This window comes from Callorhinchus milii, unplaced genomic scaffold (assembly GCF_018977255.1).
Source record: "Callorhinchus milii isolate IMCB2004 unplaced genomic scaffold, IMCB_Cmil_1.0 Scaffold1, whole genome shotgun sequence".
Classification (NCBI taxonomy): domain Eukaryota; kingdom Metazoa; phylum Chordata; class Chondrichthyes; order Chimaeriformes; family Callorhinchidae; genus Callorhinchus; species Callorhinchus milii.
The window spans coordinates 48,204,916-48,349,094 of NW_024704742.1; the positions used below are offsets into that span (position 1 = coordinate 48,204,916).

Genomic DNA, 144,179 nt, shown 5'->3' on the forward strand with positions numbered 1-144,179 from the left:
TAGAATTAACAGGTAAGAATACAAATGATTCGGGGACAGAGGTTTTGTTCGATTTACTCGACGTCCAGGGTTAACCGGTGTCTGTCAAAAACGGAATCCACTGTATTACCTTTCATGTCTGTAGGACTTCTCAAAGTTCTTTGCAGGATATACTGTAAAGTGTAGTGACTGTATTTTGCAGGTGAATGTAGCAGCCAATTTGTGCACAGCTGTGAAGTGGATAACCAATTTTATTTGGGGGATTGTTGGCTAGGAAACTGGAAGAATCTCCCTTCTCTTTTCAAATAGTGACATTGGCAGATGGGACCTCAACAAGAACAATAACCAAATTACATTTGTATAGCGCCTTTCACTTTGGGAAGATGTCCCAAGGCACTCATTTTATCATCTCATCTGAAAGACAGCACCTCCAACAATGCAGCACTGCATTGGAGGGTCAGCCAAATCCATGTGAGATCAAAGACCCAATTTTGGGCTTGAACCCACAACTTTCTGAGTCAGAGGCAAGAATGCTGCCAAATGAGCCATGATGACACACAATACAAGGAACACAGCTGAATTTAGTTGGATTTCCAACCAAAATTGCTCTCATGAGGAATTCACCTTTCCACAGTAACTAATTAAGCACAAATAGTTTATATTCAGGTCATACAGTAATCTGTGAAGCCCAGTACAATAGGTCTTTTTGTAATATAGCAAACTCTGTTGGGTAACTGGAAAAAAGTTCTAAGGTATTCATTACTTGGCAAGTAAAGATGTTTTTGAACTTAGATAAATAAATGTTCACTCAACAAAACACTTGAACTTTGATCAGAGGAAATAAAGCCTGAAAAGGAATGAAATGCTCTTTTGGTAAAGTAAAGGTGCTGTTCATTGGGTTGAACTGTAGTAGGCCACAAGAAACAGGTGCAGCACTATAAAAGAAAGATACAAAAGACTGGACACAGAAAAATAATCACAATGAAGGTCCCAATCAAGCACCAAGATGTATTTTGTTTTCCAGCCTGGTCAAGTTGGAAGTTAGTGAAATTAAATAAATAATAATCCTTTTGTGTGATTTAACGCCTGTAATGTCCCAATATGGGGTTGCAGGGTTAACAGGAGCTAAGTGGGATGACTCCCTTCCCTTAGTGGCTGGTCTGCCCTTCCAGGACTTGTCTGGCTCATGAACCGGACTACCGAGAACACCACAGGCGGCTGGCTCGAATCCGACATTTTGTTGCCGAGCATGTCAACTGGGAGCCAGTTAGCTCCAAGGACACCCCACTTACTCTTCCCCCCCGGTGGAGCTTAAACCCATTTCAGCCCTGTGCTGAAGAGCCACACACGTAAAGTAAGATGGCAGATTGGCTTAACGTGATCTTTAACTAACAGTCTAGTAGATGGTTTTGGTGCTTTTCTTTGTGATAGTGGATCATTGCTGGTGATTGTTGCTGGAGACTTTGAGTTCATAGTCAAGGCTGACACTCCAGCTCATTGTGGTTGGGATGCTGCATTGATTTATATATGTATGCATATATATTTTTTGAAACCTCCTTACTTTCCCTCCAGTCCTCTCATCGCTCTCATTTTTCTCCTTCTCTCTCTAAATCTTTTATTAGGCTGAGCTCTTGTCTAACCTAATAAATAAGACTATAAGTGCCATCCCTTCTCCCTCCCCTTCTGTGTCAGGCTGCACCACTGTGAAGTCTTTGAGAATTTGCCCAGTGTGAAGGGTGCAAGTTATTGTAATTGTTTTGGGATTAAATGTTATATTGAGGTCCCCCTTGTCTGTTCCCTGGACAACAATCTTCCAAAATAAATTGGCCATTTTTCTCTTGGCTGTTTGTGACACAATTAAGTATGATAATTTGCTGGAGCCTTCCCTGGCAAATGTACAGTAACTATACTTCACAGTAATTGCTGTACAATCATTTGAGACATTTTGACATAGGCATAATACGAAATTCAAGAAATATAGCTATTTAATAATGGGGAAGAATGCAGAAAATGAAGTGTTTTTGGAAATGAGCAAAGGAACTGAAACATTTGCTTAAGCTTATATATATTTATGTCGTAAAAGGTAATGGTGATACGAAAAATTCAAATGGGGATAACACCTAACCTACGTTGCAAAGACTTATTATTACACTGCTTAGACATCTGCTGCTAGCATCTGGTCCTGATATTTCTGGAAATGTCTTCACCACAATAGACCAAGGAAAACATTGCCAAGTCTTTTGATAGTAGTATTTTGGGTTCTCATGGGTAATCTTCACCACACAGTTACTCCCCTTCTGTTATATACAGTCTTATGTAAGAGTACCAGATTGAGTGTTTGTCAACTTTGAATCCTTTAATGTATGATGAATGACAAAAACATCTGGAGCTCTTCAGCCTTGTTTTTGAAAATAAATGTTTCTGAGGAGATCTTTTTGAGGAATGCAAGTCAATTGAGTTAAAGAAATCAAACAAGACAAAATACTTTTAGAAACAGCATGTTTAGCAGAACAAGAAGTCACAGTTTCATGGTTTTAAAGGGCAGGTTCACGACAGACACTGAGAAGCATTACAAACTAAAATTGAAAGCAGGAATGAGTCGCCGGGAAGGACTATTACGGCCAGATCACTGGGCTCATTTAGGAAACATCTTATTACTAAAATGTGAACACGGTAGAATGGACTTACTGGAAGGAAAATATCAAATGGACCAAAAGGCCTTCTTCATGCAAACTTCCCTTGTGATCTTATGCATTTAAACAAAGGTCTATGGTAGACAGTAGCCTTCACATCAAGCCTGTGCTGGTGGTAACACTGGATCTACCTATGTTTAATCCTATTCTGCCCATTGCCTGTAGCCTGGCAGTTCTGGCTCCCTCCCTTTTTTTCAAGTTACACCTCAAAATGTACCACCTTGACTGGGCTTTTGGTCTTTCTCCTCTTCACCTCCAACAGCTCCCTTGCTCAGCTCCAATGCCCATCCAGAATCGTCAGTCTTCTGATGTGAAAAGGGCTATACAACTGTGAATTGTATTGTACCTGATGGATACAAGTCCACAAGTGGTAAGTGGTTTGCCCAAGTGACTGTACTTCTTATATGAGCACAAGTAGTGAGCGGCGACAGGATGGTCACAGGGTATTTTAATTCAGAGCAGCCTTTCCTATCTGGCTTCATCAGAGGGCACCTTATTAATGTTAAATAAATAATATTCCTTGCATTTGATATTGCTGTATCACGTTGGAAAGATGTCTCAAAGTAATTCATAGGATTTACTGTGAAATGGAGTGAATGTGTCCTTGCAGGCAAATGCGGTAGCACAATTGCGCACTGCTGTGAAATTAGGCACCAATATTATTTGGGGAATTGTTGACCAGGACATTGGGAGAAACTCTCTCTTCAAATAGTGCCATGGGACCTTTAAGGTCCATCTGCATAGGCACATAGGACCTTGGTTACCGTCTCATATGGACCACGGTACCTCCAATAATGCAACACATCCCCTGCACTGCATTGGAGTGTCAGCTTAGACTATGTGAGATCAAGTTCCAATGTGGGAAAAATTCATTCCAGTGAACAAAGATCTATAAATTTGATATATATATATATATAAAAATTGTATATACTCTTGTCTATCTTATGTAGACCTTATGTGGATCAGTGTGAAGCAGCAATAAACAGAGCAAACATGGTGCTGGGCTATATTGTATATTGATGAAATCAAATTACAAAGGGCTTAATAATAATCCTTACATTTGATATAGTGCCTTATCATGTCGTTGAGGTGTCTCAAAGTGCTTCACAGGATATATTGTAAAGTTGATTGACTCTGTATGTTGTGGACAAAACGCGGCAGTGAATTGCAAACAATGTCCTACAAACACTCATGGAGTGAGTGACATTTTTTTTCTCCTTGTGATCTAACTGCTAAGCTTGACATAAGTGAATTAAAATGGAGTAATGTAGTTCACTTACAATATTAACAGCCAAGACCAATAGGTTTCAAATGCTTTATTGACTACTGTTTTAGAATATAAATGCAACAACAGAATAAACTTGAAAGCTTTTAAAACATAAGGAAAGTAGAAAATATAGTCCAAGAGTTCAAACACCTATTGGCAATGCATTTCTTTGCTAATAAGGCACGCTAGTTTAGTCTTGTCTATGTATACCTTGTTCTTTTATATGTATGAGAAAGGACCAACGCTTTGAGTCAAGATGCTACAAATGCTGCATGAAATGGTTAAAACAGAATAGCATAAACATGCACCCTAACTGACAGGCTCATTGATCTTGACCAGGCCTCTACCAATACGCCTCCAGGAGATGATGGAAAATGTCACCTTGTTAGATCATTGTTGGGTCCTGCTTTGCACACCTTCATAAAAAACTAATACAAAATACCGTAAAAATTTTGCTTATCCAACACAAAGTTGCTCTCGAACGTGAAACCATTAGCTTTTTCAAAATAGTCCCCCTGCCCTCCCACAACCGGACTAGAATGTGTATTGCAAGTTAAATATTTTTATTTAAATACATTCTACATTCTTTTTACTCAACAGGGTTATAAAGTACTATCAGAAAAGCTGGACTCAGTAACCAAATAAAAATATTAAGAAATAAAATAGAAGTTTCCAAATCTGACCTTGCACCTCTCTGCTCGGACAATAAAAACTATTTTGTACTCTAATCTAGTGAAGTTACCCTGAATACTTTGTATAGTAAATAAAATGTGTTTTACATATATACTGAAGAAGAGATATGCAAATACAGTATACACCAGCTTGTGGATACCTTGCCATCAGGAATGGCTATTGAAAGGAACTACATGCCACAGACATAGAGGTCTAACTAAGGCTTTTTTTTATTTGAAGGAATTGCTGGAAAGGATATCTTTAGCATTATCCAACACCGGTGTCCTTTTTTTAAAGATCTTAAAGTTATTGTGGCACTGTACCGAATGCATGCTGAGAAAGGTACCAGTCTGCAATTCTCATTCTTAAATTATCGCCCTAAAACTAGATATTTTTAAGACTTCTGTAGTATATACAGTGTTTTGCTTAGGATGGGAAATGCATGTGAAGTAGATAGTTTTGATGATTTTCTCTGTGGGGAACTATGCAACATGAAACTTGTCCAGCTAGAACTCATTTATGTGCTAGTGTTTTGATTTGCAGCTTGAGGACAGTACTGTATGGATTACTGCAGAACTGCCTGTCTTAAGAGCTAGTTTAACTCCAAGATAATTGTGCTCACTCTTCCCTGCCACAGTAGGATATTTTTAGGTAATGCACTCATTTTCTGCCTTTGAAGAAGTAGAGGGAATGAGCTGAATTCCCAATGGGATTCAAACTGAGAACCTACTGGTTCCAAACCCAAAGTATTAATTGTGGCATATAGCTCCATTAAAAGGGAAATTTGCTCAGGGACCAATTCATTCCTGATACTCATTGGGAGAAATTGGTAGAGGGAGTGCTTTGCGCACTCTGGGAGTGTTCCACTTACAAGACTTACAGTGTATCGATGAACAATAACCTAGGCAAAGCTGATTTTGATTTGGTCAATCGAAATGTGTTCAATTTGGTTAAATATTCTAAGCCTGATTTGAAAAAATCTTGGACCCATTGTTAGGTGAGCAGGGAATATACCTGCATTACTATGGAGATGGTAAACAGCTATTCCATATGTGCCTGTCAATGCTTGGCATCCACAAGGTATTTTTTAAAAAATACATTTAACCCCCCTCCCCCTCCCCTCCATTTTGCTAATGTTTGTCCCCTCCATCTCTCTTAAAGTCGTTTGACTTTACTCCTTTCTTCCACTGAAGTATAGTTCCACAGATTCCAGATGCCCTCCAGAACCGTGTCCAAGTAACTTTGACAGTGAGGGCTAGCAGGCTATTCACCTACAAAGGGCATCCCAACCCAGCCCGGTCCAGTCTTCACATGAAATCCACACACATGCCCTTTCAGCAGGTTTTTCTAAATAGCGATCAGAAGAGGGAGTCCAGCCTGCTTTTCCCTTCCCTAACCGAGGGGCCGAGACCAGCTAGCATAGCAAAGGCAGGGATTCAAACTTGAAATCTAGTTTGAATGGCTTAATGATGTACCAACCAGGAAGTGCTGTTACTGACTAGGCCAGCAGGGAACTAGAGTGTTTACATTGACATGAACAGGGCTTTAATAGGCATTGCCACCCATCCTAATATTTGGCAAAAAGCAACAGAACAGTGTTGAAGCAGACACAAAGTAAACTCTGAATACATAAAATAACATAAAGAAAGATCCAGAAATGGCTGAAGCCCTGTCTCCAGGTGGTTGAAGTCCAACTATTTGCTGGTTCTCTGCAAACTGCACTAATTCGCATGCTCTGGGCAGGTTATCCCCACTTGCCTTCAAGGCCAATGGGATTCATGATTTCAGTAGTAAAACACCCAATTTCTCACTGATGACAATTGGGTTTATTTAAATAAATGGGTTCTTTGCACAGCAGAAGAGACCCCAGATTTGTTTTGCCGAGTGGAAAGGCCCTGCACTACTGAGCAGCATAGACAATGGCCCAATAAATTACACAGCCACTAGATAGATGTTAGAACTTCATTTCATTGAAAATATTAAGCAAGGAGTTCACTCGCCTTCCCATTTCACAGAATAACTCTTCAAATGTTCGCTTCTAAACTGTGCATCCAAACTTCACTGGGCAATTTCTACCTTGATATTGACGAATTGTAGGAGTCTTTCTTTCAAAAAGTGGTATTGATTAAAGTATTGCAACAGTGCAACATTTAGCATTTAAAAATAATCAGTGAGATTAGGAATATTGCTAGCGAGAATTTGAGGCCAAACCAAAACCTGTGAGACTCCACCAAGAAAAAGTGCCTGGAATCAAGAATGTTGATAAAACTTGAATTTGTATCTTTAGGTTTAGTCAAAGAATGTAACCGTTGTTTTATTGGATGTCGGGGATCATCTGAGATGAGCAACCAAGGCAATACTGGCACATGCAGATTAATCTTTCTAATGCATCTATTTGTCATCATTGAACAGTAATGATGACTATTCAGCCTTCTGATGAACTGTATAGGAGCATTGAGTTAGTTTCCCCTGGGTATGGCTCATCTTCAAGGCCATCCAAGCAGTTAACGTTAGTGTTTTGGGTACGTTGTCATTATTGGTCTAGCAGAAGTGAGGATTTTATGGTCCACAAACAGTAGCAAGTGTTAAGAGGCAAATGGACAGAACTGTTAGCAAAATAAAATACCATAAAAATCCCCAGAACTTCAAACAATCAATTCCCCAGTTCAAACAATGGATGCATCTCAACTATATTGCCAGGTTGTCGTCAGCAGTTGCTTTTGGTCATCCCAAAGAACGGAGTCACATTATGCAGGTTTTACTGAGTTTGATGTCACCACTTTAAATGGACTTTCTGAAAGCCTTTAAACAGGCCATTGAAACATTGCAACAATACACTTAATTCCTACTATAATAAAAGTTTTCTTCTCTTCTTCAACAGCATTGAAATAAATTGGTAAAATTCTGTGGTAAACCACATACCATTTGCTGCTGCACCATAAAAGCCATTTGCTGATAAAACTTATATTAAAACATAATATATATATACACATAACCTAAATTGGCCACACACAACCAAAAGACAAAATTCACTACTACCCAAAACTACTTTACCACCTCAAATCAGTTAGGAATTTTTCTTTAACATGATAAAAGTTATTAATGTAGCACTTCATGCAGGCACGATGCTGTTTGGCTCTTTTCTTGACAACAATCCAGCACCATGCACCTGAACCCACACTGAGAAAATAAAGAGCATCATAAATGGAAGTTAACCTTACACCATGATAAGCATACCACTCAAGGTTTACCCTCTAGGATATTGTGTTTCAGTCTCTTGTATTTCTTAATAACTTACCCTGTGGAGTTTTATAGTCCTGCCACAGGCTTTTCTTTTCCTTATTTTCTTTCTTCTTTCATAATTACTGCCCACACCCCCCTTTCCCCATTTCCCCCCACCCACGCACACCCCCTTCCCTCCCACCTCTACCACATGCATCTGTCTTCTTCAATTAGTTCGGGGAATAATTCTACAAACTCTGCCAAGGTTAACCCCATATAAGGCATCCCACCTGAGACTGGTGAAATATGCCTTAAGCCAAACTATAAAACTGAGTTGAAAATGGGACTCAAGATTTGGTCTCATAGCCAAGGGCCCAATACTTTAGTATTGTAGCCAATGGCCTGTACCAAACCAGATATTAACAAAAAACAATGGTGTTGTTCACCAAACCGTAGCTCATACAGCACATCTGGTAGCAGTGTCACACTTGGTTTCAGCTACCAGTTAAAAAGCTACAGGTCTATCTTTGCTTATATATGTACTATATCCAAATAGTATTTACATTTATTTCGCTATGGTAATCCACTTAAGGTATGCATTCTAGTTGAGGATGAATTTTCTTTGAAGGCACTGCATAGGATAGATAATTGGAGTGAACAAGTCACATAAAACCTTCACACTAGGAGCACTTCAAATCCACACCTATAAGTACTAACTTTTTTTTCAAGTTTCTAGATGTCCACATTCAAAACATTTAAACCTTATGGACGGAAGATTTTAATATCTACTAAATGTAAGGCATTTTTAAAAAAAAATATCTCTATAACAAAATATGCATAGAATTGTTTCTAGTAAAAGGTTTTTAACCTTCGCATTTCTTAAAACACGTTTTTTTAAAAGTTCCCTAACAAATAGCAATTGAAAATATTTGTCTCTCTTTCACACATAGTTTTTGATGAGAAGTTTGTTGAGTCCTACAAAAGATTCTTTTGTATCAAACTATGTTGGCTTTTTTTTCTTCATAAATACCAATGTGTTCCTTCACTGTTGTAAAGTCCTGGAGGATTGAAAGTTCCTAGTAAGTTTGGTAGAAATCGTGTAGAGGGACTTGAAAGGTCGCTGCGGGGAATGCTTGCGGTATGTAGCCAGGGTACCCTCCGTAGGCTGCCACAGCTGCAGCAGTAGCTGCGTTCTTCTGCAAGGTCGCCATGGCGGCAGCATTAGCAGGAGCTGCGATTGGGACGTAACTTGCACCGTAGAACCCGGCTGTAGGAATCCGTTGGATATTGGAGGCCATTGCGTACACTGGAGTTAAGGGACGGGTCTAAAGAAAGACATAAGAGAGCATTGCTGTAATATTCGGATGCTGTAAAAATGAAGGAAAGGTTGTAAACAATCAGGGCTGATGATAAGAGGATGTTAATTATGTTTCATGGCTTTTGAAATGAGTTGTTAACTGGGATCAGGCGTTTGTTTTTTTCCGGTCAGCCGCATGTCTGACACGTGCGGAAACCCATTACCATGCTTTAGAGTATGCAAACCAGATTAGTGTTCCACATATGTATGCCATGAATACATTGAAATTTCCCTGTGTCTGGAATAGAATGTGCACTCTCTCCCTGGAAGGATGCATCCTGCCTTGCTAATTCCAAAGACAACAATATTTATATAATAGCTTTAACATCAGGATGACATCTCAAGGCGCTGGACAGTTAAGGGTTTGCACTAGAGCTTGGGGTTGGAATCAAGAAGGGTGGCGGGTAGAGGGGTGTTATTAAGTTACAAGCAGAGCTCAATCACACACTTGTATTTTGAGGGGAAATAAAATAATTTCTCTTTACCTGGAAAGGTGGTGGGGTGGAAACTGATGGAATGACAGCTGCTCCATTATGATCTGTCTGCACAGTGATTGGATTAAGAACATGCTCCATTGTATGCATTTTATTTTCTTCCATTAACTTTGTGCCTGGGGCTGTCTGGAATACTTGATACTGGGTTCCAATGGAAGGGATGGCCACTAAAATCAAACAAAAAACATGAATTAAGAATCATTTGTGCTGTTGATCATGAATTTGCTGTTTGCAACATTCAAAAACAGATTAAAATATTACTGCTTGCAATAGTTCTACAAGACATTTCTTTAAGAAAAGGTAATTGATCATAGAGCAGAAATTTGAAAGGAGACAACAAAGCAGTGTTACAATGAGTTTAAGTTGAACAATATCATTTGAAGCATCTTTCTCTGGCGTATGACGTTCGAGTATATTTATTTCATAATCTTCCGGTGGCTGCTACATTGGTTTTTGTTTATATGCACAAACCTAATGGAGGTATATACATGATGCCTTAGCAAAGGAGAATACCTGATTAAGAAATCCCATAGGATTTTGGGACAACTTACAAACCTATTGGTTTTTGCTATGTTTAAAAAGGAATTATCGAGAATTTCAAAATCCTATAGGATTTTTGGAATGAGTTTTAAAACACAAATATGGCCTTATATATTCTGCATTTTTTTTTCTCTCCAGCAGTTAAGGCAAATGTTCAGTAAAACATTCCCTTTACTAACCTGCACCAGGTTTCATAGCAACTGGACTGACAGTAGCCAGATCTAAGCTGGGTATCAGTTCATACGCTTTGTCCTGTTGCTTGGCCTTCCCTTCATGATATCTGCTGTAAATACCTCTGCCTGCAGAATATCCGCCCAGGTACGATCCCCGAGGTCCTGCGGCTCTGTTCCCAGCTGCCCCTCTACCTCGGCCACGCACAGTGCCTGCTTTAAGATAAAAAAAGAAAAAAAATTGCTAAGCACCAGAAATCTTGAAATATTTCCATTAATACAGGATGGTCCAACCGATTTCATCTGCCCCACCCTCCAGTTCATCTGACCCACCCGCTCCCTCCATTTATGTTCTATTATGTTTCTGGAAGGGAAACATAAATATTGCTTATGTGGCCTGGGTACATGTCTCAAATAGGACATCCGGCCCTCAGCAGCCAAAAGGTTGGACCACCCGCATTAGTATATGCTTCGCGTCCAATTCATTGAGTCAAACAGGTTTTAAAAGAGGTCACTTTTTACACCATCATATGCAAATGGCTGTTGGAAAGAACTTATTAGCTAAGACTTAAACTCATGGTAATAAGCTCTGCTTCTCCAGTGAAGTGAGTGTGTTGATGTTATCCTGAGCAGTGGGTGTGATCTGAATCACTAAGTGGAGGAGACTTGTCATGTCTCTCACAATCCGATACAACTTTACATTTATTTAGTGCCTTTCACATGGAGAGGACATCCCAAGGTTCTCAGAGGTGGGAGAGGAATGGAAGGAAAGAATCAAGTATCTAAAGGTCAATATTACATCTGATCTTAGGCTGCTAGTCTATTTAGCCTTCAAAGTTGTTTGTACAAAATTTCTTGAATTACAATCTTAATTCAAAAGCTGTTTTCTCACAATTCTTAAAAACTACCAAATTATGAGAAATTTTCGACAATTCTGCACAATCTCAAGATTTGAAAACAAATGATCATACAGCGTTAAAACAAGGTGGATTATTCGTCTCCTGGTCACAAAATCACCCATTGGTTTGAATGAAGTTCCTTTGGTCCCTTTGATCTCATCCTTCCAGACAGTTACCCTACAGTCCCCCATCACAGCATCAAACTGCTTTTTAAATGAGCCAGTGTCCTGGCCTCCACCACTTTTCCTAGCAATCTGTTCTAGTCATTGATTATCCTCTGAGTAGGACAATAGAGACCAATAAAGAGCAATGCACAAGTCCCCTCCCGCAGCCACAGGCAAAGAATGGAGTTAAAAAATACAAGGAATAGTAGAACCTTACCCAAATTCCCTCTAATTATTGTCCCAAAAATATGACAACTGAAAACACAGGATTCATTGCAACAAATATTCAATTTCTCCATGAACAATGAGTCCTGAGAAATTCTAGGGATGAGGGATTTCTAAATATTGGCAGTTATAAATCAGCTGGCCACACATTTCACAATGATCCCTCAATGCCATATTTAAGACAAACGTTTTGGATATAACCTTACGCCTTAGTAGTGTCAGACACAAATGAGTTTGACCATGATACAAGTTACTGACCATGCTTTGTCCCCCAGGACAAGATATCAGGGAGGGGAAGGAACAACACTGGCATGTCTCCAGGGCTCTAATGATTTAAAGGGGCACAAGAGGCAAGTGCTGTCACTCAGAATCTCATCAAAGTCACTCAAAATTTGGCAAAAACAAATCAGATTCCCCCTTGGCCCAGGAGGTACTGAATACCTAATCTATACTGAATTTGTTATGTTAGCTGGGCACCGAATATGTGGTACAATTGTCTTTAATGTTCCTAGATAAGGGAATAAAAATCAACTGTTGGACATGCACCTAATTGCTATCTAGAAAACTTGTTGACAAATGTGTGGGTGTTGGTTGAAGGCTCCTGAGATTACAGGTGCTCACTTGAAGGTTCACACATGAACAGTGACAGTTGGAGCGAGGCACTAGGGGGCACCTGAAATCCTATCCAAATGGAAGAATAAAAAATCTGAATGTCTTGAGCATAAAAGGTGAGAAAATGGCAGAGAAAAAAAAATCCTAAATAGATTTATAGGAGTTTCAAGCATACTCCATTTGGCCTTCCTGCCTGCCGAAACCGAGCAAGAGGGTAGAGGATCCTATTTCTAGATTTGGTGACTTGTTTCATTGATGTTTCAATTCTATTTGCTTTATTTCATTATTACAGATCCAAACCAAAGGTAGGAATAATATTGATTTAACTGTATGTCCCTATAAAGTTATTGTTGTCTTATCTGAATGAATTTCCAATGTTGCAACATCTTCTGCCCTGTCTCCCACCTGCAAGCCAGAAATCTAAACTCTCTTTCCCTGGACAGAATTCTTAGGATTTTCTTTAACAGATCCCATGTGCTAGCCTCAGGGCTTAGGAATGAACATCCCTGACTTTGGAATGATAATAATACTTGAATTTGATATAACACCTAATCACATCAATGAGATGTCTCAAAGCGCTTCACAGAGTATATTGTAAAGTGGATTTTGTGGGCAAAACATGGCAGCCAATTTTTCTATCCATAATTTTAAAAATCGTTTCTATCCTAACAATAGTTATGCAACAGTACCAAGTCAGTCTGTAAGAATGCAAAGCTCCCTGCATATTCCCAGGCCTTACCTAAAGAAACACATTATAGACTTTCAAATCGCACAGTTAACCGTTAATTATCAGAACCAATTCTGAAAATGTAGACTTGTTGGCATTTTTACTCTGTATTCTTTATTTTATGAGTTGAGGGTTATAATGTTAAGATTAGTTATATCTGGGAATTATTGTTGAAGAACATCACAATTCATTGACTATTGCAATACTGCAATAGGGTTAGATTTACATGTCAGCCACAGTAAAACAGACTTCCTAACACATAGGAAATATTGTGGAGTCCTGTAGCTCAGTGGTTAGAGCACTTTCCTCGCAAGCGAGAGACCTGGGTTCTATACCTGGCAGGGCAAAATGTAAGTTTCCTTCCTCCACACGGCTCTGTTTACCTAGCAGTAAGTAGGAACTGGTTGTTAGTTGATTGGTGGATCACTTTTCCGGGGATAATAATCCCTCAACAAAAAAATAATAATTTGGTCACTCGATTTGGTCACGACTGTTTGTGGGACACTGCTGTGCCAATTGGCTGCCAGGTTGTTTGGTTAATAGTTTTCAGCTTAACCACTGTATTGATGCATTCATCCAATCAGCACACATCTTAGTTTTGTATCTAATGTAAACTGAGGAAGAATAATCTAAATTGTGGAATTTCTTAAAAATCCCATTAACTTGTGGGAACTATGCGAATAAACACCAGATTGAAGGGTTCCTGAAGGAGGAATGATGTATTTTGGGTTACCAGAGGAGGATCCCATTTACATTATATTCCTTGTGAAAGAATCACATTAGAAATCTTGCATTGATTTATGCTAGCAATCTCTGCTTGGGTTGAACACTTTAGCAGTTGTCCAATACTAACAGGATGGTATGATATAACACAGTAGCTGAGCAGATTTGATTTTTGAGAACAGGTAGTCAAAGCCATTAAACAGATTTTCATTGGAAAATACACCACCATCGAGGGTTCAGGAGCACGTGTAATTTACATGTTACTAACCTTTGGCAAAATATTCTCTGTTGGGACCAATCAGTGGATTGTAGGGGTACCCATAATAGGCTAGTGTGTAGGGGTCGCAAGAGTAAATAATGTTCGCTTGAGGAGTTTCTGTTACTGCTCCTTTAGCTGCTTTCTGGTAGCGGCTGTACTGCTCTTTGTCCACAGGCTTGGCCAGGGTCACCTCAATGTAGGAGCCCTCCAGGTCGGCACCATTTAATTTCTGCATGGCCAGAACTGCGTCATCCCTGCTAGCGAAATGAACAAAAGCGTAATCTCTGATTTTTTTTACTCTCTCCACGCAGCCCAGGTTGAACTGGCTGAAGACCTTCTTGATGGTGTCCTCGGTGGTTTCGATCATCAGGTTCCGGACGTACAGGATCTTGACCGTCTCCATGACATCTTCGTCTACGTCAATCTCGGGCTCGGCCCAGTCCACCGCAATCTGGTGGCCCCACAGTTGGATGCGTCCAGGCATCAGCTTCCTCCTGGCCATGGCAGCTGCTCGATGACTTTCATACTCCACGAAGGCGAAACCTCGGTTCTTCATCTTGTCGGCCGCACTGGCATAGACGATCACATCCAGGACGCCTTCCGTGACTTTGGAGATCTCTTCCAAAATCTCCTCCCTCTTCTTCATCTTCGGGATGCCCCCGATGAAAAGTCTGCAGTTGTCCACGCTGCTGCAGACCCCCAGCAGCCTCCCCGGGCGGATCTCGTAGTTGTTGAGCTCCCGGACAGCGCGCTTTGCCTCGTGTTTGGCTGTGAACATGACAAAAGCGTAACCCCGGTTCTTGCCGTCAAAGTCCATCATCAGGCGCATCTCGTAGATGCGACCCACAGACTCGAACACTGGAACCAGCTCGTCCTCGTAAACGTCCCGAGGGATTTTGCCGACAAAGACTTCGCAACCGCGGGGCGGAGGATGTCCCTCCCAGCCAGGAGGGGGGCCACCGTATTTACGCTGCCCGTTCTCCTGGACCATCATGTAGCCCGTTCTCTCCATGAGTGCAAGCAGAGTGGACTCGTTGGGGGCGCCAGCGACGCCTTCGGGAACTTTAGTTGAGGACATGTTGCAGGAATCTGTGCTCATCATGGTAGTGGAGTCTTCTGCTGTCATTCTGTCAAAACCATTCAAATTGTGCTCAGACCTGTGGAGAAGACAAAGAGAGGAAAGAATTCTCAGTCAATATTTTTGGAAATGGGTTACCTGCACGAGAGTTCTCGTAACCTGGAAAATACAAAGTGCAGCTTCAAAGTGCATGTGCACCGCTCAACTGATACAAAGCAAATATTTAACAAGAGAAGTGAAGGCATAGCTTGCAATGGACCAATGAGTGCATTGTGATCGTTGGGTCATCAGGTCAACACTGACCTCTGAGTTGGCTGGTGCACATTTTTTTGTGTTCAAAGCATCAATGAAAGTCAACACTTCTGAGCATCTTATATTGCATTAAATGAGCACTTTATGCAGGCACTTGCTGCCGCAGAGGAGCAGCTAACAAGGATGGACAGTGTGGGTGAAGTCCGCACATTACTGTGGAACACTGGCCAGCTTTAGGTATCACAGTCAAAGGGTCAACAGCTTCACAGCAAAATGCATTGATAGTTTACATATTATACCAGAAGGCATTGGACTGCAACATTTGTAAACTTGGGTTAAATGGGTAGCAATACAAAATTTCTCTTGGCACAACTTGTATTCAGCTTCACCACACAGCTGTTTTCCATTTCCCATTCATTCAAAACAACAAGGCTTTGAGGCACTCCACCTAAGTCAAATCTTACATTGCACAGGTGCACATGCCTTCTCCAGGAGAGTTATCTTAAAATCACTAATTTGCTAAAGCTATGAACAAACATTGAAAATCCTGAAGCTTGACTACATTAAGGAACATTCAGATTTTTCCTCATTTGGGTTCTCACAATAAAACACACGTTTTGTCTCCTGATGGGCCAGAGGGATGGTGGGGGTAGGCATTCCTTCACTATTAAATTTACCAACCTTGGGAAATTCTCATTCAAAGCTCAGCCAATATATCAGCTATTCTGCCCCCTGCCATTTACTGGAACTCTATCCCAGAGTCACTCCACCTCACCTCCCAGCTCCCTCTCTCTATTTAAATCCTGTCTTAAGACTGCACTTTTGGTCTCCCTTCCCCAGCTCCTCCACCCCCAGCTCAGTCTTCCAACCAATTCTGTAAAGCTCTTTGAGATGTCCTCCTGAAATGAAAGATGCTTATATACATGCAAGATTGTTGTCATTGTAACGACCAGCAGAGTCAGCTCCATTCACCCACCATGGGCAATCTGAATTTCTCTTGCTGAATGTTAAGATGAAAAGAAAGATATTTTTGAAGCATTATATTTGCTAACAGGACATGTTTAACCTCTGAGAAGTGTCTAAGCGTCAGGAAAGGGGGTCTTTACTAAGAGAAAAAGGAGGGAGTTGTCGTGGGTGCAAACTTGTCTTCCTTCCATATCGTTTCAGGCTTAAGGAGATTTGGAAATGACTCGCTGCTTATGAGCTTCTAAATAGCTGGCAGAAGGAGAAGTGCAAAAGATTGAATGACTTCATTGGTAGATCTGCTTTCTCTCCCCACCCCGCCCCCTTACACTAGAAATTAAATATGTATGACCGTCAGGTGAGAACCCGATGGGCTTGGCTAGTTTTCCAACACTCACCTTCACGGTTCATACATGAATAATAGCCACCTGAATGACGGTAGGAGGGCAATCTGAGCTGGAGGAACGAGTGGAATGAAAAAGGATTAAACGCTTTTAGGGGAGGAGAGAGGAGGAAGAATTGGAGAAAAAAATTGCAGAATTGTGTGTGGAGGATTGGGATTTACATTCTCCTGACTTTAAAAACATTACTGTATTGTATTACATTGGTTTCATATATGGAATGCAAGCGGAGCGCCTATTAAATTGTTACTCTTCTTTGTGAAGCACTTTGAGAAGTTGAGTTACAGGCAGCCCATCGAATGCAACGATTATTATCATTGCTCAAAGTAATATTTTGTAAATATTGCCAGCTTCAAAGTCAAATGAATCTTCACACCTAGTCACACATTCTAAAATACTGTATATCAGCTACAACAGTGCCTAGCAGGAAAGTTTCTCTGTTATTGAAAATAACAATAAATTGGTCACTCAATCCATGACTGTTTGGGGACACTGCTGTGCGCAATTGCCTGTCGCGTTTCTCCCACAAAATATACAGTCAATTCACTTTAAATTATTTTCTGTGAAGCACTTTGAGACGTCTCAAAGATGTGATAAGGCGCTATATCAAATGCAAGGATTATTATTTATTATTATTGATCAATCTGCCTAGTTTAAAACTCAGAAGGCTGTAGTAATGTGGTTTATTGATTTGTTCCCATTTTTAGCATTTCCTGATGTGGAGTATAGCAAAATATTAAAAGATTGATGCAATATTACAGTATGAGTCCATTTAAAAATCTTTTTGAAGCTGTTGATTTATACGTGTGGATTTGTAAAAGGGATAACATTGCATTGCCACTGTTTAATCTGAGCATGAATCCCCTGACTGAATCCCAAATGGTAAAATGAACGTTCTCACACAAAGCATTGCAGACTATTGTAACACTGTATTCATTGTGTGCAAACCATAGTTCATAAGGAGAACTAGAGATATAAAGGATACAATTCTGCTCAACAATTTAATTCTTATTGATGTTATAATAACTTTACTGTGCTCATATGCCCTACAGTCAACCAGTGTTGGTTGATGTAACATTCCACACCAAAACACTTAAAATGGAAAGAGAATATTAGAAGATGTTAAATTAATAAATATTTGGGATTTCTGTATAGTTCCTGAATTGTAATGAACATTATGATCACTACAACCCGATGTAATGTAGCAAACGTGCTTATTGCAAAAGCTGCTGAAGGTATTTAGCAAACGGTTGACAATATGCCAGGTCCAGTTCCAGGATATTGGGTTTCATAAGTGAATGAAGGATATCAGGCGGGTGACATTACGTTAGATTTTTCTCTAAAGAGACACAATTCAGGAGGCCTACAAGTTCAACACTTGAAGGTCATTCTCTCGAATTAAAGAATGTCGGGAACATACGAGTTGGACATTCTCTTTATTCTGTTGTTTGCTGCAGTGCCGAATGAGTGATGTGACCATGTTAATATTCTCACTAATATAAATACTGTATATCACTAAGTGAGTATGTATGTTTGCGTGTGTGTGGAGGGGAAGATATCGTGAAAATAACACCCATATTCATAAAATTTTATTTTTAAAAAAATGTTTTACTAAAGGGTAAAATCTCTGAATTTAAATCTTAGTTGTTTGAAGAGAGAAGACTATTTAAGATAGTGTTTCAAAATTCACATTTCTGAAGATCCCGTCAAGCATTTTACTGATGTGATCGGTTTAGGCTCCCATAGTAAAAGAATGGAAAAGTGAACTCTTTATCATAAGTTTTGTAACTCTCCTTGGACTTCAAACCAGTTGATAAACATACAATATGGATACAAGCGGGAGAGTTTACAGTGGCAGTAATCTAACTGAAGAGCTCAAATAATATTGAGGGGGAAATCAGAATCCACCAGATTGGGTTACAGTCCTGAACTCACACTCTGGTTTCTGTCACTGGACAGTTTCAGTTCTATGTGGGGGTTTCTTCTGTTTGTGTCAGGAACTACGAGCTACGCCACCATCTGTAGTGTTTCGCCACAATAGCTATTAAGGCTAAGACCATAATAATAATAATCCTTTCATTTTATACAGCATGTTTCATATAACATGCTGTATAAAATGAAAGTCCCGTGGAGTCCTGAAGCTCAGTGGTTAGAGCACTCGCTTTGCAAGTGAGAGACCCGAGTTCAATTCCAGGCAGAGCGAAACCTTGGGCAAGTTTCCTTACTCCACACTCCTAATAATAATCCCGCCAAAAAAAAAACAATAATAAATTGGCCATTTTCAATCCATGACTGTTCGTGGGACATTGTTGTGCGCAATTGGCTGCCGCGTTCGCCCACAAATATACAGTCAATTCACATTACAGTATATTTTATGAAGTGCTTTGGGACGTCTAGAAGACGTGAAAAGCGCTATATCAAATGCAAGGATTATTATTATTATTATAAGGAGAACATTCGAAAGTGCTTCACGGGAAATCTCTTCCAAATGACGGCACTTCCAACAATGCATCACATCCCCAGCACTGCATTACATTTTCAGCGCCTTGGGCTGTCCTCCTGACGTGAAAGGATCTATACAAATGTAATCTTGTTGTTGTTGTAAATTGTAAGCCTAGACTATACAAGTTTCAAGTCCTGATGTGGGTTTGAACCCACACTCTTCTGACTCAGAAGTGAGCGTGCTACTAACTGAGCCAGACTGACAATGCTGTGTTAATTCAAATACTTATTTGATCCCTATTTAGAAGGGGACTGGATAAATATTTGAAAAGGAACAATTTAAAAGGATATGGGCGGGGATCGTGAAAGGAATTAGGATTGGAGTAGGTGGCTCCGGTGAATGAGGTGTGACCAGTACCAGTGAGTGGAATGGTGTTCTTCTGTGCTGTAAGTTTTGTGATTTCCATTTACTAGTTACATGACAATTTCAGAGTGAATTAATGACAGTAAAGTCACTACTGTAGATTTATCAATAATCCAGAAATCTAGTCCAATATATGTCATATTCAGTGCAAGAATGTGAGTTTGTTAAACCTTAATGAAAAACCTTGTTTAAAAAGTTGCTCTCCCAAAAGATATATTAATATATCAAGGCTGGGTTCACAGTCCATCTCTCGTTTTAGCTTCCCCATCTTCTCCTCCAGTTTTACAGTTGAAGATGATTAATTTATTTTTAGTGTCTATTTTCTGCTTGAGCACACCTTTTTTTTTCTTTCCCAGCAAAACGTTTTCCTTTCACTGGATGACTTGTTTAACCTCTGACTTCTAGTTAGAGGTATGGCTGACGCCCTACAAGTTATTTTAACTTGTTTCCAACCGAAGTGGGTGAACTAACCAGCGTTAATCTGGCAATTGTAGCTACTTGTGCATTTAACTGAATCTCACCCAAGTATAGCTTCAGGTCACACTTGAGAATGAATTTGAGACTCCTAGTATTGTTTAAAAAAGCTACAATACACACCCTGTAATGTAGCACCTTTCCCTAGTTACACATTGTGCTTTCACTTTTATATAAATAAATCAGAAGCAAACAAAATGTAATGTTTTATGTATGAAAAGCAGTCTTAAAATTTTGTATGAAGGTCATCTGTCTTGGAATAACCAGATGAGGATCATTGGGTGGGGGGGGAAGAGACAAGATGTCAAAGTTTTTTTGTTGTTTAAAATCAGATCTAAAGTGGAGAGGTTATTTTGGGGAGGTGGGAAATAAATCCAGTTTATTAGAAAGTTTAGTGTTTACCAAAACAAGAGAGATTGGCAAACTTTTTAAGATGCGTTTAATGCACAGAAAATGAGATCCTGCAAACCACCACTCAATGAGTCATAAAATCAACCCCCACCCCCCAAAAATAACACATCTGCACTAACACCGATGTGAACTTCTCCCTCCACCAAGCCATTGCCTCTTTCAGAAAGCTGATTGTCAAGCAGAAAGCCAATGAGCAATGACCTAGTGTAACAAACACAAGGGCCGCCCATTTGAAACAGCTTTATCTTTTGATTGAATGATTTAGTCTTTCCAGCACGTACAAGGTGGGTGTGGAGGATTACCACAGCTGAGTGCTGGCCAAGTGCACGTGATCTGAGTAAAGCTGAGCTGGAACTTTTTGTACGGATTGTACAGGGTGACCAAAAAGTCATGAAGCTACCCCATTATCTAAAAACAAACAAAATTATCATAATTTCTTTAAGACTTATTAGACATTGTAATGGTATCACAACTTTTTGGTCACCCTGGACATTGGAGACGTATTCAGTGATATTATTTCAGTGACATACACTGTTGATATCTACTTTTGCAGACAGGTGGGGGGGAAGGGGGCGTGGGGTGGCAGAGAGGGTCTGAACTATCCAACAGTCGCATTAACAGAACTAAACTGATATGATCTAAACATGCCTCTCGCAAGATTGATTTGTTCTTTACATGGATAATCTCGGACATTTATCAGAAAAGAGATTAAGGCACGGAAACATCTGAGTAATATATATTGCAACCTGGAGTTTTCCTCGTAATCAGTTCTTAGCCCAGAGCAGTCAATTACAGGCAAAGGTCACTGAAATTGCCTCTCATAATATATTGGAGCCAAACTATTATTACAAGATCAGCTCTTTGGTAGCTGCTGAAGGAGAGAGAGAGAGCTGAAGGAGAGAGAGAGAGAGAGAAAGATCATTTTTACATTGCCTTACCATCTCAGAAGTAGTGACTGCCTTTGCGGGAAAATACAGCATCCATTGTGCACACAGCTATACCGCACAAACAGGTGAATGACCAAGTAATTTTGCGGATTATTGGCCAAGGCTCAGTAATACACAATTGGGAAAGTAACATTTTTTTATAGGTCTGGGGGGGGGGGAGGTTTAGGCAATTTTAGTACAGAAGATTACTCTTTACTGATTGGACAAACCATCAGCATCAAGAATCGAATGGGAGACGCAATGTGCAGAGAATCCACAGAATGATATTTCACCATGAAGGACACTTGTTTGTGAACTCATGGTACCTGCATAATACATTAATCTGCAGAATCTTATTGATGATCCCACAATTCCCTCAGTGGCTAACCTTGCTTGAAATGTGGGAGCGCAAGTGCATTAGCCAAGACCCACTGGGTCATTTACTGACATTAGTATTACATTTGTAAATATATTGGCCAGATAGTTAGGTTACATGAGAATTCAGTGCTTCACAAGACAATTGTTCTGCATTGGTACTTGTTTCAATCACATTTTACTTTGGCACACTACTATAGATAAAGTTTACCTTTATGTCACATTAGACCTTGCTGCTTTGGAGGAAAGTACCAGTGATTGTTTGGTTTATCAACATGAAGCCATATTAGCAGATTAGTAAAGAGTGAGCTGTATTACGTTATGTCTCAGTACAAAACCAGATTCATTTCTCTGAAGACATACACTTAAATTTTTTTTGTGTCAAAGTTCAAATTGAAGGAAATGGAGTAGATGTCACATCCTGACAGAAATGCTAAGGTAGAGTTAAAGATGCATTACTGAAGTATTTGCCACATTACACAATGTAAAAATACTTCACTTCTATCCCATATTAGAAGATCTGAAATGATGAGTTAACAATAATATAATCCTTGCATTTGATATAGCACCTTAACATGTCATTGAGACGTTTGAAAGAGCTTCACAGGATTGTGGAGTCCTATAGCTCAGTGGTTAGAGCACTCGCCTTGCAAGCAAGACACCTGGGTTCAATTCCAGGCAGGGAAAAACCTTGGGCAAGTTTCCTTACTCCACACGCCTAATAATAATCCCTCCAAAACAAAACAATAATAAATTGGTCACTTTCAATCCACGACTGTTTGTGGGACACTGCTGTGCGCAATTGGCTGCCCCGTTTCGCCCACAAATATACAGTCAATTCACTTTACAGTCTATTCTGTGAAGCGCTTTGAGACGTCGAGAAGACGTGAAAAGCGCTATATCAAATGCAAGGGTTATTATCATTTATATATTTTCAGTGAAATGTAATGATTGCATAGTTATAGGTGAACACAGAAGCCAATTTGCACAGCAAAGTCCCACAAACAGTTATGAACAACTATTGATAGCTGGATAGGTGGATTGATAGCTGGGACAAACTCCTTTATTTTTTAAATGGTGCTGTGAGACTCTTATGGTCCACCTGAACAGGCAGTTTAATGTCTCATCCAAAGGACAGCACCTCCAAAAATGCAGTGCTCCCCTGGCACTGTTTTGGAATAACAACAATTTGCATTTATATTGCGGCCTTCACATAGAGTCAACCCATCCTAGACTGCGTGAGTTCTAAGACCTGAAGTGGGGTTTGAATCCCAAACGTTCTGACTCAGAGGTGAGAGAGTGTTACAAAATAAGCCAGGCTGAAACCTGCAAAAAACATTATCATGTCACTTAGACAAGCTTCCCAATGGACTTGTAGCTAAAAACCACTAGACCCTACAAATTGGAAGGTTTAAGGTTCAAATCCCAGTCTCAAATTAGATGATTTCAGCAGGGGCAGCAGTTGGGGCATGACAAATGGTTTAGGGAAGGGGGAAAGTCAGCTCAGGTTCCTGATCACTATCCAGAGACTCTTGCTTCTCGATGCACATATGTAAACATCAGATAAGAACAGGATTGACAACAATGACCAGTCGAATAACTTGCCGACACTTACTGTTGTCAAAGTTCACACAAGAATCATTGCTGCTTTGGTGAGGTTTCAGAGTGTGAAATAGTGCTTGTGGAATTAGAACCGGTAGAAGGGACAAAAGGAGTCCAAGGCTTCAGGAGAGGCGGTGAATGAGGGAGAGAAAATTTGAGGAGCAAAACGTGTGGAGAAAGACAATAAAGCAGCATATGGAGGATGTTGAACTGAGTTTCAGCAGTTTCAAGAAGGGTACAGTACTATATAATAGTGACAATAGCCCTCTAATATATACATTATGTGTATGAAATGCAGTATGTGATGTGATAATTATTAGCAGTGACCATTAACACCTCACATAATAGATTTTATACCATTTTATGTGCACAACATGCAATCCAAGGCCTGCATTCAAGAGACCAAAATAGCATAAGATATTCTTACTCCCTGTAGTCACTGTGATCTGGGTCTATTTTAGCTGGTTAAAATTCTACATTGATGTTGTTGAATGTGTATACGTTTTTCTGTGAAATTAAAGATCCAGTAGTTTTTTTTTATATGAATCTTTTTCCCTAACTATATTATTCCCATTCGAAATATTGAAAATTTATTATTCGACCATTATTTTTAAGCACCAAGCCTACTTATATATAATGCCACATGGTATGGGATCCTTTTCTTCAGCATTGTCAATCTAATAACCCACTTAACCAAGATGCCAATTCTAATCACTTTATTCCTGTGGGTTCCACCATTTAAGCTTCATAAATCAGATAATAATCCTTGCATTTGATATAGTGCCTTATCAAGATATACTGTAAAGTGAATTGACTGTATAATTTATAGGTGAAACGCAGTAGCCAATTGTGCACAGCAGTGTCCCACAAACAGTCGTGAATTTAGTGACCAAATTATTATTTTTTTTGAAGGCATTATTACCAGTGGTAAAAGCGATCCGCTTGTTAACCAACAACCGGGTTCCTACTTACTGCAAGGTGAACAGAGGCATTTGGAATAAGGAAACTTGGCCAATATTTGGTCCTGTCAGGAATCGAACCCGGGTCATCTTGCTTGCGAGGCGAGCGCTCTAACCACTAAGCTACAGAACTCACCATTTAAGCCCCACAAATCAGATATACTGGAACCCCAATATCATTCAGCATTGTTTCATCCTATTGACTCCACATTCCAGTATTCCCATTCCAGTAACTCATACATAAAATTCAATTTATCACCAGTTTACCCTTTAACTTCATCAATCTGATAAAACAGAGTGACATGACTATTGTCATAATCCATCTTTCCTAATTCAAGATTTGGAAATATTGAATGCATGGGTGGCAATTGGTGTAACTAGCCGGTACATGGTGTGCCAGCTGTTTTACACGCTGAAAGAACAATTGACTGATATCTGGATTGGCAGATCACTGCAACATCACTTCACGTTTTTTGCGCATGCAAAAGCAGGAAGCGATATTTGCAGCAAGCATACAAACCAGAAGTTGGCCTTTGTTTTTACAGCACAGCAACCTAAAATGGTTGACTTCCTGGTCAATAGGCTGCCACTGACATTATTTCCTGTTATACGCTTGAGTATCAAAGCAGGAAGTGACACTGATGATGACCTAATGATTCAGGTATTGGCCATTTTAGTGCGAAAAGTCAACCCGAACATGGCAAACAAGTGGGCAAGTTAGTCACATGCGCAATGAATGGGGAGCACAGTACAACTGTGTTTTAAGCGAATTGTGAAATGCATTATAACGGGGCTGTAGCAGGGCTGCACTGAAACTGGCTTTGTAAACTGTAAGAATTATATTCAGATGATGGTCAGCAGTTATATTTGTATAAATTCTCACAAAACACTTTTTTTTGCACACAACAAAGATGTTTTGGGGAAGGAAAAGCTGGATAAATTCATAGAAAAAACATTCAAAAAAATCACAACAATGTTAAACAATTATTAAACCTTTTCAGTTAGTTGTTACACATCTATAAAAGCCAGCAACTCTTTCCAGTTGACAGTTGACCTCACCTTTAATGAGAAGCTTGCACCAAGGAAACCTAAGGCAACATTAGGTTACTGATTAACCAGATGTACCAGTGTCTGACTTGTACAAATCAGTCTTCTCAGGGCCTGAATGTGGCAACATGGCAAGTCAAACAACTGTCCTATCTGCAAATTCTGCACAATACCCCTACAAAGTGGAGCAATATGTTATGATACCCTCCACCCTAACTCTCCCTCTTCCCTTGCTCAATCTCTCCCTTACTCCCTCCCTTACTCCGTCCCTCCCTCGTTTCTTCCCCTGAACTTTGGAGCAAGGATAGACTTTTGGAGTTAGATAAAGAAATTAAGCTATCCAATTTACTGCTGGGGAGAGTTGCTCATTGACGTCCCACCGGGGTTAATAATTTAAAGCAAAAAAATGGTGTAGCAAACCTCATTTTATGATACAATACCCTATTAACCCTTTCTTTTACATCATTTCGAGCTTTCATTTGAAATACTCTTTGTTGACTTTATGTTGGATTTAAATTGAATGCTGCACCTGAAGGCGGATTTGTTAATTCCTACAAATCATAATTGTTCAATTATGGTTTTATCTATTCACCCAACACACAGATCTATCTGATGCGATAAGTCTTCATTATAAATCCTTACCTTACCTAAAGACGACAACGTCTGCAAATCTTATCCAAACATTATCATTATTATGCAAAATGTTATCATAATAGTACTGAAAAAGTCATTAAGGAAACAGTGCACATAAAATCCTAAAGAATTTTGGTAAATCCTCTGAAACACTTGCATCTGAAATACCTGTGTAAATCACAAGATCGGTTTGGTTGAAGAAGACCTTCGGCCCATTTAATCTCATGCTTTCACTGTACCCACATTATATAGCATCAAGCAGTTTTTTTTTAAAAGAGTGCAACATTCTGGCCTCAACCAACTTTCCTGGTGATCTGTTCCAGCCTTAATTGCCTTCTGGATAATGAAAATTTCCTGTTCTGGAATTACCCTTTGCAACTCTAAGCCTATGTCCTCTTGCTCTACTGTCACTGTCTCTATTGTTTCGTGTTTACTATTTCAATCCGTTTTGAATACCTCTATGAGGTCTCCTCTGAGATGACTCCTTGTAGACTCAATACTGAAGAGCCCTAACTTGTCTAATTGTTGCTAATAGTTCATTCCTCTGACACTGGGGTAAACAGCTACTTCTTCAACTGTCACTTGCTGTTTGTATTAAAATAACGTACCAAGCTTACTGCATGTAGCCACCTGCCTTTACTGTATTTAGGTTATGGATTCCAATTTATTCTGATCTGTATCTTATACCTTAAAACTATTAACTCTTCTGCAAGGCAAACTAAACAGCCACACACACACCCTTTCCTTCAACATCCCATCTCAGCTTCTTTAACTGAGCAGCTTCTTTGCACAATAAAAATGGTTTCATTTTCCATTAACTTTGGAAAGACTTGACATTGTAGACAAATGACTGGCACACAGAAATTAACCCCAGAGTGTTCTACCTCAATTTTCTTCAAAAATGCTACGTTATTTTTTGAAAAAGTTAAATCTGCTGTACCTTCGGTTCCCTGTATTCCTTGGTTTTCAAGTTAGTCTGAGGGAGGACTGACACTTTGGTCAAAGAGCACTTTCTTCCAGATCATGAGAACTGTGCAACACTGCACTTATGCCTCTTTATTGGTCAATAATCCTTGGCTATTTAAATTCCTGAGAAGTCATTTGCTGAGGGCATTAGGGGAAAGCTTTGGTGGGTGGGGCAGGTGTAGAACAACCTGCTGCTACAGATTCATAATCAGTTTGAAAATTAATGGCAACCCAACTGTAACGAATGGATTTGAGGACGTCAAATCAAACCGTGAGAAGCGAAAGGGGGGAGCAATGAAGCCTTGACATTTCCAACAAAGATGAGATTTTTTTTAAAGGAGCGTTTTGGTGAACACGTCAATGATGGGAGAATTAATAATATACAAATGGCCTCTCCCTGCATTGTGCAAACTAACATTTGGTAGGAATCCAATAAGATAACCAACAAAAAATAAATTAAATGTTTATGATCTGTTCGTGAAATCTCCTTTTTCTACTTCTATCCTCATTTACAGACTATTTCTCTCCTATCTCCATTATGTTTTCTCAGCGCTCTCTGCTGTAGGTCTCCACACGATTGCTCTGTGAGCTCCCACACAACAATTAAGATGCTGCGATGAAAATAATTCTTGTGGTGAAGGAACAAGCTTATCTGAGTACTATGTGCAGTTTGACTAACAAGTAGAGTGGTTGGAAAACAAACTGCTCTAATTTTGTAAACTAAATTCTTCCACGTACTTGGACATGTATGAGGATGACCACCAATTCTATCTCTCTGCCCCACCCTTGATTCCAGGACCGGTTTACTTGCCTCTTCCCTTCATAGGCTACAGACTATCCAGAACTCTGTATCTCGTGTCCTTTCCCACAATGGGCTCTGTGTGGCCAGGATTGGGTGGAGCCTATCACTCCATCCTGGCCTCACTCCACTGTCTCCCCATCCCCCAGCAGATCAAGTTTAAGATCCTCATCCTAACCTTTAAATCTCTCCGTGGTTTTTTGCCCCAACCTACCTCTTTAAGGTCCGCCTCAAGACCTTTGACCATGCTTTCGATCTTTTTCTCCCCCTTAACGCCCTCAGCCCTAACCCTTAGCTCGGTTGCAAACCCTGAACTGTCCATCGCGCCTTTGGATGTCCTCCCAGATTCTATCAGGAGCTGGATAGATGTTAGGTGAACCAAGCAATACAAGACTCTATAGAAATATAAATTTGTATTGTATTGAATAGTGTGGTGGACTGGGAGAGCAGAAAAGCTGATTCATGACAGTAAAAACAGTCTGTACAACAGTGACAGTAAACTGGGCCCCAGCAGCACTTAGCCAAAGCAAACAGCACACCTTTTTAGGCAGCCAAGAGCCCAATCAGACCCAAGACACTGCTGCACATTGTTTGGGATATAACTCACAATGTGTCCAGGAGTCCTTGTCAGTTCAACGGGCAGCAAAAAAAAAAGGCAACCACGCTAGAAATGATTCATTATTAGTGCTTGCAACCTTAAACAAACAAGGCATACACATCTGATTGGCTATTACCTGGAAGCTTTTGATTGTGCTTTTATATAATGTAAAGATGAAATACATTTTTGCCAAGGTGTTTCATCATAGTTAAATCGTGACAAATAATTAAAGATTAATAAGACAATAGATGAGAAGGGGGAAGGTGAACAGATAGTCCAGATCAACTATTTGCACAACAGAGTGGGGAATACAGTACATGGAAAAGGCAGTTCACCGAAGGCAATCAGTGTCAGCAGATTCTAACAGGAGCTGGATAGATGTTAGGTGAACCAAGCAATACAAGTCTGTAAGGGATACTCTGTGAAGCTTGATAACAGCCATAGAGACAGTGATGGTCTTTTCTGGTGCTGTACTTGTTATTTATCTACTTCCCAATATGAATTCATGGGGGAGGAGCAAAGAAATGTAATACAGGAAAACTCGCATTATTCTGATCTGTATAAATTGTATAATCGCCTAAATCGTACATCTGCTCAAGACCCTTTTCAGAATTTATATTCTATGCAAGTTTGAGAAAACTCATACTTTGCATAAGTCATATTAAATATATGGTCCCAAGTGATGTTCTCCTGATGTTTACTGTATTACCATTGGTAAATTCTCCGACCCCCCCTTCACTCACCCCATTTTTGTGAAAAGCATCCCTTGATGCTTTAACAAAATTGGTGTACAATATACTCATGTTCACAAAAATGTAATCACATGTTTGTTTCAGCTCTGGGTTTGGCAGACTTTTCCCAGTGCTATATATATGCTGAGATTATATAGAGATCATAGTAACCAGATGTGATGGAGATTCCTTTTAAGGGCCTTATCCTAAACACTCCAAGGCCAGCACTGTTGGAACCCCAAAATATCTAACACCCGTTGAAGAGATGGAGGGAAATGGACTTGCCCTTCAGATCTTCTGGACAAGCCATTGGGCAGCTATGGCTGCATTGGACAACCGTAGCCAAAAGCAAGTCCCTCACAGCAAGCTCAATCATAATCAAACCTCTCCTTTGCCCACTTGACTTTCGTATGGGAAAAGCCTTTCGGCCTGGCCATCAGTGGACGTATGATGGAGGAATCCAGCCATGTGGTACTATATAGCCTGCTTCAGTTGTGATTCAGCTGTGCCACAAAGGTAAGATATATCATGTTCACAGCTGAAGCAAGAAACATTCCTAAAGAATTGGGGTTGAATTCACCTCCCCTCAAATTCTGTCAATGGGTGAGAATTCCAATCATAGTTTCCTTTCCTGGAGTTAATACCAGTGGTCTGTCAATATTAAATCCTTCCCTTTCCTATCTGGTCAGCTACTTTTAACCTACTCAGAAGACTGGTTGGGTGGGTGGGAGAGAAGAGGTGGCCAAGACAGAGAGTTGAATAATCAGTTTTTTTCTTCTTCTCCTGCTAAGGTAGTATCAATGGAACAAACCGTCTCCATTCATTTTTAGCTGCATTGCAAAGACTTTGAGCACAGGCGCCTGTAAAATTCTGAACTTCAGTCTTAATTAGAACTACCAAAAATCAGCTTTGAAATGAAGACAGAATTGTATAGAAATTTCCACAATTTTGCACAATGATAATCCTAGCATTTTAAGACTAAATGGTCTTACGACTAAGACTACGTGAAACTTTGGGCCTCTGGAAGGAACTTTAACACAAAATGATGCCACTATAGATTGTGTTGCCATGATGCATTGAAGCTAATACTGCTCTTCAGCACAATAAGGCTCTATTACCAGTGAGTCACAGCACCACAAAAAGGACACACAAAACAAGCCCCCTCAGCGTCTCATACAACAAAAGCAACAACAATGGTAATGAGCTGCAAAATATGTAAAGCATTTCATGGTTGTTTGAATTAGTTTATTATTGATTTAGTCCAGCATGAAAAAATATTTACTTATAATACTATGAATGCACTTAACAAATGGATTAATTTGCCTGCGAGTTAAACACAGCCTTTCTTTGGAATATGTTAATAGTTTTTCCTAATAATTTGGTCAGTTCGCATTGGTTAAAGGTGATAAGGGCAGATACTTTTCCCCCAAGTGATTTATTTTATTCTTGTCTTTTTCATGCTATATTCTCTCGCTGGTCCAAGGGCAGACTGCAGAGTAGGTGTCTCTCTTCTAACATTCGGACTCTCTGAGCAGCGGGACAGAGGGATAGAAGCATAGCAACAATAGTAGGCTATTCAATTTGTTGAGCCTGTTCCACCCTTAACAATACAGCAACAGTTTAATTTGATCTTCCTGCCTTTCCTCCATATGTGTGAATATCCTTAACTGCCAATTATCTATCGATCTCTTGAAAAACTCAATTGGCTTTCTGAGGCATTTGTTCCATATCCTCATGACACTTTGTGTAAAGAGAGGAGCCCAAATGTGACTCGGCCTCCAATTTTCCACATCCTCTTCGTGGGTAGTACATCACAGCACAAGAGCTTTACCCCAAAACATGTTCAAAACTCTTAAGGCTACAAATATTTTTTACATATATTTGGTGCTTCCAAAATATCTTAACAGGTGCATGATTTTCTAACAAGTCCAGCCATTTCTGAATTTAGACAAGGGAGGGGAAAATTAGTCAGGGTTCCCATTCCTGTTCGCCATCCAGTAACCCGCTACTAGAAATTGCATTGTGTTAATGTAGGGTAACGACACAATCAAACTCGATAGTAAGGCTTCAATGGATGAATAACTTAGCAAGCCTCATACATGGTCACTTTGGGTAGAGATACCAGCACCTGTGGAACTATAACTACTCCAGGAAGATCTTGTGTGTTCAGGAGTGGACAGGAGAACATTGTACATATTTTGCAGAAGTTTTGCAACCTTAAAGTATTTTAGCACATTGATGCCATTTCATAACTTTGCTCTTGCTAGTAAACCATAGCCACCGTTTACGTGTGAGTGTAGGCAGAGAATGTCATTGAGCAATTGGATTAATGTTAAGAGCAATTCAGTCCACATTCAATGCTACCCACATATCACCAGCAGGAGTCTCTGGAGAGTGATCAGCAATGGTTACTGTATCTGATTTTGTTTCACCCCTTGGCCCAGAAATAACTCCAGTGGCGTGGCACTGGTATCCCTGAACCTGCTTATATCAACAAACTCAGCCAGGCTGACCTCGGGGGCACTAGACAAATCCTTAAAAAGAGTTAGCTTATAGAGGTATAAGGAAGAGGCAGGTAAATTGGATTGAAAGGATTACTCTTGATTGCTCTTGATGGAGCCAGCACTGATATGGTGCTGAATACTTTTCTCCTCTGCCATAAATTTCCATGGTTCTATGGGTCATAAAACCTCCTGATCCTGACTGTCTGTATGATCATGTGGGGCATTAAGCCACCAAGAGCTGCACCAAACATTTAATAATGATCCTTACATTCAAAATAGCTCCTTATCATGTTGTTGAGACGTCTCAAAGTGTTTCACACGATATAATTATTGTATATTTGTAGGCAAATGTGGCAGCCAATTTGCGCACAGCAATTGTTACACCACAAACAGCCAATGTTATCTGGAGCATTGTTGGCCAGGACACTGGGAGAAACTTGTTTCTCTTTTTGAACAGTGCTATGGCATCTTTAACGTCCCCCTGAACAGACAGAAGGGAGCTTGTTTTAATGTCTCATCCAAACGACAATGTACAAATAGTACTATCAGTACACTAAAGGAATGTGTCTTTGTGAAAACATCTTGGGCAAACTTTTTTTGTAGATTAACATACAATCCACTGCCAGGGGGTAAATCACATTGAAACCCATTGTCTGCACATGTTGCCACCAAAATGAATATAAAATGAGGTAGGGCTTGTCCAGCTCCTCCTCCTTCCTCCAGCAAAACAAGCTTTGCTAAATTGTGTTTTAAATGGTTCGTTGCCTCTTGGGCCCTTTAAATATGACTCTGTTAATCTACTCAGACACTTGGAATTGCACAGACAGCCAATGATAAATCAGAGAGAAAATCAGCTTCCCTGTGGGTCCGGTATTCATTCAGCATCAGTATAGAGCAATTATTAATAGCGTCTTTTCAAAAAAAATTATCTCTGAACTCACAGAGCTCATTGACCCCCAGTGAGACACTATGATGGAAGGAAGTGGAGATTCTGCCATGTGACTGATCAGCCATTGCCAGTTGCTGATGGGAGCCCCTTTTTGCGGGCTGACTTGTGCTGTGAAGGTCAGCCTCTGTTTAAAGTGGCTCATTTATTAAAGCAGGCGTGGTTGTTTTGAGAGCACGGGAGAGGGGGTGCGGGATATGGGACTTGAAACTTTGTCATGTTGCTGCAGTACAATGAAGATCTCAGTCTACTTTTCATTAAAAAAAACAAGATTCACCATTTAAGGGTGCAAAATAGTACATAAACCAAATTTTTTTTCCTGTTATTCCTCGAAAGGATTGTTCCAAACCATGATGGAATCACAAAATGGTTAAGGCATTTAAGCGCTCCGAGACACCACCCGGCATGAAGAGTGCTATATAAATGTAAGTTGTTGTCGCTGTTGTAGCAAGAGGCCATTCAGTCTGATATCTGTGCTGTTAGCTCCTCCCTGGAAACATCTGCTGTACTGTAATCCCATCTCTTGCTCAGTTCCCAACCCTATTAACAGTCTTTAGCCACTTTCTTTTTAAATGCTGTTTTGTATTTGGCTTCACCATATTCAGCCATTTGTTCCATGATAAATTTTACGATTCTAACAATCTGGGGGGGAACTGAAAAAAATAATTTAAAAAAGCATTTTAGTAAATTGGATCAACTGTTGACATTCTTAGCCCCAGTTTTCTTCCTTCCTGTAAGGAGACTGATTCATACCTGGATACAGATCCTCTGGCACCAGCCACTAACTCACCCAAGTGAGCGCTCTCCGTGTGTGAGGCCATACCTTTGTTGTTGCACTATTGAACTCACAGCCAAGCCTGATTCTGTCCTCCCCAGTGAAACCTACATACAGGGGAATCTGTTACAATGCACTGAGTATAGTGCATCCTCGCTTTTAGCAATAGTGTTTGTTGAATGGAAGTAAGGGAAGTGACATCAGTATGCAATATGTACCATTAGTGGCACTTAGTGCACATAGGCAAATTACAAACAAACCATTTTTGCACTGTGCTTGTAGCGCAGCCTCTGAGCTATTGGAGCCAGAGGATATAACAGGGTCTCCCTGTATGTACATACTAACAGGCGTCTCTGGATAGTAACCTTGAACTGCTGGCGGCTGCTGCTGCACTCCCCCTCTCTAACCCAAGGCCATTGAGGCTAATAATGTAGTTTCACCCAAACTGCTGACCCAGATGAGATCAATCAACTAACTCAGTACAGATCAAGTTTTGAACCTAAGAGCTTGGTAGTCTGTATGACTCAGCACTTTTTCAGGCAGCAAAGTTACTAAATGAGCTAATGAGAGAAAACATCTTTGTAATAACTAGACACTTGCAGCAAACCACACATTGTTCCAGTTGCATCAGGTAAATTCTAAATACTGAAGCAGCATAACAATGTGATAAAAAACAAGATAATTAAAACATAAAATTGTACTCTTAGTTTATTTGAATAGGTAACTGGGTCTGTTGTCTGGTGATGCAGATGACCAGAATTTCCAAAATGTAACTGTGTATCATAGATCTATTTTACATCAAAGGTGCAAAGTGACAATTTACATAGGTAAATTTAGCATTCAAGCCTTGACCTGGGGTAATGCATGGGAAAGAAATGTATTTAAATTTGGGCCATTTGATACTATTTCAATATCCTCCCACCTCAACTCTGCATGTTTATATTGACATTGTTTGGGATCAATTCAGTGGCAAACCCACTTTTGTTGGCCACTTTGCTGTGGTTTTGCTTCAAACTTAATAAATTGCCGTTTCTCAGCCCAATTTAGAATTTAAATGTGCCGAGAGGAGCTTTTTTCAAATGACAGACGGCCTGGGGTTGGAGCTGTGCCCTCTAAATGGGAGTCCAATGCTCTGCCTCTTTGGCAAGCTGCCAAAGGCAAAGCAGTTGCTAAGTGAATAATTGTACAACCGAACTTAATCCACAACAGAAAAAGCTAAGACTTGTGCAAGATTTTTTTCATTAAGCCAACAGCAGCCTCTCAACAAACAGGTGAAGCCTTTTGTAGGGACTGAGTTTGACAAATTTGTGCAACTTTGCAGAAATGAGACCAACGCTATAGAACCCGGACAAAATTGATGCAGTTAAAGCAACATCTTATGAAAACCAAAGCCTAGGTCCTCATTGTAAAATAAGGTGTCAGCCTGGCTAGGTTAGTAACTTCTGAGTCAGAAGTTGTGGGTTCAAACCCCCACATTGAGATTTTGTACTCACATAGTCCAGGATAAAAATGTACACTCCAATGCAGTGTTGAGGGGAGGTGCTGAATTTTTGAAGGTGTTGTCCTTCGGGTGAGACGCTAAACCTATCTGCTTGTCCAGATGGATATTAAAGATTCCATGACACTATTTGGAAAGAGAGGGAATTTGCCCCAGCGTCCTGACCAACAATCCCCCAGATAAAATTGTTCATTCACTTCATGGCTATTTGCGGGATTTTGCTGTGCGCAAATTGGCTGCCGCGTTTACTTACAAATACACAGTCAGAAATACAATTTAGAATCACTCTTCAATGCAGAATTGGGGGAGTACTTCTTTGTCAGTGTTGCCATCTTTCGGGTGAGACACTAAACCAAGTAAAATCCTGTGAAGTGCTTTGGGATGTCTACAAACTTATAAGGTGTTAGAATGATCCTTGCATTTTTGATAAAGCGTCTTATTGTGTTAGTGAGACATCTCAAAGCCCTTCACATAATATACTATAAAGTAGTGTGTGTATGTGTGTATTTGTATATCAAGTACAAAGATTCATTCTTGATCATTCACATTCTGTGCTGTGTATAAACTGGTCATCAAGTTTGCTGACCAATACACAATCATTGACAGCAATTACCCATGAAATGCTTTGAGACATTTTAATATTGTAGACGCTGTATCAAAAGCAAGATTTACCATTGCTTATTATGAAGAAAGCTGGTTATAGATTCCACAATTTATACCCCAATGAAACATGACACATTTTTTGGTGCAATTCACATTAATGGGAATAATGTAGAGCATTTGCTGATATGAGTTAAGTGCCACTCCACCACCTTCAAAGTAATTCAAAATGTTTTCTTATGTGCTTATGCTTATATAACTAACCCAAATGCATTTTCAAAGTATGAAAAAAATACCTTTAATATCAGAAATATAAATTTACAGCACAGAAGAAGGTGGTTTGGCCCATCGGGTCAAATTCAATTTTTTCATTAGCACAGAGTTGAACTCTGTAAAAGTTACTGAATGGAAGATGGTTAGTGGTTTAGTCCACATCATAGGGTGCATTGCTTGAAAAATACTGGTGGCCGACCGGAGAGAAAGGGATTGAAGCTGGGCCCTCAGGAGAGGGAGGGTCTGTGTCTGAGATGTCAAAGGGGCAGGTTGCTGAAACATGGCACAACAATGAGCGATTCCTGGAGAGGCGGCATTAGGAATAATGGTCATTCAGTGACCGGTGCCTCTGGAAATACACCCCACTAGGAATAAAAATGATTCAAACACCTTCAGGAGAGGAGAAAAAGCTATTTAAAAATCAGATTAAATAGTATTTAAAGGGGTTGGGGAGGCACTACCAAGGTACTAACGAGTGAAGCACCATGAGAAGGTGACCTCATCAGGAAAACTAGCGTACAGAGAGGTACTGACCCTGACACAATGAGGAAGCTGCGTTTTAATATTGCTGAATGCAGCCCATTCAACTTGAGCGCTTCAGCGATTGAATCAGCTAAAGTGGCAGAGGCTTTGTGAAAAAGTATGCGGTCAACTAGTTTTCGATGCACAACCCAGGGATACAAACACAGAGTTGCATCACTCGAACATGGCATCATTGTGAGAAAAATCAATGTGTGGCTGTCCCTTGCCATTCCCTGCATTTGTTTCAATTCCCTCAGTCAATCAAGTGTAACAGCTACTCCCAGCCAGTTTTGCTTGGGGTTTAATTGAGTACTCAGTTTTAACTGGAAATACAATAAAATACGACTTCCACTTATAATAGTGCCTTTCACGTTGGGAGGATGTTCCAAAGCCACTTGCTAATTCTGTCTGGGCACTTGAGCTACATGTGGGAGCTGAGTGGAGGAGTGAGGAGGGGAAAGATGACTGAAAGCATTGTCAAAAAAGGTACTTTTTTTTTTAAAAAAGGAGGTACAAACCAAAACGAAAGTTACAACGTAACAGAGCGAAACAGTACCTTTAAATTATTTAAGTGCTTTAACAGGAGAACGGAAGGCGAGATTTCAATCTTTAAGCTGTGAAAACTAGATTTTTCTTGTGAATTGGAATCCTATCCCTCGGTGCATTTGCTTGGTAATCCGTTCAGTGAAATAGATTAAAGAAACTTTACAAAAAATAACTTATTCCACTTGTAGTGTGGCTCCATCTTGTAAAGCAAATTGTTTGCATTTCCACCATTTTGTAAACTACTCCCTCCTCCTTGCCTGGAGTTTCTTGTTGCAGCTCATCCGATTTCTGTCCAAAATCACCTGTTCCCAGTCCGCTGGCCTTACATTCCCAGTTGCCTCGGTGTGTCTTGAGAAAGCAGTGTGTGTCCAATCACCCTCTGACTTCCTTCTCACTCTCTGAAGGAAACAGGTGCCTCACCTCGACTGGCGGTGTTTAGCAAACAATCTGGCTCAGTTGGAAAAATCAGTACTACATTGAGAACTCCAAGCGAGGTTCCCGTAACAAATCACAATGCTGCTGGCTACTGCAGCAACGTGTTGATCACTAATACCTCAAGGGTAAAGTCTGTGACCTTCCTTAATCTGTGCCCCGTGTTAACAGGAACATGTACATAATCACCATAAACTTCATCCCGATATTTCAAATTCATTTCAAATGCAAAACTACAGTCTTAGGTCCTGTTGCCAACTCAGCAAAACATCTACGCCTAAAATGAGACACAATGTCAATTGTTCCAGTGTGTCCAAACACAGCCTGCAGGTGCTATCTAGCATTCCAGGGCAGAGTAAATCGAGCTCCAACCCCAACTGGATTCCTATCAATTTCTAATAACTAAGTCAGGGTCCATTAACATTCTACGACCTGACTGTGGTAGATAAAGCTGTTAAAAAAGCTTACGGGATTCTAGGCTTTATAAATATGGGCATAGAATACAGAAGTCAGGAAGTTACGATGAACCTTTATAAAACACTGAGTTTAGACCTCAGCTCGAGACTGTGTTCAGTTCTGGGCCCCACACTTCAGGAAGGATGTCAAGGCATTGGAGAGGGTGCAAAGGAGATTTGCCAGGATGGTACCAGGAATGAGGGACTTCAGTTATCAGGAGAGGCTAGAGAAGCTGGGATTATTCTACTTGGAGCAGAGAAGGTTAAGAGGAGACTTAATAGAAGTTTTCAAAATTATGAGGGGATTCGATGGGGTGAACAAGGAGAAACTATTTCCACGGGCGGGTGGGTTGGTAACTGGAGGGCACCGACTTAAAATAGTTATTCAGAGAAACAGAGGGGAGGTGAGGAGAATTTTTTTTACATAGCAAGTTGTTTGGATCTGGAATGCATTGCCTGAAAGGGTGGTGGAAGCCGATTCGATAACAACTTTTAAGAGAGAAATAGATAATTATTTGGGGAGGACAAGTTTGCAGGACTATGGGGAGAGAGTGGGGGAGTGGGATTGATTCGGATAGCACTTTTCAAAGAGCCGGTACAGACACGATGGGCCAAATGGCCTCCTTTTGTGCTGTATATTTCTATGATTGTATGAAAACAGATATTAAGTTTGGCATCTGCATCGTACTGCTAATTTCAGGATTGTTGCACAGCCTTAGGAATGAACTTATGTTATGCACATAAGCTACGACCACCATTCTGACTGAACAGCCAATACCATGAATGGACTGCCTGCAGCTTTGTGAAAGACAGAGCATGGAAAGATGTCGCTCGAATCATAGCGGACATAAAAAAGTACAGAAAAAGGGCAATTTGGCCCATTGTGTCTGTGCTGACACAACTCCTCCACTGAAACTATCTTATAATAAAAATAATAATCCTTGCATTTGATATAGTGTCTTATCTCATCATCGACACATTTCAAAGTCCTTCACAGGATTCACTACAAAGTGTAGTAACTATGTATTTGTAGGCAAATGTGGGAGCCAATTTGCACACAGCAATGTGCCTTGAATAGCCATGAAGTGAATGACTAATTTTGTTTGCAGTTCTGACGAAGGGTCGTGGACTTGAAACGTTGACTCACTTTCCTTTCTCCATAGATGCTGCCTGACCTGCTGGTGTTCCCAGAGACTTCTGTTTTTGTTTCAGATTTCCAGCATCTGCAGTATTTTGCGTTTTGTTTGGAGAATTGTTGGCCGGGACACTGAGAGAAACTTCCTTCTTTTTTCAAATAGTGCCATGGGATCTTTAACAACCAGCTGAATAGGCAGTCAAGTTCTAAGTTTAATGTCTCATCTGAAGGATGATACTGCCAATAATGCAGCAGTCCTCCAGATCTGCACAGTATTTTCTATATTATCCTTTAATACAGGGCAACCTTGTTACGTGGATATGTGTGTCCAAGATCTCAAACCCCTGATCTACCAAGATTCCTGCTCCCCTGAAACCCTTGCTCCCCCCACTCCCTGAGTCCTTGCTTCTCACAGATACCACTGCACTGCCATCTTTAAATTTGTGCCCAACGCTCTCTCTGATCTGCCACTATTCAGGCAGAAAACCTGGAGGGACAATTTCATTTAGTGGGTTTCCTGATCTGCAGGATTGAAGGGCTGCTTTTAGGCTGTTATCTATACATCGAGCATTTCGGTGAAGGGTGCTTCGGGTGACTCTAAAGCATCAGTTTATCTCACGGTGGAGAGGGAGGATGGGGTCTGGGTGGAGGAGATCCTGTCTTTGGGATCTATCTGTTGAATTGCAGCCGTATTTGTAAACCATAGATGAAAATCTCAATTTGAAACAGTAGAATTTTCCTCAGTGAAGAAAGTGTTTTTTAAAACTGTCCCCCCTCAGGACTGAACCTTGCAGAGCTCAGCGACTTGTCTGAAGCATGGAATCCTGCCAGACCTGCTGTCTGTGACTTTCCAGTTTAGTGAGTGACCACTGATCACGTCCTCACCCTCACCCTCGCTTATTTGCTCACCCTTTGAGTGGCGATCTGAATATTCTTTAGGATTCGTTACATGCTGGTGAAAGGCCTTGAACAGCTTCAAACAACTTTGATGTCTCAGCTGCAGATTAATCGAAATTGTTAGATTTTTTTCCAACAAGTACATTGTATTTGAATATTTTTAGAATTCTGTGTGTACAAATGAAATGATTTTATATCCCCCACTACTCCCATCAAACAAAAAATGATCCTTGCATTTGACAAACATCTCAAAGCACTTCACAAATGCGGTAATTGCTGTTAAGTGAAGTGACTGTGTCCTTTTGGAGACAAAGGCACCATACAATTTGCACATAGAAAGAGCAAAAAAAACACAATAATAAATTGGTCACTTCAATCCACGACTGTTTGTGGGACACTGCTGTGCGCAATTGGCTGCCGCATTTTGCCCACAAATATACAGTCATTTCGCTTTACAGTATATTCTGTGAAGCACTTTGAGACATCTAGGAGACGTGAAAAGCACCATATCAAATGCAAGGATTATATTATTCTATAAAACAGTTAGACTAATTTAATTTGTTTATTTAATGACTAATTTATTTGGAGGATTGTTGGGCAGGATACTGGGAGAAACTCCCTTCTCTTTTCATATACTGGAGTCCTGTAGCTCAGTAGTTAGAGCACTCGTCTTGCAAGCAGGCACCTGGGTTCAATTCCAGGCAGGGTGAAACCTTGGGCAAGTTTTCTTACTCCACACGCCTAATAATAATCCCTCCAAAACAAAATAATAAATTGGTCATTTTTAATCCACCACTGTTTGTGGGGCACTGCTCTGCGCAATTGGCTGCCGCGTTTCACCCACAAATCTACAGTCAATTCACTTTACAGCATATTCTGTGAAGCCCTTTGAGACGTCTAGAAGACGTGAAAAGCTCTATGTCAAATGCAAGGATTATTATTATATACAGTAAAATCCTGATATACGGCCTTATAATGTATATTTGCTAATAAGAGCCATGCCCTGTGCACCCACAGTCACCTTTCCACACACTGACAAAGGCCGATTCCAGTGGGACATTCCTGTCCTGTGCAGTGCGCAAGAAGTGATGCTGGTGGTGTCCTAATGACTCGGAAGTTGGACATTTCTTAGTGTTAGCGGCCAGCTTTCTACGTACAGCATATTGACACCATCTGTCGTGTGAAGTCACGATGCGGGAGGGAATGACAGGTGATCGCACCCCAATAAAGCGGCCTGAAATTTTATTGTTGCCAATTATTACATTAGATTGGGCTTCTACTGTTAGGTGATTGCATCTTTCGCATCCACCTGAGAAAAGGCAGACTAGTCCTCAGTTTAATGCCTTTTCCAAATGATGGTGCCTCTACGTAGCAGCCTATTCATATTTTTTACATTGAATATACTGCATACAGTTCTACACTCCATGATTTATGTTAAGGAAAAAGGAAATTAGTGTCCCTTAAAATCTGTTTGCCAGACTTTGCTGACGTGATCATGAGGGTGAGATGCTAGTACAGCCTTTTATCTTTACAGCCCTTACTGGTTTAAACTAAACCTTATCATTTTACCTGTATCTTTGAACAAAGAACAATGTCTAATTGAAAGCTAAACTTAGCTCAAAGGGATCAATCACATGACCTAAGAGTGATTCAGACCTAGTGGAAATCAGAAGTACTGAGGTAATTTCAAGGAACACAAGCTTGCAAAGACAACCTATTTCTAAACAATTCACTCGATCTTTAGGAATAAATAGATTTAATGTGATGAGACCTTAAACTATTGCGAGTATCCAGTGACACCTTCATCCCAAAAAATATCCCAATTGACCAGTGAAGCTGGTACATTAGCACTGACCAGTAATAATAATATAATATTAATGTCAAAACATCTCAAAATTGCAGCAAAACTTTGTTATGAGGCAGTACTTGGGTTCATAAAATTCCACTGTCAGCGTTTACACATCTTGATATCACCAGTGATATGAATGTGCATGTCCGCAGAAAGCTGTCGGCTACCTTCACTAAAACATGGCCGAATCAGGTCACCAACGATGTCACTTCCTGCACACTATACGTGCGCACTAGTCACATATTGTGCATACGCAGTGTGTAGGAAGAAATGTTGGCAGCAACCTGGTGACCTGGAAGTCAGTCATTTTTTAGTTGGCCCAACTTCAAAGCCAACGAGAGAGCACCAGCCTTATAAGCAAATCTGGCTTTTAAGGGGTACCTGACAATGTGGTTATATTGTAATTGCTGTCTGATGCTATGATTTTTTGAAAGGAAATGCACCTGCCAAATTGCACACAAGATCCCATAAACAGCCATGAAGTGAAAAACTAATCGATTTGGGAGATTGTTGGAGGGACACTGGGAGAAACTTTCTTCACCATTTCAAGTAATGTCAACGGAATCTAACATCCACCTGAACAGGCAGACCGAACCTTTACCATCTCATCTGATGGACAGCCCTTCTTACAATGCATGGCTCCCTCAGTACTACACTGGAGTGTCAGCCTGGACTACGAGCTCAAATCTTAACAGGATGTCTAAACCCATAACTGTTTAACCAAGTGGCATGGGTCAAGCTGACACTTATTAGCTCGATATAGAACCAGTGAAGCATTATACTACAAAGTAGTGTTTTGAAATGTTATAACAAACAGGGAGATTAATAACAAACTTTAACTTGAAAGAGATTGTATAATTATCAGAACACTAGTTACTCTCATTTCGTCTTTCATCACCCAGATCCTTCACTGAACAGCTCTTTATACATTAGTATTTCAATGTCACGTTACATCTCTGATACGTCAAAAGTTCTATGAAATTTGAAATTGTGTATCAACGAAGTTTGATAGCTTTCTCTTCCATAAAGAGCCACGTGAAGTTGGGAGCATATCTAAGAATTGTGCCGCTTTTAAAATGCTAGCTTGTCTCCAGAGGTGGCTGGTATTATAAAATGGAGGTGGTGGTTCTCAGCCGAGAAATATGACTTGAAAGTTGCAGAGATCTGGAGCGTGTAGATGAGACGTGCACGTGGGAAAGCTCTGTTGTCACTATGCATCATGCTGACGTTGAGATATTCGTGTGTGCTCAAATCACTATTGGACATTTTGGGGGATTTTCAATAGCCAAATAATAATAGTGAAATCACCAAGAATACAATAGAATTTATATTGAAATAGCGCCTTTTGCGTCAGGGGGAGGTCTCAAAGCAGTTGACAAGGCTGCTGGGCACAAGGGTGCCAGGGGCAAAGTCACCTGACTTTCAGACTCCATGACCTGGCCTCCACTCCAAGCTTCTCAAGTATGTAGGCAACCTAAACCATTCTCTTGGTGTACCGCGCGTGTGAAAAGATCATCACGTTAAGACAGCCTCTTGCACAAAACATCATTTTCCACAGACAGTCCTGGAGCGCTGGCTTATGCTTCATGACAACCTTAGGGACTTAGAAACCACAAGGTAAAAGGTGTGCTAGGCAAAGTGGGAGGGAGATTTTTGCATTCAGGAACCTTAAGAAATGAGATTCAAAGCGCTATCAGCGTTTGAATTGTCAGTGCTCTGGGAGAGGGATCTCATGAACACCAATTTTAATAAAAGGACCAATTCATGTCCAAATGTAAAAAAGGGAGACGATGTATTCTCACAACAGCAAATCTATGTCAGGGTTTTGTTCTTTTCTAAGCAACTAGGTATACTGGGACGAGGTGAAATGTGTTGTTGCCTGGGTGGGGCTGACCATTTAAGAAAGCAAATATTAATTCCCAGAATTTCGGGTGGATTAGACTTTGATTATTTGCACACAGATAAACACAACCTAGTTATTTTATCCAACTAAAGTCAAATAAGAAACTCAAGTTGTGCTACTGCTTTTTCAGATTTTGCTAATTACAAATAGATGGATTTGTCTGTCCTCTACCCAAGTCATGCACTTAACCTCAATCCTTCCTCCGTACAAAGCCAGCGATTTCTAACTGTTTTTTTCTGTTCCATTAGACTTTGCTCTCATGGTCTATCATGCCATCTTAATCATTCAATTGTGGTATTGCCTTGCAATAGGTAAATCAATATGTAGTAAAAAATAAATGTTATAGTGCCTGATCACATCAAAACGTTTCAAAGTGCTTTACAGTAATTATTATTTTTGAAGAGAAATGTGACATCTATTTGGCGCACAGTAAGAATCACATGAAACACATAGTCTCTGACAAGATTTGCACATAATACACAGTCATCACATTTCATAATAGATACTGTGAAGGGATTTGCAACGTCCTCTCAACACTAAAGGTGTTATACCAAATGTAAGGATTATTTTATTCCACAAACAGTCATGAAGTGAATCAACAATTTAGTGCGGCTGGCCAGGACCTGTATATTTTGTAGGGGAACATATACTCTGTGGTATGTGAAAATTTATTTTAAAAACAATTATTTTATGCTTTTCCAAGATCCTCTTTCAAATCAACCAAAACAAGTAGAAACCTGCAACTGTTCATGTATGAATGTATAATATAATAATCCTTGCAACTGATATAGCCGCTTTATCATGTCATTGAGATTTCTCAAACCGCTTTGCAGAATGTACTATCAAGTGAATTGACTGTATATTTTGTGGGCGAAGCGCGGCTGCCAATTGAGCACAGCAGTGTCCCACGAACAGTCATGGATTGAAATGACCGATTCATTGTTATTATTTTATTACTATGTTAAAAGCAATCAGGAAGGGTGATACTGCAACGCCTCACATCAGCGAATTCATGTGCTATATCATTGAGTTGTAAGACACAATGCACATTTATAAATGTATGAAACTGAAATTCTCAAAAGCTCAATAGTAAAGGGAAATTACAGTTATAATTTGCAAATACAACATGCTTTTGTTGATAACTCGCCAATGGGCAGGTACTTCAGTGCCATGGTTACAGTGCATCCACACCCATTAGCAACCGTCGTTTGTGCTAGTAAATTCACAAACGTATTTATTCCTAATATAGTTCAGTGCTGAGTCAACAGTTTGTGAGCTAAATACTGATACCTAATTAATCTAAATGAACTTATAACCACAGGCACCAGCAAACTTCCCTTGCTAGCTATGTTTCATTTACTAAAGGAGAAGTTTCCTGAATGGGGGAACTCCACAATCTACTGCTGGTCATTTATGTTTTTGATGCACTGATACTCATATACACTGTGCTCCACTTAGTCATGTGCAATCTGTTCTTATTCATGTACAGCCTACTTCAATTGTGTACAGCAAATCTGTGAAGTATTCAGGAGTATGAAGTAAAAGCATAGCAATGAGATTAAATATCTCACGATCTAATAAACATGCTGCACATGTTGAATATCCCTCTTGTTCCCTTGTTCATGTCTGCACCATTTCTTTGTACACAGTGCACTCCACTTTTTTGTGAGCAAGTCTGTGCTGAGGCCGGTTGTCGCTCCCTACACTGTTGACCTGGATAAGCGTCAGTTCAATGCCTATTTCTGTTTAACAAGCTGAGGTAAGTCAGTACTGACAAATGAGACATCTTTCCACTATTGTCAACCAACGTTAAACACCAAACATACCAGAACCACCATGTGCAGCGTTCTGCCCCCAAAAGTCAGCCTTTAACAATTCCAATTTCCTTTTAAAAATTTAATCCGTATTTACTGCTCCAGATTGGGTTTTCAGTGTTCTGAGACGCTGCCCCATGTGAAGGATACTGCATAAATCCAGGTGGTGGTTGTTGTTGATGATGATAATTCCCAGTCATGTACAAGATCCCATCTTTTGCTATGAATCTACTATAATATTAGTAATAATTCTTGTATTTGATGTAGCGTCTTATCACATTATTGAGACGTCTCAAAGCCCTTCACCGAATACACTGCAAAGTGAATTGACTGTATATTTTGAAGGTGAAGCACAGCAGCTAATTGTGCACAGCAATGTCCCACAAACAGTCATGGATTGAGTGATTATTACCCCCAGATCTGCCAATCGACTAACAACCAGGTTCCAACTTACTGCTAGGTAAACAGAGGCATGTGTACTAAAGAAACTTGCCTAAGGTTTCCTCAGCTGGGAATCAAACCTGGGTCCTTTCGCTTGTGAGATGAGTGCTCTAACCACTACGCTACAACCCTCCACCGAGTCCACCGCCTTTACTACCATTATCTGACAAGGTGCCACTGGGGAAACAAAGACTAACATCAGCTTGCAGCTTATTTAACATCATCAGTTTATTTAGCATTTTGCAGCATCCATAAGTTGGCAAATTCTTAAATACTTTAAATTATTAAATAATAATTGAAGCGGTTTACTCAAAGTTCCTTGAAAACCTACAGTAAACCTGCTGCACAATTAAGATTGAATTCAATAATTAGCCAAATTCTGGGCACTCTAAAATGCTACATAAAGACAGGGAATCTAGAACCAGGTTGTATTTCTCCCTCTTTGACTCGCGAGACCCAGAAACTGTATAAAACATCTGGCTTTGGAACTTCAGGACCCTGAAAAGATAATATAAAAGCCTATAGGACTGCAGTATGTTTATATTTTGCTCTTTGCTATGTCCCACCCTCACTCCCTCTCATTCCACTAATGCCCTGCCTCAAGATGCCACTGGCCTGACTTGTTGGAGGTATCATAAATGCTGGTTTGAACACATTCCCACCTTAAATGGAGAGAAGGGGGCAAAAGAAAAATAAATCAGACACAAGCCTTTCAGAAACCAACTGGTGAAAATGGAAGAAAATTCATAAATCTCAGAGATTAAAAAAAGCAGAGGAAATGAGAAAAGTAAATCATCAAATCGTTGAAGGAAAGTGGACAAGGAAATTGAAAGAAAAAAAATCTGAGAATGGAATAGTGAAAGATGATGGGCAAACCTATTATAACACGCTCTCTACACTCAAAACACACAGTCACTGCACTTTACAATATATCATGTGAAGCACTTTGGGACAGCTTCTGATGTGAATGGCAATATACCAAATGTAAGCATCATTATTATTATTATTGATATGATCTGCCTTTTCCTGCATTTCACCTTACTTGCCTTTCTCCAGTTTGTGAAAATAGCAAAGCAGCAAAAAAAAATCAGCTTTTATCATTTTGTTTATTGCATGCGAGCTGGCAACATTTTCACTGCTCAGGAAGGTCATGAGTAACTGCAGTGAAGATAAAATTGAGATTTAACCACAGTTATTTATCATTTAACACTTTGTCCTACTCAAGCTCTCCCATAATCTGTGTCAAAGTACACTTTCACAATAGTGCATCTCACTATCGGTCCCAGTGGTGCCTGTGACCGAGGCAAGCGGAAAACAACTATGCCTACACACCATTACTCAAATCAATGGATTATATTTATTCTTTATTTTATGAAAAGTACTGTATTTTGTTATAATCTAGTATGCCATTCTTTAACAAGAAGAGGTTTCATAAAAATGTGGTTTTGGTAAAATGTTTCTGAAACGTTTAGCCACAATTATGTACGAATTTAGTTAGAGAAAGAGGAAGGCTTTTTAATTAACTCACTCCCCCCCCACCATTTTTCTCTTCCCCACTTAGTGTTTTTAGGGCAAAGGGAGTCTCTAATTTGCTTCTCATTTCTTGTCTAATACTGTGTCATTCTAGGATTCACATCTCCTAACTTGTCACCGGGAAGTCCTGCCACTTGGGGAAATTTGTAAGAAATAAAATAAAATGATCTCAATGCAAAACAAATCTGAATGGAATTTTGTTACTCATAAGGTTAATCCAAGAACGAAAGGATGAAGAAAGATGAGGAAGTGGGAAAAATTAGCAAAAAAGGAACTGAAAATTATATGAAAGCGTTCAACTAAAATAGAAGTAGCGACAGGAAGCTTAGCATTCTTACAAATGTGATCTCTTGGCCATCTTGTGCTTACTGTTTCAATCCATTGGCTCTCAGTGCACAGATTTTGAGAAGAAAAAGGAAAGGGACTGCTCATGTAGGAAGCTGTTACGACACAAATCCAATGTCCGTTCATGCTATTAGTCGTAGACCAGAATGGATTCAATTTTCAATTTGCACACAATGAGCCACAAAATCTTTTAGTCCATTTGATTTCATCCTTACAAAATCCCAAACTCACCATTGCAGCATCAAGCTATTTCTCACGCTGGGAAACTGAACAGGACTTGGGTCCATGTAAAAGTTAGACAATTATATGATTTATAAAGATAAGACTTAAGCGAGTTTTGCTTTATTCAATCCCTGAATTCTGCCAGATCTATGGTCAATGTTGGTCTGTACAGTCTGTTTCAGGGGATTCAAACTGGGGCTAAGGCCAATTGCACCTAATATATCTGTTCTTAGGATTGGAGCAATATTAACCTGTCTTGCTGTGTAAATTATAGGCCAATTGTGGGTCATCTGACTAAAGGCCATTGATAAAAAGCCATGGGAATTACACCACAGTTTTATTGTTAGCCGCTACACATGTAACAAGTGCAATAACTCACATCATATAAACAAACATACTCTCCTGAGCAAGGGGCCATGTGATAAATTATAAATGAGGAACCTCTGTCTGACAAGTACTACCCTTTGGTATCAAAGACATTTCAGGGGACGGAGGTATCCAGATTTTAGTGCATTGTATGACAGTGGTATAACCACCATGGGTCAAGTGGTGCAGTCATCTGTTAAACATGCTATTATGGGTGCCCAACTCATTGTCAGAGAACAACTCATGTTCTTTCCCCATTTCAATATAGCCACACCATGCACACTCTTCGCTGGGGAGAGAGAGAACACAAGGAGATAGAGGTGGTAAATCCTATTGCACCAGGTGCCCTCTGGGGCCTTGTTATACCACTGATCAATGAGTCCCAACAGAAACTCATATTGCACCTTGTGAATTTTTCCTGTTGAGGCCGATTATTCTTAAATTCTATATGCCCTGCCAGTTCCCTCTGTTCTTCCATCTCAAGCCTACTACATATTCCTCCCTGCCCCACCATCGGTGGCTGAACCTTCAGCTACTATGCTCCCATTCTCTGGAACTTGTAGCCCAACTCTTTTTTCTTGCGCCTCGACTTCCTGCTTTCAAAGTCTTCTTAAAAATGCATCTCTTTGACCATATCTCTGGTCATTATCCTCAAATTTCCCCTCTGCACTATGGATCACAAAAGGAATTTGGATGAATAAGTCTCTATAGTCTTTGCGAAGCACTCTGAAGCGAGCATTCAAAATGAAAGATGTTCTGCAAGTTCAAGTTGTTTGAAGCAGCAAACAACAAGGGCACTTGAATGCCTCTTAAACATGAAGTCAATGGAAGCCATTGATCAATAACTTTGTAATCCTATAATAACCTCAGACAAGGCTTATAACCACAAATCTCTAGGCCTCGCTCAACAAACACAATCAACATCAAGCAGGAAAAAATGTTCAGTAAAAAAAATTAATTTGGCAAAAGTAGTTTTGGAACTGTTTAGAAAGTCACACACATTCACGGGTCTCTTGTGCCTGGCTGAGTGAGCAGCAATTCAATGTAGCTTTATCAGATACCAACTTAAAATTAAGGACAGGTTTCAATGATGCATTTAAATCACACTTCCTAGCCTAATGATATATATATATATAAAATAATAAACCTTGCATTTGATAGAGAGCCTTATCATGTCATCAAGACACGTTTAAGAAGCTCTTCATAGGATACAATGTAAAGTGATGTGACTGCGTCTTTTTGCGGGCGAATGGAGAAGCCAATTTGCTCACAGCCATTGAGTGACTGATCAGTTTTATTTGGGGGACTGTTGACAGGACATTGGGAGAAACTCCCTTTTCTTTTTGAAAAGTGCCGGGGAATGTTTAACATCGACCTAGACAGGCAGACGGGGCCTCAGTTTAATATCTCATCCAAAATACGGCACCTCCAACAACGGAGCACATCGCTAGCTATATGGACTATATACAGCTATATTGGAGCTATATGGACTACAGTATATAGGTTCCAACTGAACTAGGCTGATACAATAACTATTTTATGAAATACTGCATTATCTACCCCCACACCCCTGTCGCCCAATTATTACTGTAACTCATCCAGTGGCTGGGTAGGTCCATCAAATAGCTAGTGAGTGATGAACTACAACACAGTCAGATATTATGGATAGTGGTGTCAGGGTTTCTATTGCAGCCAAGAGAACGCAAATGAAATCACCTGTTGAGGTAGCTCCAGAGGCAGGATGGCAGCTTCATTTACTTTACGGTACTCACTAGATTACAAGAGCAGTTGTGATGAAGAAGGCTTTTGGCATCAACCCATTTGATCCCATCCTTTCAGAAGAGCCCGACAACCGTTCATCCATTGCAGCATCAAGCTGTTTCTTAAATGAGTTCACTCTACTGTCTCCAAAGCTGGAACTGCTGTAAGCTGCTGGCACACTCCAGGCTACAGGTTAACTTTAATATGAGGAGGGAGCGAGAATGTTCAAGTTCTGTAGTTGCTTTAACTATCTTTTCGACTCTTTCTGAAAGTTGCAACAACACTGCACTTGTCCAGAACTACATTACTTTGCTACAGAACTGATACATTCTTTCAGTAGCTACTGCTCCCTCTCGCTGACCTTCCTAGTGAAATCCATGAGTAAACTTCACTTGTATTCACCACTCACTGCTGTGAAGCGAAGTTTGTTAACACAACTACATAATCAATAGGTGGCAATATTCATCTCCTCGGTGTAAAGATTCTGCGTTCTCATGAATAACTTGATTGTGAGTAAGTATTGTTCTAGAGTTCATTAATTCCTTTTACCAAACTTTGAACCTGTGAGGTAATTAATGTTCAAGAATAGTCAGTCAATAGTGGACATGTTTTGGTGCTTGTAAATAACACACACTACAATTGTACAAAAATAGCATTTTGCAGGGTTTCGAAAATTGTTAGGACAGTGCTGTTTATGGAACATATATTGGGCCCTGTGCTGAAGGAGCCTCAGAAATATCACTTCAAAACCAATCAAAAATGGATATTGATGGAACATAAGAATACAGGGAAAGAAAAGAAGCCATTCAATCCATCACACCTCATTCCTTTCACATGGATAGATTTCACCTAACTACTCTATCTCCTGCAAAAAAGTATTCCAACGAATACTCCTGAAGCCTAAAGCCAATGAAGCAAAATCTCCAGAATGTCCATCCATTTCCCGATCAACCTCCACCTGGTTCCCTCCATAGATAATATGGGGGGAGGGCAAGTTCAGATTCAGCTGTGATGTGTCTGTGATCCAATAGTCTGTCAGGATTTGCTGCTAAGGCCCACACCTGAATAATGGCCACTAAACCACGACAATGAAGGGTGCCCAGTATCTCAGAACAGTATCTCAGTGAAAAGAAATAAGGAATCTTCACCTTCAGAAGAGAAGAAGGGAAGCAAATTGGAGAAACAAATTAATAGAGGCTTGAAGCGGTATGGGGATAAGTCAGGGAAGTGCGATTGAATCAACACTTTGCTCTGGCCTCTTTCTACACTGTAAACTTCCATGATTCTATGGTAGGGAAAAAGTAGGCAGTGGAGTGGTTCCAGCCATTGTAACCATAACCCAGCATGAGACACCATAATTAGGTAGATATTAGATAACAAGCGAAGAGGGAACAATATTGTACCAAGTTTAACGTTTTGGAAGTATAGAGACATGGTATTAAATGATCATTCTTACCGAATCAAATAATCAGTGTCAGTGCAGTTAAGAAACATCCTAATCTGTTACCTGAAGGCTGAGTTGATAAGCTCACTGCCTAAAATGAAACTGAACTGCACAGTATCAGAAGACCTCAGATGTCACCCTGGGTCTGTGCTGAGTTATCTGCAGGCATCCCAGCCGGATGTGAGCTGCCATTATTGGCCTTAGTGCCCTGGACCAGTGAACGAATAATCAGATTAGGCTCCCGCTCCTGGTCACTATTGGGTGACCGCTGCTAGGAAACAATATATGAGAGGGCATCGGGTGAGGATAGGATCAGGCATGATGTGATTTATACATAGTCAAACAGCCTGCCCACACTTACTCACACCTATTATTTTTATTATAATAGCAACATGGGTGAGGCACCAGAAGATGACTTAAGATCGGTAAAGAATTTCCTAGTTCTTAAATTAAGTCTTGGGCTGATACTTAGCTAACATGAACGATAAGGACATTTTTTAAAAAAAGAGATGATCAATTATCCCCCATTCTGCAGGCTCTGACTGTTGCTGGTATAACACAGCTACCAGCTGCCCTCTAGATGATTGTCCAGATGTCTATTCTTCATTCATGAGCAAAGACAGTGAGTGTCAGCAGTTTGTTCAACCATTGAAGAGCACTGGAGCCAAGATCAATCCTGTTCTCACCTGTCTACATACAGCGCTTTCCAGCGTGGTCACTGGATGGCAATTAGGAACAAGAACCTTGGGTGATTTTTCCTTTCTTCTCCATAGCTGAAGGCTATGAAGTTCTAGTGCTGCCTCAACTGAAATCAACGAAATCAGCACAGGCCGGGAATTGATGATCCTTTGATATTATAGTTTAATGCTGTACTGGGCAGTGCTGTTACTCACTGGGCCATCAGAGAACTCTATGAGACAAGATTCAACTTGTCTTCCGTCTACTCAAAGAAAATGTTTGGTACCTATATTCACATTGGAAAGAAATTCAATGAATCATCATCCTTACAGTGAAAATAATGTAATGTAAAAAAAATCTTTTATAATTTGCTTTCTTCCTGGTTTTGTAATAAAATAATATAATAATTTGATATAACGTCAATAACATCTTAAAGTGATTCACCAAGTTTCCGTAAAGTGTAAAGACCAGGTATTTGTAGGCAAATGTGGCAGCAAATTAGCACACAGCAATGATCCGCAAACAGCCATGAAGTGAATGTTCAATTTTATCTGAAAAATTGTTGGCCATGACACCAGGAGAAACTTTCTTCTCTTTTCAAATGAGATCTTTAACGTCCACCAGAACAGGTAAACAGTCTCTCGGTTTTAACATCTCATCTGCAGAATGGCACCTCTAACAATGCAGCACACCTCAGTACTGCATTGGAGTGTCAGTCTGGACCATGCGATCAAAAGCCTGATGTGGGCCTTGAACCCATAACATCCTGACCCAGCGCTGAAAGTACCATCAATCGAGCCAGGCTGACAGCAAATATTCTAAAGTAATAAGAATAATAATCCTTACATTTGATATATAGCGCCTTATCACATCATTAAGACGTCTCAAAGCGCTTCACAGAATTTATTGTAAAGTGAATTGACTATATTTTGTGGGCGAACACGGCAGCCAATTGCGCATAACAATGTTCCACAAACAGTCGTGGATTGAATGACCAAGTTATTAATTATTATTAATTAATTTATTTTAGTTGCTGTGTACTAATTGGCACTTTTGCCTACAAATATTATTAATTAATTGATTTAAGTAACACAGTGCTGTTGAAGCTAGACTCTAAACTTCTGTGATCCTATGGTTGGGAAAAAGAAGTCGGCAGTGGAGTGGTTTCACCTGTGTAACCGTGTCCCAGCATGAGTTTGAAACAAGTTCCATAGATTGTCTCTATAGAGTGACTGTTTATAACTCTGCTCCGTTCATCAACAATGCAATATACACCTTGAGCAAGGTGTATATGCTCCTCTCACAGCCCAGCACCGCAGTGGAATGCCCTTCAGACTCATGGCTGATTGCTTTTGGTTAATGTTTCACTGGACACAAAACAACTCTGGGTCCCACCCTCAGAGCAAACAGCTCCACTGAGTGCAAGGTGCACAAAGAGAGAAAGAGAGATATAGAGAGCAAGAGAGTGTCAGAGGGGAAAGGGATGGGAGGGGGTGGAGAGAAAAAGAGCAAAGGTGCATGCTGACAGAGTGCTACTAGACTAGCAGCTGCAGTTCTCACTTAAAAAGAAACTTGTAAAATATTTATGGAAAGGTGAAAACAGAAATCAGTCTAAAAATACCAGGTTAAATGTACCAGTTAAATGAGCCATATTTTATTAACACTCCTCCTGTACCAGATAAGGCAAGGCGTGACATCTACAAATACGGATATTTGTATGTATTCGTATATGTAATACTTTTTTTAAAAAAGAAATAATTACAGCTGATACATACAATTGGTCAGGCATATGGTGCTAGAATGTGTATTATGCCAAGTTAAATTTTTGTGGAGATGATGTAATGCTGTCTAAATTTCATATCAATTGTAAGTACAGGCTGGCGGGAATTTGCATATTTACGATTGATTTAAATTACAAGATTGGACTGTATCACAGCATATTGGTACTGAACATATCCCTTTAAAAATCTACTCACTGCCTGGCAAGGGCTATTCTAAAAGTAAATGTTTCAAACTTTTTATGTGGCAAAAATCGTTACTCGAACACTAGCCCCAGGTAATTATTCTGTCCCCCCTCCTCCCCCCACAACAAAACAGATATTTTAGAAACATTCCACTTTTGGAACAGATGAGGAATTGGGGTTAAAGGAGCAATAGCAGGATTGAGTGCAATGAAATAATGAGAAAGAAATGAAGGATAAACGTTGCTATTACTACTGTTGAAACAGGTTGACTTTCCAAGTTACTTCGCTCTTCAGTTCACCCGAGCTACAATGTCTACTGAGTCCCAGCTCACTCAGGGGTTGAATTATCCTGCCCTTCATACCGTAAAAAATAAATCTTAAAAACACTTGCGAGCACTAAAATGGATGTTTCAACAAATGTTTCACCATCGACTCTACTCGCATTTAAACATAAGCCTGTCGGTACTGCCAGAACAAATTTTTCAATACAAAAGCCGAGTGAGATTAATCGTACATCGATTTTAATGTTCAAAATACGGGTGTTTCGATTAACAATTCGTATCAGATACAGTAGCAGGTAGCTTGCATCAGCTCAAAGCGTCATCTAAAATGACCTGGACTGTGGTACAACACAACCAGAAGGTCATATTAAGCTTCAATCATCTGTGATGCCAGTGAAATGATCACTTCAAAGTAGAAATAAGTCAAAAAAATCATACCTCTGTAGGCCGGAATGTTAAACGCAGGGAAATCTGTGCGAGCTGTTTCACTCTCTTCCACGTCTATAGAGTTGAACCTTTATCACTCAGCACTGCCAGCTAAGGTGCAATGGTGCCAGTCTATTTACCTCATGCAAAAGGGGAGGCGCTGCCTTATTAGCCTTTACCCCATCAATCACCGATTATTGCTCTGCAAAGAGACTTTATGGCTGAGATTTGGAGAAGGGCTTCATATAGACGGGTTGCCTGAAAGTATTTTTTTTAAAAATCCCCTGACAATCCACAAAGTGAAAATTCTGACTCTGTCTGACGTCAGAGTTAGACTGAAAGCAACGTGGGCTCAAACCAGTGGGAATGCCCGGGTGGATCTGCCCAAAAGAAGGGGAGGGGAAAGGGGGAGGGAACATTTCAAATGCACGGCTACCACAAGCTTACACGGACTTGAGCCTGAATCAATACAGTTATGATGTCAAACTCTTCCCCCCACCCATCTCACCACCCCTGAGGTGGTGGGTCTTGCTTACTCTAGCACCACCTGCACCAACAACAATAACAAGTTACAATTGTATAGCGCCTTTCACGTCAGGAAGATGTTCCAAAGCACTGACAATATGACTTACCTAAATATCGACCCAATTCTGGATCTGATTTGAACTCTGCACAATCTTGACATATCGCAGCAGTTACAAATCCGTAAATATCTCCTTGCCTATCGCTATCAAACATGTGTAGTGTGGCGGAGAATAACAGTCTGCTGACTGCCATTTGCTGGAATTAGCAGAGCTCCTCTTATTTATTCGAGCTCCGCTATCGCTCAGCAGGAGCTCACAGATGAACACAATTGCACTCGTTTACCATGTATTAGTCAAACAAATCCAAGTTACACATCTCATGCTTTCTAGCATCGTAAAGACTAACCAAAAGCACAGTACAATGGAGTCTGATAAGATAATCCTTGATTAGATCACATCCAGTCACAACTTTGATCAAGGTCCCCCCTAAACTCTTTGCATTAAGTCCTTATGAGTCATGGAAGTATTCATAACTTTAAGTCAAGAATTGTTGGAATTCAGGGGGGGCTGCACCTTCAGTTCCAATGCCCCCTTTCCACCCACAGCTGTGACAGCAACAATAGCCATAATTTACACTGGATGTTTAGGACACTGAATGTACCTGGATGTGTGTATAGTTGACCCCCTCCTCTTCCTCGACCACGTTTTGCAATGGTGATATTCATGAAGCCAGACCTTCGGCATTGGATACCCACTCACAGATCTTAGTGCACAGTCGTCAATATTGGAATACTGGCTTCTTACTAGCAATGGAACCATAGAAATTTATAGCACAGACGAAGGTCATTCAGCTCATCGAATCTACGCTGGCCCTTTGAAAGAGCAATCCAACCACATCCGGGACATTCGATGCACCTAATATTAACTGCACAGTTAAGTTGGCCCACCATGGCCCAAAGCCTCAATAAGGTGCTGCGGAGAGATATATTCATAGTTTACAACAGTAAACTATGAGGATTTGCATGTGGTATTCTTATTGACAGTTTCTGCAGCTGATCACAGGAATAGATTCATGAGGTTCCTGGCAAGAAAAGTACTTTTTATGTTTGACAAATGTTGTCAGAAAATGTAAATAAAGTTATTAATACAGCTGGGCTACTTCCCTGGGATAGTCCAGAGCCATATGATCTGTGGATTGTTTGTGGCCTTTAGGTCAGGACTAATTATTCTGCTCTGTGCTGGATGTATAATCTTTTTACCCTGCTTTTGTGCTGGTCTATCTTGTCTTATGGATGTCAGTGTTAATTCTTAGTAATGTGTAGGGGAGAAAAATAATATGAATCCCTCTATTTGATACAGGATCTATATATCAAAACATTTCTAAGTACTTCACAGGCAATTGCTCTCAGGTGTAGAGTCCGTGACATTTGTAGGCAAATGCAGCAACAATGAAGTGAGTCACCAACTTTTTGGAGGATTCTTAGGCAAAAAACTGCGAGTAACTCCCTTCTCTTTTTAAATAGTGTTGACATCAGACAGTCTGTGGTATATCATCGCATCAAAAGGACGGCAACTCTGACATTTTAGTCCTCAGTACTGCACTGGAGTTTCAGCCTAGACATTGATCTCAAGTGTTGACATGAAGCTTAAACTCACAAGCTTGTGAGCGCCTTGGGACGTCCTCCTGACGTGAAAGGCGCTTTATAAATGGAATCTTGTTGTTGTTGTGGAGTCCTGTAGCTCAGTGGTTAGAGCACTCGCTTTGCAAGCGAGAGACCTGAGTTCAATTCCAGGCAGGGCGAAACCTTGGGCAAGTTTCCTTACTCCACACGCCTAATAATAATCCCTCCAAAAAAACCAAAAACAATAATAAATTGGTCATTTTCAATCTACGACTGTTTGTGGGACATTGCTGTGCGCAATTGGCTGCCGCGTTCGCCCTCAAATATACAGTCAATTCACTTTACAGTATATTCTGTGAAGCGCTTTGGGACGTCCTCTCGACGTGAAAAGCGCTATATCAAATGCAAGGATTATTATTATTATTATTGTTGTTGTTGTTGTGAGTGCTAGCTCTATGTCACAAGCTTCATGAGTGGTAGCAACTGAGCCAAACCGGCACTGCCAGCATTGGTGTTCAAATCCCTTCACTCTCTGGCACTTCCCTACCTCTCCGACCTCCTCACCCCCCAATACACCACCCGGTACCTCCGTTCCACTGGCACTGGCCTCCTACTTGTCCCTCACACCATCAACTCTACCATTGGAGGTCGCTCTTTCAGCCAGTATGCCCTGAAAATCTGGAACATTCTCCCTCAATCCTTCCACCTTGCCCCCTCTCTCCCCTTTTTCATGTCCTGCCTGAAAACCTTTCATTTTGACCGTGTCTACAGTCACCTCCCCACCCACCGGGCTCGGAGTCAGCTCTGCCACAGTTAAGTGCTCTGAGATGCTACCCTGCGTGGAGAGCGCTATATAAGTGCAAGTTGTTGTTGTTGTTGCTACCTAAACAGTACAGAGGAAATGATTGGAGAGTCCTTACATTTCTAGGTACTTACTCCTCAGGGCACTAAAGATGTAAGGGTTTCTTGTACTGCAGAATAATAATTATTGTAATCATGACTCTTACAATAAATCATGTTTTATATTGAGATCTTGTTATTGGGAAACCTAAAATATTGGGCAAAATTTGTAACCTGACCCTGCATTGTCAATAAATTCAACACAAAGTGTATTGACTTTGCCCTTGGAAGATTAATGGTATTTCTCTTAAACTACAGCACACACTCCCACCCCTATTGACTAACTGTGCTGCAAGGACCACATCACTGTCTAGACTCACACATGAAGAAGTATTACTTAGGTGCAGCTCACCAAGTCTGCTGGTTTCGCTTTAGAAGCAGCAAGGAACATACACGCTGAATGCTCGCAGGATCATTGTTGGCCTTTTAAAACTCCACACACATTCTGGAATAACAACAATCACTTGCATTTATACAGCACCCATCAAGCATGGAGAGTCTCGCAGTGTTGAGCAATGGCGGAGTTTGACGGCAAGCTGAAGGAAGGTGAGTTTTCCAAATACTATCCGTGATTCTCCTTCTCAATCACAGTGAACTGTGTAGAATCTACAGCACCAAAACAGGCCATTTGGCCCAACTAGTCTGTGCGATGTTTTTATTCCACATCAACCACCACCTATTCTAATCCCTCCCTCTTTCTCTCGCCTGATCCACTATTCCCTTCTCTTGTACCAATGCTCCCTTTCTCACTGTGGATATTTTACACCGACAGTCGAAAGAAACTGTTTGGGAAAATCTTTGTCAATTATAATTCAATTACCCATTGTAAAACAGTCTACCAGTCTCACTAATACCAAAATAATAAACTCTACTTCAGGTTGCTAACCGTTGGGATGTCCACCCAACGTGAAAGGCGTGAAAGTCGCTATACAAATGTAATTTTGTTGTTGCTAAGCGAAGCGAGCTGGGCGGCGCTGCAGTGAGCTGTACAGGTCCCACAAACACCTAATTAAAGTTTAAAAAAGCGGTTGTATCATTCAGGTTGTAGGTGTTTTCATCTCACTTAAGTTAAACTCCTCATGTAAAACACCGCACGGATTAGCTGGAGCCGAATGACCTGTTTTGGTGCTGTAGATTCTCTATAGTTCTATGTGAATAAGAAGGAGGGTAGGACAGAGGCGACACACTGAAATTTTACTTAGGGCAGCATTTTACCATTTGTCCTGTGCGGCCTCTGAATGGCAAGCAATGCATTTTCAGCTGAATAAATTCCAGCAATACCCCCATACCCTATTCTAGACACAGGGAAATTTCCATCCGTTGACGTGTTTCTGCATGTGTCGACATTTGGATGACGAAACAGAAATAGCCAGCAGATTCACTTTCATTCTCCTTTCATCATTGTCTTGTCACTGTTACTGTCTTAATGCTTTCTTTTCCTCATTCTCAGAGACATCTCACCACCACACTGAAAAAATAACCTGTACTGTTTCGGTGAATTTATTTGGGTTCTGCTGACTTCTCCTTCCTTATCTCCTCCCTCAGTCTCTCCCTCCACATCCACTCCACCAACCACATCCGCGGTCACCCCCTCAACCTGGTGATCACTCGGGGTCTCACTGTCTCGGACCTCACCATCATCGACAAAGTGATCTTGGACCATCACTTCATCTCCCTTAACTCCTCAATCCCTCTCCCCAAAAGCACCCAAACCACCTTGATCTCCTACTGCCCCTGAAAAAAAATATCCCCCTGCTCCCTCTCGGCTGCCTTGGAGTCATCTGAACTCCTTCTTCCCTCTGGGCTGCCTCCCACAATGACCTATCCTTCTCGGTCACTCTTCTGCACAACTTCCTCTCCACTACTCTCAATTCCGTTGCTATCCTCTCTTCCTGAACTGTCACCTATTCACGTAACTTACCCTGGTACACCGGCCACCTCCGCTCCCTTAAAGCATAGGTATGTGCCGCTGAATGCACCTTAAATCAAACTTAAAGGTCCATTAGCAGATCTGGCTGAACCTTATCAAATCTTACCACTCCGCCCTCATCTCTGCTAAATCATCCTTCTACTCCAAGACAATCTTGGAGGCTAAGGACAACCCCAGGCTCCTCTTCTCCATCACCAACCAGCTCCTCCGCCCACCCTCTCACGCTTCACCCATCCCCAACTGCGAGGCAATGCTGGAATTCCTCAAATTCAAAGTCGAGAGGATCCGCTCAGCTGCTGTCATCACTCTTATCCTTAAAAAACCCTCCCTGGACCCATTTCTACTCTCAAACTACCGCCCCATCTCCAACGTCCCTTTCCTCTCCAAGGTCCTGGAATGAGCTGTTGCTTCCCAACTTCGCTCCTTCCTCTCCTGCCACTCCCTTCACGAACCCCTCCAGAAACAGCCCTGGTCAAAGTGACAAATGACATTCTGTCCATCAGCGACCAGGGCTCCCTCTGCCTCCTCGTCCTCCTTGACTTCTCTGCTGCCTTCAACACCGACGACTACTCTATCCTCATCCACTGCCTCTCCTCTCACCTCAACCTTCACGGCTTTGTCATTGACTGGTTCAGATCGTACCTCTCACATCGCCACCACTTTATCTCCTCAAACGGTTTCTCCTCTAGCCCCTGCACCATTTTGTGCGACGTTCTCAGGGCTCTGTTCTTGGTCCTGTCCTCTTGCATATATGCTCCCTCTTGGTGACATCATCCGCATGTCAACCTCCACATGTATGCAGATGACACCCAACTCTACCTCTCTGCCTCCACCCTTGACTCTAGCACCACTGCTGTCCTGACAGAATGTCAGTCAGACATCAAGTCCTGGATGAGAGCTAATTTTCTTCAGTTGAACATCAACAAGACCGAGGCTCTCCTGATTGGCTTCCGTCAGTGCTGACAGCATCACCATCCATGGTTGTACACTCCACCTCACTGAGCCAGTCCAGAACCTTGGCGTCTTGTTGATCCTCAACTATCGTTTCTACCCCACATCTGTGCCATGAACCGTTCTGCCTTCCCCCACCTCCGCAACATCGCCCACCTCCGCCATTGCACAATAATACACAATCCCCTTCTATATACTCCTCTAAATCACAGAATTCTCCTTTGAGGGCTGGACTTCTACGTTTCCATGTCTGCACTGCATGAATCCCAATGAATCTCAGGGTAACGTTAATATTCCCTGGCCTGATAATAAGGATTTACTGGCTGCCCAAAGATTATTGCAATGTAACAGATACAGTTAAAAAGCATGAAACATAAAAATCATTCGAAGGCATGGAATGTGAACAAGTCATTTGGCCCACTCAAATCCAGACAAGTAGGGAGAATTTGTGCAATCAACGACGCTCCCCAACCTATTTAACCTCCTGTGAGATGCATAACTACAAGTAAACTTCCAAATGTCTGTGAAATTTCTCTCCCACCCAAAGGTAACTGAGCTCCAGAATATTAATGTAACACTGGGTTCTACATTACTGAATCTGGATTGGTTGCATTCCACACATGACATTCCTATGTCCCCAATGGCAATGCCTATTGAGTAACTTGATCAACTAGCTTGATACTTATTCTAGCCAGATTACAGGGGTGATTCTAAGATAAGCAGGAAATTTACTGACTGTGGTGGGCGAGTGTGTTTGATTCTTTGCTGGTGGGAAAACTTTACAGATAATTGAGAAAATTCCCACTGAATCACTTCATTAACCATATCCGTTATTGTATTCTGCTTTCTATTTGATGTTTTCAAGTCGGACACAAAAAACATAATTGACCAAAAAACAGACAAAATATCTGTGGTACACACACACACACACAAATATGCAAACAAACACATACAAAAAAGGTACAGCAAGTGACATCAGTAATGCCTCATTCAAGGTAAAGATTCTAGAAAAGGCTGTGACTTTTCAGTGAATACAGGTGATTACAATTCACTTCCTATAGACAAAACAGATTACAATAATCACTGGTTTAGTACATTTAATGCTCTTGAAGAGCATCCAATGTACCACTCGCCATACATGCAGAACTGAAATGAGAAAGGAACTGGCATTTTTTTTAGAGTAAAAGCAATGGCTGAGATAGACTGGAACAGAGTTTGTAGATCAGTGTGAAGCATTTCTGATTTCCTTATTAAGGAATCCCAAAATCACTGCATTGTAGTCCGCAATAACTGATCAAATCCAACTTCCTAGCGACTTAATATGGTTCAGTGTAAGTGTGAAAAATTCCAGGAAAAGATGAATCACTCAGAGAAGAATACTGAGCCTATATTGTTCGGATGCAAATAACCTAAAGATGTCAATTTAGTTCCAATGAATTTCCTCATCCACAGTGACTAGGTCGAAAGGGATGATAATGGGGAACTACTAAATCTCTCCCTTCCCTCTTTCTCCAGTCTGTCTCCCTTCCAGCACATAATGTAATTCCTGGGATATTCAAATCACTCTGCCCACACATAGCCTTTCCAAATAGTAAATTCATATGTAGTGGTAAACGGGGTCTCCTCAGGGTTGAGCTGGCTCCAAGGTGACCTGCTTGGTAACATGATATTGGAATCAATTTGCACTTCTATGACAGTTTCAATAGTCCTGTTCCTGAACCACGAAGATCTGCTATACTCTAAGGCATTACCACTGCTTATGATGGCCCAATCATCCCAATTTACTTGAGGACTTTTGGATTTTGCTAAGCTGCGCCTAATATTTTCCAAAGTAGGAGCAGATTACATCCCTTCAGGTAGAGAGTGCGCATTCCATTCTAGACACAGTGAAATTTCCATGTGAATATCGCATGCAGATATGGAACTCTCAGTCTGGTTTTGGATATGCTTGATGGGTTTCCCACAGTGATTTCTGTGTGTGTGGGACACCTGACTGATCAAAAAAAATTCTGAGCTCATCGCATTATTTGTTTAACTCATCTTTGGAATAAAGTGAAAGCGTAACGTCACACGTGTAGAACTACCAGTCACGTAAGAAAGTGGGGAATGTGAAACATCATTTGGGTTGTCAAGTCATTTTACTCACACTCACACTGGATGTGACAATGAAGTGTTGAACTCCATATCACACTCTCAGTCCCAGCAGCTGGAATACTAGAGTAGAGCTCAATGTCCTGAGAGACCGTGCATACTAGAGTCGAATTGACTGAAGCAGGACTCACAGCACATTGGGACACTGGAGCAGGCTCAATCTTCCCTCCTTCTCTTCCAGGAAACTTGCTATTTGGTTCTTCTCCTTTACTACGTTGGTCTACAAAATACGGTCACCATGCTTCATTGGAAATCCTGTGAAGCTCTTTGAGAAGTTCAGCTGATGTGAAGGGCAATATATCAAATGAAGGATTATTATGATTAATACTACTAACCCATCCTCCATTCCCACTTTGAGCTATCCCTGCTTCTTGAGTTGCTCCATGTGAGTTAATTGCAGTATATGGTAGTAGCTACTGTGTTTTGCTATCGGTTATTTAGTGAACTTGACCCATTTGAGCACATTGTTAAAGACTCTTGATGTTATGGCCTTTTCCCTATATCTGAGAGTAGGATGTTCTGTTTTTTTATAGCTGGGGTGTGTAGTACATAACGTGGAGATCACTCCTGGATGCCATAGGGTGCTGTTGCCGTTTCCAACACACACCATTTTAGGAGTCACTGACACATTTCCAAGCACATGACAGCCATTTTAGGTGTACATCCACCACACTGCATTCCATCAAAATGACTGGTAAAGAGGATACAATGCGCAGACTTGTACAGATGCTCTCCTCTATGAAAGATATGCAATATTCATACTGTCCTAAATACCTTAGTCCAAAGTTGCAGAGTATACGTTATACGTTGATAATTTGGACTTTACTCAATATAAAACCAGATACAGACCAGTGCTGTAGGACATTTGACAACCATCTACTTAAGTGCTCAAGAACAATTTTAGCATTACAATAAATGNAAAAAAAAACGTTCACTATGTTTTCAATTAAAGGGTTCGCTTCTCTTGTTGCACAGAAAAAAATCTCAGAGGAGCCGAGTGTCATTTTTACCAATAATGCCATGTGCGGACAACTTCGTGATGTTTTCCCAAAGCAACGACACACTTTAACACAATTTGTGTTTTAACATCAAAGTGTCTCACAAATAAACACAGATCTGCCATGCAGTAATAAGTAAAAATGGCTTAACATGTCAAGTGATTGTCATTGATGCGCAAGATGGAACAGCCTGAAAGCATTTGTTGTCTTAGCTCATACTTGAAGGGTTATTTGAGTAACTGAGCTCACACAACAATGTGGCAGCAGTCAGGAGAGGAGGGACAATAAGAAAATAAGAAACATACTCTAAAATAAATGTCTGAAGTAATATTAGGGGTAGAATTTGTGGTATTCCATAAACTGTTCCTTAAGTTATTTAAGTCATGCTTCAGTGTTTACCAGCAAGTATACCCTCCTCTTCGGCCACCATCCTACCTTCCCTGATCCCAACAACCTCCACCCCCGCCCGCTCCGGTCCAAATCCTTGACTGTCCAGCACCTTGGGATGTCCTCCTGACATGAAAGGCGCTATACAAATGTAACTTTGTATTGTAATTTTGTATTGTAAGTAGCATGCTTCTCTGGGTAAGTGATTTGTTCCTCTCTATGACACCATTTCCTTGGATCGTGAGCTGAGTGATTTTATTGCAATTTTTAGACCCTACATTTGGACTGTAGAGCCTGATGTGGGGATTTTAATTTACAAAATAAAAGAGCTCACCTCAGATTCCTATAAAATGGCAGCGCTAGAGCCTTGAGTGGAACAAACCACTTACCTGGAGAGAGGTGCCATCTGCTGTTATTCCTTAAATAAGTTAAGAAACCCTTTAAGGAATACTGCAAATTTCACTCCAATAATCTATAAAGGTTGTCTACCAGCTCTTTTTTAAGTTGGTGCTCTTCCACCTTGAAAATAGACATTGTGGGAGATGACAACATTATAGATATGCAAGATGCTTCATTGGATAGAAAAGCAAATGTAGAACAATACTTTAAGATACACCAATGCATTGGATAAGTGTTTAACATCAAGCGTTATGTTTCAGAATTATGAAGGCAGAATGGGAATGGTGGTGTAGTGGTGATGTTACTGGACTAGTAATCTCAACCATTGTGGGTTAGGATCCCATTATCAGTTGTGAAACTTAAATTAAAGAAGTTTGGTAATTTGAGTTAGCACCAGAAAAATACAAATACAAAAACTATAGAATTATTGCAAATAAAATTCACAAATATTCTGCTGCTATCCTTACTTGTTCTAGCCTACTTGTAATTCCAGGAGCAAACTAGATGGTTTGTTCCTAAAACCCTCTGAACTAATTTAATAAGTCATTCAATCAGAGGATCCAGGGATTGGCAATAAATGGTGGTTCTGCCAGTGTTGCCAACACAATTAGGGCAAATACCAAGAAGTATTTCTTTACACTGCGGGTAAGTAAAACTGGAATGAAATACCAAGAAGGGTAGTTAACTCCAGTACATTGGACTCATGTAAGAAACAGCTTGGTGTAGTCATGGGGAGATGCTAGGGTGGGTATTCTAGAGGGATATTATTAAGTGGAGTGACAAGCTCTCTTTATCTGAACCTCTTGTGGTGACTTACTGGATAACGTGCAGCAGCATTAGGATGTACAGACCAAATGGTTGAATGTTTGATTTCTGACCAATGCTTAATTAGCTGATCTCTGCAGGACAACAGCGGACCTCTACAATTGGCCTCAGCGTCAGCTGTGTGTTTCTGCTCCTGATCAGTTTCCAGTAGGAAAGTGCACATTTTGTGAGAACAACATTGGGCTTGGCTGTCAGGCCTTACTCGGTTGAATAACTCCATGCCCTGGCCTGAAAGGCTATTGGCAACAATGGAACTGAACGATAGGCAAGTCAGTCATTTCAGGCCAAAAAATTAGTAAAAATATCATTTGATTGGCATTTCTAAACGAAAGAGTAATTTTTGTACTCATAAACCGATGACTGTATTAGTAAGCTGATTTTTGACACACACAAAATACATACGTGCTGAAGATTAACAATAGATGACTGCAAGTAAGTGAATTACAAGTAGTTACACTATTCAGAGGACATTATGTGCTGTGCCTGGAACTGCGTCAATTGAAGTTAGAGCTTTTTGTAAACATCTTAGAACCATTTGATAGAATATAACCATTTGGAAAGTTACAACCATTTACTTAATAACAACCAAATCCCCTTGTCAGCATTTATATAAATGTAATCATTTTTTATTTCAGTTTACCCCCCCATCCGGCCTCCAAAAAAAGGTAAAAAAAGTGAGAGAGTGTTTCCTTCCATGGTCAAAAGGACGGAATTAAAATTGGGTGGGCGTCGTTCAAAAAAGCAGTTGAGTCGCGGTGCTAGAAGATTACAGAAATGCAAATATCACTGTAAACGAGAGCTTTGGAACAAACTGTACTCTCCGTGCACCTGTCTCAGCACTCAGCACAAAATCCAGAGATGCCACGTACCCCTGCCAACCTAGCACAAAAGATTCAACCTGTTCAACCAACGTTCTCCCCAAACAGCTCCAACTAACACCCTTGTGAGAATTGTACTCTTGATTTTCTTCTTTTCCTCCCTGTGTATGTGACGAGGCTGTGCATTTAAGGTTGGGGGGAGAGGAGAGGTGATGTATTGTGGGGGCCAGAAGGTAACTGATGACCCAATCAAAGAGATAGGTCTTCAGGTGGGATTTGAAAACAGGGAGGAAAGGGGCAAGGTGAAAGGATTTGGGGAAAGAGCGATGGAGGAGGCAAAGTGACTGAAGGCTTGCCTCCCAATGTTGAAGGGGACACGTCAGCGGGCATGAAATAGGCTGGAGTTGGAGGGGAGAAGCATATGAAAGGTAAAGAATACTGAAAGCGCAGGAGTCACTGCAAAAAGGACAATATCAAACCACAGGTTTAATCATTCACACACAGTTATGTATTAGTCAGTAGAGTGAAACTAAGCCAGAGAGGAGTGCTGAACTGAGTCATTCAAATTCAGAAGATTACACATTAAAACTTCGGAACTTGCAATGTTATGGAATGATTTTGGGGGGAAAATAAACTCAATGTAAGATTTTTATTATTATTTTTGATCAGCTGGGTGTCTGACATATGCAGAAACCCACCAACGTGCTTAAGAGGATCCAAACCAAACTCGGATTTCCATGCATCACACCTACACATGGAAATTCCAGAGATATTTATTGGAATGGAATGTGCACGTACTCCCTAGAGGGATGTATCCTGATGCCCTAATTCTGGAGAGTATTAGACGCAGGGTGGTAAGAACAAAGGCTTGAGAATCCCAGAGTATGTGTTGGGGTACTGCTGGACTCTGATCAATTAAAACCTCATAGCTTGCCATTGAAAGCAATGGTTGTCGAGCTAGAACCACCCTTCCCATTAGGGCATGGATTTGCAGGATTACTGGGAGCTAAGTGTGAAGAGGCTCTTGCCCTGAGTGTCTTGTCTGCCTTTCCAAGTCCTGCCGGTGAGTGTGCTGTCATCAGCAGTGACCTGGATTATTGCAGTCCCGACTGGCTCAGGAACTGGACTACTGAGACCGCCACAGAGGGTGGGCTCAATTCTGGCATTACATTGCCAAACATGTCAGCTTGGAACCAGTTCAGCTCCAAGGACACCTCGCTTATCACCCCCCGTCCCCCACCAAGGAGAATGGTCCACATCATTGTCCAATATTTCCACATCAACTGTAAAAAGAGAAAGATATGTGTTTAGAAGCTATACTATTTGTCCACCATGCCCTTATTTAAAAAAAATCTTTTGGATTGAAGCCCTTTAGGAAAAATCATACAAACCATTCTGATTTGTACTTAAAATCAGTCTTTGTCTAGCCTGCTCTGTCTTTTAAGTCAGAAAAGTTCTAGAATAAACCAACTTGCTTGAGCAAAGTCTGCAGGATTCATTGCTGTATTCAGGGTTGTAAATGACATTTGTCGAGATTACAAATGGGGAAAGAACTGGAGTAAATTAGGTCAGGTTTGATCTTTAGCCCTTTCTCTGTTGCAGCAACATTCAAGGTAACAGGGCAGTAAAACCTTGACATTTACTGCTGAATTCAGACATGGAGGAGAGAGTCAGAGAGGAACTCTCAACAATTTGCTGAATATGTATCTATAGAAATCTGTCTGATGTTATGTTTCTGGATTTTAAAAAAAAGGATGAAAAGACCGCCCAGTGAATTAGCACACTAGTGTTTCACCACCTAGGGCCTGAGTTTGAGTTCAAAATATTTCTTCTGTCTGTTGAATAAGTATCCTATGTGAGTTTGAGAAATTGTAATTTAGTTCCCAGTGAGCCTGTTCTCAAGATCACAAGAGAGGTTTGGATGCTCATGACTGCCCCAATTGCTTACATAAACAATTGCAACACTTGATATTTACTGTGAAGTACTGTGAAATAGTGCAGCATGATAAAGTGCCATAAAAATGTAAGCTCTTTATTTCTTTACAGAATGGCTGAAAAATGGAAATAGATGGGTAGAGCGAACTTTACTCTGTATGTAACTAGGCTGTTACTGATCTGGCAATGCCTGATATTAGCCCCAGTTTTGCATATTAGGAAATATTTGTCCTTTGCCAGGCTTGACATTCTTAAAATTCACTGACAGAAAAATTAACCATTGGAGGATTTTCAAAACCTACAGCTGCATTCATTCATTTCAACTTCCATTTCCAGAAGGATCCATCATTATGAACAGAATAATGTGTCTTTGATGGTTAGAAAGAGAGAAGGAGCACACTTCAGAAACTCTGGCCTTCAACTTTACTGCTCATAATTAAGCAAACAAAACACACTTCATCTCAGCACATGGCTGCCACCCAGTCTGTTTTATTCGACTGAATATTATCTGTAACTTAACCTTGGCTTTCCCTATTTAACCCAAGCACCAAAAGCACATATTTAGCTGTATTCTTCCTGTAGCCTAGTTTGAGTTGTTTTCAATTAAAACATATCTGAGGTTGTCTAGAGAAAATTCAACAGATCAGTCTTAAAGACCAATTTCTTTTCTGGATGTTAGAATGTAAACTATTTTAATCTTAATGCTTCATTTGGCCTGCATATGATCAAATGTTTCAGCACAGAAACAGCCATTCAAGTCTGCCCTGGTGTTTCTCCACATGAGTCCCCTGATCCAATCCCACTCTTTTGCTTACTCCCCTTATCATTTAACAGTCCTCCCCTTCAAACATCTATCAGTTGTAACTCCTTTCAAAAATATTTATAGATACCAACTCAAAAACAGTTTAGCAACACAGAATCCCATATTCCACCCTTCAGGCTCTTTTGTGAGACCACCCAAACATCACTTTGTAGTGGAGACCCTATTTTATGTAAAAACTTCATAAGGAATCCAATTGGTGGATCCAACTAAAAGAAGGATAACATTGATGACAGAATTATAAGATGAGTCTATTAGTTTTATTATTGTTATATATAACAAGTATAAAACTAATATTATTGTTATATTATATAAGAATATATAACAATAAGTCAGGCTCCATCACTGTTAAGCACTCTGAGATGCTACCCTCCGCGGAGGGCGCTCTATAAGTGCAAGTTGTTGTTGTATAATGGGATCTGGGTTAACTTTATTTTATGTTTAAAGTGTGGCTCTTGTTAAGCCAGATTTAAATCCTAAACCTCAATTGCACAGTCTAACAACATACCTTGGCTGACTGTCTCGGCTCACATATACACTGAATGACCACTTGGGGCCAGAACTGTAGGATGGGCGACACCTGTGGAACAGGTACCTGGAACCAGTCAGGAGAAGGAGAGGAGAAAAGACTGATGCTTATGTAAAATAGTATATCTTTTTTCAAGAGTGTGGAAAATTTGTGGGGAAAATTTCCATTTGGTGTTTTCTACTACTGAGAGCGTTTCCGATTATGGTCAAGAATTACCAAATGCACTGCGACTAACGCTGAACTATGTTTTTAACCCTTGGGGTCAAAAAACCCGAATTCAGATAACCAAATACATTTTTTAAAAATCTGTGGCTGGAATTAGAAATGTGTGTCTCTGATGTTAGGACTCACATGTTTAACATATTCTTTTTTTTCTCAAGTTTTTGTGAACGTTTTTTGATGATCAAGTTACAATTATGACAATTATCATCAGTTACCATTTTGTATGTCTGACGTGTAAATATCTGTTGCCCCATAGATACCAACATATCCAAATTAAGTTTAATAGCGCTTTCTTTTATAAAATAATGATCAGTTTTACAGGTTACAACGTATAACTAGCAGCGCAAGCTAAAATGTTTATTTGATTTAATTTTTTGTGTTCCTGTTAAAATGAGTTATATACATAAATGCCTGCACATACACAGAAAATAGCCACTCATCATATTCTGGGTTCAACCCAGTGGTTCAAAGGGTAAGTGCCCTGCGCTGGGTGGCACTGAGCAGGACGGCTCAAATACTGATCTGTACTGAGTTACTGATGGCGGGTAGCGATTTTTTTTATTTAAAGAATTTTATATTATAACAAACAGCCTTCTAGTGGGCTTTCCAGCTTTCTTTTTTCATGCTTTGGTGGTTTTCAGAAATTACCACCAAAGCATCAAACCATCAATCTACCTGTGTTTCCTCTTCCAGATGCTGTTTAATCTGATGTGGGTTACATCAATTCTGTAGTTATTTTTGAAATATGTACAGTAGTACAGTAAGGTTGGACCCTTTAAAGTAAAGCTCCATCTGAATTATAAACTGCAAATAATTTAATACTTTAAGACAAGCAATGGATTTATATTGTTCCATTACTTAAGTATTGCAGATGTCTCTGCCGATCAGTCACTGTCCTAACCAGGCTGTCACAGTCATTACAAGGCCTTGTCAGTCTGATCTCCTTTGAGCCAACTCATTATCGCTTTTCCAGCCAGGTTTTCATGTACACAATACAACCAGCTGTCACAGTGACCTAAATTGCGACCCCTTTCGCCCACAAAATACACAGTAAAAAAACACTTTACAGTATATCTTGTGAAGCACTTTGAGATGTCTCAACGACAACAACAAAATTGCATTTGTATAGCGCCTTTCACATTGGGAGGATGTCCCAAGGTGCTGGATAATCAGTGTTTGGGACCCAAGCTGGGGGTTAGGATCAGGGAGGGTGTAGGGCGAGGGTGACCGAAGGCACGGTCGAAGAGGAGGGTCTTGAGTTGGGTCTTGAAGGAGGCAAAGGAGGGACCAAGCTGGAGGGACTGCGGGATGGAGTTCCAGAGGGTGGGGACAGAGTGGCTGAAGGACCACCCGCCAATGGCGGGGTCGGTGAGGTGGGGGATATGAAGCAAGCAAGAGTCTGCTTAGCGGAGGGAGCGGGCAGGTTGGTAGGAGGTCACAGAGGTAGGGAGGAGCAAGGCCATGGAGGGCTTTGAAAGTGAGGACCAGGATCTTGAACTGTATCCTCTGTGTGATGGGAAGCTGGGAGAGTTGGGCGAGGATGGGGTTGATAGGGTCACGGATCCTGGTGCGGGAGAGGACATGGGCTGCAGAGTTCTGGATGATCTGCAGCCTGTGGAGGGAGGAGTTGGGGAGGCCGACAAGCAGGGAGTTTGCATAGTCAAGCCTGGATGTTATGAATGCGTGTATGAGGGTCTCGGCAGCCTGCGGTGTGAAATGTGGCAGAGCCGGGCAATGTTGCGGAGGTGGGGGAAGGCAGAGCAGGTCATAGCATGGATGTGGGGTAGAAAGTACAGTTGAGGGTCAAACAAGATGCTGAGGTTCCGGATTGGCTCAATGAGTTGGAGTGTACATAAGGCGTTATATCAAAGGCAAGGATTATTATTATAATAATTCATAACTAGGGCATCCTGGTAGCTCCGAGACACTACTCTGAGTGAAGGGCGTTATATAAATGCACATTGTTGGATATGTCACAGCTGATCCTTTGAAATTTCACTTAAAGGAGCAGCCCTGATGATTTGTGGAGAGAGCTTCAGTTTATGGAAAAAGAGCTTACTGGATCAAGTGTTGGTTTGTTGGTCTCTGAAAGGGCTGCTTGAGGGACTAATTTGGCCTTGGTGTTCCCAGTTTAAGAGAAGGCAAAAAGCAGTTAGATTTCCTGTTCCTGGTCCCTCTACAGCACCCTCTACAGACTGTGCATGTGTGTGTGGCGGTGAGAAGAGGTCAGTCTCTGGTGTCATGCCTTTAAAGGCGAGGAGCCTACTGATACTGATTGGCGAGGCTCACACATTATTGATGGCCAATTTGGCAGGTACAGGAAGGCAAACAACATCTGGGCAACGCACCCCATTAAGAGGAAGCCAGATCAGGAGCAGAGAAGCAACTACGAGTGGGCTGAAAATCAGAAAAAAAATTGGACAAGCTCATTTAAAAAAAAGAAATTCATCAATCTCAGATTGGACTTCGTAAAAATTCCCTTCTCTTTTCAAATAGTGCCTTGGGATCTTTAACATCCACCTGAACATGCAGATGGGACCTCGGTTTAACATCTCATCCGAGGATTGGCATCACCTAGAATGCAACTACCACCCCTAGCTGGAGCGTCAGCTTAGATATGGGATTCCAAGTCCCGACGTGGGGCTTCAACCCACAATCTTGTCCCAGAGCGAGAGTGCTACCAGGCTGACACACATAGGTAAGTTACTAGACTGATTCTCAGAGCCTGTGAAACCATATATATGAGTCAGCTCCTCCTGATAAGAAGAAAAAAGGAACAAAATGGAAGTGGTGGAGTAACATAGTTTAGCTGAAATTATTAAATCGCTTAGATGTTAGATTCTTAATTCAACTTAACTCCACCTTCCATTTCTATATTTAAATTCATGTCAGATGAACCATTGATCTTTAATATATAGTCTGGGCTGAATCCAGAATCAAATACATCAAATCAGCAGATCTGAAAGCACAATGAAAGCAGTTTCAGTTTAGATTTCCTCTGTGTAAAAAAAACACAAGCTAAAATGAAACTGTTTTTCACATCCTAAAATCTATTGCATCAGACTGCCACGTGAATGACTAGGGAGGTACATCTCTGCACATGATCTCACAGCATGTCCCTGTTTTTACGACAATAGTTATTGAGGCAGACCCAAATTTGTTTGGTTCTTGCCAGGACGTACGTGCCTGTAGCCCTGATTCTATCAGTCTCCAAGCTGCCCATTAAGACTGAACCAGGTGATGCACAGCCTTGTTGTTCTGCTTGACACTGAATTGTGTGTCAAATCCGCCTGGTCCATTGCCAAGCCTGCCTCCAGAACTTTGCCCACTTATATCCTTCCCTCACCTTGATGCTGCTGAAACTCTTATCCAAGCCTTTGTTAACTGGAAACCTGATTTTAATGCACAAAGGAAATTTATTGGAATATAAAGCAGTATACTTCTGCACACACTAAAAGTTTTTTTTATCCATGAGCATCAGTGGGAAAATTTTAATTTAGGATTACAATGCTGTGCATAAATTGACTGCTAGGTTTGCCTATAAATACTGACCCTTCACTTTGTAGCAATTACCTGTGAAGTGCTTTCGCATATTCTGATGTTGTCAGATGCCATGTCAAATGCAAAGATTAATATTAAAGAAGTTAATTACATAGTCTTTTGCCTCTCCAGGGAACGTAACTATAATTATGTGTTTAGGGTCTGAGGAAAGGAAGAGTGTTGACCAGTGTTGAGAAGCTGATGTACAGAAGGGCTCTTGTAGAAATTAGCTTGCATTTTAGGTAGTTTTGTTCTTCTTCTTACCACGGATCTCCAAGGGATCTGCGCACTCAGGCTTCGTAGAATGCAGGTCTGCACTGGTGCTTCTCTTCACATAAGCCATTATATTACATCTCACTCTCCTGTTTGTTGAGTCTGGTGGGATTGGTTGTTTATTGAAGCAGAGTTCTCAGGGGTTGGCAATGATATCTATGAAGTTTTCTATAGTAGATGTACTTTGAGCCAGGGGTGTGTCTTGCAGCACTTGTGCCTTTTATGCTGCCATTCTGCCAATGGAGCACTTTTTCAATCCCAAAAATAACTTTGTATGGATCATAAATGAGGCCAGAGTTGAAATATTGCATGCGGTTTAAGACATCCTACTTCAAAAGGGCAATAGATGGATAATCAAAAAGCACTTGGTGACGTGATAAAACCACAAGCAATAATTATCACATCACATACACATTTCATCCGATTGATACATTGGAAAAAATTCAAAGAATAAAAGAGGATGATTCAAGGAAAGAAGATTTGGGTGGGGTAATACAGTCCACCATTTGGCAAACTGTGAGAGACAAGGAACATTCCCTCTAAGAGAGTCAATGATAAAAATAACTTGCATTTATAAAGTGCCTTTCATGTCAAATACATTTCTCAAAGAGTCTTAGAAAATATGATTGATTCAGAATGAAGGTAGTGTTATCCAGAACAATGTAGCAGCTACACTGCTTCAGTAGCATACCCTCAACAGCAATGAGCAGCCAATTCATTTACATTTGTGAGTAAATTTGCCTGCGAAAAGCACAGTCGCTGCACTTTACAGTAAAATCCTGTGAAGGGCTTTGAGAGATCTTTACAACGTGAAAGCTACTATATTACATGCAAGAATTATTTATTCATTTATTACATTTAGATTAAGAGGGGATATACACATCCATGAAAGAAAAAGCTACTCGCCTTAAGAGCGCTCATACAGGTCTGTCAAGGCATAACTAGAGCTTTTGCAGAAAGAGTGAGTTAAGATGCTAGACAAGAAATACAGGTTAAACAGTTTCCATACCATTCATTTGCCAAGCAGAGTGCTACAGGAAGAGATTACTGTAAAATGCGGAGTGTATATATACACCCAGAACACACAATTGGATTGTTATTTAATTAAAGGAACAATAAAGGATTCCTGTAATATTGGGTAGACATCTACGTTATTCAACACATACTGCGTATGACTTGACCCGGAGAACGCTGTCAGTGCACTTACATATATTATGTGCAGCTTTGTTGGGAGCAATTCCATACACCAGCCATTGCGTCTCTCGAGAGCACAAACCCACGCTACCCATTTGCCTGATGATCAACATAACCTTCTCCTGTTTCTTATGCTTGACTCCATTTCTAATCAGCAGAGTGCACAATAGCACGATCCGTGACAAGATATCACAATCACATTACAAAATCACAAAATGCAAAATACTATTGCAGATGCTAGAAATCTGAAACAAAAACAGAAGTCGCTGGGAACACTCAGCAGGTCAGGCAGCAGCTATGCAGAAAGGAAAGTGAGTCAACGTTTTGGGTCCACGACCCTTCGTCAGAACTGGGGCATGTTGAGAGGGAGAGGCTTTTAAGGATTAACAGAAAGTGGGGAGGCAGGACAAGGAAGACAAAGGAGAAAATGGGGTAGAGGGCAGGGGATGATGGGTTAAAGAGGTGTTAATAATGCAAAACAAAGGGGGGCAAAAATTGCAACAAACTTTTTCTCTCTCTCTGCTCTGCCTATTTTGTTGCAATTCCCCCCCTACACTTTGTTCTGACCTGCTGAGTGTTCCCAGCAACTTCTGTTTTTGTTTCAGATTTCCAGCATCTGAAGTATTTGCATTTTGACCAGATTAAAAAATATTACAAAATCACAACATTGGTTTGGATGAAGAAGAGCCTTTAGCCCATCCGATCTCATCCTTCCAGAACACCCACCCTACTGTCTTCCTATTACAGCACCAAACTGCTTTTTAAATGAGTCCAATGTCTTGACCCCAACCATCCTCCCTGGTAATATGCTTCAGTCGTTAATTACCCTCCGAGTAAAGAAACATAGCCTACAGTTGCTGATAATATCAAACCAACCATGAAATGAATGACCAATCTCTGAATGTTGGCTAAGACACCTCTTCTCAAATAGTGTTAACGTCCATTTAATGGGACCTTGGTTTAATATCTGATGTAAAAGCACCTTTGATAATACAGTACTGTCCCCACTACTGTACTGGTGCGACAGTCTAGACTAGGAGCTCAAGTCCCGACACAGGGCCTGGACCCACAACTTTTTAAATGAGGAGCAACTAATTGAGCTGAATGAGAAGTTACTAACTGAGCAAAAGTTACTCATATAACAGAGAGAGGGAGATTGGAACCAAGAAATGAGAAGATCACTTATCACACAATGTTGTCTTTAGTTCCTCATCCAGGAAGAGGTACTTTAAAGATGTAGGAGTAGGATCTAAATCTTGAACAAAAGTGGGCTTTATAGAGTGTTAAAGCTGAACACACAGTAAAAGCAGCTGTCCCACTAGCTATCAATATACCAATTTTCATAGTTGTCTCTTGCTTTTTGATTTGCTTGAAAATCTCCCAAAATGTCTTCACTGCCACTTGATGGTAACATATACTTGGTGCTGTTGTTATTTTGGCTGCAGAATTTCAAAGACTAACTCCATGTGATTGTGCTAATTACAACATTTTAGCCACCCAATTTCTTGTTTGTAATATTGTGCGATTGAAAGGATTATGTTTTTCTGGGTTATATAATAATAATAATCATTGCATTTGATATAGCAACTTATCACGGCTTCAAGATGTCTCAAAGCGCTTTACAGAATATACTGTAAAGTGAATTGAGCACAGCAGTTTCCCACAAACAGTCGTGGATTGAGTGACCAAATTATTTTTATTTATTTTGAAGGAATTATTATCTCCGGAAAAGTGATCCGCCGATCGACTAACAACTACTTACTACTAGGTAAACAGAGATGTGAGGAGTAACGAAACTTGTCAGGAACCGAACCTAGGACTTCACGCTTGCGAGGCGAGTGCTCTAACCACTAAGCTACAGGATTCCACATCTATATCATGGTGAACACTGGATTAGCACCTTCGGGACACATAAAGGGAGCTATACAGATCCAAGGAACAGATCAAGATAAGTCTGCTTCACAGACCATCTATTGCCACAAACTAGTTCAGGAATAAATACATTTGTGCAGATATTTACGTTTGTAAATCAAAGGGAACGGAGTAAGTCTGAAATGAAAACTAATATTTCCACCTCATACTCACATGCACTGTTCTGCTTTAGTAAGCTTCTTGTACACTCATTCTTAAACCAACTGATGTATTTTGTAAAAATGATGCTCCTTTAAATCAAGCTCATAGTCCAGATTCACTCTTCAATCCGGTACTGGGGAAATGCTGATTGTCAGAGGTGCTATCCTTGGGATGGGATATTAGAGATCCCATAGCTCTATTCAGAAAGAGTATCTCCTAATGTCCTGGCCAACAATCCCCCGGTAAAATTGGTGTGCAAATTGGTTGCCGCATTTGCCTACAAAATACACAGTCACTGCATTTTGCAGTTAATCATGTGAAGTGCTTTGAGATGTTTCGACAAAGTGGTAAGGTTCTACATCAAATTCAAGGATTATTATTAGTATAACTGTCATACATGAATGTGTGGTAAGTATATTTATAACAGCATTATAGCATTAAACAGGTGAAATGTCATGCTTTCCCACTTTCTAAATAGAAATTTGCTCCCATTTTCTCATTCTGGGCTAGATTTCCACTGGTGCTAGCAACCATTCAGAACTTCAACAAGGTGGCCATTCTTCATATCTGCACCTCGGTGGAGAATGTCAGTAGCTATTAGACATGGGGAGGTATCATAGCCAACCTCAATCCTTACCTCACTCTCGCACTTTTCCAAATTTTCCAACAGGACTCACTGTATAGTGATCGCTGGCTTACTTTTCTCCTCCCTAACTCAGGGGCACAGAGGGAAATGATAGTGCCCTTGCTTGGGATCATATAACATAGCACAGACTAATGATGGAATGGAGGACCTTTCTAGTTTGCAAAAGCTCAGTTCCAAATTGGGTAATGAGTTCTCATTTAGTTTTAATATCTTGCACTTCCTCCTTTCTGTTAACTATCATTGGAATTTAATACGCTGCAATTATATTCAGTAATAGTGTCCGTGGACTCTGAATCACAAATAACAATCCCTGCCATTGATTAGCAATGTCTCATGTTGACCTGGGGGAACTCTGCTCCTTCGTGCCTGGAAGTTGACTGTGGAGTTCCCATGGGTCGTCCTGATGCACAAATGGCTACCAGCATCTCCAACTTGGAGTCACTAATCCTTACTCCAATTACAAATGATCATATTGTTCTTTAACTGAGGTGGGAGCAGTAGGCAGTTCAAGTGATATTAGACTATAGTACTACAGTATTTGGAAAAAGAAGGAAGTCACTTCCAGTGTTCTAGCCAATGATCCTCCAAATTAATGTGAAAATTCACCTCAATGGTTGTTCATGGGACATTGATAACGCAGCTACCTATAAAACAATGACTACATTTCACAGTCATTACATGTAAAGTGCTTTGACATGTTTCAATGGGATGAGGTGTCATCAGCATGTTCTTTCTTTGAAGCCCAATCTTGTCCTCCCTGAACATCCCTGATACCCTTCCAGGTAGTCACTGGAGAATGATCAAGAACATTGATGGCTGATATTTAGCCCTTCTTGACTCCAGAGTCCAGAGACCAATTGTGCCTCTTGACTACACCATGGCTGAGATCAGCTCACTGTACAGTCCACGGACATAAATAGAACCTTTTCAGATCTATCTGGGTCATTGGCAAAACACAATGTATTCATCCATTAAGCCATACGTACTATATTTTAATACAAGAAAAATTAGCTTCCATTTTGCCCAGAAGAAATAAAAATGTTTCATTCATAGCCGCTGGTCAAACCAATTGTGACTGGTTTAATACCAAATCAACACGTGGCCAACAAGTGGAAAATTGGTTCCTGTATTTGCTGTAGTGCCAATTGTTAATGATGCTTGTGTTCAAATTGATTTTGACCAGGTTTTGCTGAAAAGGACTTGTTGAAGAACAAATGAAGGAGTCATTGTGTATCAGGTCATATGTCGGCAAGTTGGGTTGCTGTGATGAACAATGTCCTTTCAAACTTGAGGAGGAAAATATGCCATTCCATTACTGGTAACATCCCTCTCAATGACAGTTGGTGTTAGAGATGAACACCTCCAACTGTGTCAAAATGATTGGGCTTAAAACAGCTTGCATTCCCTATCGAACTGGTTTCTTGAGCCATGGTATCTTATTACTGCTTTGCAGACTACCGGCTTTATTCAAATTGAAAGTTTGATTATAAAACGCTAATAACAAGTTGTCATCATAAATTATATAATTACCTAAGTCATACATGTACCCGAGTCCCATTCAGTTTCCTACAAAAAATACTCATAGATTTCTTTGCACTAGTCGTATTTTACAAGTTGGATGAATGGCTAATTCATAACAGTTTCTTGGTCCCTATTTCCTAATGAAAATCATCTTCTCACTCATATTGTCACACCTACTGGCTGCATTGATGAAGTACCAGATGTGCAGTGCTATGTTTCAAACACTAAAGCTCCAAAGACAGCTTGAGGGACTCTACTTATTCTTTGCTTAAGAATGTCAAGTGGACATCTTTGTAATAATGTAGAAATTTAAATAATATTTTTTACATTGTGGAGTCGTGTAGCTCAGTGGTTAGAGCACTCGCTTTGCAAGCGAGAGACCTGAGTTCAATTCCAGGCAGGGCAAGTTTCCTTACTCCACACGCCTAATAATAATCCCTCCAAAAAACAAAAAAACAATAATAAATTGGTCATTTTCAATCTACGACTGTTTGTGGAACATTACTGTGCACAATTGGCTGCCGCGTTCGCCCACAAATATACATTCAATTCACTTTACAGTGTGTTCTGTGAAGCGCTTTGGGACGTCCCCCCGACGTGAAAAGTGCTATATCAAATGCAAGGATTATTATTATTATTATTTATCACAAGAGGTGCTGGTTCTGAAAGCACTAACGTGTCACAAAAGAAACTGATACATAATTTGACTAGTCTTATTAAGTTGACTGATATGACTTATGCAAGTTTACCTGTAATAATAATCCCCACATTTGACCATAGTGCCTCATCACATAGTGTTAAAGTGCTTGAACGGATTTACTGTGAAGTGTAGTGACTGTGTAGTGACAAATGCGGCAGCCAGTTTGAGCACAACCATATCCCGCCAGCAACCACAAAGTGATAGGATCATTTTTATCTGGGGGATAGTTGGCCAGGACACCAGGAAAACTCGCTTTATCACATTATCACATCAGACATCACAATTTTCATCCCATATTATCTAGAGGAGCCAACTCTGTTCAAACATTTAGCAGTGGTCAAGCTAACACCAACTCTCCCAATTCGGAGGTACAATACAATATATGTTTATATAACTACTTTCAAATTGAGAGGACAAGTTGTCTCAAAGCTCTTCAAAGTGCTGGCTGGGCAGCCAAGTTGTGGGTGAGAGCTGAGGGGAATGGGAAAGATCACCAAAAGCATGGTCAGAAATTGGATTATTAATAAATTGCTGTGCTGGTCTGCAGTTGTGCTACACAGAACATTTCTACGTGAGGCTTTATATAACTGTAGCTCATGCATCAAACACAGTGCCCGTCCATGGGTCTGAAAAAAATTCCACAATGTATTACTGCATAGCAGAGTGGTGTGACAAGGATCAAGAGATTAGAGGTAATTTTGCTTAACTCCAGCTTCAGATTGCACGTTGGGTAGGAAAATATTTGCTGGTTCAGGAGCTAATATCTTCGCTGATAAATATATTTTCCTTTGGACTAAAAATGTTTTACTTTTATATGTTTTGCTCCTGTAATAGGTTAAGAATTAATTAATGTGTTACCTCAAATTCATTTCATGGCTTATACAACATCCAATATCAATATCCTTAACATCCATCCTACAGAACAGCAAGTGCAAATAATACAAAGTCCCAAAACAGGTTGTGCAAAATAAATAAATGCTGTGCAAACATTTCTCACTATAACTGACATCAGTGGTTACCCCAAAGCTGGGAAAGAGAGGAGGAGGGAGAGGGGTAAGAGAAGACATGGAGAGGGAAAGAGAGGAAGAGAAAGAGGAAAAGGAGAGGCAGAAAACAGGAGGAGTGAGAGAAAGGGAGCAGGGACGGGAGAAGGGGAGAGAGATGACATATCTTTGCACTGGCAACAACAACAACAAAAAGATTACATTTGTATAGTGTCTTTCACGTCAGGAGGACGTCCCAAGGCGCTGAAGAGAAAGTGTTGCTTAAATTAAAATCACCCAAAACATCTGTAAGAAAAGGAGAAGGCTCTGCAAAGCATGCTGAAAACCACAGGCTTTCCTTTTGATATTAAAGAGAAAGCTTTTGAGGAGAGGGATTTGTCAATCTTTTTGTCTTTGGGAGAAGAGGTGATTGCCGTTGCCACGTCGGTAGTTTGCACCCTGTGTTTCCATCCAATTTGCTTTGTCACAATGCATGATAAATATCCCCACCACTATCAGCCCCCATCCTCAGTTTAGGTGTCAAGCCAGGACTGTTAAGCAGCCTGGGACATCCTCCCAACACGAAAGGCACTACAGAAATGTAAATTTGTATTGGAAATAGCAAATAAAATAAATGCCAGACTCTTTTTCCTGAGGATAGATGCTGACTATACCTTCACCAGCGCAACCATGTTGAGACATACCACCTGCCCAGCGCATGTGAGTTATCCTGGGCACACATGGCGTAACACAGGCCAGAAACTTTGAAAGCTGCACAGTCTGACCCTACCATTGTGTTCACAGCTGTACACACTGAGTGGTGGTACACTTCCTGCTGAGCAGGATATAGCAGGATACAGGCAGCACCATCTGCATACAACACCTGCAGTCATCAAAATTCCCCCTCCCCTCCAGCTCCTGGCAAAACAAATTTGAAATACCTGAAGTGATTCAGGAGAGGAGATGGCCATCTGAGAAACACATAATGTTCTGTTGTAAGGCACAAAATGTTTCCACTTAATTATCCTTTCCCTCTGCGCCGATCAGACTTGATTTACAATTCTAACAATTGAAGTGAAATTTCAACAGCTTTAAAAAGTTTGTTTCCGAACAATCTCAAAATAAATGTTTAATATTTTGGACAAGCTGAAAGTCTGAAGGTTTTGATGCCAAACCTCCTTCATTCAAAGTGAAATTGAACTTGCAATATTTTTTTACTGTGAAATTACGGGTTCATAAACACACACACAGCCATACACGTATACATACACACATGCGTGCACACACGTATACACACACAGCTACCCACACATATGCAAACACACAAAACCATACATACCATATCCACACAAATGGACACACACCACTCACAAACATGTGCAACCCCACACACATGTATCACCTACACACACGCGTGTATACATAAACGTAGGCCCTCTTCCACAAACACACAGCCATATATACACAATACCCACATGTTATACACACGCACACATGTCATGCTCACATGCATACATACATACCACCACCAATACCAAAAAAATGCAACCACACACCATACACACCCACAGATAAATCACATACACCGGACACATAAACAGACAGAGCCACAAACATCCCATACGCGCACACAAGCAAAAATGTACATTGTAATGATGTTTGAGAAATAAATGAAATTTCAAGATCCTAAGGAGAATAGATAAACTCTAATAATATGCTTAACATATGTTAGTAATACTTTAGGATGCTTTGAGATGTCTCAACTAAATGATAAGGCACTGCATCAAATGCAAGGATTATTATTATTAAAGGGGACATTGATTCAAGCTCAGGAGAGAAAAGGTGAACAGATATCATAGTTGTAACTAGTTTACACAAGTGGTAAATACAGTAAGTAGAATGGATTACCCAGGGAGGTGGTGCTGGCATATTGTGTCAGTATTCTTGAGGGAATGAGATAGCTACTGTATGTAGTGAGGTGAATGGTTGAGGGGAATGACAGATCAAGTTGAAAGATATTTTTTAAATTTTGGAAGCGGGCGGTGTTACACATTCCTATTTGACTGGCATAAGATTCCAGTATACAGCCTGGCCTTTACTGGCAAATATAGAGGGCTTTTTACTTCTAATAAAATGCCAGAGCTTGTTGACAAAAGAGCAATTAAATCTTTCAACTCTCTTCAAACCTTCCGTATTGCAACTCCTGAAGCCAGAAACCCACTGGCACAGCAAGGCAGCAAAGACAGCACATCTAACCGCTTGTCACAGGCGACAGGACTAGTCATCCACGCTCACTCTCTAATCTAATATGAACTGTATGTACCCTCTGTTGTGAATCACAAGGACTGTGTGTAAGAACTTGTTCAGTAATCTTTGCATTTGATGCAGCGTCTATAACTTCAAAACATTTCAAAATGCCTAACAGGTATTTAATGTCAAACGTAGCAACTGTTTCGCAAGCAGTTTGGTAGCCAGTTTGTGCACAACAGGATTCCACGCATTTTATTTGGGGGATTGTTGACCAGGAAACTGAGAGAAACTCCCTTCTCTTTTTGAATAATGCCACTGGATCTTTACGTCCGCTTGAACAGGCAGACAGAATGGCAGTGAAGGACGGTACCTCTAACGATCCTAGCAATCCCTAGCACACCATTGGAATGTAAGGCTGACTTTTGAGCTCAAATCCCAACGTGGGTTTGATCCCATAACCTTCTGACCCAGTGTTACCAACCCTGAAGGGTAATTACAATAAAAAGGCAACCAAACAAATCTGTATTTATACCTTTGTATAATAGTCTTTCCTCCCTGTTTTAATCTTTCGTATCAAATAGATTAAATAACTTTACAACTCCTGGAACTGGCCAAGAAGGTGGAGCCCACATTCACCTGAAGGTTGCTGAAGGTGACCAATCTAGTGAGCAACATGTTAGCAGATACTCCCTCAGAGCCTGTCAGAAACAGGCTAAACAAATCGTCCTTACAACACTTAGCTCAGAATTTGACCTCCAAAAAGACTTCAACTTTTCAACCGTTAAGTGTATTATAAGCATTAAGTCATGGTTGTCAACTGGTTGTTCATAAAGTGTGGGTTTGAAAGGAATAGTTCTCCAAATACCAGTGTTTACTGGCTAGTTGAGAACCCCCAGATAAAATTGATTATTCATTTTATAGTTGTATATAGGATATTACAGTGCATAAATTGGCTGCTATGTTCACCTACAAAATACCCAGTCATTAGTCATTACAGTTTACAGTAAATCCTGTGAAGCACTTTCAAATGTCGTCCTCATGTGAAAGGTACTATATCAATTGCAAGGATTATTATCATTTATTATTTTAATTTGGTGACAAGTCAAATATCTTGTGCTTGCAGCATCCACTGATTACAATATTTTAATATTGTTTATTTTATATTGTTATTTGAATTGTTCAGCCCCTTCCAAAACACTTGTTCACAATTTTTTGTATTGATCAATGGTAAATTCTAAACATGTACTTTATGCTTTGTTGCCCATATACCAGAAAACAAGCTTACACAAGCAAAAATAAGCACAAGAAATATCAGCAGGGCTCTATCACCAACCTCCACAGCTGCACAGCTGGGAGGAAGGGTCCCTGCCTTAGATCTTGTCTGGCCAAAATAAAGCAATAAAATTTGCAATGTTCCTTACTTAAATCAGTGTCCTGTGAAACACAGTACTCTGCAGTCTGCAACAATGATGGTGACTACCATTTAGCAAGATGCTCATTATTCATATCTGAGTTTTGACGGGAGACCTGGAACCATATACTCGTGGATGGAAAAAAGTGTCAAACATTTTTCAGGAAAGAAGGAGGAAGAGGGTATTCCCCAGTGGTCAGTATTGGGATCACTGCTGTTTCTGATCTACATAAATGACCCGGACTTGGATATAGGGAGTACAATTTCCAAGTTTGCAGATGATACTAAGCTAGGAAAAGTAGTAAACAGTGAGGAGGACAGTAGCAGACTGCAAGAGGACATAGACAGACTGGTAAAATGGGCAGACAGGTGGCAGATGAAGTTTAATGTGGAGAAATGCGATCTGATGCATTTTGGGAGGAAGAATGAGGAGAGGCAACATAAGCTGATGGTACAATCTTAAAGTGGGTGAAGGAACAGAGAGACCTGGGGGTTCATATAAGCAAATCTTTGAAGGTGGCAGGACAGCTAGATAGAATGTTAAAAAAAGCTTACAGGCTACTAGGCTTTATAAATAGGGGCATAGAATACAGTGGTCAGGAAGTTATGACAACCTTTATAAAACACTGGTTAGACCTCAGCGCGAGACTGTGTTCAGTTCTGGGCCCCACACTTTAGGAAGGATGTCAAGGCATTGGAGAGGGTGCAAAGGAGATTTGCCAGGATGGTACCAGGAATGAGGGACTTCAGTTATCAGGAGAGGCTAGAGAAGCTGGGATTATTCTCCTTGGAGCAGAGAAGGTTAAGAGGAGACTTAATAGAAGTTTTCAAAATTATGAGGTGATTCGATGAGGTGAATAAAGAGAAACTATTTCCACTGGCGGGTGAGTAGGTAACTAGAGGGCACCGATTTAAAATAGTTGTTAAAAGAAACAGAGGGGAGATGAGGAGAAATTTTTTCACACAGCGAGTTGTTCAGCACTTTGGGACGTCCTCCCGACGTGAAAGGCACTCTATAATGGTAATTTTGTTGTTGTTGTTCAGATCTGGAATGCATTACCTGAAAGGCTGGTGGAAGCCGATTCGATAACAACTTTTAAGAGAGAAGTAGATAATTATTTGGGGAGGACAAGTTTGCAGGACTATGGGGAGAAAGCGGGGGAATGGGATTGATTTGGAGGGTAGTAGCAGATTGCTCATTTTACCAGTCTGTCTATGTCCTCTTGCAGTCTGCTACTATCCTCCTTTTCAAAGAGCCGGCACAGACATGATGGGCCGAATGACCTCCTTCTGTGCTGTATAATTCTATGATTCTATGATATGGTTCTACAGGGACGAAACTTGGCAAAAGAGAAAATGTACAACCTCTCATAGAGTGTGGTAAGTGTGGAAATTCCCACATACCTTTCCATTGATAACCTTACCAAACCGTTTTACTAGGAACTCATTATAGATTTCAAATATTACCGCAAATAAATATTCACAGCCAGTAATATTCACAGCTGTTAAATGGATATCTGTTACACTGTCACTCTTCCACTTTCCAATATGCCCTTTTCTATAAAAATATAAAAATGTAAGTGCTACATTTAAATTGGATAAAGTACAGGATATCTCACGGTATAAAGCATAATTAAAAATACTGTTATTATAACCAAGGATATTAAGGAGTATAGAATCTGGAAATACATGAAACTATAATAATAAAATATTTCTATCGCTACACTTACCAAATCATTTTACTAGGAACTCAATATGATGCATAGAAGTACATGGACTGTATATCACTATGAGGATTATTATTAATAATCCTTGAATTTTATGTTGCACTGTATCACGTGAAAACATCTCAAAGTGCTTCACAGGATATTCTGTAAGTTATTATTGTTATATAGAGTATAACTCTTTTTGGCTAAGGATTGCACTTGTCTGTTCAATTCTAATAAAGATAAGATTTTGTTTATTATTGTTTATCTATTTTTCATGGCCCATTTAAAAATGTCTGAGCCTGAACATTGTAAAAATGTTGGGCCCACAAAAGCTGCCTGTTATAACACTTAAAAGAAAGGGATTCTGTGGAAATAAGAGCTTTAAAAAGCATTACAACTGGTCACTCATATCACGCCTGTCAAGTTTCCCACAAAAGACTCACGACTGTAGCAGTGATCACAGTAAAGCATTTTTGAGATGTTGCAAAGTTTACCTACAAAATACACAGTCACCACACATTATAGTAAATCCTATGAAGCCATTTGAGATGACCTCTAAATGTGAAATGCTACATCAAATACAAGAATTATTATTACTGTATAAGTGCTATAGAAATGCACATTCATTCATTTAAAGTACCCTTACTTTGAAACTGATCCAATTAACTTGAGTGAAAAGGCAGGTGAAACTTTTATGGTGGTGTACCATGTCTTCTCAGTCCCAAACACTGACCCCCAGCTCTGCAGCTTTCTGCACTTCCATCCATTAGTTCCATAGGAATAATCAGGGCCACCCATACACATCCATAGGAACATAGGAATTAGAAGCAGGAGTAGGGCATTTGGCCCCTTGAGCCTGCCCTGTCATTCATTCCATCTGCCCACCTTATCCCCATATCCTTTAATCCCTCTATCCTTTAGAAACCTATAAATCTCAGTCTTGAATATGTTCAAGGACTGAGCATCTACAGCTTTCTTGGGTAGAGAATTCCATAAATTCACTACCCTCTGAGTGAAGAAATATTTCCTCAACTCTGTTCGAAAGGGCTGCCTCTTAATCTTAAGACTGTAACCTCTAGTTATAGATTCTCCTACCAGGGGAAACAGTCTCACACTGTCTACTTGGTCAAGCCCCATAAGAATCTTATAGGTTTCTATAAGATCTTCTATATTCAAGAGAATATAGGCCTAGCTTACTCAACCTATTCTCATAGGTCAACTCCCTCATCCCAGGAACTAACCTTATGAATCTACACTGCACCCCCTCTAAGACGAGTATGTCCTTTCTTAAATAAGGAGACCAAAACTGGACACAATATTCTAGGTGCGGTCTCACCAAGGCCCTATACAGTTGCAGCAAGATTTCCCTACTCTTGTATTCTAACCCTTTTGCAATAAACGCCAGCATACCAGAGCTTACATCCTCAGAGCTTACTCTCCCTTCTAGCTTAGTATCATCTGCGAATTTAGATATTTTAAGTTCTATGTCCTCGTCTAGATCATTGATATAGATTATAAGTAGTTGAGACCCAAGCACTGATCCTTGTGGGACTCCACTAGTCACATCCTGCCAATCTGAGAAGGACCTGTTTATCCCTACTCTCTGTTTTCCTCCCGTTAGCCACTGTTCGATCCATGCTTATATTGCCTTTAATTCCCTAATCTTGTGTAGCGGCCTTTTATGTGGCACCTTGTTAAATGCCTTCTAAAAATCTAAATATACTACATCTACTGGTTTCCCCCTATCTAACCTGCTAGTTACATCCTCAAAAAACTCTATAAGATTTGTTAAGCATGACTTCCCTTTTGTAAAGCCATGTTGACTCTGCCTAATCATGTTATGGTCTTCTAAGTATCCCACTACGACGTCCCTAATGAAGGATTCTAGAATTTTCCCTACCACCGATATCAGACTGACTGGTCTATAGTTTCCCATCTTCTCTCTCCCACTCTTCTTAAATAGTGGTGTTAAGTTTGCGATCTGCCAATCAATGGGAACCGTTCCAGAATCCGGAAAATTTTCGAAGATCAAAAACAAGGCATGCACTAGCTCAGTAGCCACCTCTTTTAAAACCCTAGGATGCAGGCCATCAGGTCCAGGGGATTTGTCATTTAATCCAATCAAATCAGTTTGAGTGAATAAATTCAATCCATAGATTTTTTTCCCTTTATGAAGAAACTTGTGGGACACAAACAGAGCATTACCTGCTCACTGTTACAAATATGTGAGCGCTTTCCCAATGAATCAGTGAGTGAACACTACTTAGTAATGTACTGAGCTGTACAGTTCACAAAGGTCCCAAGTTGAATTGCTGATAAGTGACTTGATCTCAATAATTGGGTATTAAAATTAGCTTGGGGATCCTCAGGCAAAGGAGGCAGAAAATACAGCAATGCACTCCTCATTCAGATCGCTATGTAGTGGCTCTTGCTGGGAATTCTATGTTGGGTATATGAGTATGTGTATGTGAGACCAGGAGCTAGGCTAATAAAGCCCCTGCATGAACAGCCTGCCAATACTTGATGGCTGGACCCATAGATAGGAATAGTCCCTTTGGGTAAAGTGCTGGGGGTTTGCTGTTGATCTTAGAATCACACCCCAGCAGGAGTCAGAAGGAGAGCAACAAATTGCGACAACAATTGCAACAAATGGAGAGAGGACCTGACTGGGAGCAATGGGTCAGAATCCTCTCCATTTATTTCAGGAGAGTTAGGTGCAGGTCAAGGCTGGATTGATAGGAGAACAATAAACAAATGAGTCTTAACAGAATCAGACTTAAGGACAATGACCCTGCATCATAAAACTATCCAATCTTTGGTACAAAGGCGAATAGTCATTCAAAGAAAATGACTGGGTTGGAAATTTACACACTGGTGCAAAATGGATGATCTTCTGAGGATGAATTTAGGTGGAATGTTGGAACAAAACAGAATTTACCATGTGTGCTCTGAATACTTGTTGCTGATGTTTGCCTCAATCCCTCTGCCCTGCCTTATCCTTCTCCTTCTTCAGATCACACCTAATTTATGGTCACCTTTTCTCTCCCCAGCTCAGCATCAACCTCCACCATTGTTCATGATCTGAGGTGCTATTGCACATGGAGCATGCTGTATAAATTCAAGTTGCTGTTGTTGATTTTTGTTGATAATTTATATCTTTATTTTGAAATGAAACTTTTACAACTCTGGACAGAAAAACGACATTGATCTGGAAACATAACTCAAGATGGGAAAAGTACCTCGGGCTGAAAGAAGTACCTCCAGTCGGGAATAGGATTTCTCACTGGGATAAATATCTGGGGCCAGAAATGATACCTCAGGCATGAAAAAATCTCAAGCCAGAAAAGGCTGGGCTGGGAAAAGCAAGTTGGACTGGGAAAAGTACTTTGGATCAGGAAAAGTACCCCAAGTGTAAAGTGCATCTCTTGCCGGGGATCCATGTATGTCTCACTAACCTAGGAAACCTTGGCTCTGACCCAAGATCTTGTCAGAACTGAGTTCTTGTGCATGAGTTGACAGAATAGCCATGGGGTTCTCTGAATGAGATACTTCATGTCCTGCGGCATTTTTTCCAGGGTCGAGTATTGTGTATGCTGATATTTTCCCAATGTCATTTTCTGAACTCCGACACAAGGTTAAATCAAACAGCTTTTAGATGAGCTTGTTAACTTCAACCAAGTTCTGGCCACCACCAAACCAAGGCTATAGTTTAACTCAACTCAACTCAACTAAAGCATCTTTAGTCTTCACCTCCACACATACATTTCCCCTTGACTTTCTCTGCAAAGTTTCCGTCCCTTATGAACCCAAGGCACATTCTCTCTGCAAAACTAATCACCTAAAGCAGTGAGGTCATCAAGAGGAAAACAAAGAGTTCAATAATGTTTTCCAGATAAAATTTAAAAGGTTTAGGCTGTAGCATTAGCAGCTATTAAGAAATTGTGTACCAGCGAGTTCCTTGTGTTACTTTTGTCTCTCAGACTTACAAAGGACACATTGTATTGAAAGTCCAGAAAGATGTGACTGATCTTGGCAGGGTCTGGGTGTCCCCACAATTGTTTTTATGAAAAAAGAAAAAGAAATTACATTTTTACAGAAAAATCAGATTGCAGTGTTACTGCATCTCTTCCTTCTTAACCCTTCTCCTATCCTAACTCACGTTTCCAATGAAATCAAATGCAAACGCTAGCATTTCAGAGAGAGCACAGTTTAACGTAGTCATAAGAGCTCCATTTATGAGTGTTGTGTTTGCTGAGTTAGTTGATTTTAGCCACAGCAGCACAACTGAAATTGTGAAATTGTTCATGGTCTTAACCTTAAGACCATCGTCTAAAAATGTAAGATTGTGCTGACATTTAGAAAAAAAACTTAACTCTGCTGTAATTTGGAAGTCGACTTTCCACAGTTCTTTAATAATTATAGCAAAAATCCCTGCTGGATGGTACATACTTGCGGACATCAGGTGAGATCACGATCGAGCCTGGGGCCCCTACAATTAAATGGTCTGCTAACAGTAGTCATTTGGGGAGAGGTACCAGAGGTCAACTGGCACCCGTGGAATTGTATTCTATGTCAAAAAACTCATCATGCAAGTCCTGGCTAGGATCAACTAACTCAGCGCAGACCAGGATTTCAACATGCATAATCATCATCATCCTTGCATTTGATACAGTGCTTTGTTATCACATTGTTGAGACTTATCAAAGCAATTCACAGGATATACTGTAAAGTGGAGTGACTGTGTGTTTTCTAGGCGAAATGCGGCAGCCAATTGCTATGGAGTTTAAAAGTGGAGCTCATGGCCACATTAATCTGTTCTTCCTCAGAAATGCCAGAATTTTCATTTTAATTAATGGGAAATGGGAATCAGGAGAGGGGAAGGGAGAGAAATGTAATATATAACTAATGGAAAGAGGAAGATGTGTATATCATTATTGCTTCAATAAAGAGACCCATCTTCAAAAATGTTGGTCCAACCCTTCTTCCCTGACTTTTCAGCTTTAACAAGATAAATCTGAGTGGATAGAAAGAGATATATAGGATGCTAAATGGGATAGAGATATTAAACCAAAAACAAATATTTTCAGTTATGCCAAGACTGGCTATAATCAGAGGCTGTGTCTGTCTAAGAAACAGCTTGGTGCCCTAATGTGCTCTACTTCCAACAATAAAGTGCTCATAGGTTTGGTGGTAACGTTGATATTTATTCCACACAACTAACTTACACGTGTCTTGCTCATAAATTGTTCAGTCTCTATCGTATAGGACAAATTCCATATTCAATATCCATTTGGTGAGTGTCTGCTACGAAAAGAATATGGGGGAAAGCAACAGAATTTTACAGTACTCTTAAATGTCCACTGTCATCCCTCAAATTGATACAGTTGTCACAAAACAAACGTTTAAAATGAGGAAGTTTGGAGGGTGTTGTGGGGGAGGAGTTAAAGTAGAGACATCAGCAGAATTTTTTACCTACCATGTAACGGACATGGGCTGAGCGGATATATGCTGAGGATGGAGCTCACCACTGATTACTCCTCCCTTTTAAGTACCCTATGTCATATTTCACTAATCTGTGTGGTCTTGGTGTGTGCATCTGAGCCTGAAATTCCACGAGTCCTAGACTATAAGGCCATTTGTCATAAATTTAAGATTGAATAGTGGAAAATGTTTAAATTTAATATTAATTTGGAAGCTAGTTTTCTGCAATTCTTAAAAAGAACCGGCGGCCACATTTAAACTGAATTTAAGAATGCTCCACAATATATTTTAAGAAATATTACATTTTGCAACACAATGGTCTCATAGGCTCTTGTGATGGTCTTATACCCCACTCATCCACCCACTCCCTTCGGTCAGCGAACACAGTCCTGCTGCACATCTCTATTACCTTTAGCCACTGTGCCCCTAACCTCTGGAATTCCCACCACCCAGCCCCTCTTTATCTCTCTCTCTCTCTCTCTCTCTGTCTGTCTGTCTATAAATCCCACTTCAAGATACCTCTCGACTCTGCCTACACTAACCTTCCCCACCCCTCTGGTCGGCATTCAACCCTATCACTGTACAGCTCTCCGAGTGACTGCAACATGTTGTTGTTGAGGCTAAAGCTAAGTGGAATTACAGTCCTCAGTTCAGAGGACTAAGTGGAAGTCCTCTAAACTGTGTGAATTGACTGATTTCAGACAGGAGAGCAGTTCAGAAGCTACAATTGGCATCAGTACCCAGGGTTATGAAGGGAAAAGTCAGCCAGGGGTCTTCATTCTAGTTACTATTTTGCCTCTACTCCCCTCTCCCCCATGGTTGAAATAGTCGCCAAACAATCACACATGAATAGCAACCCATGGAACAGTAACCCAGGAGAAAGAAAAATAAGTCAAACACTTTCATGAGGGGTAAATTTGGCAGGAATTGTTTTTAAAACATCTATGCAAAGACCTTAATTAAAGTCACCAGGAATCTTCATAGTGTAACCCCCAGCAGAGAAGCCAGACATTTAAGTCACATCTGGCTTTGTATTTAATTTCACATATCAATGAATCCGATTCTCCTATCTGCCTGATGATTTTTTAAAAAAACTCCTTTGTCAATTTTCTTCCTGGAATTTCTCCTTTTCCCTCAGTACCTGAACTGTTTGACTCTTTCTTTCAACAGTACGAGCGTGAGAAGGGTATGCAGTTGAGGTGGGTCAGGGAGGGGTGTGTTTCACAATCTCATCCTCATTAGAAACATGCCTACTCCTCTGGCTGGAGGGGGTTGTGGGGTGTGGGGGAGAAGGAGATATCAGGAAATGGATTTCCTTTTTCAGTTTTCATTCAGGTGCCGGTGTGGGAAAGAGTGATTGAAATTCAAATGCTTCCCAAACCTTGAGTGTGTGTATTAATAATCCTTGTGTTGGATATAATAATAATCCATGCATTTGATATAATAATAATCCATGCATTTGATATGGCCGTGCCTTCAGCTCCCCTCTCGACTCCCTTCCCCCTCCTCGCTCCCTCCCTTCCCTCCCCTCACCCTGACCATTTCCCCCCTGCTCGAATAATAATCCATGCATTTGATATAATAATAATCCATGCATTTGATATAATAATCCATTAATTTGATAATAATAATCCTTGCATTTGATACAGCGCCTTTTCACACTGAAACATCTCAAAGCACTTCACAGTTTTCTGTGAAGTGCAGTGACTGTGTATTTGTGCTCCCATCGTCATATAGGAAAACACCAATATGTCGTCTCCTGCTATCTTGTTCGCATGGAAACAACAAACAAAGTGGGGGAAGGGAGAAGACAGCCAGAAGATAGTTATAAACTGCAAACAGCTTAATTTGCATTGTCTGGTTTACAAAATAAAAAAAAGTAGGGGCTGAGGAGAGGGAGAAATTCATTATTTTTCTCTTAAAACCATCAAATGTGTCTTTGAGATGAATTAGCTGATACAGTAGGATTGAAAACAATACTTTCAAATCCAGCACTTCTTATACTTAATTGACCTAAACTCTTCTAAAATACCTTTTACCATTTTATTACAGAATCACACATAGTCGACAGTATTTATTTGGTCTTTCACTCGTGGTTGTTTCAGGACTTTCATATAAAGTAGGCTGAGATTCTCAAGGGGCTTAACACTAACAAATCCCCTGGGACCAATGAACTGTACCAAGAGTACTTAGGGAAACAAGGCTGGAGATAATAATAATCATAATAATCTCTGCATTTGATATAGCACTTTATCACATCTTTGAGACTTCTCAAACTCTTCACAGAGATTTGTGCAGCACTGACAGACATCATGTAGGAGTCAGCTCTGGACTCCAGCTCGCAACTTGTAGCAAACCCTGGACTGTCCTGTGCCTTGGGACATCCTCCTGATGTGAAAGGCGCTATATAAATGCAATTTGTTGTTGCTGCTGTTGTTGTATGAACAGGATTGAATTTGCTAAGGGGGAAGCTGAAAGAAATCTAGGGGTGTTAATTGACTCGTTGCTCACTTGTGAGGCAGCAATAAACAAGGCAAACAAGATGCTGGGTTGTGTTCCTAAACCAGTTGAGTTTAGATCTCCGGACGTTATTCTCAATCTGTACAGTGCTCTGGTTGGACTACGCTTTGAATACTGAATACAGTATAAGCTGGTGAAATTTACAACAGTCCTGATCACTGTGACTTAAGGGGGCTGTCGAGATGCTAAAGGAGATGCAGAGGAGAGCAATGGGCATGACCTCCAGGGTTAGCGGATTGAGCTATGAACAACCATTAGCCAAGTTAGGGCTCTTAAATCTTGAGAAAAAACAACTCGGAAAATTTTTAAATGGGATTGAAAAAGTAAATCCAGATTAATCCTTTAGGATGTATCGTGACAATAGAACAAGAATACATCGTTTTAGAATTGTAAAGGGCAATTTGAGGTCAGACACTAGGAATTTTTTCTTTTCACAGAGGGTTTACAGGTTGCCAGGGAAAGTGGAGGAGCCAGTACGCTGGTTTCATTTAAAAAGCAGCTTGATGCACTGATGGAGGGGGGGTGTTCTGAACAGATGAGATGGGATGGGCCAAAGGGCTTTCTTCATCCAGACCAATCCTATGAACCTGTTTGCAGGACCTTGCTGGCTCAAATGATTACTGTGTTTTGCCTACAGGAAAAGTCACTATGCTTGACAGTAATTGTTTCAGCGATTTTTCAGCATGATGAGGTGCTATAAAATGCAAGTTCTGTCTTCTATATTTTGCCGTGTTTTCTTTCGACTAATCTTGCTCATTTGTTTTCTAATAAATATTATCTTCTGGCTGCTTGTGGAACATGGCTGTGTGCAAACTGACTGCCACGTTCACCTCCAAATACTGTGAAACATTTTGAGACATTTTGCCGGTATAGATACTATATGAAATGTAAATATTATTATTTTCTTACTATTAGTTGAAACCTTTTACTATGGGAATGTTAGTACCTGTATTATTCAGCTTCTCACTGTTGTTCGACAAGCAAAGAATCATGATTACTAACTAAAAGCCTTATGATTCTCAACTATATAGGCTGATTTTTACTCTTATTTCCAATCCAGTCTCTGCTTGACACACTTTCTAACCTTTCACCTGCTTCAATCGGCACCTGTAGTACTCAAAGTGCTTCCATCTAACAGACCGAATATATGCCCATTCAGTAACACACATAGCTGTAGATATGAAACACAGCAGCAGCCACTTTTTTTTATAAAAAGTCCTTACACTGTGAACATAAGTAGCGAGAAATTAAAATAATTTTTCAAACCGTAGTTACCTTTTGCAAAGAATGACTGATTTACATGGCTTCCCATGCAGAATCTTGAACTTACAAGAAGCTAACTTCTCAGCAGGCTGAGTTATAGAATGAGCTACCTTTCAGAACCTATTAGCATTACCCAGTTCTAGGTCACAAAAGAAAAATAAAGGAGGGTATTCTTTAAAACACAAATCGTAACCTACCTCTCGAAGACTTCAGACATTAGATACCGGTGATCCTTCTCTTCATCAGCACTTTCCTAAGACACGAAAATGTTTTGGCAGCACACAACCCACATCTTCTTTTATGATCAAGGTTAATACAGTAAGGAGTGCCCAGAAACTCCCTCCAATGCTATTTACTGCAGCAAAACTTCTGTGGCTTCACTTGACCGTGAGTTGTTTTCTCTCTGCCCCAACACTTTCAGCCCTTGGAAAGTGTAATGAAGTTTGGGAGTCTTACAATTAGACCTTGTTAATCTAAAATACCTGACTCTTACTGACCTAAGCTGCACATTCCATAGGGCTAAATAACAGCTCAAAAGCTATACTGCGAGAACAAATTCCTAGCAGGTCTTAAGAAGTGTGAGGCATTATTCTCTCCGAGCTGGTTTGCAGACCACTTGTGGCTGTTCAGCACAAGCTGCCAGCTTATTGTAGCCCAAACTAAGATTGTGACTTTCAACTCGCAACTTGTTTTGTCTCCTTCTTCCTCCTGGTCTCTTTTCTCCTCACACAAGCAAGTGCTTGACTGAAGTCAGTGCCCTGCCCCAAAAGCCACCAAACCTGAATTTTACTGCAACTTCCCGTAAATCTAAATTGTAATTTTATCCTGTTCGCTGAGCCCTCTCTGGCGTCAGGCCAGCCTGGAGTTCCTGTTGAGGTAGGAGCATAGATACCTACCTTTTCTGTAGTGCACAATAGCGTTTAAAAAAAAAAGGGTGGATAGAAGGCAGAGACTGCGTGCTTCCAAAAAAAAAGGTTTGTTTGTTAATCAGGGTGACCTAGAATGGCGAACACAACCTGTCGTCATGACAGAAGCAGAGAGTTACAATGTTTTGTGGGGGAGAATCCAGAGGCAAGCCAAAGGAGAAAGGCTGCTTTAGAGAATGCACCTGCTGTTGTTTCCTCACTGAGAATTCCTGAAGAAACCTGCGCCGGAGTTTCACCTGAGGAGCCCAGCAGTTCTGTATCCTCCCCAAATCCTTTTAAACCAAAACACACCTTACCTTGAAAACTTTCAGGACTTGCTTTCAGCTGATTTTCGTTTGAAAAAGAACACTAAAACTATAGGCTGACGTGTTACCCAACCTGACAGACATCAGAATATTTAAAAGAGAGAAGCTGAACTCACTTACCTGGGGCTAAACATGGCTTGGATTTAAAGTGGCAAGCAAGGTATGTCTCTTAACAGAAACTCATGACCTTTCAGGTGTTTTCATAGCATCACACTACTTGTGACTCACCCAGAAACAGGTAGGTCAAACATTCACCCACCTGCCCTCTTCCCACCCTCCCCTTTTGTGGAGGGACTAGGAATCACTGGAGAGAAACAAATGAAGAACTAGTAAGACAGCAAATGAAGCCACAACATTAACTGTTCTTAGAACTGTCCCTGTGTGACCTTCACCCACACAAACACAGCCATTCAAGCCACACAAACAGATAATCTATCTACCTCCCTTCCCTCTACAATCTCAAAGGGGTAAGCTCTGTGACAAATTGAATTAAAGTTTATAGTAAACTTACATCAGCCAACAGGAATCAAGTGCATTGTTTGTGTTAAAATATCTTGCAATAGGAATTTGATGCTAACGGAAAAACATTGCTATTTACTGTGATTCACAGACAGGTCTAGAATTCAACCAATTGCTGTTTTCTGACCACAAGTATATTCCTGAGCCTTTCACATCGGGAGGATACTCGAAGCACTTCAGAAGGTATCCTGTAGAGTCTAATAACTAGTGTAGACAAATGTGGCAGCCAATTTGCACACAGCAATCAACAATTTATAAACAGCCATGAAGGGAACGTCCAATAAGCAAAAGAGAAGTGCCCCTACTGCCTGAATCCTATCTATAGTATATATCTATACCCATATTCCTGAATGGGATTTCTAACTAAGGAATCTCATTAGAATTCCTGTTGTTCTGTAGAAGTTCCAGAAATAGATGCTGAGGGTAACAGTTGGTCAGCGTGAAAGTGTGTTCAATTATTGGGGGGAATCCTAGTGACTCCAATTTCTTATGTAGGAATCTCATTAGAAATATTGAAATGAGCTATTAATGCCGAACTCCCCAAATGGCCAACTGCCTCTGTTTCCATCTATGCAAATTCATGACTTCATGATATTAAAATGCATGAAAGCTACTGGGCTGAGGCCTGCAGTATTGACAATACTGTATGAAGTGTGCAGAGGGCTAAGCAGTAATGGTATGAACTGATGATACATCATAGACACTTATCTGGAGATGTGCAAACTTATTAATTCTGATTTCACTCGCAGTGGCATTCACTGAACTTATGTTAAATTGAAGATTGCCTACAAATGGAGTCCTGTAGCTTAGTGGTTAGAGCACTCACCTCACAAGCGAGATGACCTGGGTTTGATTCCTGGGCAGGGGGAAATGTTGGACAGGTTTCCTTACTTCACACGCCGCTGTTTACCTAGCAGTAAGTAGGAAACCAATTGTTAGTCGATTGGGCATCACTTTTCCAGAGGGTAATAATCCTGCCAAAAAAGCAGATGTGGTCACTCAATCCATGATTGTTTGTAGTACACGGCTGTGTGCAACTGGCTACTGCGTTTCACCCACAGATATACAGTCAATGCATTTTACAGTTCGCCCACAAATATATAGTCAATTCACTTTACAGTCTATTCTGTGAAGCGCTTTGAGAAGTCGAGAAGACGTGAAATATACTGTATCAAATGTAAGGATTATTATTATTATATTATTATTACAGTATATTCTGTGAAGCTCTTTGAGACATCTTGGAAGATGTGATCAGGCACTATATCAAATGCAAGGATTATTATTATTACAAATACACCATAACTCCACAATAAAATCCTGTGAATCGCTTTGGGACATCCTCCTGACATGAAAGGAGTTATACCAAATGCAAGGATTATTATTTATTTATATAACCTGTAGGTGCCCAATATCTACCAGTTGTGCACATGAGCCACATTTACCCAAAAAGTTCCATGCTCTGATCCCTGATCTGTACTGAGTTAGCTGATTTTATCTGGGACAAGAATGAAGAGGAAGGGCAGGTACAACTGGTCTTAGATGCCCCTGGCTTAGGAGGGGCTAAAAATCAGCCAAGCGTTCTGCTTCTGATCGCTACCTCTGATCACTTACCCCTCCCACCCCCACTCATGGGAAGGTAAACGGGTGTGAATGTTGGGTAAGAACAACAGATCCAGGCTTGACTAATCGCCTCACCCCGCTGACACTCACTGTCAATGACTACAAATGAAGAATAGCCACTTGAGTGGGGTACTGGAGGGCAACAAATACCTTTACGATAGTATCTCGGCATGTCAGCCCCTTCAGGTGAGGCGGGAAGAACGAATGAGGAAAGGCGGACAAAGGGAGATAAACGCCAGCTTTTGTGTGTAAAGGGCAATAAACACAGCACTTCTCATTTCAGTGGGTTACAATGTGTCTCATCACTATTTCTTCCCATAAACTCTTACTGTTGACCTAGTCTGACCTTGACAAACACACGCAGAATAAAGGCAGAGTACAGTCTCTCGCCAGGGCTGCATTTATACGTTGTTACTCTATAACCAACTCACGCTACTATCGTAGATTTCAAAAGCTCTCAGCTGGAGTAAGGATTCAAAATCTCTTATTTTGTTCTTCAACAACAACAACTTGCCCTTATACAGCTCCCTCCATGCAGGGTAGCGTCTCAGAGCACTTAACTGTGGCGGAGCCTGATTCCAAGCCGGGGGAGTGGGGTGGTTAGGTGGTCGTGAGCACGGTTGAAGAGGAAGGTAAAATCCTGTGAATCGCTTTGGGACGTCCTCCTGACATGAAAGGAGTTATACCAAATGCAAGGATTATTAATTATTTATATAACCTGTAGGTGCCCAAAATCTACCAGTTGTGCACATGAACCATATTTACCCAAAAGGTTCCATGCTCTGATCCCTGATCTGTACTGAGTTAGCTGATCTCATCTGGGACAAGAACTTAATAGAAGTTTTCCAAATTATGAGGGGATTCAATAGGGTGAATAAGGAAAAACTATTTCCACTGGTGGGTGGGTCAATAACCCGAGGGCACCGATTTAAAATAGTTATGCAAAGAAACAGAAGGGAGGTGAGGAGAATTTTTTTTACACAGCGAGTTGTTTGGATCTGGAATGCATTGCCTGAAAGGGTGGTGGAAGCCAATTCGATAACAACTTTTAAGAGAGAAGTAGATAATTATTTGGGGAGGACAAGCTTGCAGGGCTATGGGGAGAGAGCGGGGGAGTGGGATTGATTTGGATAGCACTTTTCAAAGAGCTGGCACAGACACGATGGGTCGAATGGCCTCTTTCTGTGCTGTATAATTCTATGATTCTAAGATTGAAGAGGAAGGGCAGGTATAACTGGTTTTAGTACAAACCCGCTTGTTAGTCGATTGATGGATCACTTTCCGGGGGTAATAATCCCTTCAAAATAATAATAATAAAGTGGTCACTCAATCCATGACTGTTTGTGGAACACTGCTGTGCGCAATTGGCTGCCGCGTTTCACCCGCAAAACATACTGTCACTACACTTATTGGTTTCAGCCAACAGCAACACGACAACTTGCATTTATATAGTGCCCCTGATAAAGGGTAGTGTCCCAGTCCTACTCCTTGACTCCAGCACAGTCTTTAGGTCAGAAGCTGGCCATGGGCACCAAAAGGAACTGCCAACCAGGAAGCACACTAAATGCTAAGATGACTGTACTGACCTTTGACTCCACCTCACCTCTGCCTCATATCCCCAATGAGGGAGGTACCAGTTAAACTATTGGTATTTGTTTTGTTTCTTCACGGGAAAGCATGAGAAATTATTTTTCTTCATCATTGTTATTACTTTAACAATGCTTTAATGTTTCGGTTCCTGGTGGTTCAAGAGTCCTGGAAGCTGTAATAAAACGCTTTTATAAAATCTCTGAATTCCTGGACACCGCTTGCATCAAATGACATTCCCCATATACAAGAACCATAGTTAAGAGATTTTAACTGTTTTCTCCATTACAGTAGAGGCCATGGAGGAGGGGGGCAGGGGAGGAAGAGGGTGCCTGAAATCCGACAATCTTACTCCTAGCTTTATTTACAATTCCACTGCTATTATCTGGTTTGTAGAGCCAAAAAACACTCTTAACAGTAGATCATGTTAGGACAAGATTTTTGACGTCATTTGGATCCTTACTTAATGAAACTAAAACATCCACCCAGAAGCAGAATGTCCCAGGCTTACTCACTCCATTTCTCCAGTATTCATTTTCCATTTCATTCCAGTATTCATTCAAATTTCCTGTATGCGGAGAGAATGGGAGATGAACTAGGAGTCAGGTCACTGCTTGAGCAGATCATGAGTCAGGAAAACCAAACCTTGTACACTAACCAGATAAACCAGACTCCTGAGTCAGGCTTGCCAATATAGCGTGTTCACTAGGTCATGTTACTCCCCCTGTTTTTTACTTACAATTAAGTTTTATTTTCTTTTCAGAGTGATTCATGTGTAACAATGTCTGACGCCAGTAACTTCTCCGTCACTCCATTCATGTTATGGAAGATGGATTATTATCTGCCGTGCAAATGATGGAGCTCACACCGATCCTAGAGACGTCTAAATACAGCTAAACACCGGTACTGAATACAAATAAGAACTTCAAAATACAAATATCATCATTCTTACACATGTTTAAAGTTGTTGGTCAGTGCACTGCAAAAAAAAGGGGGTTAAGAGGACTTTGTGAACACCCTGTGCAGACAAATTTAGAAATTCAACCTGGATCTGTATTTACTCTATTTATGCAGCAATTCAGTGTGGCTTGAATTTGGCAAATTGTTGAATTCAATCTTAACTTTGAAAGTGTTTTCCTAACATCTTTAAAAGAACCTACAGTTAACAGGCTTCAAAACTACGACAGGAGTTGTTTGAATTTGTCAAATCATGGACGATGTAAAATGCTAAGAAAATGAAATAAAACTGGAGCCCAGCTGGAATTTCTCCCTCTGCAGTGTAAACGTAGTGTGAAATTAGCAAAATTTACAAAAGCGTGAATTTGTTTGTGTGATAAGCAACATCATGCATAATATTGCTGCCAATCTGAGAGCAAATCTGATCCCTCTGCACCAGCATAAATAGGAAACATAATGTAAGTTTTATAAAGTTACTAGTTTATGCTTTATTCAGGTACCTCCTCCAGGCCTGTGCTGGTGATGGATTGTGTATTCATGAGTTCACCTGAAAACTTCTGCAGGATGGTCCTTGGAAATAGGTCAAGAAACACAAAGAGCTCCAATGTGAGTGATAAAAATATCCAATTGTGGAGTTAGCACACATTCACGATACCATGTCAATGTACAAGACTGCATTATATAATGTTACATTGGAGGGGATGCATTGGGAATTCAATCAGGGAAGCTCTAATAGTACCACCTCTAGGGATATACCATAACAACAAAAACAACGTTTGTTTATATAATGCTTTGGATACTGTCTTGAGTTAAAAATGCTCAATGAGACTCTACTGCTTTGAGGGTTAAACTTGTGGTCGACACAGTTTCACTTTTATAGCTTGTAAATAGAGCTTCTGAGGAGGAAGACATGTATCTAGAATCATGGGTGATAATAATAAGCATCATAATAATCCTTGCATTTGATATAGAGCCTTATCATGTCTCAAAGATGTCTCAAAGCACTTCACAGAATATACTGTAAATTGAATTATTTTGTGGGCGAAACGCGGCAGCCAATTATGCACATAAGTATCCCACAAACAATTAAGGATTGAGACTACATGATATGATTTTCTTGCTGTCTCTGTGCTGCTTTTCACTTCAAGACTAGAAAATCTACAGTCACCATACTCTACAGTAAATTACACTAGCTATTCTGTGAAGTTCCTTGTGATGTCCTCCTGTCATGAAAGGTTCTGTATCAAATGCAAGGGTTATTATTATCAATAAGACATAGTGCCAATTCCTTCATGTACAGTGGGGTAGAATTTGTGATTTCTTTTACAGGATTGCTGGAATGTGAATGGTGCAAATGGAACTGCTTCCAATATCCAAGCATACACCACATCAATCCGCAGGAAATCCGCTCTAACGTAATAGAGTTCAGATCAGAGTTCCCACAGAGCGAGAGGAATTCTAACCCGATCCCTTGAAGAAATATCTCAAATTTTCCAGGGCTATTGATCCTTCAAAAAAACATTAATAAATTGGTCACTCAATCCACGACTGTTTGTGGGACACTGCTGTGTGCAATTGGCTGCCGTGTTTCGCCCACAAATATACAGTCAATTCACTTACAGTATATTCTGTGAAGCGCTTTGAGACGTCTTGAAGACATGAATTATTATTATATTATATATAAATTGGATCATGGGAGTTAATCTGTGTTTATCACATCAAAGTTATTCAATGTGGCACATTTTCTGAGCACAAGCTCAGAAATCTCAGAAGAGATTTCAATGCTTTGTGAACTGTTAATTAAAAATACACAGACTGACCTTTAATATTAGATTAAAAGGCAAAGGACAGGTCCAATTAAATGAGCAAAACTGTCAAAAAAAAAGCAGTGTCTTTCTCTCCTTACACCAGCAGATGTCTCGTTAAAAGAACACCCTTGGAGGATATTGCAATATTTGGCTATCAGGAGGTAAAAGGTGAAGATCTGAATGAAAGGGCTGAGTCCCGATGACGTTTCTGCTGCTGACAAGACTGATACTGAGGCAGATATTTAAGAGGCCTCGTTCACCTTCTGTCAACACTCCAGCTTCTTTGATGCATCAACAAACAATAAAATCTCTGATGTAACACTGGTTGTGCATGTTAGATGACTGACAAACCTCTATAACTGTTCAACTGGACAGTCCAGTATTCAAGCCTCACCTTAACCCTCCCAGTATAGACCTGACCTTGTTAACTCTGTCCAGCAGAACAAACTGAGACCCCGAGGATGATTTTAAGTGATAGTTTCTTAAAGAAATTATCTAGTGTTTATTGGCATAATAATAACTGTTGCAAGAAAGAATCCCTTTTCAGCTGAGGTAGCAGCATATTTGCACTTCACGCATGTTTCTGTGAGCAATGTGTTGGGAAATAAAACAACAACTTGCATTGAGCACCCCTCAAGCAGGGTAACTTCCCAGAGCGTTTCACCAGAAAATAGGGAAGACATGAAATAACCTTAACTGAAACCCCCAAATCCCACTCATTTCAGTGCGTATTAACAACAATACAGCAACTTGCATTTATATAGCGCCCCTCAAGCAGGATAGTGTCCCAGAGCGCTTGATAGTGGTGGAGCACAATGCCGAGCTAGGGGGAGTGGGGAGGTGACCGTAGGCACGGTCGAAAAGGAAGGTCTTCTGGTGCGTTCTGAAGATGGGGAAGAAAGGGGCAAGATGGAGCGATAGAGGAAGAGTGTTTCAGAGTTTCGCGGTGTAGTGGCTGAAAGTGTGGCCACCGATAGTGGAACAACAACCCAACAAAATTACATTTGTACAGCGCCTTTCACATCGGAAGGACAATCCAAGGCGCTGGACAGTCAGTGTTTCAGATCTACGCTGGGGGTCGGGATCAGGGCGGGTGGAGGGCAGGGGGGGAAGGAGTGTGATTGAAGACACATTCAAAGAGGAGGGTCTTGAGCTGGGTCTTGAAGGAGGCAAAGGAGGGGGCGAGATGGAGGGACTGTGGAAATCAATTCCAGATGGTGGGGCAGAGTGACTGAAGGCTCGTCTGCCAATGATGGAGCAGGCAAGGCGGGGGACATGAAGCAGGCCGGACCTCACTGAGCGGAGAGCCTGGGCAGGTTGGTAGGGAGTTAGGAGGTCTTGGAGGTAGGGGGAGCAAAAACATGGAGGGCTTTGAAGATGAGGACCAGGATCTTGAACCAACCTCTGTCTGATGGGAAGCCAGTGGAGTCGGGCAAGGACGGGGGTGACAGGATCACGGAGCCTGGTGCTGGAGAGAACATGGGCTGCAGAGTTCTGGATGATCTGCAGCCTATGGAGGGAGGAGTTAGGGAAGCCGACAAGCAGGGAGTTTGCATAGTCAAGGTTAGATGTTATGAATGCGTGTATGAGGGTTTCGACAGTGGCTGAGCCAGGTGATGTTGTGGAGGAGGGGAAAGCAGAGCGAGTCATGGCACAGATGTGGGGTATAAAGGATAGTTGAGGGTTCAACAAGACCCCAAGGTTCCGGACTGGCTCAGTGAGGTGGAGTGTGCAACCAGGGATGGTGATGCTGTCAGCGCCTGAGGTGAGGAGGGCTGACGGGAGCCAATCAGGAGAGCCTCGGCCTTGTTGACGTTCAACTGAAGAAAGTTAGCTCTCATCCAGGACTTGATGTCTGACAGACATTCTGGAGGGCACGAGAGACATGAAGGAGGCCAGAGCCAGTTGCGTGCAGGCAGTGGATTGTGCTTTGGGGAGTATGCAGGTAGGGAGGTGCCAGGGCATGAAAGTATTTGAAAGCGTTTGGCAATAGGCAGTCAGTGGAGCCTGGATGCAACTGGTGTGATGGCGGTACAGAGTTTAGTACGGGTGAGTATGCGGGCAGCCGAGTTTTCGATCAGCTGGATTTTGTGGATGGTGGAGCTGGGGAGACCGGTGATCATTCATTTTTGATAAATTCAAGCTATTTAAGAGTTAATATCGCTTGGTGGATTCATAGGCACTTTCAATCACTTGCTGTTAGAATGTTAATCTGGCTAAAACCCATTCAACTCTCCTCATTATATAAATCAATCATCATGTGTTTGCATTTCAAAGAACGGCTTGCTAGCACAATCACTGCAAATGAGATATCCTTGGCTACCACCTACAGCCAAGGGTACACACAGCAACAAAGAGGAGCATATGGACATTGTTCCGTTAAACACTATATGCTAATTTGTTCAATTCAACAGAATCTGCAGTGTCCACATGCAGTGATATCAATTTACTTTACAATGGAACCACATATCCTGAATACATAGAGTGGACATGAAAGGTTCTCATTTCCAGCACGGGTGAATGCACATATCGGTAGGTAGAACTGTATTTCTGACATGCATGATGTCTGAAACATGGATCATCGAACGCTTTGAAGCATTTTGATACCAAAGCAGACTTCCTACATTTGTTCCTCACTATGTGATTCTAACTTGGAGTAAACATGATGGAAGTGAGAATGCACACACAGAGCAAAATTACCTTACTTATGAAGTGCTTCCTTCTCTTATGGTATTGCTTAACCACGGTTGCATGAGTGAAAACCACGACTCCCCTTTGTTTTGAGAACAAAGTCAGGCTGCAGATTACCAAACACTCACTGTATCTTTTAAAAAGTCGCTATTAGTACAATACAATTTCATTCATTTAGTACCTTTCATGTCGAAAGAACATCTCAAAGCTCATCCCTAGTACCAATTAATGGGGAAAAGCACTGGACCCAAATTAGCAAAAGTGATTTAAAATGCAGCCCTCCATTACCTCAGCAAATTTTGCCATCCATCATGTATGAGCCTGGAATGCTACTGTTGGCAAACTGGACAGCCAGCCATCATAACTTCCTGACTTTTGTATTCTATGCTCTTATTTATAAAGCTTAGTATCCCGTAAGCTTTTTTTTAACAGCTCTATCTACCTGTCCTGCCACCTTCAAAGATTTATTTATATGAACCCCCAGGTCTCTCTGTTCCTTCACCCCCTTTAAGATTCAGCTTATATTGTCTCTCCTCATTCTTCCTCTGAATATGCATCACTGTATTTCTCCACGTTAAACTTCATCTGCCACATGTCTGCCCATTTTACAACAACATGGATTTATATAGTGCCCTCCACGCCGGACGGCGTCTCAGAGCACTTTACAGTAACGGATCCCGGGGCCGAGTCAGGGGGAGGAGGAGGAAGGTGACCAAAGGCGCGGTCGAAGAGAACGGTCTTCAGCCGAGACCTGAAAATAGGAAGAGAGGAAGCGAGGCGAAGGGAGTGAGGAAGGGAATTCCAGAGCCTCGGGGCATAGTGGCTGAAGGCACGGCCGCCGAGGGTGGAGCGGAGGACTCGGGGGATGAGGAGGAGGCCAGATCCAGAGGAACGAAGGGAATGGGTACTATTTTGAGGAGAAAGGAGGTCAGAGAGGTAGGGGGAGTGCAGAGGAGTGGAGGTATTTGAATACAAGGGTGAGGATCTTGAAGTCGATCCTCTCTGGGATAGGCAGCCAGTGCAGTCTGGCAAGGACTGGGGTGATCGGGGAGCGGAGTTTGGTGCGGGTGAGAATGCGGGCGGCAGAGTTTTGAATGATTTGGATTTTATGAATGGTAGTGGAGGGGAGACCAGCGAGGAGGGCGTTAGAATAGTCCAGCCGAGAGGTGACAAAGGCATGGACCAGGGTTTCAGCGGCTTTTGGAGAGAGGTATTGGCGGAGACGGGTGATGCATCGGAGGTGGAAGAAGGCAGTGCTGGTGAGAGACCGGATGTAAGGGGGAAGAATAATTGGGGGTTGAACCTGACGCCTGGGTTACTAGTCTGTCTATATCCCACGGAGCAGAATTTTTATATTGAAATTCCTAGAAGATTTTCAAAATAGATTGTCTTGGAATAAATAACTACTCCTTACATTTCATATAGCTCTTTTCACATTGGAAGAACATCTCAAAGTACTTCACAAGTTGACCACCATGTGGCAGCCAATTTGTGCTCAGCAATGTCCAACAAATAGGCACAAAATGAATGACCATTTTTATCTGGGGGATTGTTGGCCATGACATTCTCTTGGGTAGTGTCATGGGATCTTTAACGTCCACCTGACCAGCTCATCGAAAGGACAGCATCTACGACAGTGCAGCACGCCCCCAGCACTGAATTGCAGCATCAGCCCAGAAATTATATAACTTTTATAAAGACAAACTTTCTGTTTATTTCTAAAGTTGCTGAAACTAAAATCAAAGGAACATGTGTCACCACCATGTAACAAATCAATTTATAAAGTATTAATAGAAAGTAAATAGGAAGATGGAAAAACAAAAAGTACTTACAGAATTTTAGTCAGACAGCTAACTTGGGTGTTTCAAAAAGGTTCAAAAACATACAGTGGTTCCACTGCTAGACCAGCTGAGATCAGAAGGGACACTTCCTTCTCTGTATAACTCAAGTCCTGTATCACGTGGGATTTGTAACCACTCTATGTTAACAGCTAACCCTAAAGATAGTTTTTCGCACACTACCGTGCTCGAAGCGAAAATCTTCAGTCAAGAATTGTGTGCGTTTCAGAATATCTCAGTGCAAAGCTTTTTTGAAACTACTGAGTAACTATATGTAGGTCAGGGACTGCTCCATCAAGAATGGCACAGTTCAACAGACCCTCATAGAGTATTCCTCTCACTCTGGCTAAGAAAAATAAAGTTCCTGAGATCTTAAGGCAAGCTGGCTCTACTAGGTAGAAGGTGAAACCACCACCCAAGCTGAAAAGTTTTGCTGATGGGTGCAAGATATCAAAGAGCCTTCGCAGAAAGTAGGAGACTTTGCTCAGGTCCAAGCCTGTTGTGAGGTTGTAGACACAGCAATCTACAACCTCACCACAGGCTTGGACCATGTCACCCTCAACCTTATCAGCTCATTGGAAAAAAGTACACAATAATTACTGCCAGGAGAGACCATGTGATGCTTATAAAATCTCCCACTTCAACGTTCTGTATGGGAAACACTGCTAACCTTCTCATAATCTCAAGGAAGATGAAGATATTTTCTTTGTCTTAGCTCAAGAACCATCAGGAGCTCCAGCTAACCATATAGTTACAGTCAAGAAAGCTTTGCACTCCCATGTTCTGAAACAGAACACACCTTTTTATAGTTTTAGAGCAAAATATTGTGCTACTAGGTGTGAAATTCCACCTGGATCTAGATTTACACTGATTTTATAGTATTTCAAAGCATCCAGAATTTGGTAAATTATTAAATACAGCTTTACTAATTACAGAAATGGAACTCAAAAGTTAAGCCGGAATTCAACAATTTGGCAAATCCTGGATGCTCTGAAAAGCTATAAAATTAGCACAAATCTAGACCCAAGTTGAATTTCTCCCAAACACATCTCCACAGTTCTTAACAAATTTGGGGGGAAAGTTGACTGGTGTTTTATGATGCTTAACTTTTATTAAAAAGACTTCAAGTTTAGGTTTCCCTGGTGGATTTCAACATAATTTGTGATGTATTTTAACAAGATTACTATAACAATAATCCTTGCATTTAATGAGGTCATTAAATGTGTCAAAGCACTTCACAGAATTTACTGTAAAATATAGTGACTGTGTATTTGTAGGCTTTAATAAGATATCCCATTGAATTCCTGTCAATCTGTGGGAGGTTAGCTCTGGAAGTAGACTTGGAAATGGACGTTGTGGTCATTATAGCGTATATATGGTTATTAGATGGAGTTCCCATTTGTGCAACTTGGATTCCATATTAAAGAATCCTTTTAAGAAATTCTGTAAATTAATTCTGGTTGTTGCATTAACAATGTGCAATGTTCTTCCTGCTCAATAGAGGGTGCAGATAGTAGTTGCAGGATAGTGACAAGAAGGGTTAATGAAATAGAATTTTGTGCGTCTATTAAAATGGAATATGCTATTTTCTTCCTAGTGGTGGATAGTAGTCACTGCGTGCACTGTTGAAAACTGCAATTAAATTCCCTACTTGCTGCTGGAAGCTAAATAAAATGGAATACAATATTCCTCTGTGCCTGAGGCTTTCTGAACAAATGTTTAGTCATGAGCGGTTACAAAGTAGTAAATCTGTGCAGGGTGCTACAGCTTTGGCAGAGTGTGCTGAGAATTCAGAGAGAGCACTGCTTGGAGTTAATCATTCATAACTGACTATAATATAATTTAAGACCTACTTGCCACTGATACAGGACATGGTTTTGAGTATACAATCTCTTAAGTCCACCAAAATAACATCGGCACTGAATTACTCTACTTGATTGTTTGAGATATGGCATGCACATAAGAACTATAAATATTACCACTAACGATCACATCTATAAACTAAAATCAACTTTCTAATATATTACCATTGGGTAATTAACAAATCATTTCACCCGCTCTTCTATTACTTATCTTGCACTGAATTCCCATCTGAAAATTAAAATGATTCAAATAATTTTAATTTGCACAATATTATAATGTCTTATGATATATTGCAACATATGATTGAAATGAATAGAACAATAGAACCATAGAAATTGATGACACAGAAAAACGTGATTCGGCCTATTGTGTGTGTGCTCCCTCAAGAGTAACCCTTTCAGTCACATTTACCAGCTCTTTCCCTATACCATGTACCTGTCTCTTTCTAAGGTATTTGTCTAGTTCTCTTCTGAAGGCCAATATGGATTCTGCTTCAACTACTGATCCCGGCAGGGCATTCTATATCTTATCTACTTAAATTGATGTTCTCTAGTTACTGACTCACCAAACAGTGGAAACCAATTCTCCCTTTTGACTCTATAAACACCCCCCTCAGAATTTTGAAGACCTCTATCAGGTCACCCTTCAACCTTCATGTTCTAGCGGAAGAAGTCCCAGTTCCTCCAGTCTCTGCTCATCTTTTTTTAATTCGATGTTAGAATAGGATGGTAAATAGATATACTGGATTATGGTTTAATATATGGTAATTCTTAATGGGATTCCTTAACTAGGAATCTAAACCCAGCCTCCTTCCTGGAAGTAGAAATGAGGCCTACTGACTCATGAGATGTAATGCTCCAACATGTTCTAGCTCCAAAAAGGGATTCTCGCAGGACAACAGGAATTGCAATCGGATTCCTTAATTAGGCATTGGGTTAAGGAATAGCATGAGATCCCATTCTGCTGTAGATGTGCAAAAACGGAAAGAAGGGCTGTAAATCAAGCCTATTCTCCATGTAACAGAAAAAGATGAATATTGAGATGTCCTGATCATAATATGTTTGACAGATTGCAACCATCTCCTGTGTGCTGGAAGATTGATTCCATTGACAAATAATAAAACAGTAAAACAGTGCTAGAGATAATGATGCTTGTTGGGTTTCATTTCACTTATGGATTAATAATAATAAGTACTCCTTCCATTTGATATAGCAACTATATAGTTGAAGCATCTCAAAGCGATCATTTATAATTTATAACAGATAATTATTTCCAGCTTTGATGACTATTTTTGTAGGCAAATATGGCAGTCAGTTTACACACAGCAAGTTCCAGCTGTGACATGAAGGATCAATTAATCTGGAAGATTGTTGGCAAGAAATTCCCTTAATTTTTTCAAACAGTGTTGTGTAAGCTTTTAGTGTCATAGACTGTTTAATGCCTACATGAAAAATTAGAGGTAAACTTGGTGTAACGTCTCATCAATAGGGCAGCACCTCTAACAATGCAGCACTCTTCCAGTACTGCACTGGAGCTTCTGCCCGGACTATGACCTCAAGTCCCAAAATAGACTTGAATCCAAAATCTCCTTATATGGAGGTGAGCAGTTACTGAGCCAAGCAGGTTAATTCACATATACTATATCCAGAGGATCAGCTCTGATTGTAAACATGTACGAGATTTGATGATTGGGGTGCACACAGCCACTGCAGCTTCTCAAACGATTAATAATAATAATCCTTGCATTCAACATAGCGCCTTATCACGTCGTTGAAATGTCTCAAAGCGCTTCACAGAATATACCGTAAAGTGGATTGACTATATATTTTGTGGACAAAATGTGGCAGCTAATTGCACAAGGCAGTGTCCCACAAACAATCGTGCATTGAGTAACTAAATTATTAATTATTCTTTTTTTTGAAGGGATTATTACCCCAGGAAAGTGATCTGCCAATTGGCTAACAACCGGTTTCCTACTTACACTAGGTGAACAGAGGCCTGTGGAGTCAGGAAACTTGCCCTTGCCCTAAGGTTTCACCCTGCCTGGGGTCCTCTCGCTTGCGAGGCGAGTGCTCTAACCAATACTCTACATGACTACAGCATTTAAATCAAATGTTTAGCTAAGTTTATGTACTGTACATTTTCACGTCACTAATATCTAGCCAGAGAATCAGAGACAGTGTGACAGACCTACTCCACTCCAATTATTTTCCACTGAGAACTGCATTTGCAGTCTGAGTTCAGAGAGTCAATCACCTCTATCACCAATGTGAACACTGCTGGAGATGTAAATTTACTGCAGAGCCAATCCATGGTCAAATGGACTGAATAGAGATGTTACACTTACAGCTCCCTGCTTCAGAATGTAGTCTCTCAATCTGACTGACACTCCTGGCCCACTCAGCTATGTGGGTGTCTTGGATGAAAAACCAGCTCAACAACATTTCAGTTAGAGTGAAATTAACCTGTCATCTGATTAACTGCACATTTAGTACAAAACAATGAAACATGCAGAAAACATGTTGAAATACGCTTGTTCACCATCATTGTACTGGATGTACCATGACTGCTCTGTAATGCTATCTTTGGGAGACAGTTAGAGGGGCAATAACAGGGAGGATAGATGAGGGAGATCCTCCAGAACTCCTCAGACCACCTCCTCTCCCGCACCAGGCTCCGTGACTCTATCAACCCCATCCTCACCTGACTCCACTGGCTTCCCATCACACAGAGGATACAGTTCAAGATCCTGGTCCTCAACTTCAAAGCCCTCCACAGTCTTGCTTCCCCCTACATCTGCGACCTCCTAACCCCCTACCATTCTGCTCGCTCCGCTTAGTGGGCTCCAGCCTGCTTCACGTTCCCCACCTCGCTCGCCCCACTATCGGCGGGTGGGCCTTCTGCTACTCTGCTCCCACCCTCTGGAACTCCATCCCGCAGTCCCTCCATCTCGCCCCCTCCCTTACCGCCTTCAAGACCCATCTCAAGACCCTCCTTTTTGACCGTGCTTTCGATCTCCCTGCTCCCCCCCCTGTCCTCCCCCCTCCCCGACCCCAAACCTCAGCTCGGGTGCGAAACGTTGTCTGTCCAGCGCCTTGGGTTCGGCATTATACAATGTAATTTTGTTGTTGTTGTTCTAAACAGTTTAATACATGTTAAGTGGATTAAAAATTTTACTGTGTGAGAGACATATATAACCACCAAATCATAAGGATATCACCCCAGCATCACATGCATAGTTGACAGACCCAGAAGTGAATTGTGCAAGGCCAGAGCACAAAACTGGTTGAATATTATAGAGTTTTTTCACAATATCTTTCATGAAATGGGAAGTATTATCAATGTGGAATTTCCCCTCAAGCGTTGAAGTTATGGATAGGAGAGGTTTTACATGACTTGTGGGTTTGATGGTCTGAATGGCGTTTCGTTATTTCATTCTTTTTCTTGACATTATCTGACTAGCAGGACTGCCGAAGCAAGCTGGGCCAATTTTAAGAGCCTTCAAAGTAGTTTTTTATTATTCACAAAATATTTTTTCTGTTAAAAGAAAACCACAAGAAATGTTTTTTGGTGGTGGTGGTGGGTCTGGCGGGCGGGCAGGAGTGGAATTTAACACAAAACGAAACCCTGGGAAAAATTCAAACTCCTCTCACTTCATAGTCAGACAAGGCTTTGGTGAGGGTTAACGGACACAGCTCTTGGGAAGAATTGTAAGGCAGATTTTGCTGAGGATTACTGGAAATGGCTAATGGAGAGACAAGTTTTCCATGCACAAATTCACGGACGCCAAATATACACCGAATTTTGAACTTAAATATTAAATTCAAATGAATTTTTTTTTGCCATTTGAGTTTCACTAAAAAAGGGTATTTATTGGTGAAAATTGTTAAGTAAAATATTTTAGCCAGTGTTCGCACTTGAACTTGCCATCCAACAATTTATGCTGGAAAATGTAAGTGTGTGGATGTTGGGCTCTGACAGAATTGAGTTGTTGTGTTGCCCCCTGTGGGTGATTGACAAAAATGCTGACAACAATAACAACAGCAACAACAACAAAATGACATTTGTATAGAGCCTTTCACGTCAGGAGGATGTGCTAAGGCGCTGGACAGTCAGAGTTTCAGACCCGAGTTGGGGGTCGGGATCGGGGAGGGTGGAGGGCAGAGGGTTAAGCAGAGTGATCAAAGGCGCGGTCGAAGAAGAGGGTCTTGAGATGGGTCTTGAAGGAGGCAAGGGAGGGGGTGCGGCGGAGGGACTGCGGCATGCAGTTCCAGAGGGTGGGGGCAGAGTGACAGAAGGCCTACCTGCCAATGATGGGGTGGGTAAGGTGGGCGACATGAAGCAGGCAGGAGCCCGCTGAGCTGAGGGAGCGGGCTGAATGGTAGGGGTTTAGGAGGTCGAAGAGGTAGGTGGGAGCAAGACCATGGAGGGCTTTGAAGGTGAGGACCAGGATCTTGAACTGTATCCTCTGTGTGATGGGAAGCCAGTGGAGTCAGGCAAGGATGGAGATGATAGGGTCAAGGAGCCTGGTGCGGGAATGGACACGGGCTGCAGAGTTCTGGATGATCTGCAGCCTATGGAGGGAGGAGTTGGGGAGGCCGACACCAAGTAGTATGCAGTCAAGCTGCGCTGTAATGAATGCGTATATGAGGGTTTCGGCAGCCTGTGGTGTGAGACAGTGGCCGAGCTGGGTGATGGTGCAGAGGTGGGGGAAGGCAGAGTGTGTCATGGCACAGATGTGGGGTAGAAAGGATAGTTGATGGTCAAACAAGACCCCAAGTTTCCAGACTGGCTTAGCAAGGTGGCGTGTGCAACCATGGATGCTGATGCTGTCAGTGCCTGAAGTGAGGAGGCGCTGAAAGGAGCCAATCAGGAGAGCCTCGGTCTTGTTGACATTAAACTAAAGAAGGTTAACTCTAATCCAGGACTTGACATTCTCTCAGGGCAGCAGTGTCCTGGAGTCAAGGGTGGAGGCAGAGAGCTAGAGTTGGGTGTCATCCGCATACATGTGGAAGTTGATCCCATTCTGCGTAATGATGTCACCAAGAAGGAGCATATAGATGTTGAAAAGGAGGGGACCAAAGACAGAGCCCTAAGGAACATCGTAAGTGATGGTTCGGGAGCTAGAGGAGAAGCCATTTGTGGAGATTAAGTGGAGGTGGTGTGAGAGGTATGATCTGAACCAGTCAAGAACAGAGCCATGAAGGTTGAGATGAGAGGAGAAGCGGTGGATGAGGATAGAGTGGTCAACCGATTATCCTCCAAGATTACCAGTGGCTGTTTGACACTTGAGGTTAATTTCAATGGAATTGGGTACATTTTCCTACCAACCAAATGGCTAATCTTTCCCTCTGTGTAACAGAGTTATTAACTTTGGATATGCTTGCATTGCGTTGGTAGTTACACATTTTGTATTGAGTGCAACCTTCTATGAAAGCAACCAGTAGTAGTGTCTTTATAAGACGCCGATGAGATTTTATGATGGAACTCAACCAAAACAAATTCCCTGAAAAAAATGTTTGTTATTGCAGGAACAAAGTCCACTGAGCAGATATTTACATCCTGTATTTGTTTTAATTTTTCAGCTCCAAGGGCCTAGTGTGCCTGCAGCGTGATAGAGGATTTTTCATCAACATCACCACCACTGAACCCGCCAGGAGGAGTGAGAGGAATAAAACTAGGAAGTGGCAGGATCAATTTTGCGATCCTTCTTAACGGAATTTCTTATTCAAGAAATCCGAGTGTTGACTCTGCACTGAAAACAGATTGAATTGAAGCACCGCAAGTCCTGATTCAGTTGGGCCAGTTGTTCAGGTCATAGCATCGGTTTACACAACGGCTATACGTTATGGAAACAGACCGTTCAGCCCAACTAGTCTGTGCCAGTGTTTATACTGCATGTGAGCCTCTAGCCCTCCTACTCCTCTCAACTATAGCCCTCTATTCCCTTCTCCCTCATGAGTGTGTATGAGAAGCTGTATGAGTCCCTTAGCTTAGTGGTTAGAGCGCTCGCCTCACAAGTGAGAAGACCTGGGTTTGATTCCCAAGTAGGGCGAAAGGTTGCGCAAATTGCCTTACTCCACACATCTATGTTTACCTACCATATTGCTCTTTAATAAGTGTTATGGTTGGTAATCATTCTCTGTGGAAATCTTTGTGTATAAACTGATTCAGGGCCCAGGCTTCCTGTGGTACTGTATGAACAGGTAAAATAATGTAGTGAGAGTAAGTGCGCTCAAGTTAAAGGACAACATCCTCTTCAAGCAAACACAAATTTTATTCCTCCAAATTGAAGAGACCGCATGCTCAGGGCACTTCTCCCCTAGGACTTTCTCTCACTTCCTTAAGTGACAAACAGGCCTTTAGCCTTAAGGGAACCATTGGTACCCCCTTAACTCAGCCATTCACCCGCTTCACACATGGGGCACCTGGTGCTCACCTCTAAGGGAGGAGTACTACTATAATAATAATTACTAGCCGGTGCTCTTAGCGAGGTCAGGTCAGCGACATTCCTCTGCTAATACGAGGACCCATAGGCTTCAAGCTTTCTCTCAAGCCCTCAGAGGTGGGTGCTGAGATGGCTCTACTGTGCTGGTTGGTCAGAGTCTAATGTCAGTCCATGGCTCCTAAAACACTCATTGCACCAGAACTCAGCACACTATTGTATTCTTCCTATCATATGACTGTAATATATTCCTATAATTGTACTGCTGCGTTTGCCTACAAATACATAGTCACTGCATCCTACATTTCACAGTAAATCCTATGAAACGCTTTGAGACGTCCTTCTGATAATAAAAGCGCTATACCAAATGAAAGGCTTATGATTATTATTATTATCAATGGGAACATTGAGGGAAGAAACAGGAATGAATCCAACCAGCATGTTTGCTTTTGGAACAAACATATTCATGTAGTATCTCTGGAGCTACTTCATAGGGGTGGAGGAGGGGAATAAACAGGTAGCACAGAGTCCAGGCTGATGATACAATTCACACAGCCTGAGCCTGGAGGGGGAGCTGAGGGGGGGAAGAGAGAAAGTTGACCAAAGGCATGGTCAGAAAGATAAGTCTTAGGGACGATTTTGAAGGCAAAGAGTGGGGGTGAGCAAGACAGAGGGAGTCCGAAATTAAGTTTCAGAGTGAAAGCTAAGCGCAGTATCAAAAAGCTCGCCCACTAATGGTGGAGAGGACTGGGTGGGGGACATGAAGCAGGCCTGTTTTATTATTTTATTGTATTTTATTGTATTTTTATAACAGCCTGTTCTCATAAAAGGAAACTATTCACCCTTTAACACTGACATTGGACCTGTCAGAGCAAGAACAGTGAGATCAGACCATACCACAGAAATAACCAATGCTTTCCCAGCCCCCTCAGCTCCCACTCCCAGCTTGGGTGTGAACCCAGTATTGTTAAGTGCCTTGGGACATCTTTACAGTATATCCTGTGAAGTGCTTTGAGACGGATCAACGATGTAATAAAGTGCTATATCAAATGCAAGGATTATTATTTTTATTTTATTCAGACTCAGATTTCTACTATCGTCCATTTTACACTGGTGAAGCTGCTGCCTCAACTGCACAGCAGGCAGTCCTTTTTGTTGTTCAGGTCAGAATTTCCTGACAACCACATGCCTCTCTAAATCAACCACACCTTACCATACTTAGCAACCACTTGCTGTAACAGATATATCAGAAATAACTGCTTGCTGTGCCTCCATCTCAGCTTCTCAGGTTATACATTATTCATAGAATTATATAGCACAGAAGGAGGCCATTCGACCCATCGTGTCTGTGCCGGCTCTTTGAAAAGAGCTATCCAAATCAATCCCACTCCCCCGCTCTCTTCCCATAGCCCTGCAAACTTGTCCTCCCCATTATTGCGTCCAAAGCAATGTATTGTATAAAGCTGCCAAATTAAAAGTAACAGAATAATATGGAGGTTCGGGGAGTCACAGAAACACAAACTTGGTTTGGTTGCTCCAATTCTAGTCTGGTAATAAAATCCTCCCTATGTTACCTCTTAAACCAGTGAACTGGTTTTCTCAAGATGGGGGCATTGAGGGAAGGAAACTGATTGCTGTGAATGGATGGAACGTGATTGCTTTGGGAATAATAATAATAATAATCCTTACATTTGATATAGCGCTTTTCACGTCGGGAGGACGTCCCAAAGCGCTTCACAGAACACACTGTAAAGTGAATTGACTGTATATTTGTGGGTGAACGCGGTAGCCAATTGCGCACAGCAATGTCCCACAAACAGTCGTAGATTGAAATTGACCAAGTTAATTATTAGGCGTGTGGAGTAAGGAAACTTGCCCAAGGTTTTGCCCTGCCTGGAATCGAACTCAGGTCTCTCACTTGCAAAGCGAGTGCTCTAATCACTGAGCTACAGGACTCCACAAATGGAATACCACTCCTATGTTATCCTCCGTTCCTCTGGCTCCGGTCTGCTCCACATCCCCCGCCCCAACCGCCCTACCATCGGTGGCCGGGCCTTCAGCCTCTCAGCCCCGAGGCTCTGGAACTCCATCCCCCAGTGCCTTCGCCGCCTCCTCCCTTTCCTCCTTCAAGGCCGGTCTCAAGACCTTTCTCTTTGATGGTGCCTTCAGCTCCCCTCTCGACTCTCTACCCCCTCCTCGCTCCCTCCCTTCCCTCTCCTCACCCTGACCATTTCCCCCCTGCTCGGGGGGAAAACTGTCCAGCGCCTTGGGACTTCCTCCCGACGTGAAAGGCGCTCTATAAATGAAACCTTGTTGTTGTTGTTGTTCTGTAGCTGACGGATTTTATCGTGTGGGTGAGTGTGCAGCAATAACCACATGGGAAGAAAATCTTTACAATCAGGTATCTGTGCCAATGGTGATCCCAGCATATCAGCACCCCCCCCACCCCCACCATGGTGTGCAAGCTTTCACGTCTCATTAATTTGAATGGCAGAAGCCAGTGCAGCATTACACTTCAACATGATTTTGTTTACACACAGGCTTGGTGGTTGACCTGCATAAGCGAGAAGCCATATAGTCAATGCAACCCTGAATTCTTTAGACAGTTACACCCCTCCCTCCATGTTGTTACACATTCTGCCTCTTAACACAGCGGAACACACAAAGATCGACTCTTTTAAGACTGACTGCTTTACACTTGCAAGCCTAATGCCATCTATCAAACAGATCAAGATCATTTTTATATATTTTTAAAAAAATACACTCAAGGTTAATCCTGGCTCACAACTGCGTTCCCAGTAACACTGTCGGTGAATGTAATGAACAACTGGGATGTGTTTGCAAACAGGAGCTGTTTAAGAATAAAAGTTTGTGAAATGTACCTGCACTGTGAGCCACTACAGCCAGCCAGGCAGCTGCTCTCTGCTCACTCCCCACCTCAGTATCGCTGGCAGCATTGAAATCACTCGTTTTACTTTGAAATACTTTTAAACGTCGACTCAGTGTCTGTCTAGAATCAAAGCAGCTTTGCAAAGGAGGAAGTAAATTGAAATCTCAGGAATCAGGAAGCGTTAGAGAAAGTGCTAACTCTGGTGTAAGACCATCACTTGCTATCTGCTTTGCTATTTACTTGGCTTGCTCAGACCTTTAGCCTGTTTGGGTTGATCTGCACTGTAGACACCACAGCCAGTGCAGTGAGTGTGAGCATGAGAGCAATATGGGGGTTTGCAGAGTGTTGTCATTGTGAGCTGAGCTGGGGAAAGATCCGGGATTAAGAAATTTTCACTTCCTCAAAAGTCCAGCTCCACTGCATGAACTTTATTGACATTTTAGAGACTGATCCGCCTTCAGACAGTCAGCAACCCCAAAACAAAGTCAGATCAGATCTGAATTGCGCCAGCTCCAACAGGATCCATTAGTCCCACCTGCAACATGTCCACCAACTGGTTAAAACGAGTCCCCACCAGCAGCCCAGCCTTGCCCAGCACAGTGGTGCAGGTATGAACACCACATAACTCGCACACGAATATGTTCCAATGCTTGATTCAAGTGCTCATATCTCCAACCTAACTGAGTCCTGTACAGGGCGTGCAGCACACACACACACACACAAATCTTTTCCCCCACATCAGTTCCTACCTGTGCTTATTATTGGCTGGAGAGTAAAGCTTTTGGGTTAAAATAAGTTCTTTATTTTCACCTTGACTCAGTTGGTAGCAGTCTCGCCGCTGGGTTAGATGTTAAGGTGTTATTGGTGGTTGACACACCAGCTCCACTGCATTGTCAAAGGTGCCACCATCCTACAGATGAGATGTTAAACTGAGATCCTGTTTGCCTCTTCAGGCTAAAGATTCCATGGTACTATTGAAAAAGCGAAGAGAATTTCTCTCAGTATCCAGGCCAACAAATAAATGTAACCTTCACGTGATGGTTGTTTGTGTAACTTCGCTGTCTGCAAAATGGCTGCCTGTTTGCCTAGAAATAAACAGTTACTACACTTGACAGCAGTTGTCAGCGAAGTGCTTCGAGGCATTTCGACATTCTTGGCCCTAAATCAGATGCTAGGATTATTATTTCCCCTTCAATTCTTTATGTGCTGTAAGCAAACAGACCTCTACTTATATCTGCAGTTTGCCAAATAAAGTTAAGCAAGCTGAACTGTGGTGGGTGTTATACAAAAAATGCAATCATCGGATTATGAAGTAAGATTAAAATACCTAGGTAGTAAACTGGCTGTGTTCTTGTGTCTATATATGTGAACATTATATTTTTCATTCCATTACTAAACTATCAAGCTAAATAAATCACACGCACTTTCAACCACATATTCATATTTCCCTTCATATTTCTGCAATCTGATTTCAGTCTATTTTGCTCACACAGAGAGACTGTCTGAAATAAAATGTTTTGTAACCAGCATCATCGTCAAAAATACACAGTATGTCCTATGAATCCCTTTGAGATGTCTGGATAACATGATAAGGCAATTATATAAAGGCACCATATTAAATGCAAGGATTATTAATAATATTATTACGATCATTGTACCACCCATGTGCGTCCAGACTTCTGTTTCAGAGGGGAATTCTAGTAGAGCCAAGGTAACTGGCAACAAGTTATGGCTTAGTCAGAATATGTAAAACACTAAACATAGTTGTGTTCTAGGATAGTACTTTGTGTGCCTAAATGGAAAGAAGGTTTGTGCGTGGGGGATCTCTGCATCCAGATTTCAATCACTGAGTTCAGAACCATTCCTAATCTTGAAAGACTGAAATTTATCATGGTCAAAATAATAATGATCCTTGATGTAGTGCCTTATCATGTCATCGAAACTTTAGGCAGGTTTCCTTGCCTTGGATTACCTAGCAGTAAGTAGGAGTTAGTTGTTTGGCGGATTGTTTCCGGGGGTAATAATCGCTCTCTCAAAAAATTTGGTCTCTCAATCTGCGACTATGTGTGGGACGCTGCTGTGTGCAGTTGGCTGCCCGTGTTTCGCCCACAAAATACAGTCAAATCACTTTACAGCATATTCTGTAAAGCACTTTGAGACATCTCATTGACGTGATAAGGCGTTATATCAAATGCAAGAATTATTATTATTATCGAGACATCTCAAAGTTCTTCACAGGATTTTCTGAGAAGTTCTAAATATCACCAGGCATAACACTCCTGTATCCTTGAACAATCATCAGTAGCAAAACTCCTTTAGTGCTCAGAGTGAGACCCCACATGGAGTCCTCAGGGTGGTTACTGGTGAGTGCATAGTGGTTAGCGCACTTGCCTCACAAGTGAGAGGACCCCCGGTTTGATTCCTGGGCAGGGCAAAACCTTAGGCAAGTTTCACTTGCTCCACACACCTCTATTTACATAGTACTAAGTAGGAACCTGGTTGTCAGTCAATTGGCGGATCCCTTTCCAGGGGTAATAACCTCTGCAAAAAACAAACAAAATGATCACTCAATTCACGACTGTTTGTGGGACACTGCACGATTTGTCCACAAACTACGCAGTCACTCCACTTTATGGTATATTCTGTGAAGCGCTTTGAGATGTTTCAATGATGTGATAAGGTGCTATATCAAATTCAACGATTATTATTATTATTATAACCTTCTTTCCTGTTGAGAAAGGTCTTTCCTCCCCTCAGAAAATTTTGAGGTGCAAGAATGTAAGAAAGCACAAAATTAGAAAAAGCATTTCTTGTACAAACCTTGTGAAATGTTCCTTATCATGGACTACTCAGCCCAATGCCTGAGGGAGGCAACTAACCACAGGTAAATATTTAAGATAAAGACACATGAAATTTCTCTCACCGTCACATGCAAGTGATGAAGCAACACTCTAGGATATTAATCCAAACTTACAACTCACGCAACAAATTATATATAGTTTAGCATAAATTCCCATCAGAGTTATCCTTATGGCCCTTGATATACAATTACAATGTGTGTGTGTATGTGGTGGGGGGTGGGAGTGGGTGGGGGATTGGGAGTCACAATGTCGACTGAATGTGAACTTTTAAGCACTTACATTTGAAAGGACATTGGGGTCTATTATAAACTGATCACTAAAAGTAGCAATTGTTTCCCTTGCAATTTTAGAATAGAATTTGCCTTGCCAACGCTGTGGGAAAAGATTGGTATTATACAGATCATTGTAAATTAACAACACCCAATTACATTTTTATAGCGCCTTTCATATCAGGAGGATGTCCTCGGGACATCCTCCTGACGTCAATTGTTGCCCTGGAATGGAGAGTGACAAAGATCATCTCATGAGTTAGAATTCTCAGCAGCTTCTCAGCATTTGCATTTGTAAAGCGCCTTTCAAGTCGGGAGGGCGTCCTAAGACGTTGAACAGTCAGAGTTTCGGACCCGAGCTGGGGGTTGGGATTGGGGAGGGTGCAGGGCAGGGGGAAGCAGGGTGATCAAAGAGGAGGGTCTTGAGATAGGTCTTGAAGGAGGTAATGGGAGGGGGCGAGGCGGATCGACTGCAGGATGGAGTTCCAGAAGGTGGGGGCAGAGTGGCAGAAGGCCCGCCTGCCAATAGTGGGGCGAGCAAGGTGGGAGAACGTGAAGCAGGCTGGAGCCCGCTGAGTGGGGGAGCAAGCAGGCTGGTAGGGGGTTAGGAGGTTGCAGAGGTAGGGGGGAGCAAGACCATGGAAGGCTTTGAAGGTGAGAACCAGGATCTGGAACTGTATCCTCTATGTGATGGGAAGCCAGTGGAGTCGGGCGAGGATGGAGGTGATAGGGTCACAGAACCTAGTGCGGGAGAGGACATGGGTTGTAGAGTTCTGGATGATCTGCAGCCTATGGGGGAAGGGGTTAGGGAGGCCGACAAGCAAGGAGTTTGCATAGTCAAGCCTGGATGTAGTGAAAGCTACTAAAGATTACCTATGATTCTAAAGAAACACTTACAGAACTAAACTCGTTTTCAATGGGGAAGACAATATTAGGAAGGGAGTTGATCAGGGCTTCAAAGTGGTGAAGGTCATGGATTGTGTAGATGGAAACTGTGTAAGCATTAAGGATGATTACAGATTAAAAGATTACTTTGGTTTCCCCAGTGCAATGGAAACATGAAACAAATTCTAATGTGCAAAGAAATAGTTATTCAATAAGTGGAGGGTAAGTATCACATGGTCCTGCTTGTTACTTCCCTCTACTCTGCCCTATGACTCCTGTAACAATTGAACTCTTTCCCTCCACACTTGTATCTTGCCCACTCTTTACATATTATTTGGGGGTTAGCCAGGTGCCTGACACATGCGGAAACCCTTCAACATGCTTAAGAGTATCCAAACCAAACTGAGATTTCCATCCATCCCACCTACACATGGAAATCCCAGAGATTTTTGGAATGGAATCCTGTTTACCAAATTTTGGAAAGCTTTAGGTGCAGGTTGACTGGAGCCAGGGCTTGGGGACCCCAGAGTGTGCATTGGGGTACTGCTGGAGTCTAACCAGTAAAACTGCATAACTTGCAATTGATATTGCTGTCCGGCAAGCTTTCTTGCTGTCCGGCAAGCTTGGACCACCCTACCCATTAGCGCTTTGGCTTGCAGGGTTAACAGGCGTTGAGTGGGAAGATTCCCTGCCCCCAGTGACTGGTCTGCCTCTCCAAGTCTTACCGATGAGCGAGGCTGGCTGTGCTGTCATCAGCAGTGCCCTGCAATACTGCAAGATACGCCTGACTCAGAAACCGGACTTCAGAGACCCTCACAAAGGGCTGGCTCATTTCCAATATTTTGTTGCCAGACATGCCACCATCTTCCTGTCTGCAGCTTGGGCACACGTCCCTTCCCATTGAGCAGTTCCACCAGTGGGAGATTCAGAATTTAAGCAGAAGCTGCTTACCTTTCTGTAAGCCAGTCAGGGTGGGTTCCAGGTGCTGGATGTACGAACATATGTTCACAAACCTGAACTCCAGGTAAAGGTCCTCGCACCACACTGAAGGCAGATGTCCGCCAGATAGCTGATGTGGTTGTTTTTATAAGCCACAGCTTGTGATGTGCTAGCCACCTTGATGTGCTCGAGGTACAAGTACAGTGCCGTATATCAGGCTTACTCAGCACGAGTTTACGATTTGCATTTATATAGCAACTTCCATGTCCAGAGGATGTTTCAAATCGCTTTACACAACTTGCTGGGCACCTGAGCTGAAGTATGTTACATACAAAAAGCACCGTTCTAAGATCATCTGTGCATGGTTCCAAGATCATCTGCACACATGCAACATGTGCCATCAATCGGTAGGAATGTGATACACACCTATACTAGAATCTGAAAAAAAGCTGACAAAAAGGGAATTTGGAGGTTTTCAGAGAAAACCAGTTCTAACTGATCAACTCTCAGTGAAAAAACTAGGTATAGTGAAAATTAGTAAAAAAAAGGATCCTAAAGGTCCCTGATCTGATAATAAATAATGACTATCATTGCATTTGATATATCTATCACCTTATCATGGTGAAATATCACAAAGCACTTCATCGAGTTTTACTGTAATGTGTGGTCACTGTGTATTTGTAGAAGCTATAAATGTGCACAGTAATGTTCCACAAACACGCCAACAACAGGACTGAAGGGCGGCCAGTGCCTTTGAAATAACAGCATAGCTTTGAGACTCAGAGAGAAGGGAAAACATTGAACAGGGAGTATCTTTAGAGGAACAAAAAAAAATAATTGACATTTCCACTCAGAATTCCCTCTCTGGAACCTTCTGGTGAAATTCAAATTTCCTCCTCCACACCCCTCCCCCCTCTCTCTGGTTTCAAAACAAACCCCAAATCGCATCTCTTTGACTCTGCCTTCAGCCACCTTCTCTCTACCTCCCTCTCGGCTCCCAGTCAAACTTTGTGAAGCGCATTGAGATGTCCATCTAAGTGAAAAGTACAATAAAGTGTAGCGTAAAGTGTAGTGACTATATTTTGTAGGTGAAACGCGGCAGCCAATTGCGCACTGCAGTGTCCCTCAAACAATCGTAGATTGAATGACCACATTATTATTATTACTATTATCTTTTTGCAGAGATTATTACCCCCGGATGAGGATTGAAGTAGTTCCTAGCCTATCTACATAGTAAAGTTAAATCACGAAAGTTGATAAGTGACAGATTATTTGCAAAGTCAAAAATCCAGAAATGCGCCTGCAAAGCATCTTTTCTTTATATATTCTGAATTTAAAATGGCCCAAAGGTCAAACCGATTCAGATCCTGTTTAGAATTCTAGTGACTGGTTAATCATTATATGAAAGAGCATAAACTATTGGGATATGTAGAGGTTTAAACCCATTGGTTCTGATGGAGTTCGTTAAAATGAATTATTCCTCAGCTATGTTCTCTTCCCTTTTCTGTCTGTGCTGCAAACCAGTGAGTCTTATTAGCAGTAGATCCAATGTAGCAATCCAGATCTCAAAATTAACAATTAATCAATAACTATAGAAAAACAATGAGCACAAAGACAAGTGCTAAAGATAGAAACCGATGGTATATTGTTGGGAGTTTACGGCCTGAGTTTGTACGTGTGATACATAGCTACAGTGAAAAGTAGTAACCTGAGTGGAAACAGTAATATAGTATGATTAAAACCTTTGAATATATGTCTTTTATTCTTTCTGACTAGAGGGTGATTTAGGTGTTATTTAGTTAAGCGGCTAGGTCGGTGTTACTTGGATCATTCATGTTTAATTATTTAGCCAACATAAATTCCTCTTCGATTGTACTTGCTTGTACAGAATAACAGAGGTGTCCATTAGCAGAGTTAGAGAAGAAAAATAATTGGGCTGTGATTATTTATAGGCCAATGAAGGCTTAGTGTGAAACTACTGACAGCAAATTTATACTAGTTGATCATGAGAGCATTTAACGATAATCCTTGCATTTGGATTTGATTAGAAGTCAAAATATACTGTTGTAACATTGGATATTACAGATGTATGGTTTAAAATTACTATTTAGACATTTTTAATATATTAATTGCAAATTTGTTGTAAATTTCATCATTTCTTATGTATCAATTTGGAATTGCACTGAGCAATGCATTTATCTTCTGGGTTAATTTGGAGAAGCTGTTTCAATGCTATCGTATTAATTCCATCACTGATGTACAGATGAAATTATACATCTCTGCACAGATCAATTCATCGACTTCCCTGGTCAATCTGTGCACCTCAGTATTTCAGCATATGGGGTGTTTATCCACTAGACACTCACAGTCTTAATGCCTCACAAAAAACAGATAAACTTGTTAAGATCAAATGTTTTCAAATTATGCATTAAGGAATAAAGTTTGGCATGGACGTGAACAGTACAGCAAAAGTACCTACCTCAGAGCTGGGAACATGAGGGACATGATAATCTTTGTACCAGTAAACCACTGTAGTATCCTATTGCAACATTTCTGGTAAATGATCACTTTAAGCTTATTATTAAAGTAAAAGATATGTGTAAAGATTCACAAATAGTTTATGAAAATAATCACATTTGATGAACTATTTAAACCTAACAAGGTTTGTGCTGGTGATAAACCAACAAAATGTTGCAATTAAAAGTGGACAGCATATTTTATTGTAAAACGTGCAGTCATTAAAATATTCTGACAAGAAATAAATGCCTCTTTATTTGATTCTCACTCTCTTTTACTGGCAGGATTTCTGAGCTGAAACTTTCATGCGGAACGATTTTGTCTGGCCTCTGACAATCAAGCATTAACATTTTAAAACATGACCTCCTTGTAAACGTGATTATCAGTGAAAGCAAAGTACTTCAGCCGGTTAGAGGCCAAATGATTCAATGTCACATGAACTATTGTGTTGTCATATTCAATGTCACATGAACTGCAAGTTTATCCGCAGAATCAATGCTGATTAGTACAACAGCAAATTACATTTATTTTGCGCCTTTCAAGTCGGAAGGACATCCCAAGCTGCTGGACATTTATGGGTTTGCACCTGAGCTGGGGGTTGGGATCAAGAGGAGTGGAGGGCAGGGGGTGCAGGAGTTTGGCCAAAGGCACAGTCAAAGAAGAAGGTCTTGAGACAAACCTTGAAAAGCTGAAAATAAATATCCTCTTTGTCAGCATTGATAAATGTAAGAAATGTACACTATTTTGACAGGAAATAGCTCAGTAATTTGTTAGTGTTGCAGGAGAAAGAATATTTCTTTCTGATCTGGGAATGCATGTTACCCAACCATTGAAATAAATGAAATGGAAATGAATCATTGCATTTGATATAACAACTTATAACTTCTTCAAGGCACTTCACAGGATTTACTGTTCAGTGTGGTGACTGTGTTTTGTAGGCCAATGCGGCAGCCAATTTGCACACAGCAATGTCCCCCAAATAGCCATAAAGTGAATGATCAATTTTATCTGGTGGATTTTTGGCCAGTACACCAGGAGAAATCCTCTTTGTGAATAGTTTCATGGAATCTTTAACATCCACTTTAACAGGCAGACAGGATCTCAAGTTAACAGCCTGGAATGAACTCAAAGTCTCTGACATAGGACTTGAAACCACAACCCTCTGACCCAAAGTCGAAAATGGCACCAGCCAAACCAACTTTTCCTATCGGGCTAAGCTAATTCAAAGCCAGATCCCAGACGTGAAAAAATGATAGGATGGAATTGTGGTTGATTTGATTCCATCCATTCCTAAAAACTGGTTGCAAGTGTATTTTGTCCACCTTCCACTCCCCTTCCAATGTCCCCTTCCCCCAGCGCTCCTCCCCCATCTGCCTCTCCCCTATCTCCCCCTCTTCTCAGCTCATCCTCCCCTTCCAGTTGCCCTCCCCTTAGCTCCCCTCCAATCTCCCCACCCCTCCCAGCTCTCTCTCCCAGTCATCTGGTGAAGTGCTTTGAGTTGTTCCTCTGACAAGAATTATATAAATGTAAATTGTTTTTGCAATTTGAGTCATCCCATCTGACTAATATGTATGTCTGAGAGCAATACATTGGTCTGTCAATTCACTTTACAGTAACAACCACGTGGTTCGTGCTGACATTGCTATTCTCCAAAAATAAAAGATCAAAATAATTGCTGTCCTCAGAAACTTGACTGCTAGTCTGGGTGACACAGAGACTTCGGACACAAGTTGCAATGCAGCCACGAATCATGGGATAAACATTCACCTCCTTCATTGTCTGCATAGATCCAAAGTGAAATTAATTTGGACAGTTTAAAGTATTACCTTGTGGGTTACTGCCCCCCAAAATAATTTGGAACTAATTGATAGTTTCACTGACACAGGGTGGCTGTTGTGGGCAGCAAAAGCATATTGTAGCGGGCTTGCTCTTCTGAGGTTGGAACAAAGGCACATTTTTGGAGTGGGAGAGAAAGAGAAGTGCAGAGGGGGCTTTATTCTGCATCTCTCCTGCGCCGCACCTGACTGCATGGTATTGACACCGGGTGCCAAAAGTGCAATAGTGTTCTGTTCCTAATGCTGACATCAGTTTAGTGAGTACAAAACGTTCACCCACACAATGATTTTGCTGTGTCATCGCTTACCACCTCCTCTCACGGAATAAAGAAAAATGTAATTAAAAAAAGAATGCATTGTGAATTACAGTTGTCCAAAAATCACATTTATCAACATTGGAAAAGTGAAAAGAAAGGTAGTGAGATATTGCTTTTATGTAATTAAAAAAGGCTCCCGCCTCCTCTTCTGACTCCTCTCACAAATGGGTCCTCAGGCTGCAGTTACTTATCTAAGTGGTCATTTTTTATGTGAAAGTTTAGATAATCCTGTCCTCAAGCAATTGCACACGTCCTTTCCAGCAGTGATCACAAAGTAGCCATTGGGAGTGGGAACCTGGATGAATATTGCCTTTCCTCCCCCCCAGTGGCACTGAGGCCAATGGTAGAGCCCCTGCTGCTGTCTGGTGGAGATCAGATGACCGAGCCTACACTGGGGTGTGGACCTGGGACCTTCACAGTCTATGTGGCTGAATTTCATACCCGGCTTTATGAACCAAACCATGAAGCAAACCTGCCTTTTACATAAAGTTGTGTAATTGTTGTATAGAAAGCAAGCACTTTCTAATCAACCATTTTGCCCACAAAATATACACTCAATTCACTTCACAGTATATTCCTTGAAACGCTTTGAGACGTCTGATAAGGCATTATATCAAATCCAAGGATTGTAGTTAATAATCCTTGACTTTGGTTAATAATGCATTTGGTGGTTAATAATAATTATTAATTTGGCTAATTTGCAGTAGATATAGTTTTTTAGGAGTAGATACTTTCTATTCAGGACTAGACAGAACAAGACAGAGTTCTTCAGGAGTAGATATAAATTCTGGCAGGGAAACTGCATACCGATTAATTCCAGGACTGTGGCATCTGCTGGGATTGTAATGTGGACATAAGCCAAGTGTTTCATCCATTATTCATAGATTAACTTGAAATACAAGGGAGGGTCAATGAGGCTCAAAATTGCATGCTGCACCAACCATGTCAGGCTTTTCTCTGTTTATTAAGCAATTGTACATTTCTCAGATAGCAATGTAGTGTGGGCAAAGCTTCCTCATGTGGTCTGCAGATATGCATAACCAACAACATCAGCAATTAGCTACAGAATTAGGCTGGTTAAATGGCTCATGAAGAATCGTTGTGCGGCAGGGGGGCTTGGAATCTGTCACAAATTTATATTTTTCAAGCCTACCCTGGCAGATTTTCTCATAGAATGATCTTAATAACACACCAATGGTTAACCAAATGATTTAGCAAACACATTCCATATTAATTCAAGGGCTTTTGCAAGTAAACTGATCACATCTGCCCCCTACTGCTTAATGTCCATAGGACTAATGGTAGTTGTAATGTTTGAGGACTTTGGATTGAAGAATACACATGATGCAAATTTGCATTTATATAGCACCTTCCATGTTGGGAGACATCCCAAAGTCCTTGACCCTGCTGGCTGGGCACCGGAGCTGAGGGTAGGAGTTGAGGGGTTGAGAGGAAAACGTGACCAAAAGAAGTGTGTATTGTTGAATGAGATTTTTATGTTGCTATGGGGAGTTTCGACTATAATAATAATAATCCTTGCGTTTTGATATAGCACTTATCACGTCTTCGAGACGTCTCAAAGTGCTTCACAGAATAGACTGTAAAGTGAATTCACTGTATAATTGTGGGCGAAACGTGGCAGCCAATTGTGCACAAAATTGGTCACTTCAATCCATAACTGAAGTGTCCCACAAACAGTCGTGGATTGAAGTGACCAATTTACTACTTTTTTCCTCAGGGATTATTATCAGGCGCGTGGAGTAAGGAAAGTTGCCCAAGGTTTCGCTCTGCCGGGAATCAAACCCAGGTTTCTCGCAAGCGAGGTGAGTGCTCTAACCACTGAACTACAGGACTCCTATACAACATAAACTCCCCAGATTTAAAAAGATGGAATCAACAAGTAAGGCTGTTGGTTTCAGGGAGGTTTGTTAAAATATCAGAATTAGCCATACTGTAAACTTGAATTCAAATAGTTCCCTGGTTAGAAAAGTGACGTCGAAAGAAGGTTAGCAATTAGTTAAAATGATTAAGCTACAGTCGAACTTCTTCTTGAAGACCCCCTTCAGGACCAGCAGAAAAAAATCACTATATCAGGTTGTCCACTATAATATGGTTTGTTGATTTGTTGCATCAGGAAAATTAAGAAACTACCAATTTGAATTGAACATCATTTTATTTTTGTTAAAAAAACTATACAGCATAGATTGCTTCATATTATTCGTACTTTTCTCAATGCACACTGTTTCTATTTTGTTAAGCAATCCAAAAAGATCCTCAGTTCCAGATAGTGACTGTGAGAAGTTTTGTTTGGTTGCTTCATGCCAGTTTCCTCATTGCAGTTGCCTCCTCTCGTTTGTTCACTCCCATTCACTTCCGTTCATTCCCATTCACTCTATTCACTCTCTGTCACCTCCCTACCTCTCCAATCTCCTCACTCCTCAATCCACCACCCGGCGCCTCCGCTCGCCTGGTACTGGCTTCCTGCTCGTCCCTCGCACCTTCCGACCCACCATCGGAGGTTGTGTTTTCAGCCACTACGCCCCAAGACTCTGGAACACTCTTCCTCAATCCCTCTGCCTTGCCCCCTTTCTTCCCTCTTTCAAGTCCCATCTGAAAACTTTCCTGTTCGACCATGCTTATGGCCACCTCCCCCCTCCCCCTGGCTAGGAGTCAGGCTCTGCCACTGTTAAGCGCTCTGAGACGCTACCCTGTGTGGAGGGCGCTATACAAGTGCAAGTTGTTGTTGTTGTAGTTTGTGTGCAGTTGGCGGGCCGTCTTATCAGGCAACAAATGCATACGTCAAGGGTGATTCACACTACAATAGGTTATCTTTCAATTAGCCTCACCTTGAATTCCTTCGTTGTATCGGGGTTGGTCTAGGTCGATCCCTTTTAAGAGTTTGTTGTAGTAAGGCTGATTTCCATTGAAAAAATCGGGTCTTGCCGTTCGGATCATTACAACTTTTTTTTGTTTTAAGCAGGGTTTGTTATAGTGGTTGTTGTGTGTGTGTCAGTTGGCAGCACTCTCACGTCTGTTGTGGGTTCAAACCCCACATCGGGACATGAGCTCCCATAGTCTAAGCTGACACTCCAATGCAGTGCTGGCAGATGTTCTACGTTGTTGGAAGCGCTGTATAAGATGCTAAACTGATGCATCTTCGGATAAGTTGCTAAACCAAGGTCCTGTTTAAAAAGCAAAGGGAGCTTCTCCTGGCAACCTGGCCAACAATTCCCAAATAAAATTAGTCATTCATTTCATGGCTGTTTGTGGGTTATTGTTGGGCGCAAATTCAGTGTTGTGTTTGCCTGCATTTGTGTAGTGAAAACACACAGTCAGTTTGTACACAGCTTGTATGTCAAGAGGAGGTCTCAAGTTGCTCACAGGATTTACTATAGTAAAGGGCACTATATCAAGTGCAACATTTTTTTGCTATTATCCTTTGTGATGTCTAACACTTTATACATTAGCTTAACCCTTTCAATCCCCCCTTCGTCTTCACTTCAGTGTAATGTACAGCCGGATCTCCTACACTAACGACAAGCTCTTTCAAAATTTAGGGCTGAATGAAAACCAGAAAATGGGTTGAATGAATGGGATTCCTAAACCCATTTTGTTTCTTATTTAAAGGAGCGTGGTTACGAACACCAGCAGGGGTTGCCCCACTCCAGGTAAGTGTTTTGCTTCACTCAAAGTCTGAATGTGTCATTTTATTTTGAACCTGAGGTAATCAAACAAAATAATAATCATTACATTTGATAATCCAATTTTATAAGACCATAAAACATAAGATGAAGGAGCAGGAGTAGGCCATTTGGCCCCTCGAGCCTGCCCCGCCATTTAATAAGATCATGGCTGATCTTCTAATCTAATTCCATTTACCCGCCTTATCCCCATATCCCTTAATCCCGTTATCCTTTAGAAATAATGTTAGGGTTTATATATATATATTATATATATGTGTTAGGGTTTATCTGACCAGGATGCCTGCTCCTGGATGCTCTGGGACACTACCACACACGAAGGGCGCTGTATAAATGCAAGTTGTTATTGCTCCCCAAGGCCAATGGCTCAGAGGCTTTCAGCCTAGCCGATCTGATTCTTAAAATGTAATCTTTTGATCGAGAATCTTTTCGCCCACAAATATACAGTCAATTGACTTTACAGTCTATTCTGTGAAGCGCTTTGAGACGTTGAGAAGACGTGAAAAGCGCTATATCAAATGCAAGGATTATTATTATTATTATATAACCTAGTGACCAAACTTAAAGACAATTTTTTAAAAAAAAACCCTTATATATGTTGTTGGACATACAATGTGTAAAGTAAGATTGCTTGGCTTAGAGTTTAAAACAAAGTGACAATGGTTGAACCCCGGGTGGAGGAAACAACTTATCTGGAGAGAGATGCCACCTGCTGGTGCTCCTAAACAGGTTCTTTAATTGACTGTTTTGGAATCCCCCAAATTTTACCCTTCTGATTTGGAGAGTTAGCTAAATGTCTGGTTGGTATCCTTTGCAGAATGAATCAATTTCAAGATCCTCACATTTGCATAAAAAACACTTCATGTCCTGGCACTTCCCTACCTGTCTGACCTGTTACACCCCACTCCTCTACCTCCCTTTCGCTCAGCTGGCTCCGGTCTCAACCCTTCTGATCCACCTTTGGTGGCCGTGGCGTCAACCACTACGTCCCAAAACTATGGAACTCTCTCCCTCAATCCTTCCACTTTGGCCAGTCCTTGCTTATCCTCTGATCACAACTGAAGACCTTCCTTTTCGACCATACCTCCAATCACATCCCCTCTCCCTGGCTCGGCATCAAGCTCCGCCACTGGCAAGCACTCTGAGGTGCATTGAAGGGCACAATACGAATGGAAGTTGCCTTGATCTGTATAAAGTTTCTTGCATTCCTCCTGTCAGTTTGAATGCTCAGACTGTGTGTATCTGTCGGTTGGGGGAAGGAAGAATTAACAACCATTTTAAAGGTATGATTAAATATTAAATATAAATAATGTGGAGTCCTGTAGCTCAGTGGTTAGAGCACTCGCCTTGCAAGAAAGAGACCTGGGTTTGATTCCCGGCAGGGCAAAACCTTGGGCAAGTTTCCTTACTCCACATATCTAATAATAATCCCTCAAGAAAAAAACAATAAAATTGGTCACTTCAATCCATGACTGTTTGTGGGACATTGCTGTGCACAATTGGCTGCTGCATTTCGTCCACAAATATATGGTCAATTCACTTCACAGTCTATTCTGTGAAGCGCTTTGAGACGTCAGAAGACGTGAAAAGTGCTATATCAAATGCAAAGATTATTATTATTATATTCGGCCTTCTAAACTACCAAAGACGTTTGTATTTTTATTTAATTCTGCAGTTCAAAACAATACATTGCCCAACTACTCAGATCATACTTGCACTGTTGGAAAAACTTTACGACTTTGAACACCCCAGGGCGGAAATATTGTCTTAGTATTAAGGATCCTACAGAAACTTTTAAGTCTTCTTTAATTCAGTTTAAAATGAACTGCAGAAAATGGTTCCAAATTATAATAATAATAATCCTTGCATTTGCCTTATCACGTGTTCGAGACATCTCAAAGCGCTTCACAGAAAATACTGTAAAGTGAATTGACTGTATATTTTGTCCGTTAAATGTAGTAGCCAATTGTTCACAGCAGTGTCCCACAAACAGCCGTGGATTGAGTGACAAATTTAATATTATTTTTTGAAGGAATTATTTCCCTCCAGAAAAGCGATCCACCAATCGACTAACAACCGGGTTCCTACTTACTGCTAAGTAAACAGAGACGTGTGGCGTAAGGAAACTTGCCCAAAGTTTCATTCTGCAAAAATTACAATATACACATATACAATGACAAAATATACAGTCAATTTACTTAACGGCATATCCTATGGCATTGAAGTGCTTTGAGACGTCTCGAAGATGTGATAAGACACTATATCAAATGCAAGGATTATTATTATTGAAACAGCACCTTTCATGTCAGGCAGGGGTGCAGAGGAGATTTACTAGGATGACGCTGGGAATGAATGGTTTGGCCTATGTCCAGAAATTGGAGAAGCTGGAACTTTTTCTGCTGGAACCAAGAAGTTTCCAGGGTGAACCAAGGGTGACCTCATAATTTAAAATTACGATAGTGTCAATTGGGAGAAATTATTTCCATTGGTCAGTGGACTAGAGGGCACCAATTTAAGATGATTAGTATGTAAGCAAATGGGAAGGTTAGGAGAATTTTTTTTCACTCCTAGAATTGTTAGGATACAGATTGCATTGCTGGGAGCTGTGATTGAGGCAAAATCCAGGGATATGGGTAAGGGAATGTAAATGGGACTGAAAGGATTGCTCTTTAAAAGAGTCAGCATGAATACAATGGGGCAAGAGGTCTTCTTCTGTGCTGCGAATTCCTATGGTTCTTTAGGAGGATGTCTCAAAGTGCTTTACGCAGCTGGCTGGGTACCCGAGTTGGGGGTTGGGTGGGGAAGATGACCAAACAACAACAACAACAAGATTACATTTCTATAGCGCCTTTCATGTCGGGAGGACGCCCCAAGCGCTGGACAGTGTACAGCACTCCACACTCCACCTCACTAAGTCAGTCCAGAACCTTGGGGTCTTGTTTGACCTTCAACTATCCTTTCTACCCCACATTTGCACCATGACCCGCTCTGCATTCCCCCACCTCCGCAACGTTATCTTGCTCCGACACTGTCTCACACTGCAGACCGCCGAAAACCCTCATACATCACTTCATTACATCGAGGCTCGACTATGCAAACTCACTATTTGTCAGCCTCCCCAACTCTTCCCTCCACAGGGTGCAGATCATCCGGAACACTGCAGCCCGTGTCCTCTCCTGCACCAGACTCCACGACCCTATCACCACCATCCTCACCCAACTCCACTGGCTTCCCATCGCACAAAGGATACAGTTCAAGATCCTGGTCCTCACCTTCAAAGCCCTCCTTGGTCTTGCTCCCCCCCCCACCTCTCCGATCTCCTAATTCCCTCATACCCTGTTTGCTTCCCCTTCTCAGCATGCTCCGGCCTGCTTCACGTCCCCGCCTTGTTCGCCCCACTATTGGCGGGTGGGCCTTCCGCCTCTCTGCCACCACCCTCTGGAACTCCATCCTGCAGTCCCTCCATCTCGCCCCCTCCCTCGCCACCTTCAAGACCCATCTCAAGACCCTCCTCTTTGACCGTGCTTTCGATTTCCCTGCTTCCCCCCCTGCCCTGCCCCCACTCCCCCCCCCCCCACTCCTTAGCTCAGGTTTGTAACTCTGTCTGTCTAGCGCCTTGGGACGTCCTCCCGACACAAAAGGCGCTTTACAAATATAATTTTGTTGTTGTTGGTTAGCACGCTCACCTCGCAAACGGATTTGATTCTCGGGCGGGGCGAAACATTAGGCAAATTTCTTTACTCCTCATGCCTATGTTTATCAAGCAATAAGTAGGAACCCAGTTGTTAGTTGATTGGCGAATCATTTCTGGGGTAATAATTCCTTTTAAAAAATACACTAATAATAAAATAATCACTCAATCCACAACTATTTGTGGGACTGAAACGTTGCTGTGTGTAATTGGCTGCCACATTTCCCTCACAAAATATACAGTCAATTCACTTTATAGTATATTCTGTGAAATGCTTAGATGTTAAACTGAGGTCCTGCCTGCTAGTTAGGTGTTTTGACAATAATGGGAAAGTAACATGATGGATGAAGTCACTTCTCTTGTCACCTCAATATTTGTGGGCTGCAGGGCCGTAGGAGCGATGCAGAGGAGAACATAGAGGATGATCCCCAGTGTTAGAGGAATGAGAAAATGAGCAATGATTAGACAAGATAGGGCTCTTCAGTCTTAAAAAGGGATGTCTCAGAGAGGACCTTGTAGAGGTATATGATGATAAATACTAAATACTAAATACTAGACCCAAAACCATACTTTCAGATATGCTAGGGCAGCAGGACAATAGGGCTCAGATTCAGTGTAACAAAGCAATGTTTCAAATCAGACAATTAGCATTTCTTTACCCAGACTGTGTTTAATCACTGGTTATCCACAAGGTCATTGAGGCCAGGACACTAGACTCATTTAAAAAAATGTTTGATGATGTAATGGAAGGAGAATGGGGAGGGTATTCTGGAAGCATGAGATCAAATGGGCAAAAGGACTTTCTTCATCCAAAGCTCTCTTGTAATCTTGTGAGGTAAACCAAAGGGCCTTTTGCATCTTAATCTGTCCATGATTGTACACATAACTAGTTAATCCACCAGGTGGAGAACAGGGCAGTTTTCATGCAAAGTTCTAATTTTAATCGGTTCATATTGGTTCTATTCTCTTTAACATTTGTCAGCAAAATAAAGGTACTCTTCTTTATTCCATTGATAAGCAACAGAATTTCAGTTTATTTTTCAAAATTATCTCAAATTTATTTCACAGAGTAGCTTATCGTTTCACTCCAGCTACGTTCTGCACAGTTGCAATATATAGTTATTAGCTTGATCATTCACATATGGTCCAACTCAGGGTCTAATTTACCTTTAAGTTAAGTGAAAAGGACACTGGTGGTATTCAGGAAATTAAAGGCAAGCCTGTGCACATATTGTTAAATCTTAATTGCTCTTGCCTCTTGATTTGTAATATTAACGTGACTGACCACTCATTTCATTGACAACATAGACAACAAGTACAATTCCAGGGAGATAAGCCATTGTCAACTGACTGACCTGAGCCTCAGAGCAATATTCAACCATGATCCAAGTGCAGTTTACTGGTGGTACACCATAAAGAAAGAATTTGCATTTTAATAGGACTTTGAAATATCTTGCACATAATTACTGTCAAGTGTATCGACTATGCTTGTAGGGAAACATAATGGTCATTTTTGTATGAGCGAGGTCTCCCAAACAATTGCAGTTTTTGGAGGATTGCTGACCAGGAGAAACTATTTTTTCTTTTTAAATATTATTTGTGAGATGTTGGTCAGTAACAAAGTGTCTCTTAAACGTGTCTTGGCTTCAACCACCGTAGCAGCTTAGACTATGCTACCCATTAGGGCTTTGGTTTGCAGTGTTAACAGGAACTGAGTGAGAAGAACTGGGGTAAAGTTTGTAGTGTTTCATAATGTGTTCCTCATTAATTAGCATGATGAACACGAGAGCAAATACATCATTGATCACAGGCTGTCCTTCATTAAGAAACAATAAGACATTTGTGATGTTTCATAACATCTTCCTTTATGTTAATTAATATAGGAAACACACTATCAAATCCTGTAAATTTTAGACAGTGTGTCTTACCCCAATCCCAACCACAGACCTCTTCAGCCACACTTTCAACAATTATATTTCTCACACCAGCCATCCTTGTTCAGGAATCCCAACGAGATATAGTGCAACTTAAATCTAACTACAGTGGAACCCCATTACAACATGCTTCATTATAACACAGCTTTACTTGTAAGGCGGGCGCTCTGTGGACTTGCAGCGGCTTTTCTGCACCGTCCATGAAGAAAACGTGACAATGCACAGTCTAACCTTCTGGCTCAAGTCGGTTTGATTGTGTATTGCATGGCTTGTGCTTTCTGCACCTGCATATAACGCACATGAAGTGATGTCAGCTGTGACCTGATGGCCTGGACATCAGTTATTCTTTAGTGCAAGAAGCTGGCTAATATTCTGTGTTGGTGTGCATTGATATCACGGGTCAAGTGATCAATGATGATGGATGTGGGAGCGCTGGCTGGCAACTGCATCTGGTATAATGGGGTGTAAAGGGGTGAAATTTTGTGAACTTTAATTACTGCATTATAACAGGGCTCTGTCTGTATGTCATAGAATCATAGAAATGTTGAAATATTTTATTATTCCCTTCCCTGTTGCGGGCAAGGCTACTGTTGATGATACTCATAACAAACACCATGGCAACAGCACCAATCTTTCCAGGTCACCATGGTGAAGTTCACCTGCGTGTGCTGTGTTTGCTAACATGACTAAATGCATTAAAGCCTATTGAAATGCATCCTATGGACTCTGAGTTATTGGAGCTGAACTGTAAAGAGCTGTCTGGGATTATTTCTAGCTGTACAGCTCTTTTAGGCTTTGTCAATAATCAGTCAACGAAAGCCTTTCCGCTTTGTGCCTTGTTATTTGTATTTATGTTTGTGTGTATTGCAATTTTGAAATGCCCTCGGTGATCAGAATCACGTTAAGTTGTGCCTGAAATATTGCAGTGTGTTCCTTCCAAAATTGTAATAAGGACAAAGATTAGTGAAAGAGATTAGACTGTTGGATTTAGTTTCTATCACAACAGGGCAGTCAATGTTATCAAATCTTGCGCACAAAGCTTTATTTTAACTCCTTGATTGCTACACTGCATTTATATTACGTTGCTGTGTTTCGCCCACAAAGTATTCATTCAACTCACTGTGAAGCACTTTGAGACATCTAGAAGATGCGATAAAGTGCTATATCAAATGCAAGGATTATTATTATATTATTGCTGGAGCGAAGCGAAATGGAGCCTCTGATATTTGAATATCGCTTTTTTTTTTGGTCACTTTCAGAAATCCATCGCCATGCTTAAGAGTATCCAAACCAAACTGAGAATTCCACCCAGCGCCTGGTAAGTTTTCCCGCTGCTTGTCCAACTTGGACCACTTACCCCTTAGGGCATTGGCTTGCAGGGTTAACGGTAGTATTAATGTTGGTTTAAAGATTTTCATGTCTTTACACCTTAAGATATGTAAATTCTAAGGTTGTGATATCTGGAAACTCCTTTTGCCCTTTTCACCCACTTCCTCTACTGAAGGTGTTGACTTGGGCCTGCATTAGGTTCCCAGGCACTAACAGCATTTCAGTCGCTCACACAATTGTATTGTTTTTGTATAGGTTGTCAGGCTGCTACACCACAGAGTGCATTGCACCTATGCCCAACCCTCTTCTCAGACAATGAGGTTGAAAAGGCGCTCGAAAAGCAAAACCACCACGTAACCACTAGAAGAAGTAAAAAAAAGTAAATTCCTGTACATTATAATAATTCTTGCATTTGATATAGCACCTTATCATGTCTTCGAGAGGTCTCAAAGCACTTCATAGAATATACCGTGAAGTAAATTAACTGTACATTTTGTGGATGAAACATTATACATTATGCTGAGTTGCAAGATGTAGGCTCCAATCCAAGATCTCGTGGGAGACCCTGCAAAATGAAGCTTTCTAGAGGCTATTTGCCAGTCACACCTTTTATGAACCTCATGATCCAGCAATTTTCAGCAGGTGGTACTGGATAGTCATCGGGAGCCTTGTTTGGTTTCCCATCTTAAACTGACATAGCTGAGGCCCTTTGTGCTACCCTGGCTGCGATCCGTGTGTTTAGGACAGACAAGGATGTAAACTGTAATCTTCCCATCCATATTGCTCAGTGTTGCATAATGCAGCTGGTTAACAAGGGAGTACATTGACAGACTTGATTCATTATATATAATGGGTTCTTTAGTCAACTGTGCTGTGTAAATCTGATTTTCATGTGAAAGAGTTTAATTAGAAAAAAAGCTCCTAAAAATCTTTGTCCTTCAAAGATTGGAGAGTATGAAACTTTCTGACATCTTGTCTCATGGCACGTGCCCAGTTGAGCCTACATATTCTATAAATTTTAAATGAAACCAGGATCCATGTGGTGTTGTAGCTCTGTAATGACTGGATTTAGGCTACTGGGACAAGTTAGTAATTCTTTGAAAATGACCTTGTGCCAAGAAGTGTTCTTTGATGTATACATCAAAGAAAGGCAATTAGTCTTTGGACCTTATGTCATGTCCCATGAATTGAACAGCGCTTAACATTGAATGTGTAAGTTGATAACTTGATTGAAAAGCTATTTAACATTGTGAGGGAAATCTCAACGGTCAGTAAATTTTATTCAAAATGAGTGTCTTGTGTTCTGTATTCCAGTGTTCTGAATAATAATCCCCCAAATAAAATTGGTTGTTTGTTTCATGGCTGTTTGTTTTCCTACAAAACACACAGTCACTGCATTCTACAATAAAATCCTGTTTTTTGGGTGGAAGCTGGGATGTCTGACACATGTGGATACCCATCAACATTAAGAGTATCCAAACTAGACTGAGAATTGCATGCATGCCACCTGCACTTTGGAAATCACCCCAGTCTGGAATGGAATAACTGCTCCTATCTGGAGATCCCTGCTGGAAAGTGAACCTGTGTGGAAGTCAAGGGAAGACAAGACTTGGCTCCCAGTGTTTGACAACACATGGATAAACGTCACTTTGGTGAGATATCGAAGAGTGACCAGCAACAACAACTTGCATTTATATAATGTCCCGACACGCAGGGTAGTTTCCCAGAGTGCCCAGCACCCATAGCACCAAACCCACTAGAAAAAAAAGGAACAAAACCGATTTAGAAATAGGAAAAAGCATTGGAAAAATATTGGTTCCAGACTTTTCATGCTTTCTCTCTTCATAATCTTCCTCTTTCTGAATGAATTCTGATAGTCACATCTTATTTTTGGATGACCTTGTTTTGCACTGCAGATTGCCCTCACTGCCGTATGATTTATTGCTATATTTCGAAGGCACACTACCCTTCCACTGAAACCATATCTGGACAGATTAGAATGTTTTATTCATTTGGAACATTTGCGGCGTCACTCTCTTGTGTTAACCAGTACATGACCAGTTTCTTATCATGTAAGGCATGAAGTGAGGCCATTGTGGTGGCTTACAGCACAACACGTAATTTCTGTTTCTAAATTCATAACCTTGGAGTAACCCCTAGATTAGATATCTTTGGATTCGTTATGATTCATTAGTGAGAATATTCCAACAGCTTGTTACTGAGTTGTTACTGAATTTCTGGGACAAATTGGATGGGAAGTTTTCACAAGGAAGCAACAAATCGCAATGAAACATCACCAATTTATAAAAATAATAATAAACCTTGCATTTGATATAGGGCTTTTCATGTCTTCTTGACGTCTCAAAGCGGTTCTCAGAATAGACTGTAAAGTGAATTGACTGTATATTTGTGGGCGAAACACGGCAGCCAATTGCGCACAGCAGTGTCCCACAAACAGTCGTGATTGAAAATGACCAATTTATTATTGTTTTGTTTTGGAGGGATTATTATTTGGCGTGTGGAGTAAGGGAACTTGCCCAAGGTTTTGCCCTACCTGGAATTGAACCCAGGTGTCTCGCTTGCAAGGCCAGTGCTCTAACCACTGAGCTACAGGACTCCATTATTATTATAATAAGAAGAAGAATGAAGATGCTTAACAATAATAATATGAATAATAATATTAACAATAATACCACTGATCACAATAATATATATAGCTGTGCCGCGTATCACCCGCAAAATATGTACAGTCAATTCACTTTACAGTATATACTGTGAAGTAGTTTGTGACGTCTCAAAGATGTGATAAAGTGCTATATCAAATGTAAGGATTATTATTATTATATTGTGAGAATTATCACGAGGACATCATATGGTGGAATGATTTTGCCCAGCCCCACTTAAGATTCAATATTGAGCCACACCGTTATACCCAAGTGGGAGAGCAGTGTTTCAATCTTATTCACAAGATACCAACTATTTCCTTGAGAGATATCAGTCATGGTTTTGAATGTGGCTGACATAACTATGTAGTTATAAAACAATGATTTATCAAGATAAGATTTATAAAGACAAGATTTTGAACTTGGTATTGGATAGTTTGTGATTAAATTAGATAACAAGATTTGTTTGGTTGCTTTATGGCATGAAAATAATAGTACAACAACAATGACTTGCATTTATATAGCACCTTTCATGTCGGATAACATCTCAGAGTGCTTTACAAAGACAGGGTTGGATGTTGAGCAAGGGATGGGGAAGGTGACTGCAAGTGCAGTCAAAGAGATATGTTTTAAGGCAAAACCTAAAGACATATAGAGAGTGGGTGAGATAGAGGGGTAGAAGGAGGGCATTCCAGAGGTTAGGGATTGGAACCTGAAGTCTCAGCCATTGATATTGGTGTGAAGAGGGCAGGGGACACTCAGCAGTACCGAGCTCACTGAGCAGAGGGGATGAGCAGAGGAGTGGGGTAGGAGAAGATTAGAGCAATTGTGAAGTGCTGGAGCGTGAAGGGATTTACGGGTGAGGATCTTGAAATAATCGATCTTCTGGGAGTCAGTGGTTCTGATGAGGACTGGGTGATATCTTTCAGATAAACTGAAGAATATGGATAGTGGAACTAGGACGAATGGTGAGGAGCATAAGCCAATAAAGAGGCAATAAATGTCATATCAATGAATATACCAAATATATATATTTTTGTAATATTAACACAGATTTGTGCTCAATAGTTTAAGGGATAATATGAAAATGATCCACCCAGTTTCACTATACAGATATAATGTATTTCCTCATACCAGAGAAGCTTTAGTTGGTAAAAAGAAGGAAAAACTTGCATTTTATTGCAGTTTATCACATTGATTTACAGTAATTACAGACAAGTGTGATGAATGTGTTTGTAGGGAAACATGGCAGCTGTTTTACACATAGCAAGGTTCAACAAACAGCAACGATAAATGGTCCTTATGAGGTGAATGACTTTTGATGTTCAGTTCTGTGGATCAAGCATGATATTTTTGGTGCCGTGGGATCTTTAACATCCGAACAGGGAGATTGGACTTTGCTTCGACATTATTCCAATGGACAGCACTATTGATCGTGTCATGTTCCCCCAGGACTGCCCTGGAGTGTTCCTCTAAACTATGAGCTCAAATCCCAACATGAGGCTTAAACCCACAACATTCTGGCAGCTTGGCTCACTTAGCAGCACAGCTTCTGACTTTATACTTGTTTTACAGGCCACCTGCTATTGTATCATTCGTGTCAGGTCATTTATATGTTTCCTGCAGTCCTGTATTCTGGAAGTTTTTAATAATTTCCAGGAGGTTTCCACATGAGCATTTTAATGTCCCTGCAGAGCTGCCGTGTTACTTTCTATATCAACTCAAATTACATTATTTATTTATAGGCAAATGGAATTTTCCAGCCCTGGTTCTATACGCTGGAAAGGAAGGCCAGTTTTAAAGAATGTGCATTGGTTGTGTGTCAAGTGCTTTTATCTATTGGTTACATAAATGACTTCAAAAGGTTGAACTGTAAGGCTCTACCTTATTTCCTCTTGAACAATGTATTCTACTTGCATTGGGTTAAGATTATTAGAGTTTACTATTAAACCCGCTTTACAATTGCAATTGTCACTGCGCAATGCTATCCAGCTCAGCTCATGACACCTTTGCTCTGGGTCATGACACTCTTGCTCCACCCCTCTTCCCATCACTCGCAGAGACTGATCGGAAGAGAGGTGCAGATGGAAGGTAAAACAATGAAGTCGGAAATGGTTCATTTGGTTGGATGAAATCATCCCCCAGTCCAGATCTGGCCTTCGGGTTGTTAGTTCGACTGCCCTTAAATGTATCACTGGATCCGCTCAGACCCCCTGACTGGCTCGGAGCACTGAGCAATTGCACCTTTGCACAGTCCTAACACTGCCCTTGTTTGTTGCACCTTGCTGGTGTGTATAGCTGACATATTTGCTACAAAATGGTGAGTGCACTTTGAGACGTTTCATTGTGATAAGAAAACATTTCAAATGTTACTATTTTCTGGATTAAGGAAAATAAATGTTCCTGGCTTCAAATTCTCTTTCTAAAGCAAAATGCATACAACTTTAATACGAACGCTTGATAAGTCGTTCTGAAATATTCAGATCTCCAATTTATGGAGAACGATGAGAAGCTAAAGAT

At 41.0% G+C, this 144,179-nt stretch overlaps 1 protein-coding gene across 9 annotated transcripts; it reads right to left on the minus strand.

The window, feature by feature from the left end:
- Positions 1-7,998: 7,998 nt before the first annotated feature.
- Positions 7,999-118,843, minus strand: rbm47 (RNA binding motif protein 47). Of its 9 annotated transcripts, none has more exons than XM_007889145.2 (5): positions 118,711-118,843; positions 14,013-15,160; positions 10,404-10,610; positions 9,676-9,851; positions 7,999-9,158 (listed from the first exon to the last, which is right to left on the minus strand). In XM_007889145.2, the coding sequence occupies exons 2-5, from the start codon at positions 15,127-15,129 to the stop codon at positions 8,910-8,912; spliced, it is 1,749 nt and encodes a 582-aa protein (XP_007887336.1). In that variant the 5' UTR covers positions 15,130-15,160; positions 118,711-118,843; the 3' UTR covers positions 7,999-8,909. The 9 variants fall into 9 exon arrangements, with proteins under 9 accessions (XP_007887336.1, XP_007887332.1, XP_007887339.1 ...); XM_007889141.2 differs by lacking the exon at positions 118,711-118,843 and adding an exon at positions 95,467-96,136; XM_007889148.2 differs by lacking the exon at positions 118,711-118,843 and adding an exon at positions 81,577-81,596.
- Between the last annotated feature and the right edge of the window lie 25,336 nt (positions 118,844-144,179).

Excerpts from the sequence above, each read along its gene's own strand:
- rbm47 (XM_007889140.2), bottom strand. The coding sequence starts at position 49,894 with ATGAAGCTGCCATCCTGCCTCTGGAGCTACCTCAACAG. Across the intron at positions 15,161-49,856 it reads CTCTGGAGCTACCTCAACAG|GTCTGAGCACAATTTGAATG; the intron begins GTGATTTCATTT and ends TCTTCTCCACAG. Across the intron at positions 10,611-14,012 it reads CAGAGAATATTTTGCCAAAG|CAGGCACTGTGCGTGGCCGA; the intron begins GTTAGTAACATG and ends TTTATCTTAAAG.